Genomic DNA, 105,362 nt, shown 5'->3' with positions numbered 1-105,362 from the left:
TTGTAATTCTCTCTTACTGTACATACGTGAAGTCATCAATAAAAAAATCCTTTTAGCCAGATTTCTCCTTGCACTTTTCTCTATCCTGTTCTTTGTGTTCATCTAGATCAAGCGTGAGCGTTGTTGTGCGATCCTAACAGTTTAAGCATCCAGTCATTCTCATAATCAATATGGTCTCTCATCATCTGCCATGAGTGCTAGCTCGTCTTCTTCTATGGCATATAGTACCTCTGCATTAAATTCCTCCTCTATCCCAGGTTGGAGGATGCCATATTACTTTCCACAAATTTTGTTTTGGATCAACAATCTTTGAACATGTGGCCCTTCTTCCCGCAATTGTAACAAATACCTTCAAATCCCTTTCCTTGAGAACTCTTGTCATTCTTTAGAGCTCTCTCAGGTTGTGCAGTTTCTTAATGACTTTTTCTTTTGTCACCATTTTTGTATCCACATTTGGTAGACGGTTTATTATTAGTTTGACTTTCACATGTGTAGAGTGCTTCTTCTTCACCCTTCAATGTGATGTCTCCCATTTGTTTAGCCGTGTCTTTTTGGCTGCCTAACAAATCTTCAAACTCTACTGATGGCTGAGTGGGTCATCCTTGTACAACAATAATGAAGCTTCTATATTCTAGTCGTAATCCGAGGATAATGATCCTCTTCATTCGATCTTCTCTAATTGTAGACTTTGGGTCTAGTTCAGTAATCTCTCGGTAGATCGACTTGACTTTGTGGAAATACTGAGCAATCGCCATGTCACATTGTGAAATTGATAATAGCTCGTTCTTATCCTAAATATGCTCTAACATGTCCCTTCGATTGTAGTTTTCAAAGCAAACATTGCTTTGCCTTATTTGATTCTCCATTTGCACAAGGCGCCGTTAGGATCCTCTTGTGGCGGCGTAGTTTCACTCCCGTCAACGATCTTAAATAAATCATGCATGTTGCCCACGTGTTGTAGTTGTTGTTGAGTTTCTTGATTCCTCCAACAATTTGGAAATTGCCCATTGTGTTGGCAATACCTTATTAATACCAAACAAGCTCTTTCGACACAAGACTTAAGAGTCACAGACTGCTCACGACACAAAATAAACTCACTCACTAATAATTTCAAAAAATTGTTTATGATGTGGAAGATCAGACAGAGCTGCAACCACAGAACATACCAAGAATTTCAAGAGATCAGACAACGTACACTAATCTCAATCTCATACATTTTGTACCTCATTTTCAGTAGCATCTGAAAGAAGTATGGTTTATAAACAAAGATGATAGATTTAAACGTGAATTGATCGTTGAGGAGTAGATTCAAGCTAGTACCAAGAATATAGTAACTCCAACCTAGACCAAATAAGTAATTGGTTCTACTATTGACTCGGTTTGACGAATTGTAGTATGTATGATGACGCGTGCCATTTAATAACTTATGTCATGTTATGCGACATTATGCTATGATAAGCTATTCTATTTTGTGATCCTGTAGTGTTGTATAAGGGTTATATGTTATCGAAAATCTATGATGTATAAACCTCCATAAACCATGCCATGAAAGCTATGTTACATACTATTGAATGTACAGAAATTATGAAAGCATAATTCACCGATTTATTATGTTATAGATAAATGGAGGTTTGTAAATATCATAAATTATGCTATGAGGAACTCATGCATATTAGTGTGTCATGTGCATCGGGATACTTACATTACGACTTATGATTTTTGATATTTATGTGCGTTATGATGTTATGCAGACCCTTTCACTCTGTGGTATTCAACAAGAACTCGTTAGCGAGTGCTAGCCCGACGAGCCAGATCCAGGGGGTATGTGAGCACACCTAGTGGGTCCATGCTCACATACATGGGCTATGTGCAGAGAAGTACTACACATCCAAAGTTGCCCGAACTAAAAGACTGTCTAAGGCCATGCTGTGATATGTTAAAAGGATAGGTCCCCCCATGGCACGACACGTGCAGGTTCACAACACACACGTTGTTCATGCATCAAACTATTCATCCAATCAAGCTAGTAGTGAAGTTATTAATTGGTTGTACTATGTCGAGTTACAAATTATCCTCGAAACTAGCTTAGATCTGCTTCTCTGAGTCCAATTCAACCTAGGTGAGTTTTCGACATTGAGTTAATACATAATATTGTTGAACAAAATTCTATGTGAGAAACACTCGCACCCTTTATTAACACAAATCGAAAAGAGATTACAAGTCACTTTGTAGAATACTCTTGTTTTATATATTTTGGGATGGAGAGGGTATTTACAATGGAGGTCACACAATTTATTCCTCAAATATCTCAACCTTTTTCGTAAAACATCTAAAAAAAAAAAAAAATTATGTATATTTATTACTAAAATTGCTGAATTATTTTTCCTAAAATAGATAGTATCTTTGCTCCTAACCTACCTAAATCATTTTCCTAAAATAAATATATATATATGAGCTCATACCATTATTGGGCTAGTGATGATATTTTAACACTCCTCCTCAACACTAGTTCTCATTCGTTGCACCATGTAGAGCTGACAGCGAAAGCTCTCACGTTTGCCCGTATTCAGTCCTTTATAAACAAGTCTACCACTTGGTCACCTATCTTGATCTGTCGCATCTCGACTTCTTCCTTCAAGACTTTCTCTCTAATGAGATGGTAGTGTACCTCCACATGCTTTATTCTAGCATGAAACACCGGCTTTTCTGCTAGGCGAATCGCAGATTGATTGTCGCAAAGAAGTGATATTAGATAGTCAATTTTCTGGTGTAAATCTTTCATCAAGAGTTTCAGCCATGTACTTTCGTGAGCTGCTCTATACTCTACTTCAGTAGTTGAGAATGATACTGTTGGTTGCCTTTTGGTACACCAAGAAATTGTTCCCGAACCAAACTTGAACACATGCCCAGTGGTTGATCTCCGAGTATCATGGTCTTCTGCATAGTCAGCATCACAATATCCAACTAGCTTGCAATCTTTGCTTCTTTTGTACAAAAGACCATAGTCAATTGTACCTTTGACATATATTAAGATCCCTCGAGCCAAATGAGGCTTCTTTGGGCTTTGCATGTACCGACTCATGACTCCAATTGCATAATAAATATCAGGCCAAGTTAAAGTTAGGTAGATAGGACTACCTACTATGCTGCAGAAATTGTCAGCAGATATCAGTCCAATCCGGGACATGCTCATTGGACTGTCGTTAAAAATATCCTCAAGTATCTTAGGAGAATGAGGGACTATATGCTAATCTACGGCGCTAAGGATCTGATCATTATAGAGTACACTGACTCATGTTTTCAGACTGATATAGATTCGAGGAAATCGACATCGGGATCTGTTTTCATTATGAACGCAGGAGAAATAATATGGAAAAGCATAAATCAAGGTTGCATTGTTGATTCCACCATGGAGGCCGAGTATGTTGGTGCTTGTGAAGCAGCGAAAGAATCCGTATGGCTTAGGAAGTTCTTAACTGATTTGAAAGTCGTTTCAAATATGCATCTGCCTATCACTCTTTATTGTGATAACAGTGGAGCAGTTGCAAATTCTAAAGAACCAAGAAGCCATAAGCGAGGAAAACATATTGAGCACAAAGATCATCTCATAAGGGAGATTGTGCAACGAGGAGATGTGATCGTCACACAGATAGCTTCAGGGCACAACATTGCTGATCCATTTACAAAGCCCCTCACGGATTGCTTCAGGGCACACAGATTGCTGATCCATTGTGCAACGAAGGATTGACTTACTAATCATGGTTATATCAAATGGATAGAAATATATCTATAGTGAGATGAGTGCAACTACTAGGCTATAGTGGAGTGTCCTAGTAGTTAACGAATGTTGGTTAATAAGGTTAATGAGTTCAGCCGGTTAATCTTGAATCGTTGGAGCCCATGATCTGTAGGTCCATTAGGTCCCCATGCTAGCTCATATTGGACTAAACCTTAGAACAGTGTGACGAGTGAGTTCGAAGTGTTCGAATTCAAATTAGGAAATATATGCTAAATATATACGATATATTTAACCGCATTTTGTTTTAATTTTGAATTAAACAAAAAGAGAGAATTGGAGATATTTAAATAAGGCTTACATATTTTAATTATGAATAGGGATTCATAATCAATATATGCCGGAATTGAATTGGATTGGCATTTGATTTAATGTTAAATATTAATTAAATTGTTTAATTAATCATTTTAGGTTAATTTAATTTGAAATTAATTATTTAAATTAATTGTTGAATTAAAATAAAGAAAGTCAAAATGTTGACTTCACCCGGTAGAAAAATCCATGTTTGAGTCGGTGGAATATTGAGTGTCAATATATGGTTTAACCAAGCTTGCATGTTTGCCACACAATCCAACAAATTTGAGTGTCAAAATTTGGTTTAACCAAACATGCATGTTTGCCAAATAAACCCCATGAATTTGAGTGGAATTTTGAGTGTCAAAATTTGGTTAACTCAAACTTGCATGCTTGCCACATAATTCCACAAATTTGAGCGGAATTTTGAGTGTCATGACTCTATAAATAGAGTGATCAACGTACATGAAAATTCTTCTTGAAAAACTTTGAGAAAATCTCTCAACACTCTCTTTACATGTACTCAATTCCTATCAAGTTTAGTCACTCACCGGATTTCACAATCCCGCTCTAAGGTTGGAGAATAGTAGGGAACACACTAGTGGTGGTTCGAAACCGGTTCGTGAGCAAAAAGAAATTTGAACTACAAAAGGTTAGTATTCAAACTCATTGAGTTTTAATGCTTTTGAACATGCTAGCTAATTTACTATAATTGATGTACTTAGAGTGCCTAAGATCCAAATTGCTTCCGCACGTGTTATAGTAACACCTCCATGTGCACAAATCTTGGCATTCGTCTCTATCGGTGTTAAAACTTGCTTGCACTCTAACATGTTGAACTTCTGAAGCATATCTCTTGTATACTTTTTTTGGTAGAGAAACAATCCTTCATCTGTGCGATCAACTTCTAAGCCCAAGAAGTGTTTAAGCTCTCCTAGCTCTTTCATCTTAAGCATACTGATAAATTTTCTCTTGTTTGATAAATTTTACTTTCGTCGTCTCCGATGATAATCAAATCGTCCACATAGACCAACACAATTGCAAATTTTCCTTCTCTTTCTTTGATGAACACGCTTGAATCTGCATGCGCAACCGAATAACCACTTTGGGTAAGAAATTCAGCAATCTTACCATACCAAGCTCTTAGTGCTTGCTTCAGTCCGCAAAGAGCTTTTTTTAAGCTTGCATACATGATTAGGATTAGCTGCATTCTCAAATCCCTTTGGTTGGTTCATATAAATCTCTCTGTCTAATGCTCCGTGCAAGATGCATTATTCACATTCGTTTGCCACAGTTTCCAATCTTTACTTGCCGCGAGTGCTAGCAGAAACTCGTACGGTAGTGATCTTTACCACTGGACTGAATGTTTCATCATGGTCTAGTCCATATTGTTGAGAAAACCCTCGAGCTACGATTTTTGCCTTGTATCTCTCGATTGATCCATCCGATCGACGCTTTATTTTGTAGATCCACTTGCAAGAGATGAGTTTGACATCTCCTAGTCTTGGCACTAGTTTCCAAGTCTGATTCTTCTCCAGGGCTCTAATGTCTTCCTCCATCGCTTTCTGCCAAACCGAGTTTTGTGATGCTTCTTCATATGTCTTTGGTTCATTGATTTCGTTTTCTACAATAGCTGCATTGGCATACTTAATATTTGGCTTTTGGATTCTTTTTTATCGCCTAAGTTGTTGATGTGTCGTTTTCTTTTCATCAAATTTGTTTGATTGAGTCACTTCTTGGTCATCAACATCAATGTCGCTTGGGTCTTTATGCGCATCAATATTTGGTTGAGTGTGCATAGTTTGCTCCCCCATCTTCTGTTGTAGAATTTCTTTGACGTTGTTTGAATCTGGTTAGATTTTCTTCTTCGAGGATCACCATGAAGATGTTTCATCGAAAACAACATCTCTTGATGTATAGTATTTTTCACTTGTTCGATCACATCACTTCCACCCTTTCCTTTGATTGTCATATCCAACAAATATACACTTGACTGTTTTCTTATCAAACTTGCTACGTAGGTGGTCAGGCACAAATACATAGCAAACACAACCAAATACTTGGAAATAGCTGATTGTAGGTTTCATGTCCCACAGTATCTCAAATGGTGAGACGAATCCTAGCCTTGGTTGGGGAAGCTTGTTGATCGCATGGGCAGCAGTTTGCATAGCTTCAACCCAAAATTTTCGTAGAACATTCTTTGCGTGTAACATGCTTCGACAAATTTCTGCAAGTTGCCGATTCTTTCTTTCTGCGACACCATTTTGTTGTGGCGTGTTGGCACATGTAAACTGACGTCGTTGCCCACACTCGTGTAAATATTGATCAAACTCGTCTGACGTGTATTCTCCGCCATTGTCTGGACGTAAGCAACAAATCTTCACTCCTACTTCTCCTTCGATCATCATCTTGAATTCTTGAAATTTTGAAAACGTGTCAGACTTTTCGTTCTTAAAGAAAATCCACCGATATCTTGAGTAGTCGTCAATGAACGTCACCATATACCGCATTCCACTGATCGATGCTTTTTTGACTTGACCGAACAAATCAGAGTGAATTAACTCACCCGGAACAACGTCTGCTTTGACTTCAAGTTGAGCTAGACCTTTGAGCATGAATTTCTCTATAATCAACTTCAACTTGTGGTAGCCAACATGTCCCAATCTTGCATGCCATAGATCTGTTGTCTCATTCTTCCAGGTGTTGTCAACATAGGCAGACTCTGCAGATAGGACGTAAACGGACTCCACTCCTCGCCCTTCTATTGTCAGCTTTCCTATTATCTTAACATCTTTATAGACTTTCACATCTTCTGGCCCAAACAAGACGTAGTTTCCTGATGTTGTTAGTTGTGTCACTGACAACGAGTTTTTCTTTATACTCGGTACATGATAAACATTATCTAACACTGTATTAGATTTATTGCCAGGCATGATTGTCGTATTACCGATTTGAGCAATTGACAACTGTGTTATTTGTTGTGCTTTCCTTACGACTTCATTTGTACTCTTTCTTGTCTTGCAATTTTCTCTGATCGCCAGTCATATGGTTTGAGCATCCTGCATCAACGATCCAGTCATTCTCATAATCAATATGATCTCCCATCGTCCCAAACGATCATAAACAAATTTGTTTCGAGAATTCTCTGGAGATGTAATTTCATTCTCCAGAGAAAGTGGGAGAGATTGTGTGTCTTTGGCTCAACCCGAGGGTCCTATTGATAGGGACTCTTGGAGAATATTTGCCAAATGATATATTTGCATATTTAATATATTAAGATATAATACCTTATACAAATCATATTTAGATATTATAAGATATCCTAATATATACTTAATTAATTTGAATCTCATTCAAATTTCAAATATATTTTTATTTAATATATCAAAATACCTTAATTGATTTAATATTTAATTGTATCGATACAATAAACATGTTTTTCCATGAATATATCTAACATATTAAATATTAATTTGACCATTCAAATGGTCAAATTAATATATTTTTCTCCATTTATATTTAACATATCTAATATATTAAGTATTAATTTGAACCCTTCTAATTAAATATATTTTCTCTATTTATTTAATATATCTAATATATCTAATATATTAATACTGATTTGACATTTCAAATTACATTTATTTTCTCCTTTATATTTAATATATCTGCTATATTAAATATCAATTTGAACACTTCAAATTTTCTTTCAAATAAATTTAACCTTTCAGCGCGTTACTATGAGCTAGCAAGGAGACCTTATGGACCTACATGTTATAAGCTCCAATGATACAAAATTAATAAATTAAACTCTCTAATTAATCAATTTCCATACATTAACTATAGATCACTCCACTGTTGACCTAGAGTTGCACTCTTATGCACTGTAGGACATGTAGTACCTCTACATCAAATTCCTCTTCCATCTCCATGTTGGAGGATGCCACATTGCTTTCGACAGATTTTTTTCTTGGACCAACAATCTCTGAACATGTGGCCATTCTACCCGCAATTGTAGAAAATACCTTCAAATCTCTTTCGAACTATTGTTGTCATTCTTCTGAGCTCTCTCAGGCTGTGCAGTTCCTTGATGACTTCTTCTTTTGTCACCGTTTTTGTATCCACGTTTAGTAGATGGCTTATATTGTTTCAACTTTCACTTGTGTAGAGTGCTTCTTCTTCCCCCTTCAATATGATGTCTCCCATTTGTTTAGCCATGGGCTGGCTAACAAATTTTCAAACTTTACAAGTGATGGTTGAGTGGGTCATCCTGGACCAACAATAATGAAGCATCTATGTTCTAACCGCAATCCATGGATAATGATCCTCTTCATTCGATCTTCTCCAATTGCAGACTACGGGTCTAGTTTAGTAATCTTTTCGGCAGATCGAGTTGACTTTGTGGAAATGCTGAGCAATCTTCATGTCACGCTGCGAAATTGATAGTAGCTCGTTCTCCAGCAGTTGTAGCCTCGTATCGTTCTTCTTTGCGAACAACATCACGAACGTGTTACATGCTTCTTTCGGTGTCTTGTCATCCCAAATATGATCTAACAGCTCTTCTTCAATTGTGGTCTTCAAGCAAAACATTGCTTTCCGTGCTTTGATTCTCCATTTGCGCAAGGCGCCGTTAGGATCCTCCTCTGGCGGCGTAGTTTTACTCCTGCCAACGATCTCCCATAGATCACGTCCTTGTAAATAGGACATCATTCATGTTGCCCACGTGTTTTAGTTGTTGTTGTTGAGTTTCTTGATTCCTCCAACGATTTGGAAATCGCCCATCGTGTTGGCAATACCTAAGTAATACCAAACAAGCTCTTTCGACACAAGACTTGTAGAGTCACAGATTGCTCACGGCACAAAATAAACTCACTCACTAATAATCTCAAAAAATCGTTTCTGATGTGGAAGTTAAGACAGAGCTGCAACCATAGAGCATACTAAGAATTTCAAGAGATCAGACAACCTACACTAACCTCGCTCTGATACCAGATTATTGAACACTATTCTCTATGAGAACACTCGCCCTCTTTATTAACACAAATCGAGAAGAGATTACAAGACACTTGTAGAATACTACTGCCTTATATTTCTTGGGATGAAAACTTAGGTAGGGTGGAGGGGTATTTAAAATAGACGTCAGACAATGTATTCCAAAAATCTCTCAACCTTTAGTGTGTCATGCGTATATGAGATAGATTATGCTATGAGGAACTCATGCATATTAGTGTGTCGTGCATCGGGATACTTACATTACGACTTATGATTTTCGATATTTATGTGCGTCGTGGTGTTACGCAGACCCTTTCTCTCTGTGCTGTTCAACATGAGCTCGTTAGCGAGTGCTACCCCGTCGAGCCAAATCCAGGGGGTGTGCGAGCCCACCTGGTGAGTCCATGCTCACATACATGGGTCATGTGGAGAGAAGTACTGCACATCCAATCTTGTCCGGACTAAAAAAAATGTCTAAGGCCGTGTTGTGATATGTTAAAAGGATAGATCCCCCCATGGCACGACACGTGCAGGGCCACAACACACACGTTGTCCATGCATCAAACCATTCATCCAATCAAGCTAGTAGTGAAACCACTTAGTTGGTTGTCGAATGTCGAGTTACAAATTATCCTCGGAACTAGGTTAAATCTACTTGTCTAAGTCCAATTCAACCTAGGTGAGTTTTTGAGATTGAGTTAATACATAATATATGATCCAACTCTTTTAACCCTATTAACTAAATCCATTTTTGGCTGAAAAATAACTTAAAGTTATCAACTAGTAGACATACTCACCTCAAATACTTTAAGAAAGAGTCTGACGCCCGGAGATTCTTCCCTGCATTTATTTATTTATATTTTTTATTTTTATTTCTGTCTCTTCTTATCTCATTTTTAGCTAATTTTGACCGAGTTTAATAATTCTAGGTCTATTCTCATGTTATTATTGAATATGTATTATACGCATAGTTACATTTAACGAAGGCCACTAATATAACCTTAAAATTGGGATGAAAATTTGGGTAGATGAGTTAGTCATATTGGTGTCGGTCAACCTAGCATAGATGGTGTTATAAGTGCTTTAGGATGCATCCCAAAATAAATCTTAGGTTATATCCGTAGTGTAATGGAAGGAGTATGTGGTGCAGGAGGAGGATGGTCAGATGTTCGTCGGCTCGGCCCAGACGGAGGAACGGGTACACCTTTCGGTAAAATTCCAAAGTTGATTTTAGGCCAAAGAATATGCGGTGGAGGAGGTGGATAGTCTGACGTCCTTTGACTCGGCCCGGACGGAGGAATGGGTACACCTTTTGGTAACATTCCAAAATTGATCTTAGATTGTGTGTTTAAAATGACAGATGATGCATGCGGTGGAGGAGGAGGATAGTCTGACGTCCTTTGACTCGGCCCAGACGGAGGAATGGGTACACCTTTTGGTAACATTCCTAAATTGATCTTAGATTGTTTGTTTGAAATGACAGATGATGCATGCGGTGGAGGAGGAGGATAGTTTGACGTCCTTTGACTCGGCCCAAACGGAGGAATGGGTACACCTTTCGGAAACATTCCAAAGACCAGGGGTGGAGAAGGCGTCCAGTGAAATAATGTTCTTTGGCTTGATCTAGATGAAGAAATTGATATTCCTTTTGGATGCTTTACAACTTCGTCTGTCAATTCCTCTTCTCGAATGGTGTCGTCTACATCGACTTCAACAACTTTTTTAGCATCCGTTTCGTAGACTATGAAGTGCAATCCAAAGAATATGAGAGTACACACTCTAAAAAACAAATTAGATTTATTTGACATCATATGTTCTATATGTTCTCTAAACTTCCATTTTTTCTTTTTATATAGAATTTGCTTCTCAGTTAAAATTAAGGTCCTCCTTTTCTTATAAACTCTAAAATTAACATTTTATTGTTAGAAGAAAACAATAAACAGAATTGTTTGAAATTTGTTTGATAATAGTCACTCAAGCCTTTAAAAAAACATTTGGATGCATTGTTTGGTTAATGACTTGGGTATTTCTCAGGAACACATAAAGATGTTTTGTGATAGCTAGAGTGACGTTTGTTGGTCGAAAAACAAAGTTCATCATGCTTGAACCAAGCATATTCGTGTCTTATTTCATTTTGTTAGGGAACTTGTTATTGAAGGGACAATCGTTTATTTAAAATTGGAATTGCTAATGATCATATGAATATGTTGACAGAGTTGGTTGGAAAAGTTACAGCATTACATAGAGTTGATCAAGATTGGACGGAAGAAATAGCCGGTTTGATTGGTGACAGCAAAAGCAGGTTATCTGCTTGGAGATCTTCTTTAAAGGTGGAGATTAATGAGAATTGTCATGAAAACTTGGTTCATCAATACACTTGTATCCACTTTAGTTATTGTGATTGAGTACTTCTTGTGGATGTATGAGAATTTCTTCTTTTCGAACTACATAAATCTTTGTTTATATTTGTTCAATTTATGTTCGTAGGTGTGTGAGAGTAATCGATATTGTTTCTGTTTCTACTACAACAATTGGTATCATAGCACTTTAGTTATGGCATTTGGGTACAACAAACACAACCTTTGAATTAAGGGTTTATGGCTACGAGAGGTATTCAAGATGGAACTTTAAGGACTAAGGCTTTCCTCCAAAATTATTGAAGATATACCGTTTAAAATTCATGAAAACATAACAAATGCTTGGAGATCAATTTGCTCTTGCAGGGATTGTGCGTTCAAATCGTTCATTTGATGCACGGAAATTTAGCAAAGCAGAAAACTTCACAGAAGAAATTAATGGCGTTTAGGTACTTTTCATACCGAGCACCTTGTATAATTGGACACCTCGTGAGGGTGCAGGTCAATTCCACAACATGCCCTTGAATGCTAAGGTTGTTCATTTCAAAAGATCTAGAAAACGGTTTATGCTAGAGTCTTGGAACTTCTTTAGATCCTCTTCCGGCATCTCAATCTCATACATGTTAGTACCTCATTTTAAGTAGCATCTAAAAGAAGTATGGTTTATAAACAAAGATGAAAGATTTAAAGTTGAATGGATCGTTGAGGAGCAGAGTCAAGCTAGTACCAAGAATAATTAGTAACTCCAACCTAGACCAACTAAGTAATTTGTTCTACTATTGACTCGGTTCGATGAATTTTAGTATATATGATGACGCGTGCCATTTAATAAGTTATGTCATGTTATGCGACGTTATGCTATGATAAGCTATTCTATTTTGTGATCATGTAGTGTTGTATAAGGGTTATATGTTATCGAAAATCTATGATGTATAAACCTCCATAGACCATGCCATGGAACCTATGTTACATACTATTGAATGTACAGGAATTATGAAAGCATAATTCACCGATTTATTATGTTATAGATAAATGGAGGTTTGTCTTATATCACAGATTATGCTACGAGGAACTCGTGCATATTAGTGTGTTATGTGCATCGGGATACTTACATTACGAGTTATGATTTTTGATATTTATGTGCGTTATGATGTTATGCAGACCCTTTCACTCTGTGGTATTCAGCAAGAACACGTTAGCGAATGCTAGCCCGACGAGCCAGATCCAGGGGGTGTGTGAGCCCACCTAGTGGGTCCATGCTCACATACATGGGCTATGTGCATAGAAGTACTACACATCCAAACTTACCTGAACTAAAAAATTGTCTAAGGGCATGCTGTGATATGTTAAAAGGATAGGTTCACCCATGTCACGACACGTGAGGTCCACAACACACACGTTGTTCATGCATCAAACTATTCATCCAATCAAGCTAGTAGTGAAGTTATTAATTGGTTGTACTATGTCGAGTTACAAATTATCCTCGAAACTAGCTTAGATCTGCTTCTCTAAGTCCAATTCAACCTTGGTGAGTTTTCGACATTGAGTTAATACATAATATTGTTGAACAAAATTCTATGTGAGAAACACTCGCACTCTTTATTAACACAAATCGAAAACAGACTAAAGGCACTTTGTAGAATACTCTTGTTTTATATTTCTTGGGATGAAAACCTAGGTAGGGTTGATTTTATCTGGAGACCACTGATGCATGTTACACATATATTTCCTAAAAACTATATGTTCGATACTCTTTTAAGTTATATTTGAAGAAATTTAGTACAAACGATTTCATTTCCTGCTTTAGCAAAGGTTTATAAGCAAAACAAAATCATGCTCTTTCATTATAAAGTGGTAATGCATATTTTCATCTATTTACGTTGTAAATTTAACTAAATTATTCCTTAGGTTTTTCACGGTCAAGAATGTAATGTAAGTAGATATATGAAATAGGAAATTCAAACATGGCAAATTATAACCTTCTTCCCCAAAAGGCCTCATACGAATGGAGTTAGTATTCCTCACTTATAAACCCATGATCACACCCTAAATTAGTCGATGTGGGACTTCCATCATCCAACACCTCCCCTCGAACAAAGTGCCCTCCCCTTAATCGAGGCTCGACTCCTTTGGAGTCTTAGTCATTTTTGACGGCCTTCGAGGAGGGGCTTAGCTCCTTTTCTTTAAGAGTTCTTTGTTCGATATTTGAGGATTTGAGGATTTGAGGATTTACCAATCTATTGGCACGACTAAGTTTAGGGCATGGCTCTGATACCATGTTAGAAGAACACGACTCTCCACAATGGTATAATATTGTCCACTTTGAGCATAAGCTCTCATGGCTTTGCTTTGGGCTTCCCCAAAAGGCCTCATACGAATGGAGTTAGTATTCCTCACTTATAAACCCATGATCACACCCTAAATTAGTCGATGTGGGACTTCCATCATCCAACATATATCTTTAGTAATGGAAGGAGTATGTGGTGCAGGAGGAGGATAGTCTGACATCCTTTGACTCTGCCCAGGCGGAGGAATGGGTACACCATTTAAAATGACATACGAAGCATGCGGTGGAGGAGGTGGATAGTCATTATGCCTTCTACTTGACCCAAACAAAGGAATGGGTACGCCTTCCGCAACATTCCAAAATTCATCTTAAATTGTTTATTTAAAATGACAAATGAAGCATGCGGTGGAGGAAGTGGGTAGTTATTATGCCTTTTACTCGGCCCAGACGGAGGAGGGGTCAAGTGAAATAATGTTCTTTGCCTTGATCTAGATGAAGAAATGGATATTCCTTTTGGATGCTTCACAATTTGGTCAGTCAATTCCTCTTCTCAAATGGTGTCGTCTACATTGACTTCAACCACTTTTTTAGCATCGTAGACTATAAAGTGCAATCCAAAGAAAATGAGAGTACAAACTCTCACAAACACATTAGATTCATTTGACATCATATTTTCTATATGTTCTCTAAACTTCCATTTCTTAGTTTTATATAAAATTTTCTTCTCAATTAAGTTCTAGTTTACTATAAACCCTAAAATTAACATTTTATTATTAGAAAAAACAATAAACTGTTTGAAATTTGTTTGGTAATTGTTAGTGAAAGAGGGATTGATTGAATAATTGATGAGAAGATTGAATTATGAAGAGCAAGAATGCTCCATATTTATACAGAGAATACAAAAGATATTCAGAAAATCTACCTAAAAATCTGGAGAAAATCTGGTAACAAACCAGTAAACAAATCAAAATAAAATCTAATCAAATCAAAACTAAATCAAATAAAAAACTAGATCTAACTCCTAACTGAGATTTAATTAGATACTAACTAACAGCAATCTAAACAAATACATGATCTTTAACACTCCTCCTTGTTTAGATGCTGTGAACTCCAAGCTTTTTTCTAAACACCCATCTTGCTCAAATTATTTTTCTGTTTAGAGATCGATCAACCAACTCCCAGATTTTGTTTTTCTCGATCACTGAAAGCTCCTCCTCGGACAGGTGCATCATCAACCAAAGCATCTTGTCGTTCATCTTTAGACTCTTCTAACATGCTACCAAAGAAATTGTTTGGTGCATTAGAAATCTGATTCACCTTCGTGAGTTCTTCCCAATTCCATTGCTCATTTCCAGCAAAATGAACATCTCGGCTCACAATAACATGACTAGTGTGTGGTTGAAAAACTTTGTAAGCTTTGGATATAGTGCTATACCCAACAAAGATGCTAACGTCTGACTTTTTGTCAAGCTTATCATGCTCGACCTGTGGAATGTAAGTGAAGCAAAGACACCCAAATACTCTAAGGAACTTTAAAGAAAGTTTATAACCATACCAAACCTCAAATGGTGTCAAGTCCTTCACAGCTTTTGTTGAAATTAGATTTTGCAAACACATAATAGTGTTTCCTGCTTTTTCCCAAAAACGTTTTGGAAGATCCTTCTCATGAAGTGTGCATCTCGTTATCTCCATTATGAATCTATTCCTCCTTTTATTGACGTCATTCTGTTGAGGAGTGTATGGTGCTGTCAATTGATGTTCAATTCCAGCCTCTTCCCAAAACCTGCTAAAAGTTTCTAAAGTGTACTCCTTGCTATTATCTGATCTTATAGTCTGAATCAAGCATGCACTTTCATTCTTAACTTTGGCTTTGAATTTCCAAAATACACCTGCAACTTCTGATTTTTGCTTCAGCAAGAATATCCAACACATTCTCGTTAGATCATTAATAAAAGCAATGTAATAAAGATTACCATTTAATGATGGTGTTCGCTGAGGACCACAAAAATCAATATGAACCAGCTGCAGTTTTTTCGAGACTCTCCATGCCTGTTTAGGAAAGGGTTGCCTATGTTGCTTCCCAAAAATACAAGCACGGTAAGGAGGCATGTCATCATCAATGTTAGTGAGTTCTTCTACCAACTTCTTTAACTGCATCTGAAGCAAACCTCGATGATGAAAGTGTCTAAGTCTTTTGTGCAAAATCTCAGTGGCACTAACTCTGGATATAAAGGCCGTCGGATTTAGAGCAAAGCTTTTTCCTTCCATTTTGACATTGAACAAGTCTTTGCCACTAGCATCTTTGATCAAGCAATGCTTATTCTCAAACAACACTTTATAGCCTTTATCAAGTAACTGACCAGATATTTTGATCAATTTTAGGCACAAATAAAACATCTGGAATAAATTTTGTACCTTCATAACTTGTTATAGCTACTGTGCCTTTACCCTTGACTTCCAAGTGTTCACCATTGCCAATCCTCACTCTCTTATCTTCTTCGGTGTCTCTTAATTCCTCAAAAGACTCCTTGTCATATGTCATGTGATTTGTGCACCCACTGTCAATCAACCAGCTCTCGCTTGATTCTTTGCTAGAGGAAGAAGTGACCATACACAATTGATCTTCTTCTTCTTCTTCTTCTTCTTGATCAACTACCTGTGCATCTACTTCTTTCACCAGATCTTTGGCTTTGCAGATCACAGCTTCATGTCCAAGTTGATTGCATTTGGAGCAGAAGGCGTCAGGTCTTCTCCAACACTTGTATGGTGGATGACCTTTCTTCTCACAATGGCGGCAAGGTGGATAGGATTTTTTGAAACCTCCTTCTTTTGTCTTCTGATAATTGGCAGATGAATCTCCATACGTCAATTTATTTTTGAAATTTTTATTGTTTTTATACCTGCTGCTGTCTTGATGCTTAACACGTAAGGCACCTTCAATCACTCCTTCTTGCCTCATAGACCTCCTTTGCTCTTGTGCTTGTAAAGCATTCAAGAGCTCTGTAAGAGAAATCTTTGACAAGTCTTTGGTGTTCTCCAGAGTAGTAATGGTGGCTTCAAACTTCTCTGGAACAGTGACTAGTAGCTTCTCAACGATCCTTGAATCATTTAAAACAGAACCAAGCAATCTCACCTTGTTGGCAATACTGAGAAGTCTGTCAGAGTACTCTTTCACCGACTCTGACTCCTTCATCTTCTGCAACTCGAAATCCCTAATCAAATTTAGGGCTTTCATTCCACGAATCCTCTCATCTCCTTCATATTCGGCCTTGAGATAATCCCAGATTTCCTTTGCTGTTTTGAGGGACATTATTCGCATGAAGATCATTTGTGATACAGCGGCAAATAGGCAAGCTTTCGCCTTTGATTTCCTTGTCTTCTTTTCCTTCTGTAATTTGATTTGTGCTACAGTAGGATTTGCTGGAAGCGGAGGAACCTCGTAATCCTCTTCTATTACTTCCCAAAGATCCAAGGCCTCCAAATAAGTCTCCATACGAACTGCCCACATTTGATAATTGTCTCCATCGAAAATTGGTGGTGCAACAGCGGAAAAACTGGATTCTCCTCCCATTTTGATCTCACAGATCCCTTAAGAAGATAGCTCTGATACCAATTGTTAGTGAAAGAGGGATTGATTGAATAATTGATGAGAAGATTGAATTATGAAGAGCAAGAATGCTCCATATTTATACAGAGAATACAAAAGATATTCAGAAAATCTACCTAAAAATCTGGAGAAAATCTGGTAACAAACCAGTAAACAAATCAAAATAAAATCTAATCAAATCAAAACTAAATCAAATAAAAAACTAGATCTAACTCCTAACTGAGATTTAATTAGATACTAACTAACAGCAATCTAAACAAATACATGATCTTTAACAGTAATAAGCTTTAAGGTCCATAAACAAATACATGATCTAACTCCTAACTGAGTTTTATATAAAATTTTCTTCTCAATTAAGTTCTCGTTTACTATAAACCCTAAAATTAACATTTTATTGTTAGAAAAAACAATAAAATGTTTGAAATTTGTTTGGTAATAAGCTTTAAGGTCCATAATTGACATTTTTGTTACCGGTTTCTAAATTGTGTTTTCCATGTTTTTTTTGATAGCCAGAGTTATGTTTGTTTGTCTAAGAACCAAGTCCATCATGCTTGAACTAAGTATATTCATGTCTGATTTCATTTTGTTCGAGAAATTGTTAATGAAGGGACAATCGTTCATTTAAAATTGGAACTCCTAATGATCATATCAATATGTTGACAGAGGTGGTTGCCAGCAGTACGTAGATTTCTGTTTCTACTACAACAATTGGTATCGTATCATTTTGGTTATGGAATTATGGTACAACAAACACAACCTATGAATTCAGGATTTATGGCTGTGAGAGGTGTTCAATATGGAACTTTAAGGGCTAAGGCTTCCCTCCAAAATTATTGAAGATATACCGTTTAAAATTCATGAAAACATCACAAATGCTTAGAGATCAATTTGCTCTTGCATGGTTCTTTGTTCAAATCGTTCATTTGATGCACGGAAAGGTCAATTCCACAGCATGCCCTTGAATGCTAAGGTTGTTCATTTCAAAGGATCCAGAAAACGGTTTATACTAGAATCTTGGAACTTCTTTAGGTCCTCTTCCAGCATCTCAATCTCATACATGTTGTACCTCATTTTAAGTAGCATCTGAAAGAAGTATGGTTTATTGGTTTATAAACAAAGATGATAGATTTAAAGTTGAATTGATCGTTGAGGAGCAAATTCAAGCTAGTACCAAGAATAATTAGTAACTCCAACCTAGACCAACTAAGTTATTGTTTCTACTATTGGCTCAATTTGATGACTTGTAATATGTATGATGACGTGTATCATTTAATAAGCTATGTCATGTTATGCGACGTTATGCTATGATAAGCTCTTCTATTTTGGTGATCGTGAATGTTGTATAAAGTTGATATGGAATCGACAATCTATGATGGATAAACCTCTGTAGACCATGCCATGAAAGCTATGTTACATATTATTGAATGTACCAGAATTGTGATAGCATAATTCACAGATTTATCATGTTATAGATAAAGGAAGGTTTGTCTTATATCATAGATTATGCTATGAGAAACTCATGCATATTAGTGTGTCATGTGTGGATACTTACATTACGACTTATGATTTTTGATATATATGTGTGTCATGATGTTATGCAGACCCTAAGAGCTCGTTAGTGAGTGCTAGCCCAACGAGCCAGATCCAAGGGGTGTGCGAGCCCACCTGGTGGGTCCATGCTCACATACATGGGCCATGTGTAGAGAAGTACTATACATCTAATCTTGTCTGGACTAAAAAACTGTCTAAGGTCATGTTGCGATATGTGAAAAGGATAGGTCCCCCCATGGCATGACACGAGCAGGGCTACAACATATCATGTATCAAACAACTCACTTAGTTGGTTGTCCTATGTCGAGTTACAAATTATCCTCGAAACTAGCTTAGATCTTCTTCCCTAAATTGGGTGAGGGACGTGGGAATATGTTGAACACAACTCTCTGTGACAAACACTCGCACTCTTTATTAACACCAACCGAGAAGAGAATACAAGACACTCTGTAGAATACTATACTTTTTATTGTTTTTGGATTTCTGGGAAGAAAACCTAGGTAGGGTGTTGGGTATTTATACTAGAGCCCGCAATCTAGACCTAACAAATCTAAATCTTTTTCATAAAATATCTAGATCTCTCTCCTAAAATATTAGGTATGTTTTCCTAAAATCTCTACTAAAATAAATATACGATGGGCTCGTACAGTTATTGGACTTGACTCTATTGGGCTAGTGATGATATTTTAACACTCCCTCTCAGCACTAGTCCTCATTCGTTGCACCACAGCGAAAGATCTCATGTGTGCAAGTATTCAGCTCTTTTGTACACAAGTCTACCACTTGGTCATCCGTATTCTTTCTTCAAGACTTTGCCTCTAATAAAATGACAGTGCACCTCCACATGCTTTGTTCCGCCATGAAACATCGAATTTTCTACTAAACAAATCACAAATTGGTTGTCGCATTGAAATTGTATCGAATAGTCAACTTTCTGGTGTCAATCTTCTATCAGAAGTTTCAGCCATGTACATTCCTGAGCTGCTCCCGCCGCTTCTCTGGTTGTCTTTTGTTACACCAAGAAATTGTTCTTGAACCGAGCTTGAACACATACCCAGTGATTGATCTTCGAGTATCATGGTCTCCTGCATAGTCAGCATCACGGTATCTAGCTAGCTTGTAGTCTTCGCTTCTTTTATATGAAGGATCGTAATTGATTGTACCTTTGTCATATCTCAAGGTCCGTTGAGCCACATCAAGATGAGGCTTCTTCGGACTTTGCATATACTGACTAATGACTCCAACTTCGTTTTCAAATGCATTTGGTTGGTTCATGTAGATCTCCTAGTCCAACTCTTCATGCTAGAATACGTTCTTCATATCCATCTGCCAAAATTTTCAATCTTTATTTGCCACAAGTGCTGGAGGAACTTGTACGATAGTGATCTTCGTCACTAGACTTAACGTTTCCTCATAGTGTAGTCCATATTCTTGAGAGAACCCTGAATCTATAGTCTGAGCTTTGCATCTCACGATTGATCCATCTGGGGTACACATTATTTCGTAAGCCCACTTGCAAGAGATGAGTTTGGTATCTCTTGGTCTTGGCATTAATTCCCAAGTTTGATTTTGTTTCAGGGCTATAATTTCTTCCTCCATCGCTCTCTGTCAAGCTGAGTTTTGTGATGCTTCTTCATATGCCTCCGGCTCATTAACTTTGTCTTCTACTGCGTTGGCATACTCTGGATTTGCCTTTAGAATTATTTCTGAATGTCTAAGTTGTTGAGGTGTAATTTCATTTTCACTAGGCTCGCTTGGTTGAGTCACTTCTTGCTCACCAACACTAGTGTCACTTGAATCTTCAGGCACATCAGCACTTAAGCAAGTGTGTACAATTTGCTCTCCAGTCTTTTGTGGAAGAATCTCTTCAGTTTGCTCCCCTGTGTTCTGTAGAAGAATTTCTTCAGTTTGCTCCCCGTGTTCTGTAGAAGAATTTCTTCAGTTTGCTCCCCAGTGTTCTGTAGAAGAATTTTTTTAATTTGCTTAAGGCCCGGTAATACTTCCTTCTCTGAGGGCCACCCCTCTTCCATTGCACCGCTTTGATCGTCAATCATGTGGTTTAAGGCATCCTGAATCAATGATCCAGTCATCCTCGTAATCGATATGCTCTTCCATCATTGCCATGAGTGTTAGCTCGTCTTCTACTATGGGACATAGTACCTCTGCATCCCATTCATCCTCTATCTTCTTTTTGGATATTACCACATTGTTTTCAACAGACTTTTTTCTGGACCAACAATCTCTAGACATGTGACCCTTTTTCGCGTAATTATATCATCTCTAGACATGTGGCCCTTTTTCCCGCTATTATAGCAAATACCTTCAAATCTCTTTCCTTGAAAACTCTTATTGTTGTTCTTTTGAGCTCTCTCAGGTTGTGCAATTTCTTGGTGTCTCTCAGGTTGTGCAGTTCCTTGGTGGCTTCTTCTTTTGTCACCATTGTATCCACGTTTGGTAGACGGCCTATTATTGCTCTGACTTTCACTTGTACAGCAGTAATAAAGCTTCTATATTCCGGTCACAATCCGTGGATTATAATTCTTGTCATTCGAGATTCTACAATGGCAGAATTTGGGTCTAGTTTAGTAATCTCCCGACAGATCGACTTGGCCTTGTGGAAGTACGAGCAATCGTCATGTCATGTTGTGAAATTGACAACAACTCATTCTCCAAAAGTTGTAGCCTCGTATCGTTCTTCTTTGAGAACAACATCACGAACGTGTCCCATGCTTCTTTTGGTGTCTTGTCATCACAATATGTTCTAACATCTCTTCTCTGATTGTGGTCTTCAAGACAAACATTGCTTTGTCTGCTTTGATTCTCCATTTGCGCAAGGCGCCCTTAAAATCCTCCTTTGGCGGCGTAGTTTCACACCTGCCAACGATCTCTCAAAGATCCTGTCCTTGTAAATAGGACATTATGCATGTTGCCTCACCCATCGTGTGTTGCCTCACCCATCGTGTTGGCCATACCATGTTGTCTCACCCATCGTGTTGGTCATACCATGTTGCCTCACCCATCGTGTTGGTCATACCTCAGTAATACTGTGTTGGCCATACCTCAGTAATACCGTGTTGGCCATACCTCAGTAATACCGTATTGGCCATACCTTAGTAATACCAAACAAGCTCTTTCGACACAAGACTTGCAAAGTCACAGACTACTACCTCAGTAATACCGTATTGACCATACCTTAGTAATACCAAACAAGCTCTTTCGACACAAGACTTGCAGAGTCACAGACTACTCACGACACAAAAGAAACAAGCTCTTTCGACACAAGACTTGCAGAGTCACAGACTACTCACGACACAAAAGAAACTCACTCATTACTAATCTCAAGAAATCGTTTCTGATGTGGAAGATCAGATAGAGCTGCAACCACAAAGCATACTAAGAATTCCAAGAGATTCCAAGAGATTAGATAACCTACACGATACCATGTTTAAGGATTCCAAGAGATTCCAAGAGATCAAACCTACACTAACCTCGCTCTGATACCATGTTTGACAATTCCAACACTAACCTCGCTCTGATACCATGTTAGGAATCATGGCTCTCCACAATGGTATGATATTGTCTACTTTGAGCATAAGTTCTCATGGCTTTGTTATGGGCTTCCCATAAGGTCTCATACCAATGGAGATAGTATTCCTCACTTATAAACCCATGATCTTCCACTAAATTAATCAATGTGGAACTCACACCCAATAATCCTCAACAATCCTCCCCTCGAGCAAAGTACACTATAAGCCTCCCCTGAGGCTAGAGCTCTCGAATAGTCTCCCCTTAATCGAGGCTCAACTCCTTTTTTCTAGAGCCCTCGAACAAAGTACACCCTTTGTTCGACACTTTAGTCACTTTTGACTACACCTTCGAGGCTCACAATTCTTTGTTCGATATTTGAGAATTTTATTGACATGGCTAAGTTTAGGGCATGGCTCTTATACCAAATTGTTGAACACAACTCTCTAGAAAACACTCGCACTCTTTATTAACACCAACCGAGAAGAGAATGCAAGACACTCGGAATACTATATTTTTTTATTGTTTTTGGATTTCTTGGATGAAAACCTAGAGTGTTGGGGTATTTATACTGGAGCATGCAGATAAAATTGACATCTCTAGAAGGTACATGATGACCACCTCTAATAGATTGGGAAGGAGTCATGATAAAATTGAATATTAGGGTTGTAACAGCCCGTTCTTCGATATTTCGATATTTCGAATCACGGACAGTCACGTGTAGACTAAGATTATAGACTCCTTTTACAATGAAGCTTTAAAATACAAAGGAAACAACCATACACGATGTAGCAATCATCCTATAGTCGTGTAGCTCTAATATGTTCCCGCTATCGACTTTATAGATCTTGTTGTTTGGTCCTTACAATTTTTTTATAAAAATAAAAATAAAAATCTTCATTTTTTTCAAATTACTTTTGGCATTTAAACAACTCAAAATCTATGCACTTGGCAAACAAATTCAAGGGCTCCAAGTTCTCCTTCCCCTTGGTGATCCGACCCTAATTCGCTTTAGCCGCTGTATTTTCTGTCAATTCTTTCCAATTTCTAGAGGTTTTTCTTCTCCCTTTTCCCAGGTGCGAATTAAAGCTATCTATTCCATGAACTCGATTTCCTTGCTTCTTGATTTTTTCATTATCTGAACTGGGTTTCTTGATTTGAACTCGCGGGACTTCTTTTCTCTTGATTTCCCGAGAAATTTCGTGTTCTGTTTCACTCTCTGTGATTGAAAATCTATTGCACATAAGATGTTTGATAAAATTCCCTTGAATCGATGCTCAGATTTTGTTTGGGAGGTTTTGGTTATTGAATGAGCTTATTGCGCCTCAATTTGCAGGACTTTCTGTAATTTCCTTGCTTCTACTTTTTTCATTCTCTGAACTGGCTTTCTTGATTTGAACTCGCTGTACTTCATTTCTCTTGATTTCCCGAGAAATTTCGTGTTCTGTTTCACTCTCTGTGATTGAAAATCTATTGCACATAAGATGTTTGATAAAATTCCCTTGAACCGATGCTCAGATTTTGCTTAGGAGGTTTTGGTTATTGAATGAGCTTATCGCGCCTCAATTTGCAGGACTTTCTGTGTTTTTCATATTTCCAAAGCTTCGTTTCATCTTCCGAGTAAACAGTTTTTATGTGTTTTTCCAGTGGAGGTGGAAGCGAACTAGTTGTGCAGAAAAAATGCTGCCGCAACGGATGAAGACGGCCATTACAGATAACCCGAAGAAGCTTGCTAGCTTGATTGATCTCGTAAACCTTCCTTCAACTCTCAGGGAGTTTGTGGGACAGTCCCAAATTTCTCGTCTCGGCTGTTTCAAGTATGTGTGGTCATATATCAAAACCAATAATCTTCAGGTTCTATTCTTTGTCTCCAATTATGGCCTTTTTTTTATATATATAGTTTTCGATGCATATTGTTTATACTGCTATCAACCTATAACAGAGAGTTCCCTTGTTAAATCTACTTTCAAAATAGTTTTCATAGATTCTATATTGTATTCTGGTTGAAGTATGGCGTAAAATGGGCACGAGGGTAAGGAACGAAAGGAAAAGAGTAATCAAAGAGGAGAAGAAAGGTCATGAATCTGAATAATCAGGATGATAAAGAATATCTTGAAATGGAAGTTATGACAACCTGATGGAGGGTCAAGGTCCTTGGAACGTCCCTAGATTTGAATAATCAAATACATGACGGTCCTTGGAACGTAGATTATGAGAACCTGATGTACATGACATAATCTAGGTTCTCAAGTATACGTGACAGTCCTTGGTCCTTGGAACGTCCCTAGATTTGAATAATCAAATATGTGACAGTCCTTGGAACGTCACTTCATGTATACTTTGAAACTAGATTATGAGAACCTGATGTACATGACATAATCTAGGTTCTTAAGTATACGTGACAGTCCTTGGTCCTTGGAACGCCACGTATACTTTGAAACTGTATAGAAGAGCTACAAGATACTCAAGTATTCGAGGTACTTGGAACGTTCCTAGATTTGAATATACACACTCGAGCCTAAACCATCTGAACAGTTCTCTACCTTCATCGTTTACCACTCACTGGATTTGTAACAAATCCCCCCAACAATTCACCCAAATAATATTAACTACTCCGGTGGGATTCTTATCAAAGAAGAGATCCCAAATGAATTGGCTTCTTCAAAAAAAAAAAAAAACCTTGTTCGTTGGAAGTTCTATCTTGTGCTTGGTACTGTACGGTTCCACTCTAGAAGAACTCCGAATCATTCTCTTGAAGCTCTTCCTCTTAAAAGCCCCAGGGGACCATATTCTAGGAGCTCAAACTATGTGATTGAATAAATCCTCCTTTATCTGTTGCAGGTCGAGGACTCCTCCTCCCCCTTCTTCAAACTCCGATTCATATTGTTCAACCACAGGGTCACAGAAGAAATGTGATCTTGATTTATTACCCCAGGGAAGACTTAACTACTAGGTCATAGGCAACATAGAGGAGCTCATAACCCACCAAACCCATCTTTCAAGCTTTACTGACTCAATGCTAATACCAACTAACAAAAATTTCGTCTTATTTTACCTATCAAATTCTATTAAGGCCCACAAAGGACTCCTCCTTAAGCATAAGGAAATAGTATTATAAACTGTAAATGAGTAAGATGGATGATTTTTGTCTCTCCCAACAAACAACCCTTCTGCTAAACCTTTATCCATGCCTCTCAAAATAAGTCCGTTAAGCACATCCACTACCACCCCAAAAGAGAATGATGCTTGATTTTACTTGTAAACTCAATAACTTTTAGTTGATCATGAGTTACAAGTAAGGAATACATCTCCATTGGTACGAGGCCTTTTGGGGGAAACCAAAAGCAAAGCGACGAGAGCTTATGCTCAAAGTGGACAATATCATACCATTGTGAAGAGTCATGGTTCATAACATTTGCATTACACGTTATTATTGTTCTATGGTCATGTATTATGATTTTGGGAAGCTAGAAGTACTTGAAACTTGAATGAAGTAGCACTTCTTTTTCTAAATGTTAAAAATATGTTTCTGGGTATGTACCTTTGTCCAGGATCCAACCAACAAGAATGTGGTCATTTGTGATGAGAAGTTAAAGAGTATATTGCTAGGCAAGTCCAAGATTGAGCTAGCCGAACTTCCCGCGCTGATTAAATTACATTTTCCCAAGAACCCCAAGTGAGTTATGCTTGCAGTTTAACCTCTGCCACATCCAGAATGACCTCTTCAATGTTTAGCCTCAATTTTGTATGAATCTCCTTCTAGGTTTCTTTTATATATAAGATCATAAATTTATTTGACTCTTCTTGTACCTCATGCCTTATGCTTTGTTACTCGTTTTATTTTATCAAGTTGTAACAACTCAAGTCCACTGCTAACAAATATTGTCCTCTTTGGATTTTCCCTTCTGAGCGTCCCTTCAAAGTTTTAAAACGCGTCTACTAGGAAGAGGTTTTTATACTCTTATAAGAAATGTTTCCTTCCTTACCCAAGTTCTCGCACTTTGTTCTCAAGTAACCTAGAAGTTTTAGGAACTTTTATACAAATATGATGAAGCTTGATTCAAAACTCTTATTGTAAGAAAATGGAAGAGAGTCTATATGTGAAAAATAATAAAATAACTTGATCTTTTAGGTTCCTACTTCACCTCGACGGTTATGTCACGATGTCCTTAAAGCCTATATGCGATGGATAGGATCCTTTAACCATGAATTAACATAATTTCATTTCTTTCTAAAAGAAAAAGTAATGGTTAATTACACAAAAGAAATCCGTTTGTTTTTTTTTTAATCGACGCTAGACCAATTCCCCTTTTATTTGGATGAAGCCTTTAAGAGGTTTAGATCGGACCTGGGTTGTCTCCTGTTGAAATCAGCTTTTTTTTTTTTTTTTTTTTTTTTTTTTTTTTTTTTTTTTTTTCTTACATACAAACATCGCCTACAAATTCAAATGGACAGAATTTCTTAGGTATTGAACCAAATTAAGCGTATAATATCTTCACGGTGATATAAATTTTATTTGTTCAATACTTCTACAGGAAGAAAAAAAACAAGAGTTTGGGTTTATTTATCTTCACCATAACAAAAACCTGATAATGTACATGACATGTTACATGATATCACAATCTCAAACAGAGAAATGGGAATTCAAAGATCCACATGTAAAGTCGAAGCATCTCGATCGGAATTAAGGTTGAGATGTAACAAATCGGGGCCGACCTTTCCAAAAAATCTGGATAGAACGAGTCGTGCAATGTTCTCAGCTGCAACAGCACTGGTCTCCATGGTACTGGCTGCATTCTCAAAAGCATTCACATAGTACAAATGCCGACCATCCAAAATAAAAGGTGCGAATACTTCAGGAGCTTTGAAGTGGGGATATGCAGCCCAATCTATCCGAATGGTCTCATTTCTTACACTGACAACCAACAACAAGTAATGTGAGAAGGCAGACATATGATGGGAGGAAGAATGGTATGAAAATTTCTAGTCTAAACTACATATTTAGTTCGGAACTTTGGTTTTTAAGCTTTAAAAAGTGTCTAATAAGTCTAAAAACTATTAATTTGGATAGTTCTAAAATTTAACCTATTAGATACCAACTTAAAATTTTAAAACCTTATAATTTAACTAAATTTCTAATAAGAATAGACTTAAAATCTAGCTGGCTTTAGAGAAGAGCCTCCTTAGTGTACAGCTTACGGGAAAAGGTTAAAAGTTCCTCAAGGGCGGCTCTCTTCCACTAATAAGCTAACTCCATGTTCATTTCCGATTCCCAAAATGAGGCGTTTCTTCTTTCTACCATGAGCATAAGAATGAAAGATGGAACTTTGGTTGACATCTTTTATAACATTGTATCGGAAATATTGATGGCCCTCAAGCAATATAATATAAACTTCAAATCTCACAAATTTGAAGAGAAGCCTATTTTGTTACAACCGAATATCTTAACTTTCGAGCATAGCTCAGTTATTAAGACACTTATATTTTCAAGGTTAAAAGCTCAAATCTTCATATTCATGTTTGCGATTCCCAAAATGAGGCGTTTCTTCTTTCTACCATGAGCATAAGAATGAAAGATGGAACTTTGGTTGACATCTTTTATAACATTGTATCGGAAATATTGATGGCCCTCAAGCAATATAATATAAACTTCAAATCTCACAAATTTGAAGAGAAGCCTATTTTGTTACAACCGAATATCTTAACTTTCGAGCATAGCTCAGTCATTAAGACACTTATATTTTCAAGGTTAAAAGCTCAAATCTTCATATTCATGTTTGTTGAACTAAAAGAAAGGACGATGACTTTAATATTATATACTCAACTCTAAAAGATAGTCAAGAAGCTAAAATAATATACGCGTGTATGTATGTGTTTGTATGCTTGTGTATGTATATATATATACGCAGAAGTACATGCATACATACCATTCATGTATCTAATTAAAAAAAATATTAAAAATGACATGCACACATATAATTCATGCTTCTAATCAAGAAAATTGCATGTACTTTGAACTACATGGTCCATTGTGAGATCCCACATCGGTTGGAGAGGGGAACGAAACATTCTCTAAAGTATGGAAACCTCTCCCTAGTAGAGGCGTTTTAAAAACCTTGCAAAAAAACTCGAAAGGGAAAGCTCAAAAAGGATAATATTTGCTAGCGGTGACCTTGGACTGTTATAAATGGTATGAGAGACAAACATCGGGCCATGTGCCAGCGAGGAGGTTGAGCCCCGAGGGGGATGGACACGAGGTGGTGTGCCAGCAAGGACGCTAGACCCCGAAGGGGGTTGGGGGGTCCCACATCAATTGGAGAAGGTAAGAAGTGCCAGCGAGGATGCTGGGTCCCGAAGGGGGTGGATTGTAAGATCCCACATCGGTTGGAAAGGGAAATGAAACGTTCTTTATAAGGGTGTAGAAACCTCTCCCTAGCAAATGCGTTTTAAAAACCTTGAAGAGAAGCCCGAAAGAGAAAGCCCAAAGAGGACAATATCTAGTAGCGGTGGCCTTGGACTGCTACATTCATGTTTTAGAAATCTAAGCATCTAGCTTATTCTTTTGAAAGAATCAACCTATACTAACCATATTTTCCCTAAACCACCACTCCAAAACTTGCATAAAGTTTCTCGAAGATGATACGATAGCGCATGTAAAGGCTTGAATCAAAAACCATACAAAATTAACAGTCATTTAGATTTACCTGAAGATCTTATCCAGTAGGGTATCTTCCATTGGTTTACGAGAGAATATCTTGTAAGTCATATCGTTATCATCATGTTGCTTAAGAACAGAAATACTCGAAAATTGAACATCCTCAGTTTCTGTTGTACCCACCAACTTTGGAATTTTTGATGAAGCTTTCAAGCCGAAGTACCCCTTTGCGCATAAAAGAGAATCAAAAGAAACAAGACGTCAGAGAACTTGAAAAGAATGAATATAAACAATTAGAAACTATAGAACCATTCAAAGCCTCAAGTACACTCACAGGATTTAAGAGGCCCCTGACAAATGTTGTATGAGTATGCTGCAGTTCTCTCTTAGGAATTATAATCGGAGGTGTAAACTGAATGTTCTGTTCATCTAGAGGAGTAGCTACTACAGTAATTTCACAGGAATAACTGTTTCCCTTGTTAGATTTAACCTCATAATATTCACCTAGGTAAGAGATGGACTCGATTTCCTCTTGCAAATGTAATGTGCTATCTGAATGATTTATTAGTCTAGCAGCTATCTGCCAGTTACCACCTTCAACTGCCCACAACCCTCCGCCTGATCCTGCCAACGAAACTGCCCCAGCAAGTCCACTAATAGAGACACTTTGACCGTAGTTAATTCTTGTGATAACCTGCACAGATCAACCAATGACATTTTTTCTAAAATTGCATAAATTGTTCCATCTAATGAAAAAAAAAAAAAAAGGTGTACATCTCTAAAATGGAGGGGGCAAGGGCAAAAACAATCTCGAGTAACAAGCCTACATCGTTTAAAAGTTAAACCACGGTTCGAGTTTTATACCATTAGGTAATTGATTAAGAAATATAGTAAGCTGAGATCCAAGAAAATATTATAATTAAAATTAAAAATTGGCAAAAAATAATACAATACTTGAGAATGGGCTAGGAAGCAGAAATTATCAACTTCATAACCACTTGCTCTATAAGAACAAAATATATGTATATATATTTCCACATTCTGCACCTCTAAATTTAATGATATTTGAGCTTGAATTAGTAAACGAGAAATCAACATAACTTTTACGTTTTAAGCAGTCTAAAGATGGTAAACTTTAAGAAACAAATACAGAGATGGAATAATTCTTTCCAGCGAGCCATGTTCATCAATGCTTCTAACTTGATTTGTGTGACATGTGAATAACTAGTTACATGGAGCAAAATAAATGATAGAAGTATTTGTACTCTACATCAAAGGTTGAATGAACAATGAAAGTATTTGGTATCAACAATGCCAAGTTTTGAAATTGACAAAAACCTATGAATAAATATATTCTTAGATATACTCGATATTCTATCAAAAGTGATGTGATCATATTACTACTGACACCATAATAGTTTGGTGCTTTTTCTAACCTTGAGTAACTTTGAGATGGCTTTTGGGAAAATGCTTATAAGTAGGCACTTCTTCTCTAAGCACTAGTAAGAGAGCATGAATAGTATGTTTGGGAGTGATTTTGAAATGGTTAAAATCACTTTTTTACGTTCAGAATCATTCTGAAACATACTTTTAATCATGTTAGCTCAGTTTAAAGCTTGGTTTTACATTTTTAAATGTCATTTTCATGCTATCAAAATGAAATTTGAATGATTAAAGACATGTTTTGAAATTATTTTAAACATTTCAAAACTGTTATGATTTTAAAATCACAACTAAACATGCACCCAATTAAGTGACTCCAAATAAAAGAACTTCAAAAGTACACGTACGTTTAGAATCTCAATGTCACTTTTGATCACCAAATCAAACACCATGAAAATTTGAAAATGGGCTTGCCTCCTCATTCCCTTTTACCTCTGCCATGATAGTTTCCCAATCGGAGATCCATGGATCACAAACGGTATCTCCATTCTGAAAGGTTCCATCCAAAAACCAGCAAGAGGTTCCCCACTCTTCTCTGATCCGTTTTAGGGCTGCCCATTATATTGGTCTCACAATTCCATTACCTGAACTAGGAACTTCTTTGTTTTCGCTTTCATTCCTCAATGGACTCCTAATGTATATGAAGGAGTGTGGTTCGTTCGCGAGAAAGGGAGACCACCTTCTACAGCACTTTGAATCTTTCCAAAGGTGCATTGACCCTTAAAAAAATCTCACTAACTAACAAAAATTGTAAGCAAATCTGAGCTATGTTATACTATACTAGAACTATATCACCATGGTGACAAATACTAAATCTCTAATCAAAACCAAGTTAGTAGGGAATAAAAGGATTGTCTAATTCATCCATAGAAACAGATTGTCAGAGGTTTTGACTTCAAAAGTTTGTGGATCAGAATTTGCCATGAAAGTTCTATCTATTTTTACGGTATGCCAGATCTAGATCTCAAAAACATGACATCTTTAAAACAGTTCTACATCCTACCCCTGATTTTGATTTGGGGCATTCATACAAAGTCTTGGAAATACGTACAGTTTCATCTCCTAGCCTTTTAAACAGCCGATCTTTCTTTCCACATCTAAATAAAATCAACAAACTTCCTTTGTTTCAACTCAAATCTCACTCAGAAATGTCAGTAACTCACACCAACAGATAACAGCTTTAACACGTTTGATAATACCTGTCTGTCTTTTTCAGATTCAGGGATGTAACTTACATCCAGCAAAACAAAGAAACCTCCCCAATCCCCAAAAGCAACAAATCACCATAAATAATGAACAAAAAGAATGAAAAAGAAACGAAAGTCAAAAGTTCTTACAGTGACAAGCTCTTGTATTAGCAAGCGAGACAACCGAGCATCAATTAATTCCTCATACAAAGTTCGAGTGGTGAGATTGTACAAACCAGACCAATTGAGCATATCATTTACAGTCTCGAAGACAGGCCTAGATTCAAAGCCTTCGTAGTACTTCGAGAATTTTTCCACAGCACTCTGCATCATCAATTCATCAAGAATAGAATCAACGCTAGGGCGTTTTAGAGAACCAGATCAAATCAACGAAGAAAATGATAAAAAACCTCAACAAATTTCTCCATTCTGAGAAGCGAGAAGCCATATCGGATGAACATGACGACCTGATTCCATAGCTCCACGATCTTATCCAGATAAGGAAACATGGAGGTGAGGCCGCTCTTGAGGGTTCTGAAGACGAACTTACGGCCGTCCCAAATGCCGAGAGAGAACGAATCGGAAGAGGAGGGTTTCTTGACGGTAAGATTGAGTAGCTTAGTGAATCTCAAAGCATGAAGATTCTTGGGATGCAAAATGGACGCTCCGGCCTCGAATGTATCTCCGGCGACGTTGACAGTGGCCATCCGACCGCCGACGATGTTGTGGCGCTCGAATATCCGAATGTTGAAATCGACAGAGGCGTTGTACGAAGGAGCATATTGCCGGAGAAAGTGAGCCAAGGAGGAGCCGCCGATACCACTGCCAATAATACATACAGTGGGCGGCGGCTGTTGTGCAATCGCCGGAGGGACACTGAGGAAGAAGAGGAACAGCGGTACAATGATTGACCAACGCACCATCATCATTTTTCCTGTGGGGGGAGCTTTAAGGAAGCACTTCCGATGAAATTTATAACAAATTTTTGTTGGGATTTTTAAAAAAAAATTTCAATTAAAAAAAAAAAAAGTCAAATTAGATATTTAAAATTTGTTTTTAATTTATTTACCTTTGACTTTTAGATTGAAAATATATGTCTAAGTCAACTAAGCTATGCTCGGGTTCTTACTTTAACATAACATATAAGTTGACTTATAAAATATGTGATTGGTAATGAAGTATTGTAATGTAACAATTAAGTTACCTAATGTATAACTTACGAAAAACGTTGTCGAGAGCCTACATTGCACTATTGAGGGAGCCGAGAAGAGTACTTCGTAGGGAGATCATAGAGAAACCAAATCAATACCTATTAGATTAACCCTAGTCCTCGAGATTAAAGGAGGGCAGCCCCCTGTCTTCTATGCAAACTCCATAAAGACTTAGACGGACCAATGAGATGAGTAACCAACTGACGAAGTGTACCTATCCCAAGTAATCTCGAGAGGTGAAGTACACCTCTAAATTTGGAGTGACAAGGTTCAAATGCATGAAGAAGTCTGATACGACTAGATTGACAAAGAACATTGAATTGACAGATCATAAAAGCAGGTTATTTACCGAGTAGGTAGGAGTCGTGAGGGTAGCAGTCATTGGTGGAAGCATTTAGGAGTCGTGAAGCTGTAGGGGACCCTTAGATCTCTAACGTCGTGAAGTTATAGGAAACCTCGAAAACTAGGTTGTTACATAAGCTCTTGTCAAGCACGTGTGCATCTTGATGTGATTGTATCCACAAAAGTAAGTAACTCATGCCCAGTTGTGGCATCAACCAATCAATTGAGCCAAGGTAATAGATGCACGTGTATTGCTTCCCGTTAGGCTTATTTACGAGGACAACGTTAGAGAGTCATTCCTGAAATTACGACTCTTGTATGAAGCTTACTCAAAACAACTAGTCAACTGTGGCAGTGGCAGTGAAATTTCTCAAATGCGTCCATCGTATGCCTCTTTTATAGACTTGGTTTGGAACTGGGGTCAACGTTTAGGCCGTGGATTGCCACCATAGGTTTGATTACAGCTTTGTCCTCGTGAGTCACAAGAAGAACACGAACTCGAGTGTCTTGGTCACATGGATGCTTCCTTCTCTCAGTGTCGATTAAGGGGATCATAAGCTTTCTTAACCTAGATGAATCAATATATCGTTATGATATTTAAGGTCAATATAGTATGTCGTGTCATGGTCGTGTCATGATCGTGATCTTCATGGAACTTTTAGTACTTTTTTCAATCATGCTTTTGGAGCTCAACCAGTTGGTGGATCAAAGTGTTCGTTGTGGTGTAGATTTCAGGTTGTTTTAACCTGGACGAGAACGTGGACAATAGATTCGTAGTTGTGCACAATTGTTCCTAAAATTTCCTTTGTCGGTGGTCTAACACCCTCCCTTTTCCCTTTCGTGAAGGTTGAGGGTCGCAATTATTATGACTTTCATTGGTCTCCACTAGTTCATTCATTGAAATTGGCCCTACCAATCGTGAGTCTAACTGCCTCGCATATTTGCCTTTCCCTTTCTCGAGTCGTGGGGGATGGAGTTGTTAGTAAGGCTCAATTCATTATATGTGTCATAGCCTCCTTGCTTCCCATGAACTCACACATTGCAGCCTAGAATGCAACCATGTGATGTCCCACATTGGTTGGGGAGGAGAATAAAAGACCCTTTACAAGGGTGTGGAAACCTTCCCCTAGCAAACGCATTTTAAAGTCTTGAAGGGAAGCCCTAAAGGGAAAGCCCAAAGAGGACAATATCTGCTAGCGGTGGATCTGGGTCGTTACAAATGGTATCAAAGTTAGACACTGGACGATGTGCTAGCCTTCTCGCTGTTCCCCAAGGGGATGGAGTTGTTAGTAAGGCTCAATTCATTATATGTGTCATAGCCTCCTTGCTTCCCATGAACTCACACATTGCAGCCTAGAATGCAACCATGTGATGTCCCACATTGGTTGGGGAGGAGAATAAAAGACCCTTTACAAGGGTGTGGAAACCTTCCCCTAGCAAACGCATTTTAAAGTCTTGAAGGGAAGCCCTAAAGGGAAAGCCCAAAGAGGACAATATCTGCTAGCGGTGGATCTGGGTCGTTACAAATGGTATCAAAGTTAGACACTGGACGATGTGCTAGCCTTCTCGCTGTTCCCCAAAAGGGGGTAGACACGAGACGGTGTGCCAGTAAGGACGCTGGGCCCCAAAGGAGGGTGGATTTGGTGGCGGTCCCACGTTGATTGGAGAAAGGAGTGAGTGCCAGCGAGAACGCTGGCCCCAAAAGGGGTGGATTGTGATGTCCCACATTTGTTGATGAGGAGAACAAACGGCCCTTTACAAGGGTGTGGAAACCTTTCCCTAGCAAACGCGTTTTAAAGCCTTGAGGGGAAGCCCATAGAGGACATATCTGCTAGTGGTGGATCTGGGTCGTTATAGACCATCATCTATGCCATGAAAGAGGGCTTCCTATTCGTAGTCGAGTCTTTCTTAGCCAGTTTGAGTTCCTATTTGTGGGTTGAGGGGATCCTAGTTCTCGAGTTCATCTTTTCTAGATAGGTCATGTCTTTGAGCCATGTATGATATCAGTAACTCGATGTAATGGAGAAAATACACATTGATTCGTGATTCCAGTCAAGCAAGTGAGTTAATTTTTATGGTTGAGTTGACCTGCAAAACAGAAACCTCACACCAATGAGTATTTTACGTAACACGCTTCAATATTTAGTTCAGTACCGAAACTGAAATGGTGCGAAGTCGAGCACAATTAGATTGCATAATTTGTTTTGGGGTGAATTCCTATACGTATACCAGCCCATCGAACACGCTTGTCAGGTCCCCCATATGAGCCAGTTACGATAGAGGAGTGATTTTTCGGTCGTACGTTTTGATCGTATACTTTATTAAAATGACCATTTTAGCCCTTTCATTTTTATTAAAATATTAACTAGTCATATCTTATATAGTACATTTTGGGGCATTTTAGCACATGCAGGTGTAGATGAAGACCTGTCTAGGATGAAAGTATAATAGACATGCAACCATAGACAACACGTCCTGGACAAACAAGACCAGGATATCTATCATGCGGACCAGGATATCTATCATGCGGCCATTGGCAACACGCCTTGGACATGCATGATCGTGACGTGACACCGTATTCACTAAATTCTTTAAAACGATTTCGGGTTCATAAAGTTTTGAGATGGAAATCAAGTAATAAACTAAAATGAAAGTGGAAGAGACTAGATTTAAACCAACATTGTTGCCTCTAATAAGTCGACCTAGTCAATAAATCAAAAACTCATCTCTTAAACTCTTTACCCTCCTGAAATCTGGGCTTATTTTTGGCAATTTTCCCTGTAAATGGGAGATCTGTTAAAAGAGATGCAAAGCAGAAGAGATTGAAGAAAAACTGTGAATTCAAATTGTAAAGAGCTGCAAAAAGGGGGAAAAGATTAATTTTTTTGGCGATTTCCCTCTCTCAATCGACATATGAACCTGAATTTTAGTTTTACTTCTACTTCCTCCGTGAAACCCTAAAAATCGATACATTTCCCCAATTTTCTCTACTATTTATCCTTACCCTTTAATTTCCAGCACACAATTTGGTCTTCAATCGTCACCAATCCAATCCAACTTCCTAAATTTTCACTCGATTGCCTTTCGAGGTTTGGAATTCGGATGTTGTTTCGCGATTTGCAACCTGGGCTGCCTGTAAGTTTCTTGAATTCGGTGATTAAGGGGTTTGATTTTGCCTCCCGAAGCTGGCGAGTATTCGTGTGAAGAAGTATTAATGGCAGATCCGCCAAGTGTCTGCCTCTTTATCTCTGTATTTGATCAATTGGTGTATAGGGTTATTCTGTTGCGACGTGTGATTAACCATAAAGTATGCTGATCGTGCTACGGGTGCACCTTCCTTCTGATATCCCCATTGTAGGTTGCGAACTCACGCCCTACGTGCTCCTCCGCCGTCCGGATACCACCGTCACTACTGATGATGTGCCGGAATCGGCTCCGATCGATGGCTATTTTCTCAAGTATAAATGGTAAGCCCCATTCGACATCATTTTTTTTTTAAGGTTTTTTACTTTTGGGTTTGTCTTTGGTATGCTGGGAGGCTGGTTTGCTGCGGCGTTAGGTCACACGATCGAGGTTTCAGCTTGGTGCTGCCCAAGAGTTTTCTTATATTTGTCCATAGCATATTTGGTAGGTTGCATGCTTTGCCACGATTGGGTTTCGAGTGTTTTGACTTGTGCTATGCCCATGTTATCATTCATAATCAAACGACGTTTTATAAATTAAGGTTGAATACTTCTTGGAAGCTTGAAAACCATATGGGAATGCTTCAATACTAAAAACATTCTTGATTAACATGAGACTATGAAGCTCGTTAATAGGTAAACTAGGATCTCTGTGATAGCTTATGTCTTGGTAGGCTCCAAAAGCTTATGATAATTTCTAATGAAGAGCATTGAGGCTTAAAAAGATTCAGATTGTATATCTTCTTCGTATTAATATTGATCAGATGCCAAGATTGGTATTGAGATTGTGTTATGCTGTGTTCTTGGTATGATGGTTAAAGTGGTCCTTTATATAGGAAAAATGTGGGGCATTTCCTTTTCCTCACAGATAAGGATTTGAGTTATATGATGAGGGACCTTTGATTGATCATTGGTGGTATCCTCAAAGTTGAAGAGCATGACACTCATACGGTACATTGAGGTGTCTTCAGTAGAGGATTAAGGGGGCTTAAGTTGGGTTAGTGGAGAGCAACTTGTACTGGTTATGGGGCTTTAGATTGGTGTTGTTCTTTCACTTTTACTTTCCTAAAAATAGTGTTGTTCCTAACCAAGTGCTCATAGAAACTAGGCAATTGAGATTGGACAAGTACGAAGATTGGAGCTTCTTGGACAAGTGATTCGGAAAAAAATGTTTGGCTTCCAATGAAGATTTATTATGTTCTTTCCTACCAATCATGCTGCTATAAAAATAATAATAATAATAATAAAAACCCTTGTAGGATCCTCAATTCTTGAGGACTTGGGCCGAACAATCCTTTTCTACCTTTCTGTTTGTGGTTTTTTGTGGATGTTCTAAGTAATGTTTTTGAGAGGAGCATACGAAAACACTACCCAACATAAGCGTATACAAAACCATGTTTTTATTGAGATAAAGGGCAATCCATGTTTGTTTATGCACACGTCTCTTCCAGGATTGGTAATGGCAGCAACACTGGTTTTTGGTCTGACTTATGGATTGGGGATGTAATCAAATTTCCTTCATTATTTGCCATCACACAGAAGGGTAAAGGCTCTGTTGCTGTTATGTAGAATTCCTCCTCGGAATCCTGGAACTTTTATCCCTGGAGAAAATTAAAAGATGAGGAAATCAAGGAATGGGCCAACCTCACCCTCTCTTGCCACTGTTCACATCAATGATTCTACTGACATTTTGAGCTGGAATTTTGAGAAAAACAGAGCTTTCTCACCCAAGTCCCTATCCCGTACGTTGTTCTCAAAGGGTGACCTGGGCTGCAAACATCTAGGTAAAATTATTTATTTGGGAGTTGAGCGACGCTTGCCTCAACACACAGGATAAGCTACAGAAGCAATCTCCTTGGTCTCCATCTCATCAAAGTGCTGTATCATGTGCAAATCAGCAGAGGAAACACAAGTACATCTGTTTTTTTTATTGGTGCAAGCAAGCTAGATTCTTCTGGGAGTTCCTATTTGGTGAATTTGGTCGGCAGACTGCCCTCCCTGTCCACACTAGGGACGTTCTTTGGTCTACATGGCTTGCACGAAACTTGTATTTTAACAGATAAGGAACAAGGCTATAGAGACTTTCTTACCTCCAGTACCTGTGTAAATTGAGCCCTGCTTTTATGTAATTATAGTCTTACTAATCTCATGGCCAATTAGAGAAGTTTGTTAATACATTGGATTGGAATTCCCCTTTTGTAATTCCATCTCATCTATTTACTGTTTCCTATATATATATATGAATGATAAATACAAGAAGCCAAAGGATCCCTTTTTCTCTGATTCTGTTTCATGTATTTTTCTTTCTAGTTCTTGTATAAATAGGGAAAAACGTCTGGTGATAGGCACCAACTGTGAACATAGTAAGCTTTGATTTATATGTATACGTACATGTATTTAAGAAATAAAACATTGATTTGTGAGAAAAGATTTGCTTACTGATGGGCTCCCATTACAAAATGAATTTGTTGTTTGTTTATCCTTAATTTTTCTCCAATTAAATTTCTTATTGAAAAAGGGATTGAATTCAATAGACTATCCCTTCTTTAGTATGTACGTTATTTTTTTTTGTTTTTTGTCGTTTCCTATTGAAAGAAGTTATCTGTTTCTGACATATTCACTAATTTTGTTCTTCCATTTTTTCTGTTGCAGGTACCGTGTACAAAGTGATCGAAACGTAGCCGTATGTAGTGTACATTCTTCTGTGCAAGCAACCTTGCAATGCATAGGCTGTGTTAAGGCGAAAATACCTGTTGCTAAAAGTTATCACTGCTCGACTAAATGTTTTGCGGATGCATGGCAGCATCACCGTGTGCTGCATGATCGTGCTACTACTGCTGTGAATGATACTGTAACTGAGGACGATGAGTTATTTGGACGCTACAATAACCCAGGTTCTGGAGTGATCAGTGCTACCTTCTCTGGTGCAGTATCAAGTACTAGCTTGACCAACGGTCCGACTCCTTTTTATCCTTCATCCACTACACAAAGGAGTGGTGGTGAGACTTGGTTTGAAGTTGGACGATCTAAAACATACACACCATCAGCTGAAGATATTGGCCATGTCCTCAAGTTTGAGTGTGTTGTGATAGATGCAGAGACAAAATTGCCCTCTGGACCAGTCAACTCTTTACTAACTTCCCGTGTGATTCCAGCTCCATCCCCTAGTCCACGCTGTTTAGTCCCTGTTAGTGGTGTTGATGTGATTGGGAATTTGGACTCCAATGGTCGTGCTTCATCTTCTGGTTCTTTCACCGTGCTTTCATACAACATTCTTGCTGATGTGTATGCAACAAGTGAATCATACAGCTATTGTCCTTCGTGGGCTCTTTCCTGGGCATATCGCAGACAGAATTTGTTACGAGAAATAGTTGGCTATCATGCTGATATTGTTTGTCTTCAGGAGGTATGATGGGACATACGTGGTGCGTTTTTCCAAAACCATGTGGATTTTGTTTACTGGCACTCAAAAGACAACTCTCTCATGTTGTGTTGGAATGCAAAATCTATTGTTTCTTAAAAGAAACCATTGAGATAAATTCCTATGTCTTCATCCCTTTTTGTGGTGTATCGCTTTCACGGTTTACTTCATGGAACTTGTTAGAATCGCCTCCGTCTTTAAGAACTAATGAGCAGTGATCTGATGGGATTACGTGAACGCTGCCTATGCTAAAATATGTATATATATATTTTTTACAGGTTCAAAGCAATCATTTTGAGGCATTTTTTGCACCCGAACTTGACAAACATGGCTATCAAGCTCTGTACAAAAGAAAAACAAATGAGGTTTCTGTGTCCTTGTTCTTTTTATTACCTTTAGCTTCCTACTTTTTCTCATTTGGCTTTTGTTTTTTTGGGCATGATCTGTCTTCTTTTTCCTTTTCTGTTCGGTCCTCTCACGATCCTTATTGTTGTCTTTTAGGTTTATAGCGGAAACACACAAACAATTGATGGTTGTGCAACATTTTTCCGTAGAGACAGATTTGCGCATGTCAAGAAATATGAGGTTTTGAAAACTTTTTCGAACTGCATGGTTTCCAATTTTTATGTTTATTTTATATCTAAGAGAGCTTTATGCTTTCGTTCAGGTTGAGTTTAATAAGGCTGCCCAGTCGTTGACTGATGCTCAAATTCCCACTGCACAAAAGAAGAGTACTTTAACCCGATTAGCTAAGGTATAGACTGCTTGTTCCTAGGTTGATCAATGAATTAAATTTGTGATTCTCGTTTTACTTCTCTCGTGTACTTTGTTTTTGTTCTAGCTATAATCAACTTAACTACATTATATGCCTAGGACAATGTTGCACTGATAGTCGTTCTTGAAGCAAAATTTGGCAATCAGGGAGCTGATAATCTGGGGAAAAGGCAGCTTCTGTGTGTGGTAAGATATACTTTTGCCTTTTATTCATCGATCTTTACAACGGGTGATGATTGAAGAAGTGTATACCTTATGGGAAAAAAACACTTCATTAATTGATTTTGTTGCGAAAATTCTTTTGTAATTATAGCCTTCTCGTGATTATTAATGATGGGAAGGTGTTGCCTTTGTCGTCCCCTTTGTAGCCTTCGCATGATTCTTGGTGGTTCAGAAGCCATAAAATTATTATGAGGTTGAAGAAACCATTTACTTATTTCCAAGGATATAGTGACATATATCAAAATATTTGAAAAACATGTTATGTAGATAGTAAAAATTCAAACACTTCAATTCAAGTGAGTGTCCATTTTATTGTTGGAAAAAAAAAACACCCAGACACATCTCAGTGGCGTCGCTTTGAAATTGCAAGGCTTCCTAAATGGTCTTTTTCATGTAAGCTTAAAACAATGTTTGACTGATGTCGAAGAAATGTCGAATTGCGTTCGATTTGTTCAAGTTGAACTACCATTGAACTCATGCCTACTTATCAATATGAGTGTTCGATATAAATTGCCTAACTTGAAGTGTCCTAGCTTCTCCTTTTGGTTATTGGCAGCCATCCCTTAGAAAGCAGAGGTCAGTCCTTTAGGTACAACTGGTTAGATAGCTTTCTTTCTGATGTACATGACTTGTAAAGAACGATACGATCCTCAATTATGAAGAAAAAACCATTATTATATCCCTGGATAGTCTCATTTTAGGCTACCTAGATTTTTTGATTCTCTTCTGTGGCTTATTTTTATCCTTTTCCTGTTATACTAACCAAATAATTTGGAGAGTACTTTTTACTGGCTGCTTATTTCTTATAGAGGTTTATCATCTTTTAACTTTGATTAACTGATAAAATCATGCCACTGTTCGACACTCTTGCAAACAGAATTTGACCATTTTTTGGTGGAATCTTCTGTTCAGGCCAATACTCATGTTAATGACCATCAGGATTTAAAAGATGTCAAGCTGTGGCAGGTGCGTCCCCGCATCCCCGACCCACCGAAAAAAAAAAAGAAAAAAAAAGAGATTTATAAAGTTCTTTCTCTAAATATTTATTTGAAATCAGGTGTCTACTCTTTTAAAAGGACTGGAGAAAATAGCTGTTAGTGCTGACATTCCAATGTTAGTATGTGGGGATTTCAATTCTGTTCCTGGAAGGTTTGTCTTCAGCACTGAAGCTCTAAGAATGCTGACGTTCTCTTTTTCGATCGTTTTTCACTGCTCAATTTTACTACCGAAATATGTTACAGCGCCCCGCATTCGCTTCTTGCATTGGGGAAGGTAGAACCATCACATCCAGATCTGGCAGTCGATCCTCTCAATTTATTTCGTCCACCGAGCAAGCTGATTCATAAGCTTCAACTGGTACTATTATTCTCCTCCCCTCTCCCCTCCCTCTCTTTTTATTTATTTAGTTATTTTTAGATAATTTAAATAGGATAGAACAAGTAAAAGTTAACTTGGGGCTGCATTTACACAGGTTAGTGCTTATTCATCCTTCGCAAGAATGGGTTCTGGTATTGGATCAGAGAAGCAAAGGAAGAGACTTGACCCAACAACAAATGAACCCTTGTTTACAAATTGTACTAGAGATTTCATTGGCACCTTAGACTACATATTTTATACTGGTAAAAGCTTTTAGACACCTTTTTTGTATTGATACATCACTAAAAACAATTTCCATTTATTTCATCATTTCTCTTCCTTTTTGTTTACAGTGGACTCCTTAACCGTCGAGTCTTTATTAGAGCTCCTGGACGAGGAAAGCATGAGGAAAAACACGGCACTTCCCTCGCCGGAGTGGTCTTCTGATCATGTGGCCCTGCTCGCTCAGTTCTGCTGCAAGCCTCGAATCAGACGCTGAGACTTCGATGCAGGTAACTCCATATTTCTCCATATTCAAAATTTTGCTTCTTTTCTTCACTTAGAGTAGTTCCCTATTGAGCTAATTTGAGGGTTCTAGTTGTGTCCTGTGGATGGCTTCTGTCTGCTAATTGTGTTAGTACTACTTGTTGTTTAAGCTTTCTACAAACTTTGCATTAGTTATGAGCATGAACTGAGCTGACCCCTAAAGTTATTGGTGAAGTACTTGTTGTTTAAGCTTTTTGTATCGAAAAAGAACGGTCACCTTAATAAGACGTGGCGATTAACACAAAACACTAGACAGATGCAATGAAAATTCCCATCCAAACCTGTGCTTTTAGTTACTTGGTTCATGAATAAGATGTGGAGATTGTCATGAAAAGTATTTGTGAAACGAGATTATAATGGTTTGTGTGGTAATTGTTGTATTAATGGTTGTTTGTAGAATAGATGTGGAGACATTCATTGAAGAGATGCAATGAAATAATGTTGGATACCGATGTAAGTGTTGTTGCAAAGGAGGGATAAGATTTGGGCAGCATGCTGTTTCTTTCCTATTTTGATTTTTTTTTTTTCATTGAGGAAGAAAATTTGGTAACTCCCAACAAATCTTTGCCTCTGATGTGTAATGGCTCAATGTCAAAATCTGAAGCCATCATTCTCTCCTCTTTCTTCATGTATTTATTTTGGTCCCACGATGTGTATGATGATGATGATGGTCTTTCAATCTATATACACCATTTTTCCTTTCCTTTTATTTTGTTTTCATCTCTCACATGTCTGTGTTCTTATGCTTGGAAATGGGAACACAATTTTAAAGTATGGTTCCTACATTTGTTAAATGTTAAGTCTAGGGCTTCATTGTTGGCAATTCGACGGTATAGATGACCCGAGAACCTGACCAACCTGAACTTCCAAATCCAAAGTATAAAGGTTGTGTTGTGTTACATTTTTTTTCTAGTTTGGGTTGGGTTGAATTGTTGGAAAATCGTAAACGTAGATTAGTTTGTGGACATTTTTTTTTTGGTTGGGATCTAGTTACTACTCTGTGTTGTGTTACATTTTTTTTCTAGTTTGGGTTGGGTTGAATTGTTGGAAAATTGTAAACGTAGATTAGTTTGTGGACATTTTTTTTTTGGTTGGGATCTAGTTACTACTCTATCTTACTGATTATTATGAAGATTTAAAAATATTTGATATTTGTAACTGAGGTTAGTGATGCTATAAATGTTGAGTTTAGTTATTGATAACATGTATCTTAGATAAATATATGATTTTTTTAAAAAAAGAACAATCTGTTCATCTAATCGAATTCAAAAATAGAGGGTGAAATTGAGTTGGGTTATGAAATATATTCAAGTTGTTCGAGTCATTAGTTCAACTTGTGTACAACTGATATTGTTGCGACGTTTTGGTTGGTTAGATAGGGAACAAAAGGCTTTTTGAAGACAATTTGAGTGATAAATGTTGAAAGCAACTCTTCCACTCTGGTTTCAATAGTGTTGTATTCTAATAAAAATAATAAGAGAAAACGTTTAGACCCATTTAAAATGGTGAAAAAATGGGCAATAATAGCAAACGTATAAACTTTTGATAGTATTCTTATGCAACATCTTGTATTGAGATATCTTAAACAAAACCTTCGATTATCCAATCACTTTTTTTAAAAAATGTGCTCTCAAAGTTCTAACCCAATGTTGAAAGCTGTTAATAATGAATGAATTTCATAAAACCAATATAGGAGAAGTGTTTAAGCATAGACATCTGTTAACTAACCCAATATATGGGCCAATTGCCTAAAGGATCTAAGGAATTGAGCAGTTATTCATCTAAATTAAAGTTGATTACAAACATACATGATCAACTGCTTTGTCCCATTTCACAACTATTTGTATTATCAAATTTTGAGCAAATACATCGTTCGATCATTCGTTACCATTAAAAGATAAAATAGAACTTATATGAAAAAAGACTCCAACACAACTCTTAAAAACATGTATTTAGCCTTCGTAACACTACAGAAAAACAAATCAAAACAAACTGAAAGGTGATGATGATGTAAAGTTAAAAGCATTAGTAAAGCTACTGTGTTTACAGATTGGTTTAGGGAGAAATAGGGTGAGGAACAGCAATCCACATATTCTTTTTATTCTCAAGAGTTAGCTTCAAAAGTGTGTGGTGATGACAGAGGCAAAGACATTGTTGGGTACTTACGCGGTGAGGCCACTTGTTAAGACAGTATTGATCTCGCCAATAATGTTGACAGGCCTTCCATCGAACATGGATGATAAAGTGCTTTCACATAACTTCTTCAACTCCCTGGTTTTCGTCAGAGCTGCTTCCTGCAATACCACCCAATATTTGCTCATTTTAGTGTTGGTTTCCCTTTTCTTTTTGGGCAATGTATCTCATCATATGCAATCCAGGTTAATGAAATTTCCGGCAACATTCATAAAAATATAATAGATAGAAGATAGAGGCAAATACAAATGTTGTGGACGTCACAGTCATGCTTGTCCAAGACATGTTGCCTATAGCCGCATGACAGATGTCACAGTCTTACTTGTCCAAGTAGGTTGACAAAGACGTCAACCAATTGAGTGGAGGAGGATGTCACGGTTATGTTTGTCCAAGGCGTGTTGTCTATGACCGCACGACAGATGTCCCAGTCTTGCTTGTCCCGGACGTGTTGTCCATAGTCACATGCCCATTTTAAACCTCTTTTACATACTTTCATCCTAGATAGGTTTTTACCATTTTACATTGGGTTAATACGGAGGTGTATGACTGTTCACCAAAACCATGTCTACACCCACTAGGGCTAAAATGCCTCAAAATGTACTATAGGAAGAAGTGACAAATTCCCGGCTTAGCTTTCAATTTCACTTGGCAAAAGACAGACCAAGCCTTTTCTCCCTTTGGGGTCGTGTGGATGTATATAAGCCCTATGGTGAAAAATTTCACTAAATTCTCTCCTCGAGAGAGCAGGCACGGTACTCGGGTAGCAAATAGAACAATTCTTCATAGAGTCTTGGTAGAGAGAAGCCAGAAGATAATTGGGTTTGCATTAAATTATACATTACAAAGATTAAAGGAACAAAACAAAACATAAACTCATATCTGTTTTTGGAATTAGATATTGTAATTTCATTGTTACTCGTGTTTTTTGTATCTAGATACCTAACGTTTTTTTAGTTCAACATATGGAGTAGAGAAATCAAACTTCTGACATCTTAATCGAGAGTCTGAGACCAGGTTGACGTTGGGAACCCAAAACTAAAATTAAAATATCAAATAGTCTTACGCCATTCATTATGGATCGACTTCCCAAAATATGACCTCCCCTCTATAAATCCTAACTCCTATTTATAACCAAACCACCTCTAATTAACTATATCATTAAACCCTTACTAACACCCCATTAGTAGAACATGACTCCTCCAAGGAAAACTTTGGAAATACAAGTCTCAAAAGAGTATTAAATTCTTACTAAGGGAATTTGGTCACAAAAGCATAAACAATCAAGACGTCACTCATCTGCTCCCTCACCCTCTCACCAAATTGGTGTGATGTGTAAGAAGGAATCTGAAACTGAAGGTCATATGTTCTTTACATGCAGCTTGGTAACAGGTTTTGGAATTCTTTATTATCTTCCTTCAGCTAGCAGACCCCTCTTGCAACCAATATGAGAGGCCTGCTTTCTTCCATCTACTTGTTTTTTTTGATAGGAAACAAATACGTATATTCATCAAAAGAATAACAAAAGACAGCCTAGTAGAGATTACCCCTCTCTACCAAACCTAGCAATGGAGAGCCTTCCAATTGTTTATAATCATTAAAAGATTGTAATTACAAAAGCCAATAAGAATCAGAAGGAGAGGACTTCTTCAAACACCCTGTTGTTTCTTTCCCTCCAAAGCCCCAAAGAAGAGAAAGCATTGTACAACGCCAAAGGACTTCTCCCATACCACCAACAAACCTTCCCCGAAGTTCTTAGGAAAGCAAGACTCAACCCCAAATTTCTTAAATAACGCAAGCCACCCTTTAGTTGCAAAAGGACAGTGAAGGAACAAGTGGTCTAGGGATTCTTCCTCACGCAAACATAAACAATACACAGAAGGGGAAATCAGCCAATTTCGGAATATCCTCTAAACTTTTCCGTGGGTACCCAAACTTCAACAAGCCAACGACCAAAGAAAGACTTTACCTTTTTTGGGACCTTAAAGTTCCAGATTAGGTTCACCATTGGGTAGGTCAAATTTGTCTCCCCGTTGGTTAGCTTCAGAAAGGTAGAATTAGCAGTAGAAGAACCCGATGAGTTGATCTTCCACCTTATTCTATCATGGTAATTACCTACATCCCAAGCATACAGGAACGCAATCAGATGGACCGAGTTCCCCAAATCTCAGTTAAAAAGTGGTCTTCTAATACCCAAGTCCCATGCTTGATGCTCACAATCCCAACAATCGGCAATGGAGACCCCTTTCTTTATAGTAATGGAATAAATATCAGGAAATTTGATAGCCAAATACTCTGTTCCACACCAATTTTCTTTCCACGTATTAATTCTTCTTCCATTCCCCAACAAAAACTCCACAAAACTGAAAAACTGGTCTTTGTCCTTCATGGTATTTGACCTCAGCCGCTGTCTCCCTTTCTTTTTGGTAGTTTCAGTAGTTCAACCCATAAGCTCCATCCCATAAATAGTGCAAATACCTCTTCTCAGTGAACCTCCACGACCATTTCATTAGGAGGGATTGGTTTCGTTGATAGAGATAGCCAATCACAAGGCCACTGTAAATTGTGGGCAACGAAGTCCATTTCCAAGCCACAAGGTGAGGCGGTCCTGGTTTAAAGATACCACCATCCCAAATAAAATCTCTGACAATTCTCTCTAAGCAATTGATCACCTTCATAGGAGCTCCCATGAGGTAAGAGAAATAGCAAGGGAGGTCATTCAGCACAGCTGCTTGGGCAAGGGTTACTGCCCCCCATTTCAGAGAGACCCCTCTCCATTTGACAACTTTAGTTCAAAATTTCTCAACAAATGTATACCAAACCGCCACTGTCCCATAATTTCCACCAATCAGGAAACCCAAGGAATTAAAAGGGAATGAATTCTATTTTGCAGCTTGTTAGAACTTTGGCTACAACTTGTTAGAACTTTCATTTAGCTAAACCCTAAACATTTTTTTTTTTATGAAAGTGTTTTTTTCGCCATTTACAGATTATAGTTTAAATTATCATCCGCCCAACTAGAAGGCTTTTATGTAACTTCCATCAGCTTTGGGGCGGGTTTTCCCTCTTCTTTTGTATATTTTATTCCATCATTGAAACATAATATTTTTATAACTAAAATAAAATAAAAATAAAGAAAAAAGGAAGAAAAACTAAAATAAAATAAATAAATAAGTCAAAAGGAAGAAAAACTTACTTGTTTTGGCCAAGATGAAGCTAATGAATTTTGAAGCTCCATACGTTTGGCAGACAAGTCCTTCAGCCCTTCCTTCAGCTTCACTTCACGCTGCTTCTTTTCCTCTAGTTTACTAACTAATCTCTCTAGAAATCTGAAATCAAAGTTCACATCAGTTTCCCTGAGAACGATCAAATTTTAGAAAAAAATAAATCTTAGAGAAAAATTATAAAATAGAGTTGGATCACTCTACAGGAGCTATCAGGAGCGTTTTTCAACTGGCCTTCATTTTGTTTTGTTCTGTCTTGTTTTTTTATTTTTATTTATTTATTTATTATTATTATTATTATTTTGGTAGGTATGGAACTTTTGTTGAAACAAAATTGAAAGAATGCAGGGATGTACCATAACTCAAGCCGCCAAAAAAACAGAAGAGTATCATTAATCAAATGGAGAGTATTCATGAAAGCCTACTTTCACTCTGAGTTGGAACGTCTCTTTTCCACCTCCCCTTTTTATCCAATATTTCGTCCTTCGAAATATGGAATTTGTCTCCTAAAATAAAATTTTAAGAAGAAAATTATAATATTGGTCCCCCGTTCAGAATGGTTTCACTTGGCTTTCAGGTTATAAATCCACCATTTGAACTTCTAAAGTTCTTGACATAATAAAAAAGAGAGTATTTCGTTAACAAAAAGTGAACTTATATTTTCACATTGGCTTCTCTTGACTTGCTTTTATCATTAACTTTTGTCGTATTACTTCCTGAGTTAGTAAGTTAGCTGATAAAAGAATATATTAATTAAAATTAGGAACGAAAATTGACAATTAACATAATTAATCAAGAAATGTTTAATGAAATGAATCAGCCAAATTAATAATCAAACTAATAATTATATAAATTAATTAGACCTATTAACAGATGAAACAAACTAACAGAAGTCAAGTGCCCATGATAAGTACGCCAATGTGAACCTTGATCCAAATCGCAGGGTTCAAAAATGTACTTTTCCCAATAAGTGAAAAAGCCATCAACTCAAAACCAAGTTTTTGATACTGATTCTCGACAACAAGACAATTAAATAGAAAATATATTGAATACATACTTCCTTCACAGACATTCAGCATTGTATTAATTGTGTCCCTTACTGTTAAAATTTGCAATTATGTCTCTAAACATTGAACTACATTTAACCAGTGCCTATAATCGTTACCAGTAGATAAAGTGCAAACGCGGAACTCATTTCTTGAAATTTGGATGAAGTGACAATTTAACAACTAGTTAAAGTAAAGAGTGCTACTTCTGTGTATTGCTAACTAATATTCATCGTCAAGACTAAAAATAAGTAGAATTCAAAATCTAGAGATGTAACTAAGACCTTTGAGTTAGACGTAATGCTTACAAGGACCCAAAAATGAAGTTTAACCTAATAATTAGAAGGGTCAAACATGTTAACTGTAGATCATATAGTATTTGAACCAAACAGTTTCTAGGATCACATTACATATTTTGATATGTTTTAGAAAGTACACATGCAGATTATCGTAATTGCAAAGTTTGTCAAACAGAATTATAAACCTACCAGCACTAGTTCATCAATCAACTAAAGTTACAAATGAAAAGCAAAAATAACTTATTGCATCAAAACATAGAAACGTTAATATTAGCACCAAAGCAAATGCTAATACATATGAACTTAGAATAGTAAATTAAGTGGGTTAGTTTTTACTGAAAAGGTGGGTGAAATCGGGTAACAGTAACTTCATTTTGTTGGCATTTCTCAAGAATTTTTTTATCAAAATCTGGAAAATCCCTACGAGAGGTGGATTAAACAAATAAGAAAACAATGACCAATGTAGTAACAGTAGTACCTTTTAGAATTGAGAATCATAATTAAATCTTGAGTTTTCCTACTTGACAGTAATGATATAGCCATGGAAACATCTGATAGCATCATCTCAATGGCATCAGGAGTATATTGCTGCAGCACAAAGGGAGAAACTGCCTGGACTTGATGTTGCAAAGACAGAGTTTCATCATTCTTCAAATCATTCAAACGTTGACTTAGAAATGCCTTTATCTGAAATTGTAAATAGATATAGCCATTAAACCTTCGTATAAGGTATTTAATGCCACTTAAGTTTTGTACCAAAGCTATGTGATATACCTCATATAGATCATCAAGAATCTTATTCCTATACTCGGTCTCCAAAAGCTGGCTTCTAACTTCAGTGATTTCTGCAGAATGAGTTGAAGGAATGAATGTTTTATTATTCACTTCTATATCAGGCAAGGTTACATCATCGATGATATCAACTTGAGGTGTTTCAACACTGACATCCCATGAGATCTCAGACACAGTAGCCTCTGGCAATGTAGTACTACCCTCTTTACTAGGTTCCATTTGGTATGATGATTCCAAAGCTTCACTCGCATGAACTATTTCGTAAGGTCCCAAACCATTTCCTGTATCCTCAGTTTCCTCCAGTGCACCTATATCCCAGTCAATTTGAGTATTTTCCAAGGATATATCCCAGTCAATATTATCAGCAGCAATTCCTGTTTGTCCAATAGCATCTGGTTCTATATAGCTTGACTGAACATTTACAGAATCAACCATCTCAAAGCCCACAGACACATGTAAAGAAGGAGGATGCTCACGTATATGCCCCAGGTTTGGTAATACAGTCACGTGTTTCTGTACACATGTATGAAATGTTAGAGACTCAGAATTAACATTCCACATCACAATAATTTAGTCATCAGTATCAGGAAATAAATTTCTCTATTCCTCTCTTGGACATTTATGATCAGACAATGCTTATTGCACTATTTCCTTACATCCTTATCCGAGTGAGCATCCCTTACAAAATTGGAATAGTATTCAATAGCACGTGACACAGAATCACCATTTATGACTTCTAATATTCTGCTAAATGTGCTTGGAAGTGACCTTGCAGTCTCCAGAAGTTCATCTCTAACATTTTTTCCCTGCAAGAGGAAGAAGATGAAGAAGCTTGACTTCAACAAAAAATAAATCCACGCAATAAAAGGAAGATACAAAAAGAGTCTCCTAAAGCTTGGAAATATACAGAGTAGGTTACAACCTGCAAACCGAGGTCCTGACAAGCCTCTACATATCTAGCTGCCGAAAGAGAAGCATTTCTTTTAGTATCAGATTCTTTACGTTCCAGCTCAGCAAGCTGTTGATGAATCTTTTGGACCTGTTTCTTCTGATATGGGCTTCACATTAAAAGTAATAGTAGCATGAAAATTGAGCTCTTCGATATCCATCAGTTACTACACAAAGTTCATAACAAGACATTTACATTTCATAAGTCACATTCTGAACAATTATTTGAGCTGCCTCGCCAAGAAAAATATGATCCTTCTCATAAGTTCGTACAATCACCTCCCAAGCACCCTGACAAAATATTTCTTATTTAGAAAACAAACGGACTAAAGCTCTACATTAATTCAAGCCTGCCAATGTACAGTGAAGGCTGAGAAAAGAGCAGGAAAAGACAAGTCTTACAGCAGCACCTGATAGCCGGCCAAATATATTCCGGGTTTCTGAGGTTGACTCTAGAAGAATATTATATATTTTTTTTGCCTCTAAATAACCAATATCTGAGAGAGAAAAAAAATCCCATACAACCAGTGTAAAAGTTATTGATGAGATATAAACTATGACTCATAAGTAAACGAACTGAATAACAAGGGACATTTGATGCACAAGATAGAGAGATTACATCAATTAGAATTTAGAGATGTTAATAGAATTATGATAGAACCTCTGTATTTATTCAATAGAGAAGTACACTGCCCTAACTCACCTGTTTCTAATGTGTAATATCTCGATTTGTACCATAAAAGGGGAAAAAAGAAGAAGAAGAAGAAGAAGAAGAAGAAAGGGGGAAAAAAGAGGGATCAGTAACGTCAGCCATGTGTCAGTAGAGGGTCAGCATAATGTCAGAGTGACCGTATGGTCAACTGTCAGTTTCTTTAACTTCATTACTCTTTGTATAGCTTTTAAGCCTCTAGGAGTTCGTTCTTCAAGCTTTTGTGACTAGTTTTATTCTTTTGATTTAATGTAGGCCATATTGGAGGAACTTAAGGAAATTTAGAATTTTCTGAAGACTCGAATTGAGCCCAGGAAGTTAACAACCAAATAAGTCGCCGTTTGAATTTTTAAACAAATATTTGTAGGGATGGACTAGGACTTGGGTATATGAATTATTAGCATGATTTAGGGATAATTTGAGCATGGAAATGGATTAGTTAAACCCTGGATGATGGATTTATGTTGGTTTAGCTCGATATGCACGTTTAGGACTTCCACCATGTAACCGATGACACTAATTTATTTAAATGCTTTGTTAGGACTATGGCATGTTATATCTTATTGTACCTGATATGCATGGAGTTGTGCAGATATGTATGATTTCTGATTTCATGTCATTTATACCCTTAGAAGCGTGTTAGGAACGCAATGTCACCCACTTAGAGCCCATGGCACACTAGAGGGTACTACTGAAGGAGCTCTGGTTGTACCTAGTGGATGCCAATTTTGCACTATTCTAGCCTAGAATGGCATAGGAATAAGGAGCATCGTTGGTACCATTATGGTAGCTTCCGACTAGCGCTTATTTACTACTAAGAGAGATCCGATTGTACCTAGTGGAGAGTAGGCGTTGCATTGTTCTAGCCTAGAATGACGTAGGAATAGGGAGCATTTTCATATGCCATTTGGGGAGTTTCCAGCTAGCACTTAGTAGTAGGCGCGTATGGAGATGTAGGTAGATTGAGAGGTCACCTAGAGCGAGCGATGGCTCCTCCATAACTGTTAGACTTTCCTTGAGCTTGAGACATACGAGGGCACCCTGACTTATGCGCAAGAAGCACAATGACTATATGGACCTTGGAAAGTAGGAAATGAGAGGTTAAGAGCATCCTGAAACCTAAATATACCCCGATGGGTAGCTTACATTCTTGGAATAGGAGTAAGTAGGGTATATGAACCTTAAGAGATTGGGAAGGCTAGAAATGAACCCAAGCCATGGAATTAGCCGACTGTAGGATTCTGACGGAGCACATAGCTTAAGAAGCATTGAATAGGAGAAGTTTCAATGAGACCCTACAAGTAGGTGCTCATTGAGTATTTTTATACTCATTCCTACTATTCTTTGTTTACAAATGGAGTGGAGACCTCGATTGCTAGCAGGAGCCTACGGAGCCGTGCAACTACAGAGAGGTCCCCTAGATCAAGTTGTTTTTCCTCTTTTGACATTTTAATGTTATTCTTAAACACCATCTTGAAACTTGAGTCATTTTGAAAACTATTTTGATGCAACTCCGTGGAAGTGATTTTGTACTCTTAAATACTTTTTATATCAAAATTCCTGCTTATGTTTGACTTCGAATTCTTCATGTTCCCCATTTTTTTCAGAATTGAAAAAGTTTATCGCCCTTTTTACACTTGAGTCCACGTGGCAATCCGTGATTCGAAGGCTTGAAAAGTGAGTTGTTACATAATGCCCCTGGTAATCAAAAGAGTACCTATCTCTCAATACAATTCCAACTAAAATACTATTAATGTCACACTCTTTCTCAAATGTGACTTTTTCAGTGAACCCCACACCAGTTGATATCTTACCAAATACTCCCTGCCTATCCTACGACTATACGCTAATTTCTTTTATCACCCTACTGGTAGAAAAGATATAGGAGAATGATTTTTAATCCTAGTTTGGCCATTGCTTGAGAAGACGCCACCCCTCCCCAATTTAGTTTTTCCATTCATGAATGTACAAGCCAGCCGGCTTACGACTAATCTCACAAGACAAGTTATCAAGCAACCCATAGAAATGACAAGTTATCGAGGAACCCATAGAATTTAATATCTTAGGTTAGTGCTCGTTTTTTACTAAAATGGAAGTTTGTTTCTTAGCTTTGCAGCAGCGTCAATTAAAGGTTCCACTCCCGTCAATTGCAGAACTAGTGATAAAAAGGAACTCTCTCTCCCTCTGTCTTTTGTTAATCAAATTTTATTCAGACTAGACTTCACTTAATGCCAGTAGATTAAACATAATAATTCCGCAGAAAACTTGAAAAAATCAAATCTAACCTTCATGGCCTAAGGTATGGAAATAGGGATCGGTATCTTTGGGAAGAGACAAGAACTCCTTGGAGATGCGAACTCTCAACGCTGCCAAACGCTTACGCCAATCAGCAGGGACTCTTTTCCGATCGACAAGCCACTCTTCACTCCCACGAAGGTGCAAAAATCAACCCCAATCAAATTGTTGAAAAAAAACAAGCACAATTCAAACAAACAATAAACGAAGTATGTAACGAAATCAAAATCACTAATCGAACAAGAATCGGAGATTGTAAGTGGATTTGATACCACCAAGACGAGAGAATGTGATGTCAATTGGAAGATTCCGAATATCGTCGGCAGCCATAGTTCTTTTTGCACTAAGAAATCGTTGCTTAGGGTGTGTAAGAGTTTTGTTCAGGATCGAGGGAGAGGCAATTTTTCCTTCATTTTTTTAATTAATATATATATATATTAATTTTATAATTATATTTCAATTTTTCATTTTTTTTATAATTATTTTTAAAATATATATTGAAATTGAGTCGCAAATGAGACAAAAAAAAATATTACTTATTATCCGTTAAATTATTTGAACAATTTAATTACATTTAAAATAATTTAATCATTAAATTTTTTATTTTTAAAATTCTAAAAAATTCAAATTTTGTCTTAATTTTAAAAAACACAAAATTTAGAGAAAAAAAAAGACATGGAAGAGAATGAGGGTCCATGCTTTGACTCCTTTAGACAAATCATATATAGCCACGTGTCTAAAACTATGCATCTGCCCGCAGGCAATTCCAGCCCAACCCCTTCTCCCTCCCTTATTGATCTCTGAAAGGATCTACCATTTCCACGAGGCTCTGTTGCGCTTCACCCTCTTTCTCTCTCTATCCATCGCCATGTCCGAAGCTACTGACCAATCTTCCTCATTGCCGGTAAAAGATCCACTCTTGATCCGTCCCCGTCGCGAGCCCTTTGAGCATGGCCTCCTCCCCATTCCCAAGCTCGTTTTCTCCGACCCCATCCAAACCCTAATCCCTCTCAAGCAAAAGCTTCTTCAGGCTTCCCCTTCCCACCGTCTCAACTCCTCCGCCATTTCCGAATCCCTCCAGATCTCTAGTGACCATGCTCGCCTCGTCCTCGACACTCTCGCTTCCGTTCTCCACTCCGACTCCGACCCCCTCGTCAATGCTACTCCTGACGAAGTCGATTCTGTTGGCGTCGATGTCCTTGATCTGCTTCTCTTCTTGTATATTCAGTCTTACAAGAGGCTGCTTCCTAGATCGCATAAGGATTCCGCTGCTGTTGCCGATGTCTGGCCTTCCACTTCTGCTTTTGATGGCTACTTGTCTGCCCTTTCGCCCTTGCAGGTATTTTTTTTTTATCTCGATTTATGCTAGTCAGAGGTTTTGATGTCTTTTGCTCGGGGTTGCTGATTGTTGATGTTGATTGGTGGTGGCTATTTTATTGTTGAGAGTTCAATCTTTCGTTCGTTGCGTTTTTGGTAGTTTTTGCATTGGTGTTGCCTGTGCTTTTGTGAACGAGGACAATTCATTCTATATAATGACGAAGTAAAATGTGCTGTTGTTGGAATTAATAGCTTCAGTTTAGTGGATCGATAGATTCAATTTTATAAACTCAGAATATGTACTTTTTTCATTTACGAATGACTTTCTTGGTGCTTGGTAACAGTGATTTGTTGGTAGGCCGTTCAGAATTGTTTTCTCAACAAACTGCTTTCATTTTTATCTATTAGCTTAGAATGTCTGTTTTGTTTTTTCTGGAGTGGATTTCACTAACTTGTTTACTGAACTATAAATTAAATCACTTGCTTTCAACCATTGATGGTCCATCATGTAGACCTTGTTTCGGTTTTCATGATCCATGAGCTTGTTTTTTTTTTTTTTTTTTTTTTTTGTTAATGGCACTAATGGCATTAATCCTTTTCTGGACAGGGCTCTGTTAGTATCATTTGTTTGTCTTGGTTCTGCTGAGTTTTTCTTGTTGACAGTAGTACTTCTGCATTGTAGAAATAGTGCTTCCTCTCTCTTTCCATGCATACGAGCTGGTGTTTAGATGTGCAAGTAACTGAGGAAGTTCATTGTTCACTTTTAGATGCTTTACCATTCAGGTTCATTGTACCTGCACATTTTTGAGAATTATCTCTTTATTTATGTATGGTAGAAATGTTTATACCAATCACTTTATTATCGGCGTACTGTGAAAATAGCTCATGTTTCTTCCATTACACTGCAGCTTGTGCGCAGCAACAGCCGTCGACTTATGCCATCACAGGCTGATGAAGAGGCTCACCAATTATCATATTTACAAAAGCACTTGCCCAACATTCTCTCTCTCTTGGCAGAGAGTGTGGAGGAGGAAGGCGAGGAATCTTTGGTTAGTAATTTTTGGCGACTATCTTCCGTTAAATCTGTTTGTTACTTTAATGTTTTTCATTTTTTTATTTTTTTAAAAGTAGTAATCAACTATGATGACGGAGGAGAAATTGGAATAATAAATACTGGTGGTTGATAATAGGTTCATTGCAACCCTTTGCAGGCAGTTTATTTCATGTTTAGTTGTTTTAGATTGGTTTCAATTTTTTCATACAATTTTCCCTTCAATGATTGCAGAAGAGAAACTGTGATGAAGCTTAACTATGTTAAACTTCTTATCCTTTGCTAGGTTATACGGTGTAAATATTTTTGTAATTTTCTAGTCTAGTTATCCATGATTTGGTCAGCGTTTCTAATATGGACTTGTCTTATTTTGCATTTGCCTTCTTTTAATTACTTCTTTGTCAGTTTTGTTGTAAATCTTAATTTGAACGTGCTAAAACTTTGATGCACTTCCTTTGTACTTGCAATTTCGTTATTTGCATGCTTGTTAAGTACTGATGTCTCTCTTATATGCTAGTATAAATTTTCTCACTACAAATCCTTGAACTTTTAGAACATTAAAATGAATTTTTATATGTTCTTATAATACTTGTTCATTATGGATGGTTTTCCTTGAAAATAGTTTACCGTCTTGAACTTTTGTGATAGGATAGAGTATTATTAGGATAAGAGTACAGTAGTAATCAAAGCAGAGAGTTGTTAGGGGATTTGTTATCAATAGGGGGAGTAAAGGAGGGGCATTGAGAATTTTTTTGCGAGTGAATTAGGGCTTGGGAGTGATATCAAGAGGGAGGTCCACGTACCTTTAAACACTTGGTTTATCTTGTAAGATTTCATCCTTATTTCAATATAGTTTGATTCTGTTTTGGTTCCTATCTTTTTGCTTTCATTTACAAGTTTCAAAATATCTTATTCTTTGCTAACTGCATGCAATCTTGTAGGTTTTATCCGTTGAAAGATTTGAGCACCTTGGATTTTTGGTTCAATTCGGTGATAAAGGATCTGATGGAATGCAACTGAGCCAACATACTCCATTTTTTGCCAATTCTGATCCTGATATGCCTGCCGTTCCGGTACCGGCAGCTCAAGTGTTGGACTGGATTTTGCAAAACATCGCATCTGCTTTAGATAATATTTCAGAGAGAGCTTCTCTTAAAGAAAATGGACCATCTGGTGCATCTGACCCAGATGTTGCTATGGCTGATGCATCCACAAGTTCAGTGAATAGGACTAACACTAGCAGGGGTCCTAGTTATATTGAGGGCATTTCTAAGTCTTCTCTTGTGAAGCAAGCCTCTGATCTCAAAGGTTCTTCTGTGAAGGTTTGTCATTGTATTGTTTCATTACTGCTGTATAATAATAATCTGTTGAAGAATAAGCTTAGTTTCTTTATTGTAAGGCTATCATTTTTATTTTCAAATGGAAGTTTTGATCACTGAATCTGTTATTATTTTACCTTTGAGCGTATGGATTATGATGTGTTTGACATATAGACTCAGAATCAGGCTAAAATGGGCCATATTATTAGTGAAGGTTTCATATTACTTAATAGTGCTGTTAGTAATAGGCATTGTACTTGTTCCCACTTATATCTTCTGGCAATTAAACTGATTTCCAAAATCTCTTCATCATATATGGGACAGACGTAATTCCAATTGGTATTTGATTGGATTCAAGGTACATATGAAATTCAAAGGAATTAGGCAAATTTCCTTTTGACCCTAGCCTCATGGAGGTGATGTATGACAAAGTAGAATGAAAGATCTTGAAGTTGGCAATGTTAATATTTTTGTTTTTACCCGTGAGTTGTCTCTGGATGTGATTTCATTTGTAAGTTTATAACAATATGTAAGGTACTTCTTTCTTTCATCTATTTCTTTACAAAATCAAGCAACTTTGGTATTTCAATCCGAGTTCTTGTGACAATTTTGTAGCTTACCTAAATGAGGTAGTCAAGTCTCTAGTTTTGTAGATTTGGAGTAATATGCCAATCATCTTTATTTATTTTACCTTTACTGATGACTGAGAATGATTGTGACTTGATTTGGCCATGCCTATTTGAGTATAAATTCAGTTTGATCCAAGAGATTTAAGCTGCTGCTTTTTTTTTTTTTTTTTTTTTTTTTTTTTTTTTTTTTTTTTTTTTTTTTTTTTAGCTGTTATGTGATTTGTGAAATCCGTGCTACATTATTTTTTCATATTTTATTTGTGGTTACAGGTGCTTAACTGCCATGAATCTGTCATTTACATATTAGCACCTTTGAGATATGCCACAATATATGGATGTTCTGATACTACTATCGTTCTTGGAGCAGTTGGAAAGGTAATAATTGCATTTTGCTAATGGATTCTATTTGTTGATTGTGTATGCATAATATTAGGTGAAGAGTTGTATTGTCGTTTCCATTAGGATAGTATATTTACTGGTTTGAATTTGATTATGGGCTAGGTGAGTAATGTGATTGTGGCATTTAATCGCTATTTCTTGAGTTTCGCATATCTATTTTTGAGGAAAATGGGAACCCACAAACATCTCCTTAATGGTTGGATATTGTCCATTCTGTGTATAAGTAGTCGTGACTTTGTTTTTTTGGTTCATCTGAAAGGGGCCTTATACATTGTTGTCCTGCTTTTATTCCATGTATCTTTTCCTTCTCTAGTTAATGTGTAATTTTTTTGCACTCCCAACGGTACTCTCCTCAAATAAAGTGCTACCCCAAATGTCTCCTTGAATAGTCATCATTTGTTTGATTTTATGAAAGCTAATGACAAACTCAAACAGAGGACAACCATGGATCTCATTGCCAAATGTCTCCTTGAATAGTCATCATTTGTTTGATTTTATGAAAGCTAATGACAAACTCAAACAGAGGACAACCATGGATCTCATTGTGAGATGTACTTGGTGCTGACTACTATTGCACTGTGAAATCCCACATCGGTTGGGTACGGAAACTTCTCCCTAGTAGTCACGTTTTAAAACCTTTAGGGAAAGCTTGAAAGGGAAAACCCAAAGAGGAAAATATCTGCTAGCGGTGGGCTTGGACTGTTACAAATGGTATCAGAGCCAGACATCGAGCTTTGTGCCAGCGAGGATGCTGGCCCCCATGGAGGGTTGATCGGTTGAGGATGTATATAATAAAATGATGTAAAATTCACAAGAATAAGTGCAAGTATACACTATCACCAGTAGCAAGTAATAAGTAAATTATCGATTCCATAGAAAACCTATCTTTTTGGTTAATTTCTTCTAATAGATTCCCAAGCTCACTTCCGAAGGTCATGCATAGTGATTACTTCCATAATCGTTTTAAAGTTCTATTAACAAGACTCTAGGAGAAGAATTATTCCTAACCCTTCTATTACCTTCAAGTCTCCTTGCAATGGAACTAGAGTACTAAAGAGGATTTCATCTCTCCTTCTCTTCCTGAATGAGAGAACAACTATGTATGTGAAGTAGCTAATTAAACACACATGTAAATCATTAACAACAACTCTTTAATAAACTAAAATCATATTGTCAACATACTTAAACTATATAAGCTCTCTTGCCTCCTCTACAAAGCTGAGCTTTCCATACAAATCGAATTAAAAAGAGGAACCCACATCTCAATCCTATAAAATGGATAGAGTAAAAATAGCGAGTAAGGAAATAGAGAGTTATCAAGCTTGTTGTTACTCTTCAATGGAAGTTCCTTTCCTTTAAGCTCTCACGTTTACGTCTTTGCCTCAATCAATCCTTCTTGATCTTCTTTCCTTCTGCTGTCAACAACTGCTGGATTAGGGTTTTCTTCCTCTTCTCTGATTACACAGCAGTTCACAGCAGCAGAGGTTGCTGCTGTCTAATCCAAAAATCTACTCCCAAAGTGTGGCTCCCGTTTTTAGTTATTCCTCTTTCTTTTTATATTGTGTATGGCTCCCCATATAGGTTCGAAAAGGAATAAATTGTCCACCTAGGATGTTCGTAATTGGGTTCTTGGACTATTGATGTGGATTAAAATTTTCAAATTTGATATTGCATCGTGGTTCAGCATAAATGTCTGAAATTTTACCACATAACTCAATTAAATGTACAATTAAGCTCGATTTATGCAAATTCATATTCTTTTCATGTTAATCCCCAATTGACTATTTCATGTATACCAATTAGAATAAATGGAGCAATTAATGAGAAAATGGTGGATATGAGTGCAAAATTAACTACAAAAAGACATGATATAACTCTACTTTTGGAGAGTTATCAAAGGTAGATGGTGAGATCCCACATTGGTTGAGAGGGGAACAAAACATTCCTTATAAGGGCGTGGAAACTTCTCCCTTGAAGATGCATTTTAAAACCTTGAGGGGAAGTTCGAAAGGAAAAGCCCAAAGAGGACAATATCTGCTAGCGGTAGGCTTGGGCTGTTACATGCACCATTAATCCCACCCCTCAAACAAAGATATATCATTCCTATATGTCTATCGAACTTGATTGGACTACTTTTCATCTTTTTACCTCCCCGTGTAAGCATTATCAATCTTATTGAATCCAAATGGAGGAATTGTTGTAGGGGCTTGGTCAAGAGTTTACGGGGCAGAAGAAAGGTGGAGCGGCTGTGCCGGGAGGCTTAAGGTGTGCCATATGAGGCATTATATTAATGTGGGATGCCTCAGTTGCCAAGTCTTTGGAAGTGGTTAAAGCGGCCTTTTTAGGGTTAGTTTTTTTATCACCTTTCAAGGGTAGAGGAGTGGTTGTCTGGGTTTATGAGCCTCCCAAACAAAGCGAGAGGAAGGAGCGCTAGGATGAGTTTGGTGGGCTATTTAGCTTACGTGGCACTTGTTGGTGTGTGGTGTCACGGTCGTACTTTTTCAACACCGTGCGGTGTCGTGATGTTGGCACACTCACAACCAGTCTTGAGGGGAAACCAAACCCATATTCATTTTTCATTCGACTTTGTGGCTTTGTCAGACCTTAGTCAAGGTTTGTCCTCACCCACTGAACACATCTTGTGCGGAACCCAAGCTTGTTCAGCCACACGCCACTGCATGTTCAATTATCTTAGACCCAACCAATTTGCCTCTACACTATGCCAAGTCATTCGACTCGACCTTGCCTCTACTTGGGGCCAAGGTCTCTCAACACAACGTTGCATTTCAACATCATCTAGGCAGAAGTTTTTCCATCTTTGGGCCCAAGGTCTCTTGCATAAATCTTAAACTTCTCCATCATCATTATCAATGGAAGACCGAGAGGGAAGATTTATGCCACACGGGGTCTGAGACAAGGAGATCCACTATCCCCTTTTCTCTTCATCATGGTAATGGACTGCCTCAGTTGCCTACTATCAAAAGCAGAATACGAAAGGCAGATAAAAGGTTTTCAGATTGGTAATGAAGGCCTGAGCATCAACCACCTTCAATTCGCAGATGACACAATCCTCTTTTCTGATTTGGTTGATGTCTTTTCCATAAAAAAACATGATTGACACGGTAAAAACCTTTGAAGGATTCTCTAGACAAAATATCAATCTCCAAAAACGTAGAAATCATAGGAATCAATATTAGCACAGAGATCATTGAAGAATTTGATAGCATATATGGTTGTAAAAAAGGAGAATGGCCAAATATGTGCATAACACTACCTCTAAAAGGGAACCACAAATCCTTTTCCTTCGGGAAGATGATTATTGAGAAAATAGAAAGAAGGTTGTCAACATGGTCAACATGTTATACTAAAAAAGGCGAAAGACTCACCCTAATACAAGCTACATTGTCCAACGTCCCTACTTACTATATGTCTCTATTTGAAATGCCACAAAAAGTGGCCGCGGATATAGAAAAACTATTAAAAAAACTACTTGTGGAAAGATGATGTACACCTTGTTCGTTGGAATATTATAAACCTCCCAACAGAAAAGGGAGGCCTCGGTCTTCTCTCGATAAGGAAGAAGAACAAAGCTCTCCTTGCCAAATGGATATGGAGATATCATCATGAAGAAAAGACCTTATGGTGAAATCTTATAAAGGCTAAATATACTCCTACATCAAACAAAAATCACCCCTTCCATCTTCTAAATAAGGGCCTTGGAAGTGCATAAAGAAACATCAAAATCTCATCACCAACGGAACTCGCCATAAGGAGGGTAATGGGGAAGCACATCATTTTTTACCAACCCATGGATTGAAAACACCACGCTAGCCTTGAAGTATCCACTTTTGTACAGGCTCATAGCAAAAAAGCCACGATTAAAGAAACGTGGAATGTTGTCAACAAATTTTGGGACCTGAAGCTTGGTAGGAATTTAAAGGATAATGAAGCAACGGAGTGGGCCTAATTAAGCCTTGACTTTGCCCCTGTGGTATTGTCAAACAAAGAAGACTCACTGACTTGGCTCCCCAGCGCTGACGGGGTCTTTTTTACAAAATCCTTGATGATGGACATGGGGGGAAAAGTAGAAGCAATAAATCTCACGCTAGCAAAGACAATATGGGAAGGACATCAACCTAAAAAGGTGAAGTTCTTCCTTTGGGAAATAGCGCATAAAGTCATCGACCCAAGTGAAAATCTTCAAAAAAGAATGCCTTACATCACTCTCTCTCCAAATTGGTGTCCATTATGCAAGAAAGAAAACGAATCACAAAGTCACTTGTTTATGCAATGCATATATACTCAGAATTTTTGGACAACGATTCTCAATATACTTGGATGACATCTCAAATTTCCTAGGGAGATAAAGGATTTTTTGGATATGACCTTAACGCACCCCACCTTTTCAAGAATGCAAAAGCACTATTATGGAAAAGCCCCATCATGGCTTTCTCTTGTAATATGTGGAAAGAAAGAAATTAAAGAATATTTGCAGAAAAGACAAAGACCTACACAAAACTTTTTGACAATGTTGTTTACCAAGCTATATTTTGGTGTAAAATATCTAATATTTTTAATTCCTATAGTTATACCTCTCTCATTGCAAATTGGGAAGGTCTTTTGTAAACACCGTGGATTATACATACCCTCTTGTAAATTTCAATCATCAATGAAATTGTCTCTTATAAAAAGAAATAAATAATAAAAAATTCCCATGAAAAAAGTAATTTTTCATCCGAGCTGTCCTAAATGTATTCTTTTCTTTTCAGGCTGTAAGAGTCGAACATTGTGAGCGAGTTCATTTAATAACAGTTGCAAAAAGAGTTTGCATTGCAAATTGTCGAGAGTGTTTGTTCTTTTTGGGGGTAAATCAACGACCGCTGATTGTTGGTGATAATCACAAGTTGCAGGTGAGTTGTTATTTAATCATATTCATTAGAAATTTGAATTGCCTTAAATTTTCATGAAACTGGACATTTTATATCTCATCGCAGGTAGCACCATATAATACATTTTACTCTCAATTGGGATCCCACATGAGTGAAGTTGGCATCGAGGCAGCTCTGAACAGATGGGACGAACCACTTGCCCTTGGAGTTCTAGATCCTCATGATTCATTATCTCATCCTGCGGGTGTCTCTGATGTACAAACTGAGACTGCTACATGTCTGGATCCTGACCAGTTCACTAATTTTTTGGTAGGCCTTTTATTCTTTTAGGGTGAAAAAGTTACGTTGCGCAGTATTTTTCCTTACTGTTTCATGCAACCATTAGTTAGAGTTGTTTAGTTCTGTTTATCAGAATATTGTGATATAATTAAGTTGTCTAGTGGCTCTTTTATGGATACTTCGGTATGAAAGAAGCCAGAAATTGTTTCAATTTCAAGGGTTTGACTCTTGCCGTTAAGATTTTCAAGATCAAGTCAGACTGTTCCCTTCTGTTGTTTTGAGTGGTCTCTTCATGTTGACTTTTGTAATTATGGCTAGATGCAAATTTATACCAATTGGGAGTCCCTTTCATAATCCCTTTGGCTGGTTGAGGAGATCAAGTCAGACTGTTCCCTTCTGTTGTTTTGAGTGGTCTCTTCATGTTGACTTTTGTAATTATGGCTAGATACAAATTTATACCAATTGGGAGTCCCTTTCATAATCCCTTTGGCTGGTTGAGGATATCTCATCACGGTCTTGGTATACCCTCTCTCTTTTGATTGATGAATTCGTTTGCCTAGTTTTTAGAGTCTGTCACAGCAGTTTCCTATAAGAGTCACGTGAGTTTCTGCCCCTCTATGGATGGAAAAGATCGTTTTACATTTTTTCTTATGGTGCACTATCTTCTGTTGCAGATTCCAAACTGGGTTTCTGGTGAATTTCCTGGAGCTACGGACTGCAATCCATTCCCATTACCAGATGCTTATTTGGCCTCTCTTGAGAGGAATGTATGTCCATCAAACTGTCCTGATTAGATTTTAAGCTTGCATTGGCATGTGCATGTTCGTCAAACAATTGCATTAAGATTTTGTCTTTATTTGACCTCATTTTAGATTTTGTGGGTTTCAATTACTCCGTATAATGGACTTATTATATCTTTTTTTCCCTCAGAAAAAGTCGTTGGGGGAAGTGCTGCAAATATTGAGAGAAACCCCACTTGAAGAGAACCGCAAACGAGAATTATCATCTGCACTTCATGTATACTTCAAAGACTGGCTATATGGTAATGATCTTTTCTTTTCTTTGCATGTACTCTATGTATACATCAAAGTCGTGATTGATAATAGTCCATTTTTGTTATTTTAATTTAAGAGCCCTATTTTTTACTGCAAAGAATGATCTACTTATCTCTGCGCAAGTTGGCATGAAGGTTCATGGATATAAGATGATCAATAACATAGAAAATAAATATGAATTGAGATCGAACGTTTCTTGGAAGTAGCATTTTTTTTTTTTTTTTTTATTGAAAAGCTTACAAAGTAATCCATAAATTAACAGGGCTCAAAATTCCAACTTGAGTTAATCTTAAATATAAATAATTACACAGAACTGGATGCAGATGACAATGAAGAAGCTTAAATCATAGCTAGGTCTGTCTGGCTAGGATAACCTCACGATTAATCCATAATGCATTCAAAATCTCTGGTTCTCATCCTTATCTTTCATCAACTATGCTATAAAGAAATTGTCAATAATTTAAGTGGCCAAGATTTCTCCATCTAGACCCTGGATTTCGTTCTTTGAAGCTGGAGAATACCCTTACAGTTGAGACGTTAACATTTGATGGTCCTTTAACATGTTAACTGCAATGATGTTGCTCCCTTTCTCGTTGTAGTCTTCTTGAACCAGCAATCTCTTCATTTCCTTGTTCTAGCTTTGATAGTTCGTTGTAGTCTTCTTGAACCAGCAATCTCGTTGTAGATCAAAAACATAGCCTTTTACCTTTGATGTTGTAACTCAACATCTAACTCCCTTTTGAACAAGGTTTCACACTTAGAGCTACTGTTGACTTTTCACCCAGTTGCATTACTCTAGTCCTTGTTCTGTGCATTCTTTAGTTGGTAACTGTTTCGTTTGATGTGGAAAAGAGGTTGGGCTAAAAGCATTTGCCCATCCTAAGCCTGTATTTCTTGAAAAATATTTTATTTTTGACACTATGCTTTGATATTCAGCCAATTGGAAGACTTCCATTGTAGCATTCAGGCTCACAAGCTTGAACATCCTTAATTCCACTCTGGTCTCCGTCTTCATCCTATTAAAGAAGTTTCTCGACTACAAAGTCGAACCTTTAGTAAGGAAGCTGCCAATGTTGTCTCACATTGCTCTCATGATGAAGCGAGAAAAATTACTCAATAGAGTTTCCTCTTGATTAGATTTAATTGAACGATCAATGCCTGCTTGAAATTCTCCCACGATTGCAATTGTCACCTCCTTTTGACCCATAAAAAAATCTTGCCATAGCCTCCCTGATCTCGCCCAAACCTACTGGAGATAATGTTTCTAATTATTTTGCTCAATTGGCATCGAAGTATTGAACTTTTTCATATCCCATCCATAGGGGTTGCTGCCATTGAACAATGGTAGCTTATCCTGTGAACTGACCTCTTTCTTCCACTCTTTCTACCTCTTTCTTCCACTCTTTCTACCTCTTTCTTTCTTTACTGGTCGTTGCATCCCCACATTTGCCAATTCCTCGGCCATTAACCTGTTTTTGCGCTAATGGCATTTGCCAGATGCTTGGTTTCCTCGTCTTAAGTTGGGTTACTCCTAGGGATTCAGAGATGTTTTCTGTTTGGATCAAATTGAATTCTTCTGCCACTATTCCCAACTTTTTGATTCCATTACTTCGATCTACTTGCCATCTTGTTTTCATTTGGCATATCAATAGAGAATTTCGGTACCAATTAACAGAATACTATCAGCATGAGTTCAATTGAGCCTATCCTACCATCTGCAGTAAAAGTAAAAGGGAGAAAAGTTGTTGATTTGAGTGGAGAGAGGTCGGGCCTCAAATTCCTGAGGTTGCATTTAAGATATTGGATAAAGGAGGCGACTAGACTAGCTAGATTATTAGGACAACAGACGTTTATTAATCTCTCTTTTTTTTTCTTTTTTTTTTATTATTTTTTTTTATTTTTTATGTAGTAATGAACATGGCTTCTCTTTCAACCTGTAATATGTTATGCCTGTTATTACCGCGCTGCATGATAGTTAAATGGCTTATTTTGGTTGTCTTTTTGTTCCTGCAGCTTCAGGGAACATCCGTCAGCTTTATTGCTTACAAGGTGACTGATTGATTGGGACGGGAAAACGTGGGTTTTACAGTCAAATATGATGGTAAAGGCAAGGAAAAGTTCTTTTTTTTTCCCCCATCTGTTTCTATATTAAATTGTCAACTAGTTGTTTCCGCCAATTCCTTTTTGGTACTCTACTTGCTATGAGTAGCTGAGAGCTAACCCTCTGCACGTGGTGGTGGGATCAGAAAAGAAAAAAAAAAAAAAAAAGAGGATTTGCTAATCTCAATTGTAATTCTTATGGGGAAAAAGAAACAAATAATGTCTCTGCATTTGCTAATCTCAGGGCCTTGTGAATTCCACCTTTCCCTTATTGGTTTTCTAACAGTTGAGATTTGCTTGTGAGTTCATAGTTTTCTTTTTCCTCACAAAATCCAATGATATTGAGTATGTAATGTAGGTTTTGATGAAACTGAGAATTTTGTTGAAAGCATGCCCTTTTGTCTGTAATATATATATATATATATATATCTGTGTGTGTGTATTGTGAGGCCAGTTTGTCAGTGTTCTGCTTATGTAAAACAAAGCAACCTTCTTTATTTTCAATATCATTCAGATGAGAAGGCTGAATGTTGGTTGGTTGGTTGCTATTTTGCTTATAAGTCTGCAATTTGATGCTTTGGACGATTTTACAAGCCACTCTTAGTTCTCTGTGCATAAAAAAAAAACACAGATCACCAATCTAGGCGAATTTGATCGACGATTTGCATGGTTGACCTTCTCATTTTTTCTGGGTTTGTTTTAGTATAAGATGACAGGTAAGGCGAACATTTCTATATGAAGCCTCATGACATCTAAGGACTACTGCATTTTGGTCCTATCTATCCCAACTTCCTTGGCATTCCTAGGTGTATTTACTAGTCCATGAGTCAAGGACTAAATGAAAGGGAGGTGATGCAGGACTGGACATCAATAGATAGACCAAAGAGTGAAAGCCACTCGCTAAATCAAAGAGAGCAGAAGCACCTCGCCTAACATTATAGGAGGATCTCACGAGGAAGGACTTCCCTCCTAAGTATCAGTAAGCAGTTAGTTAATCATATACCATTTTAGTATCAATTTATCCTACAGTACTTTGTAAAAGTGGCTGATCGGAGAATCTAAGAGAGATATTACCGTTGAATCTAGCTACCTAGGATTCAACACAAGGGTCTAGGAATAGGAAATCCTTTTGAATAAATTTGTTTAGGGGTGAAAGGATTGTGCATGCATTCCATTCTATTGGCCCTCTCAAACCTTTGAATCGCTACTTCTCCACGAGATGGAAGAAATTCCTTTTGGTCGATTGTGCGAGATTACCCAGGAAAATGAGAAGGAAATGGGAGGATTTAAATTCTAAAAGAAAAGATTTGCATGGTTGGATTTGTTGTGTTGTCAATTGTGAGATAATTGTCAATTGAATCCCTTCCTTGTAGAACAGAAATATTATTGTTACAATATTATCTGCTACAATAGAATTCGAAGGTGCCATGTTTAGAAGATGAATTGGCTGCATTACTTTTACTAAATAAATCTGTTCTTTTTCTTTAACTTATTCTTTCTTACAATTTAACAAATTAGATTTATTAACAAATAGAAATCACTCACGAGTTTAGGTCAATAGATTTAATAGGTTAACTTAGGAAGTAGTTTTAGCTATGATTTGTGTTTGTCCTCCAATGCTTTCAATTGAAGGTACAATAATAATGGTTGTGGATTGATGTCAATACTATCAGTTGTGAATGGTCGTCAAATCTAGTGTCATTATAATTATACAATGACGATTAACTATGATGTCAGTTCTAAACTAACGTCATACCCAATGTCATCATATATATCTAAAGACAAATTTTAGAGGACGTGTTATACTTACCATTGTTTCCGTATAAAATGATAGTTTAAAACTTATATAAATCGATAATTTGAACTCAAAACTTGTATAAAATTGATCTGTACAGTAATTCTGTTATAATTAATTCAATTCAATCCAACCAAATATGTACAGTAATTCTGTTATAACTAATTCAATTCAATTCAATCCAACTAAATATGTCAGTAAAATGACCATTTCAAAACATTCCATCATTCTATTACATTGATCAGAAAACTATATTCAATTACATTGTAGTTCTCAAAAAACTAGCCATTCAATTACATTGTAGTTCTCAAAAAACTAGCCAATAAGTAATTGCTTAAGAGCTAAAGATTGAGAAAATATATATACAATTTGCCTTAAAGCTACCAAAATTTTGGAAAAGTTACGCATTAGGTTGACAAGTGAAATTTGATACATGTTTTACTTCTATTCGACCGATATATCGTCAAGTTTTCGTGTAAAAGACTTCTCACTACAAAATATACGAAAGCAAATAATAAATATTATAATTATATATTAACAAGTATAATGTACATATAAGAATAGCAAAAAGAGAAGTTACATATAAAAAATAAGATCGAGATTGTTGAATTACACAAACTTCTCTCACGAACCTCACTACATTATACCTTCATTTCACACTACCTGAGGACACTACAAAATGTATAAATTAATAACAATATCTAAAAATTGTTAAAAAGTCACGTATTTTCATATAAAAAATCAATTTAAAAAAATACCAAGAAAATGAGATTTGTGTTTAGTACCTAATATTTAGAGTCCTTAAAGTTGTTCATTTTAACCGTTGTAAGACATGTGTTTAATTACTTAAGCTCGTATTGAAAATAGTTGGATAGCAATACAATCAAGTAGCATTTTGCTCGAACTTACAAAACTCGAGAGATGCATGTATATTGAGGTAAAAATCACTTGCTAACCTGACCTAGTTTAGAAACATTGGGCACATAGATAGGTGCATTTTCTACTAGGGTTGAAACATGTTTGAATCCTCCTCTTATAGACATTTATAATTGAATTTACTTTTCGCTCTCTTTCAACTTTCCGTATTGAAATTCATATCAAAACTAATTTTTATTATTTTGATTACAAATTTAGGGGAGGTGTTCGTTTAAAAAACTAGATTTTGATGAATTTTGCTCTCTTCCCATTCGATATTTGGAAGTGACTTAGTCTTAATGAGGAACCGCGTTTGACATGGGAGTAAGAATAGTTAGGTTATTTAAACAAGGCGTCAAAGAAGAATGAAAATGCTGGGTTGGTTCGTAGGTTGACAACTTTAGTCGGGTCAACCTAACAAACGTGAAAATAGCGTTACAACTTACTTTTAAAATTATTGTAAAGATTAAAAATATTTTATATCACACACGTGAATGTTTAACATTTGATTTTATGAAATTTTAATAATTAATGTAACAAGAACTATGGATAAGTATGGTTATTTTAATCCAACTCGAAAGTAGAAAGTTGAATTAGACACTCTATTTGAGTTGCTCGAGTCATCAACCCAACCAACTCAAAATTTCGATTTAGTCCTTCGAGATTTACAAAAAAAATATCGAAGTCTGTATTTAGCTCTTTGCTGTTCTACGATTGAAAGGGCCAAACATTTAACCAAGTTATGTAAATTATGAAAACATCTGATGCAATGGACATTAAAGAAAATGATTTAACTTAATTATCTTCTAATCAACAAATATTAAGACACTCTCATAAAGCTACAACATAACAAGAACAAGAACCGCCAACCCTTCTCAACTTCAACTTCAATATCGCACTCGTGTCGATGACACGCTTTAAAAGCAAAAACTCCCTTATAACAATAAAAGTTCGACAAAATCGGGAACTTGATCATACTCCAGACTTACGTAACTCGGCAGCTCCGTGCGCAAAATGGCATCTCTCACCAAAAGTACAAGAACCTTTTGCAAAATTATCACATAGCTTTGTTTTATAGTTGCTACCTGAAGGAGCAGGGCCTCCTCCTCCCATCGCACCATGGGCTTTGCCGGGTCCTGACATTGAAACTGTGATAATGAGCTCCCTCACCATTGCACTTGCTTCGTTGATTTGCTCAAAAGTGCCCTCCAGTTCTATGTTCCTGAGATTTGGGTCTGATTCATGGTCCCTGATGGAGAGTTTGGCACCCGTTTGGCGACAAATCTGTTTCGAGTTAATCCCACCCTTCCCAATGATCGCTCCAGCGAGGGATGCATCTATACTAATCTTCGCAGTAGCTGAAGCGCCAAAGCTTGCAGCAGGACCTGGTGGTGGCAGGTCCATTCGCCCACCCATACGACCAACCATATGTCCTCCCATACCACGGGGATTATCGTGAGATGGAGGGGTAGGCCTCCCGAGTTCCCACTCTCCATGGGCAAAGTTACATTTATCACCAAACTTGCAGCCTTCAGCGCTGTTGAACTTGTTGCACATGCGAGTTTTGATTTGGGACGGAGCAGAGGACCCGCCGTTGGTGACAGGAGGGGCAGCCATATTTCTAGATGGTTGAGAACCAACAGGAGCAAGATTCATCATTTGAGCAACAGCATTATAACCACCAGGAACGTAATGCAAAAAGTGGCAGCTTTCACCAAATGGGCAACCAGCAGTGCTGAAATCCAAAAAGATGAACACAACTATTAGATCAACCAAACCTCCGAACCAGAATCCCTCGGAAATTCATAAATCTAAAGATTAGTATTCACTCGGAGAAATCAAACACAAGCATACAAAGAGGAGAAATCAATCTCCGCAAGAACCGCATGCATATCTTTTGACATAAAGTAATATCATGTTTTCCTCTTTCTAAATGCCCAAACTCCTCCAGAAGTTGTATATTATTGAGAAATAGCATAAAAAATTTCTGAGATATTTTGGGTAGTTTTGAAAAATGGCTTTCTTCAGTCTAGAAAGAAACTTTAGAACGAAACAAATAAAACAAAGATCTGCTCTACTGGAAAAAGAAACTATAAACAGCCTTTTTGTAAAGTGCAGCCCCACTAGAAACGAAGTTGCTACTCGAGCTTCCTCACAAAGACCTTTTGTGTCTTTTGCAATTAACTTGGCAACCTTTAGCAGTTTTTCTCCCCTTTGGGGTGATAAGTACCAAATCTGTCAACCAACCTCCCATCAAGCCCCAACTCCCTGTTAGTGCTAAAAGGTCCCATCCTTTTTAGAACAGTTTTCTCCCTCACCGTGCTACCAAAATATATATTTTTATTTTATTATAAGATCAAAATCATTTTTAAGAATTAGCGCAGAAATTAAAGTAAAAAACCCACCACCACCATCGTTTGAAACTTAAAACCACAGTTAATTCTTTTCATTTTTGGAAACAAGACTTCATTTTTTAGAAACAGCCTCCAAACAGTCCTAACATTAGACTACATATTACTTTAAAACTATTTTCTGTTCTTTTTCATTTCTAGTTTCTACCGCTATTTATTCTGATGAAAATTTATCCTGCCAAACGGGTTATCCATATTAAAAAAAAAATTATACTTGGTAACAGAAAACTATTTTTAAACGTTCAACCTAGTATCTTAAGTAGGACCCCGTGTATCAAGTATAAGGTTGGCAAGCGTTTAAAGCATATCAAGTAACCAAATCAAATTGCCACACCTCAAAGAGAAGCTTAAGCAAATCAAATAACCCAAACTAAATCTTCACATCTTGATAAAAGATTAAACACAATGCAATCAGGAGAGTGAATAGGAGGGTCTTATGGCTAATTATTGCCCTACAAGAAAATCTATTTCAGACATGAGTTGAAATCTTGGGAGAAAGATATGAAAACTTAACACTTTTCACGAGATAAGCAGACAATAAATCTATTGGTAAGTGGTCTAATCCATTCAAGAAATTCAAAACTATAGGCACTTAGTAGATCGTCACAAACAATTAGAAAATCAATTGTTACTGGGACAAGAAAAAACAGAGGCCTGTGTCCTTTTTAAAAGAATAAAGATGCACGCTTACAATGATTTATAGCGGGGAAAAAAAGAGATTGAAAGACATGAAGTGCCAACAAATACAAAGATAAGGAAAAGCCATCAGCATGATCCATTAATACTAGAAAACCCACAGCTGATAACAAACAACTCAAACATCGACCGAATACAATGTGGCAAATTGGAACACAGATCACAAAATACTTTTAAGCCTCAACCCCTCCACCCATACTTTCTACCCATATTTCTACAAGCCATCAATATACTGAAGAATATTAAATAGAGGTACTAAAAATTGAAGCAAATGGCATGCTCTAGTTAAATTAGCTGCTAGAAGGAAAAACAATGCAAAGGCAACTGTAATAACTTTTCTTTTTTTCTTTTTTCTTTTTTTTTTTTTTTTTTTTTTTTTAAGATAAAAATCAAATTACACCTCCAAATTTTAGAGTTGTATCAATTAAAACCTCAAACTAATAATTGTATCAATGAAAATCTGAACTTTCAAGTGAATCAATTTAGACCCTTCATTAGGATTCTATTTTAAGACCTTTAATGCATAATTCTCACACATGTATATGACATTAATAGAGAAGAATCAAATGGATAGTAGCAACTCTCACTATTTATGAGTGGTTCCATCTTTTCTTCTTCCTCTATTTTTCTTTACTTATTAAGGAAGAATTATGTGATACGTTTTCCTACTATTTTAGCAGACTTTTGGAAGAAGAATTATATTTACCCAACTATGAGTTGATTTGAAATGAAATTAAGTTAAAATTGTTATAACTCACTAATATAGGGTCTACATTGATTCACTTATGAAAGTTTAGGAATCAAATTTATACAATTATTGTTTTATTTGATACAAGCCTCAAAGTTTAGGGGTACAAAATTGATTTTTCCCTCTATTCTTCTTTTATTAAAAAACAATTTGTGCTTAAAGGTTAGATGCTGACCATATTTCTCTCTACTAGAGATTCACAAGGGAAAGGAAGATAAGTCATCTCTATTCAGATAAGAGATGTGGACAAAAAAAATTAGGGCTCAAAACCTCATTACAAAGATAAATGATGGACGCAAGCTAGTAAAATAGAACTGGACCAAAAGGGAATAATAATCAACCAAAATTTAAAATAAAAAAAAATAAAAAATAAAAATAAAAAATAAAAAGAACGGATCAAACTAATTTGTAACCAATGAGAATGAGATGGTATCCCACGTGCAGTGCAAAATATAAATGAAACAGAGAGAGAGAGCCTCTGTGTTTTGTGTTTTATTGACTTGGTTGAAGGCTTAGAGTAATAATTTATACCTGTATTCCCAGTTTTCAGAGGCGCAATTACTCAGCTTTATCTTGTAATTCATGATCAATTAAATTCTTACAACAAGTTTAGATGATTAGGGAGAGATAATATGCAGCTTAAATACTTATTTAGGTAGGTAAGATATGAACCTGAAAAACTTGGTGCATGGCTTCGATTTGCCCCCTACAGTTGATAAGGACTCCAGTTCTGTTGCAAAACATTAATTATTCTTTCTCAGTTACAGTTTGTTAAGATTTTTACTCTAATACTTTAATACATCTTCACACTTAAATTATTTAGGCAACTAAAACAATTACTAAATAATTTGTAGCTTTCTGTTGCTGTAGGGTAACAATCTAAATATATGATTGGTAACTTCAACTGTTTCAGTTGAATTGTGGGGTTACCTAGGTTTATATATACAATAAGGCCCAACACCGAAACAAAGTTTATTTTTTAAACAAAAAAAAAACCACCCAGATCCAAATTTTGTCAATGGTAGATGAAGTATTTTAACCCTCCACTCCAAGCTTAATGACTGACCTAAGGAAATAAAATTATTCCGAGAACAATTTTAATTTTCTTTTCTTTATCCAAAGTGTACCTTTTCCATAAATAAATATGATGCAAACAATTGTTTCCCTCACTCCATCGCTCAAAGAAAAAATATTGCAGCAAATGAACAAGATATTCAGGAATTGTTCTTAAAGTCATAATTTTTGAAATAGATCTCTTCCATATTCAACCCATATTCCCTTCAAAGTGTATACAACTCAAATATGCTGGAAGGCTGAGAAGCTAGTCACCTAGGACAGGGTAACTAGCGACTTTGATGGATGGTGACCAGTACTTCTGAGTTACAACAATCCTAGAGCTTTAAAAACCAAGGGTTTTTCCATAATATAAGACTTGAAAGTTGTAATCAAGAATAAAGAATAAAAACTCGAGACTTAAACCTGTGCGGGGGTAGGGGCGGATGTAGCCAAGTGGATCAAGGCAGAACATTAAATAAAACAAAAGGAAGGATCAAACTGATTGGAATTTTTTTACGACAATTTCAAGTTCACAATAAATGGAAAGAAATTGGATTCAAATCTGCATTACCAATTTTAGATTCTAGTCCAAGGAGAATAGTTGAAAGAAGAGGCACTCAACAAGAGATAGTCTTTCCCAATTCTTTGCCGTTCATCAACATTCTCAACATACTACTACATAAAGCAATAATGATCGAGTCTGAGGTGTTAAAAGTGGAGAGAGACCAAACCATGGTCTGTTGAGAATGTTGATGAAAAACACAGAAGTGATGGAAAACAAGAAAAGGGCTCCACGCTTCACCATACTTGTAATTCGATACTGAACCCAACGCACACTTTGCTAAAGGATGACAATGAAAACTAAAACCAACCCTCACATGTTCCCACATCTCACCACTAACAGGCACAATTCTAAAAGTCGTCCAATTACTAACCCTCCTATTACACCACTAGTTATATCTAACCCCTCTCATAACTTACAAACAACAACCGTCTTCAATTACTTAAAGCAGATGCACTCACTAAAGGAGTATTCCAGTTATCCCAAGTTGAAGAAGTATAGTAAAATGACATCGGATCAAACGCATATATACGGGTAGATCACGGAGCTCGAACACGTGGCGCCACTAACTCAAAAATCCGTAGAAACAAATAAAAGAAGAACCAGTGAGACAGTAAAAGCGAAAAGTTCCAACTTCAGAAAAGAAACGAATAACAAACAGAGGCCAAAAAAACCATCCTCCCCCAACAACGAACAAAGCAAAGCACTAGCTAAGCACATAAATGTTCTCTCCTCGCAGACAAAGCTCAAACTAGTGGTACAAACGAACGAGACAAAGCATCGAACTACCACTCGAACAAACAGAACAACGAACACAATCCCAAAAAACAGAAAATAAAACAAAAAAAACAAAAAAAGCGAACCTTGCTTATGCTTCTTAAAGGAACCATTAGAATTGAAGGCAGCTTCAGGCCTCCCTCGCTTGCGCATATCCATTGTAAGGAAGTACAGATCGAGATCGAGAAAGTAAATCGAGAAAGAAAGAAAGCAAGCAGTGGAAGAAGAGTTGCAGAGATCAAGAGAGAACGCAAGAACAATTGGAGGAAGAAGGAGAAGAAGGTGAAAACCCTAAGTGTGGAGTCGGAGAGTTATGGCGGGGAAGGAAATCGAGGTTTCTTAAAAGCTATGGAGAAAATTAGAGAGATAGGGGAATTAGCGGAGAAGGGTGGAGCCAGGAAGATATTAATAATTAAATATTTAAATATTTAAATTAAATCAAAATAAAATCAAATCAAAATAATTGTGGGCGGATTTTTAAATTAATGTTTCAAATTGGCTAATTCTTCCCGTTGGGTTCCGCGCGTTATTATCTTACGAAAAAAGAAAAAAAAAAAAAAAAAAAAGACGCACGTGACATTCACGTGTCGCGTTGACGTCATCGAAAAGGTTGAATCCCTCTTCTTTTTTCCGACCGCCAAAATTTCACCGCTCTTATATTTCCCCGCCAATTTTTCATTTTTTTATTAAAATAAATTATAAAAAGATTAAGGTTGGACGAGCTAACGTCTAATTCAAATACATCTCCCCTACGGTACATTTGACACCAAATTTGGTGAGCTTTCATCTTTCCTATTAACGGATTTAACTCCCGACCTACATGCCAAAACTCATAGAAATCTCGACTTTTGATGTTATGGCTCGAGACCCTACCCGACCCTCTTCAAGTGTCGAGTAGTAATCAAATAAGGAACTAGAACACAAACACAGAACGAAATAATGGAAATAATAGAGTTTAGATGAGGGAACCAAAGAACCGAGACGTAAAAGTACTAAACTCCGCACCTCACTTTAGGAGAAATTATTGGATAATAGTTTTACAATGTTAGAAGCACGAAAAAAAAAACTACCAGAGTATTTGAATTTTGTAGCCCCCGAACCATCTTGACCTTAGCTAAGCCCAAACAACCGCTTAGTCTGTCCACTCATTCCAAGAATCAAAATCAAATCCCTTAAAATTTTAAGAAAATACGAAGAGCTAACAAAAGAACATGAAATCTAACCTTTTTTTTTTTTTTTTTACAAAAAATTTAGAACTCCAAAAAGATCTCGTGCTCTTTCATACGTTCACGTGTATTATCTATATATATATATATATATATATATATATATATATATATATTCAACCGTCATTAGGGAGCAGCAAAGTGATAGCTTCGGTCAATAACTATCTTCTATCTAATGCATAGATGCATTATGATCACAAGCTAAACATACAACTTAAACTACAATAATATGGGAAATTTCGAAACTCAACAGGTTAAAAAAGTTGCACATGTAAGACGGATACTCGACCATGACAGAAGTGTTAAATGAAATTTAGACATGTATTTCGAAATTGTTCACCTCGACTGCAAACTAGCAAGGCGGTAGACACCGATACTATGCTCGTCACATATCAACAGAAATACCACCATAAGTACTACCGATGCCATCAAAGACTTGGTTGTTGATAGAATAAGATATATATATATATATATATATAAATGCTTTGCTACAACAGCACATAAGAAGTAACGGCCCAAACCCACCACTAGCAGATATTGTCCTCTTTAGGTTTTTCCTTTCGGGCTTCCCCTCAAGGTTTTAAAAACGCGTCTACTATGGAGAGGTCTAACCCTACTCCAGCCAGTGCCTTGTACCATCCGGTGACTGGCACAACAGCACATAAGATGTAACAGCCCAAACCCACCGCTAGCAGATATTGTCCTCTTTGGATTTTTCCTTTCGGACTTCCCCTCAAGGTTTTAAAATGCGTCTACTATGGAGAGGGTCTACCCTACTCCAGCCAGTGCCTTGTACTATCCGGTGACTGGCACAACAGCACATAAGATGTAACGGCCCAAACCCACCGCTAGCAGATATTGTCCTCTTTGAATTTTTCCTTTCGAGCTTCCCCTCAAGGTTTTAAAAACGTGTCTACTATGGAGAGGGTCTACCCTACTCCAGCCAGTGCCTTGTACCATCCGGTGACTAGCACAACAGCACATAAGATGTAACAACCCAAACCCACCGCTAGCAGCTATTGTCCTCTTTGGGTTTTTCCTTTCGGGCTTCCCCTCAAGGTTTCAAAATGCATCTACTATGGAGAGGGTCTAGCCCTACTCCGGCCAGTGCCTTGTACCATCCGGTGACTGGCCAGACACCGAGCGGTGTGCCAGCGATGACACTGGACCATCAAGGGGGGTGGACGGTAAGATCCCACATCAAAGAGGGGAACGAAGTATTGCTTGTAAGAGCGTGGAAACCTCTCCCTAGCAGACACGTTTTAAGAACGTTGAGGGAAAGCCCGAAAGAGAAAAACCCAAAGAGGACAATATCTGCTAGCTAGCGGTGGGATTTGGCCGTTACATAATGAGGATTTCATATGCAGCCACTAAAGAATATGCCTCGAAGTTAGTAAGTACTATGTAAAAGGAACCTCGAATAGCCAGTACTGAACAAAACAATGTTGCGTTACACTCCCCCAAGAGGACCATCAAAACCTGCAAATGTTGAACCAGGTAAGGTCAGTTTCACAGGAACTGCAAGCAACAAACTATTTAGTATGTGAACTTACTTTGTGAAAATGATGCAACACTTCGAAGTTCGACTGTCATTTCCCGGAAAATCGAACGTTTTCACTGATCTTTAACAGCAGATTAGCCCTCAAATCCATGAATTATTGAAAAAAATGCAGTATAACAGCACGAGTATAGTCTAACGAGCACGAGATGTAAAAGAATTCAAACATATTTCTCTGTTTAAATTCTGCCAAACTTCCATGGCCCCGGGACGATGATTCACATACCGTCTTAGAAATGTATTTTCCGAACACACAACAATGGTGCGCAACGCCAATGCAGGGTCGGCTGCTCCTTGTTCCTTGAGCCAACTATACATTGAGAACCTAAGAGTGACCCTCTGAGCTGTATAGGAAAGATATGAAGGGAAATTTAGTAATGATGAAACAGAATTACAAGAAAATCTATCTTTTCTTCTATTACATCCTTCTTTTGGTTAAGGATTTGCGGAGAAACTTCAATCATTTTATAAACACTTTGCGTGGTGGTGTGTTGGATGATCCATCGTCCTCCTCGATCGCATCATGGCACTCTTCTATGTTGGCCCGCATATGGCCCAGTCCTCCTCGATCGCATCATGGCACTCTTCTCTGTTGGCCCGCATATGGCCCAGTCCTCCTCGATCGCATCATGGCACTCTTCTCTGTTGGCCCGCATATGGCCGGATGGGCTCTTTTGAGGGACGCCACTTTGCTTGTCATGGCGTGAGAGTCACAATTTACTCTCTTCATAGTATGGTTGTGACATTCTCCCCACTTAACTTAGTCATCGTCCTCGATGACTTACTCGGGTCACAATCATATTGCAGATTGTGACATTCTCTCCCACTTAATTTAGTCATCGTCCTCGATGACTTTCTCAGGGCGCATTCGCCCCACTGATTGTGAAACTCTGCTCCCTTCCCTCGAAACACCTTGAGTGCTTCTTTCATCTTACTCAAGTTTTCCTTCAGTCCTAATTTCAACAAGAATCGAATTTTCTATTGCCTTGATCTCATCGCCTCTCCAGTATCTGGTAGCGGTGTAACTCTTGCCCCGCGCTTCCAGTTCTTCAATTCCTCTGGATTCTCTAAGATAAATCGACAAAGCCGTTTCTTCCCAACATTCGAGACAACGAGTAAGCTGTTCGTCTTTTTCAGAGTAAATGATCCCAATAGCAAGGGATGAGACTGGAAAAGGTGTTGTATCTCCTGCATACCCATGTCGATTTCATTCAAAAACAAAAGGCATAGCCTTATATTCAAAACAAACTTACCAACTCGGATTCGAGGGAATTGCACGAACACAGAACATATCTGGATCAATGAGTATCCCATTTTCAGTAACAACCCAACTAAGGAAAGGGACTTACCTCCTGAATCCTCAAATAGAAAATCTGGATGTTGGCTGATTACCATCCTTCAGCTGTTCTTCAACCCAGCTTGATTCAAATCCAATGTTCTTCAATTTATCTAATACCATGACAAACCCCTCATTAGCACCACCAACCAATAGATAAGGGCTACAAACAACAAATTTAACTACACTAGCTTGGCTGAGACCAAGATCTGAGTCGCCTCCTTGTAGATCTTCCCTATCTTATTTCGTTCAATTCCATAGTTACACAACACATTATAGTTCTCTAGCAATAAACTATCATCACTCAAGAACATCAAATCACGGGGAAGAAACGCATTATACTCTGCAGGTTGCAGGCCTACACTCTCAAAGAAAGGCTCGAATTCATTAATCGGATGATAGCGCAAGAATCGAGTAATCGATCGCCCAATATCGCTCTCATGTTCAACTCTTCCTAGAAGTTTTTCAAGAAAGATCGGTGAATTTCTACTCATATTCTCAGCATCCATAAACTGAGCCGCCTTTCTAGTGGCCCGAGGAATCCGATTACCATTCCTGCTATCCCTAGTCGAAATTCCCCCGGAATTTCCACATTCTCCTGTTTGAGGAGGCTTTTTAGTGCGATAAAATCTAGGGTTCGAGGCAACAGAGGAAGATCCAATTATCCAATACATGAAACGAAATGAGTTGAAATTGCTATCAGCAATAATCGAAGAAGAAACAACGGAAATTTTTGTAAGTTTATGCAAGTAGGACATGACAGAATACACAATGTACGCAGTTCAAGCTGATTACATACATCAAAAATGAAATTTCAAAAGGCACCTCTTGAGAAGATTAAGAACTTCAGCTTTTTGAGATTGGAAAGTCGGACAGTTTCAGTGAAGATCGAAGTAGAAAAAAGAGAGAAGTGGCTGCTGGAATTTGTTTTGCAAATGATTCGCCGTCGAGAATTTGTTTTGCAAATGATTCGCCGTCGAGAATTTGTAGATTGAGAATACGAGAAGTACACTGGTGCTGCATTATGAATATTCGGGCTTTTGCATCCTTTGCTAAATTGCTACTCTTTGGTAAGTCCGAGACTAACCTGGGAATGATCATGGATTTATAAACAGTGTTGGATGACGTAAGTAGCACGTAGGCTAATTTAGAGAATGATCATGAATTTGTAAACAAAAAATACTTTCTCCGTTGGTGTGAGGTTTTTTAAGGAAGCCCAAAGCAAAGTCAAGGAAGCCCAAAGCAAAGTCACGAGAGCTTATGCTGCAAGGTGGACAATATCATACCATTGTGGAGAGTCGTGTTCCAACCTCGAATCATTTTGATTTTGAAGCAGATGGAGCGATGAAGAACGGTGGTTCATTAGGGTTGATGAAGAGATTTTTTTTTTTTTTTTTTTGAGCCTTTTTTTTTTTTTTGCAAATACATCCTCATTTAACTTCAATCAATTATGCCTTATATTTTAATTAATATATCCAAAGTTTGTGAAACTCGAGGTCAAGACAACAAATGTGAAATTCCATATCGGTTGAAGAGGAGAACGGGTGGAAAAACCTTTCCATAGTAGAAACGTTTTAAAACCGTGAAGCGACAACACGTAATGAGCCAAAACGGACAATATATGCTAGCGATAGGGTTGAGCTGTTACAAATAGTATCAGAATTAGACACCAAGCGGTATGTCAATGAGGACACTGAGCCCACATCAATTTGAAAGGGGAACGAATGAGTGTAAAAACCTCTCCCTAGTAGATGCATTATAAAACCGTGAGGTTGAGCCAAAGCGAACAATATCTACCAAGTAAAAGTAAAATAATAGTTGACGTCATTTCTCCCTAGCATATGGACTATGAACTCGTAACTGAAGAGACTATTTTTCAAAGTTCATGGATGGTAAACGTTTTTTTCCTAATTTTTCGATGACCCAAGATAAACATTTAAATCTTTTTTTAGTTAAAAAATAGAATGACAAATTAGATTTGTACGAGTAGTAAATTATAGAAAAAATATCATTTTGGTTCCTAGGTTTCGAGTCTAGTTTCTAGTTGGTCCCTAAATTTAATAAACGTTACACATTTACTGTACGAACAAATACCTTATAAACCCACACGACAAGACTTGATCCACTTAGCTTTGAATAGAGTGAATTTGTTCGCTCCAAAGCTTGAAATCCTTCACAAATTTAATGAACAATCAAGCTTGAACGATGCGATGCACAAGACATACTACATAGAATATCCAAACGATCGCAACTCTTGGGAATTCGATCTAAAAACCTTGTTGATCAAGAAAACCTTTAGATCTAACTATCCAAGAACTCCAAAACGATAAAAACCACACCCAATGAAAGTAAGATTCAGGTTACATGGGTGATCGGATACCTCAAAACAAGAATAGTTGTTTGAGATTTGAATCATTCCGTCAAGCTTGAATGATTCTAAACATTCAACTTAAACTACATAGAATTGCAAAAAAATTGAACCGTTAGCTAACGAACTTTTTACTACCTTTTCCAAGCCTACTTAACCTCAAAATAAAACCCTTCACCTTGCACGAGGAGACATTCTAAGAGTTGTAGACTTCATACTTTATGACCATAATTAGCCATTATATAAATGCAACCTTAAAATACATAATCGAAACATCATAACTCTAGATTACTATCCACACAAAATCGGTAACCATCCAAGAACAAATAAACCTTGATTCTTCTTTAATATGGCATGAATTGCAACAACGATAATTTGAATAACATATTTCCTCACAACTTACTTGAAGTTCATGTTGCATGATCGAGATATCTTGGTTCATATCACTCTCGTTCCTCGTAAAGCTCTCGAAACTCGTTGATGCGGAGATTTTGTCATTCTTTGGTTGACCCACATGGAAATAATGCACATTTAGTCAGTATATGTTAAGATATGCATGAAGTAACTAAGGATTATAACAAAAAGTAGGGTGTAATTGTGGATTACCACATGATTGTCATCTCCTGTAAGGCTTAATGTGATAGTTTTTGAACTCAGAGGCATAAGTTATAGACTCTTCTTCCAGTTTCTTCTTCAATCTCCTCCAAGTTCTCAACATATCAGACTGTATCAACCCTCTGTAAAGCATCTCAAAGGTCACCTTCTGGGGAAGAAACCCCCTTTCAATCATCTCAACAAAAAATTGACAGGCCTCTCTCCATCTCTGCTTCTCGCACAACCCGTGGATCATCGTCGTATACGAATCCAAATCCGGCCCAATCCCGCTCTCCTTCATATCATTCCACACCTCTTTCAGTGTCTCCTTCTTGTCAAGATTTAGAAACAAGCTCAGTAATATGTTATAGGTATGCAAACTAGGAGCAGCATATAGACAATCCTCCCTCATCTTCTTGTACAATCTCAAAGCACCTGCCCCATCCTTTCTACCTCTGTACTCTTTGAAGAAACAATTATAAGTTGCAGGGGATGGAGAGATTCCATTTCTCACCATTTCTCCTACCAAGTTTTCGGCCTCCTCGAGTCTCCCACAAGAACAGAGGCATTTGATCACCGAAGTATATGTAGCGACGGTCGGGGAGATGCCAAGCTCTTTCATCTGCTTCAACTTATCAAGTGATAGCTCCGGCTTGTGGGCACGGCTATACACATGAAGCACAATAGAGAAACTGGTCACATCAGGATCAATCCCTCTCTGACGCATTTCATCGAACACCTTCTCTGCAGTCCTAATTGTCTGCTCAAACCTCCCCTCCGGGTGCAAACTCGCCCTCCTGCAAACCCCATTCAACAAAACATTATAAGTAACCACATTCGGTTCAATCCCACGCCCGATCATATCCTTCAAAAACCTCTCCGCCATCTCAAATCGCCCAATCTTACACCACCCATATATCAAAACCGTATAAATCTTGACATCAACATGAAACTCCGCCTTCCTCTTGTTAAAAACCTCCGCCGCAACTTTCACATAGCCATACTTACAAAGGGTATCCAATAAATAGCAAAATTCATCGGTTCGTACCTTGTTTCCAGTAAGCCCCTCAATGTCATCAAAAGCTCGAACGGCCTGGCGAGTGAGGCCAGCAGAAATCAAGCGGCGAATCAGCAAGAGAAAAGTGTCGGTACCCTTGTGATCCATTTGGAGGATGAGATGCCAGGCGGCGTCGAACTGGCGAACTTTGGCGAGGATGTCGATGAGTATGTTGTAGGAGGAAGTGGAGAGGGGGTTGAAGGGGAGGGATTTGGCGTAGTGGAAGAGGGAGAGGGCGATTTTGGAGTGGTGGGTGAGGCGGAGGAGGGTTTGATCGAGGAGGTGGGAGGAGAAGGAGATTGAGTGGAGCTGGAGGGAGGATTCCATGGCGTGGAAGGGGTTGTGGTGGTGAACGAGGACTTGGGAAACCAAATCGGCATCTCTTGAGGCTTCGATTTGGGGAAGAAGAGAACAGAGAGAGCGGAGGGAGGAAATGGCTGAAGGGAGAGGAGATTTGAGCTTACAGCCATGGAGATTTCTATACGCCATTGAATTCAATTCAATCCTTGCATAAGAGCTTTAAACGGGAATCATATATATATATATATATATATATATATATATTGAGACATAGTATAAAGTTTAATAATATTTCTTTTAAATTAATTTAGCCTATTTTAAATATATTTAATATTTTTTTAGGCAGAGTCAATTGCACTCTTCATTACAGCGTACTTACGATTGTGCACTTTCCAGCAACAAATGAGTTAAGTCAATTCGTTCTTGCATCGTCTACGGCGAAGCGACGTATGCTCGAGTCTCTAATCCCGACTCAAGAAGAAAGTTTTAAAAAACGGGGGCAGAGAGATTTTGAAAACAAAATTTGAATGCAAGCAAAAATGTAACAACAACGGCTTACACCATATAACTATCGGGCAGGGAGAAGAAGTTGACAATTAGTCATATTTACGTATAGTACATTTGGAGACATTTCAAGTCTGGTAGGCCTAGACATTATTTTGTCGAAACGTCATACTCCGTTAGAAGTATAAAAGTAAAAACGACCTAAAAAAAGCATAAAGGGTTTGGCTTGACATGGGCATGCGGTCATGGGCAACATACCCTAAACGAGCATGACAATAACACACTACGTACAGATGACGATGTTAGCTGAAGAGACCATAGAATGAGTCTTGATAGTTAATTTTTGATTGAAAGATGCTATTTAAAGTATAATATTTTTTTTAATGATTTTATCCCCATAATCATCTTCTTTTTTTTATATATAGGGTTGTAAAATTTATTAGGGACACGTGTCAATTCATAATTGGTTCCAAATTTAATTATTAGAATATGAATATTAGTTTAGGGTAGAATTATATATTCAAATTCGAATTTATTGTTAATTTTAACCTACAATTTTATATTCGTATATTTTATTTTACTTTTATGTAATTATATAATTATTTTTTATATTATTTATTCTCCGACTATTCTTAAATATTACTATTTTTTAGCGGTTTGAAAATTTTAATTAAATATTTAAATTTAAGTAAATAACTCGAATCACTCGAACCGTTCAACGAAAAGAATTTATGGGTGAGTTGGGGTTATTATTTAATACAAATTGTTTAAGATAAAAAAATTTACAACATCGTCTCGATGTTTGGACTAAACATTGTCCGGTTAGAGATTTGGAGGACCATAAACCTAAAGTTCGACTTTCACAGAGTTCGTCTCAAAATTTAGATGAACTTATAAAGTCTAAAAATCTTCGTGTTTTAGATTCTATTTGAAACATGTATAATTACGAGAATGTCCTTTCGTATTTATAATCAATTTTAATTGCATTAGACTATATTTTAAGAATTAATTTTTATTTACTTAATTCCAATTTTTATACTTAAGCTAATATATATATATATAGAAAGTATTAAAAAGAAAAAGAAAAATATTTAAAGAATATTATTTAATCGAGTGGGTCCCACAATTTTCAACGAGAAAATTCGCGATGTTTCTTAATTGAAAAGGTTTCGTGGGCGGCAATCCATAAGGCGATGCGAAGCGAAGTTATTCTGTATTTCCAAACCCGTTGCAGCTGATCAAATTCTCAGATTTTGATCTCTCATTGCCTTCTTTTTCTCCTCTTTAAACTTGTAAGATTCGCAGTTTAATTCTTCATTTCTTGTTGTAGAACCCATTTTTCTGATTTCTGTAATCATCATCTTCCTGTCGTTTTAATTTTTTTTTTTTTTTTTTGCAAAATATGGACTGCTTTTTGATATAATCGCGCTTGTTTAATCAAAGTGGTGAAACTCTTTGTTTTTCTGTCCAAATTGTTGCTTGTTTGTAGTGTTAGAATGCGAAAGTGCATTTTCTCGTGGATGTTGTTTTGAACTTTCGACCTTCAATGATTGTGTTGGCAATGTGAATTGCCATTGATGAGTTCTTTTGCGTAGGTTGTATGGATTTTTTAAAGATTGAATTTCATCTAGAATTTGGGGATTGAATCCTGTTCTGGAATTGCCAAAATCTGAATAAAATGAGCTGTGGAACGAGGTAGCATCTAAACTATCAACCAAATATTTTAGGGGTTCCTTTTTGGATCTGGAATTTCAGGTTTTGAACCAAATATTTTGTGTTATGCATAACCTTCTTGGTCTTCCCGTTTACTTAATATAAAATCAAAACTAATGACAAATGAGAGGTTGGAGAAAGATATTCTTGGCAATGCAGTGGGTGAAATGCTAAAGATCATTTTCAGTTATGCATTACTTGAGGCATTGCTATGGTAACACAGAAATGCATTGCTAAAAGCTTCATTAGTGCTGTTTGAGCATAAGACTGATTAGCGTTGCCCTTTTAGCAGCACCTTTTGCGAACGATAGACGTTTTATCCCGAATATTTTAGTAATCTCTTGGATTTTTGCCTCAACTCTTCGGTGTCATGGGATTTATAACATCTTGTAGCTTACTTTAGATGGGGTTCTTATTGTTGCTTCGTTTTCTATAGCCATGAATAGAATGCTCTCAAATTATATATCCATTACTGAACAACACAATTTGAATCTGTCCCCCAGCCTTCTCTTGTGAAATGCTTTTATCATTTCATCGATAATCGTGATAGGCATTTACCTAGGGGTGTACATCCAACCTGACAACCATCAACCCAACTCGAATTATAGGGGTTGGGTTGGATTAGTATTTCGGGTTGGGTTTCTTGAACCCAAATAGACTCGGTTCGGTTTTGGATTCATAGGAAAAACCTCGGGTTGACCCGAACTGAACAAAACTTATAAAATACATTAAGAAGTTAAACGTGTTCATGGGTTGGTCAGAGTGATAATCATGATAGCCATTTACCCCAATCCAGTCATTCTCTCAGGAAACTGTGAGATATGGAGGGCCTCTTTGCTTCACCCAGTTCCCCGACTTAACCTTCGAGTATAACTTTGTACCAATTGCTTCTTGAAACGATGCTATGCCAATTTAAGAACAAGGGCTTATTCCAGGAAGTTTGGTACCCTTCAGTTATATTTATATTCTTTATGAAACAATATTTGTTTGATTTGCAATGCATTAACTGCATGTAACTTGTGCTGTATTATCTTACTGACTTTAGAGAATGCTGCTATTTCCTCTTTGTATTATTGTCCTATTTAACCATATTCTTATTGGATGCTATAGGAAATAAGCACACGCTGGAATGCTACCACTGCTAGCTTACCAAGTGGTGACCCAATACAACAGGCTCCAGGGAAAGCCCATCACAGTGGGGCTCCTCGCCACTAATACTCTTATTCATCTAAGGCCCGGTTTTCTTCGTTCTGTCATCCCGTCCATAGATGATATCTGGTTTAATGCGTATCTCATCCTCAAGGTGACTATTCTGGCTATTTAGTTATTACCCAATCATCTAATTTTATTATCAACTCTCTGTTTAGGATTAGGTAGCATTGTTGTCGTCATCGTGGTTTTCGCGCTTTATTGTAGGGTTTATAGTTCTTTCTGTTTAGGACCCTTCTTTTTGTTAACACGTTGTTAGCGAAGTCCTAAACAGAATGGCATGTCCCTTTTTCATTCAGCTGTATAACAAATTTTGTAGTTTATAGCGTCATTGTTACAAATAGGTTCTGTCTTTTTTAGTTGGAAAATCAGCTTGCATAGAGAAATGGAAGAAAACGATGGATTCTATTTGAATATGTATGCTTCAACTGCAAGAAATGTTATGATGTTGAACGTTATAAGACACATCCAGATTTGTTTGTCCCCACATAGCTGTGTAATTTACAACCTTACAAGGCGTCCTTGGAACGCGGTTATTATACGGTAGTCTTCAAAGTATAGTAACTCTGAATTTGAGAAAAATGAAAAGCACTCAAGAACTTCGACACTTCGATTGCTTCCCAATATTCTCAGTTTCTTGTTTTTTTACAATTGTATTCCTGCTATCTCTCTCGATAATGAACCGTTGTAGAGTTATTCCTGCAATCTCTCAGTTTCTTGTTTATATGTTTCATTGTGACACTCTCATAACATTGGTATCCTTTGCATTTGGCAGTACAAAGACTTTAAGCGTTTTTTTCTATCACCATTCTACCATGTGGGTGACTCACACCTTGTCTACAACATGATATCTCTACTATGGAAAGGCATTCAATTGGAATCATCAATGGGCAGTACGAAATTTGCCTCGATGGTTGGCGCGTTACTCGTAATGTCACAGGGAATTACCTTGTTGCTTGTCAAATCTCTACTATTCTTCAATTACGAGAGGCCTTACTACCATGAATATTCTGTCGGGTTTTCGGGTGTACTTTTTGCGATGAAAGTTGTTCTTGGTTCTCAATCTGAAAGCTACACTTACGTTCATGGTGTAAGAGTACCATCAAGTCATGCTGCATGGTTAGAACTAATCCTTATCCAAATAGTTTCACCTGGTGTCTCATTCCTTGGTCATCTTGGTGGCATACTTGCTGGTATTCTCTTTTTACGTTTGAAGGGCATGAATTCGGGGTCGGATCCATTGGCACTTCTTTTTAGAAGTGTTGGTCGAATATTGAGTCGTCCTCTTGGATTTTTCTGTCGCTTGAATCCATTTCGGCATCATAGGATTTTCGGAGGAGGAACCGTTGGTAGACGACAAACGAGTGTCGATACATGGAGGTGTCGAGCATGTACATTTGACAATTCTTGCTTATTACCCAGGTGCGAAATGTGTGGGACGGATCGGCAGGATAGGGCGATGCCTTCTCGTCGATTATCACATCGTTTTGATTTAACGCCAGAGGAACTGCGTCGGAGGAGGCTTGAAAGATTTGGATGATGATACAATATCACCAGGTATTTGCTCTTATTTGAAGGCATAGCAACTATATATCTTGGTAATGAAAATGATTTGGAGCATGAAGCATATGTTGACTAACGTAGCAATTTGATTGAATACATATGGAATAGTCTTGTACATAGGGAACGAATTAATATACTTTGAGTCGTATTTCTTTCTTTTTGACCTTACTTTTAATCGTTGGATATAGATTTAAAAATATTCGTAAAATCTCTCACCCGCTCTCTCCCGGTAACGTTTCTTTCTTCAGCCATCTTTTTCAAAAGAAGAGTTATATTTCTTATTCGTTTTAAAGGAGTTGGTAAAGATTTTTGTTTTCCAAATTTGAACATTTCCGCTAGCAAGGGAATCTTATGAATCGGGGACGTAAAATTAGTTAATCAATGTTCATTTGTATAAGTCACTTTACTATAGGTCTTCGATGAACTCGTATGCAATATAATAATTATTCCTGAGTTATCATGATTCTCTAATTAATGATTTATCTATGATTCAACCGTACTCTCTTTGACCAACGAGAAGTCCTATTGTTCAAGTACTCCAATCATTAGTACCTTATGCATCTACTTACCGTACAAAGATTATGTTCTCAAATATCTATTGGGTCAATTCTCTAAAGTGATAAACATATTGAATCTATGAATGATTTAAATCAATTAAATCAAACAATTTGTAATAATTACAAAGTGGGTTGTATGAATATTGTTATTAAAATAAAATATAGAATCTTATCTATACATTATAAATCCTTTCGATCATTATGTTAACATGATTTTTTTCGTAGGTTAATCGTGTATCATTCAAGATTATATTAATAATTTTGAACTTTTTATATAATAGATGATATTAAATTGTAAATAAAAGATTCAAAATTATAATGAGAGTAGTGGTCTCTTTTTACTTTTACGATGTTTTAGTATTTTTCGAGAATTATGTACGTAAGTTATCGTCGTTTATCCATTTGAGATCTAGTACATTTGATTTCTCTCTCCCGATTGTTGTTTGCTACCTATTTTTTCTTTCATTCTAAATAGGGTATTCTTCACGTTTTATGGAGATTGTTCATAGATATCACGTTTTGATGTATTCGAAGAGAAGTTGCTTAAGAGATTTTTTAGATTCAACTTTCAGCTGGGTGGGCATAATTATATTTTCAGCTGGGTGAGCATAATTATATAAATAAAACAAAAAAAATATTCACTTTTACAGATATCCGCTGCTGTACATATCGATGTTAGCCTCACGATTTTAAAATGCGTTTACTAAAGAGAAGTTTCCACGCATTTATAAGAATTGATACGTTTCCTTTTCCAACTGATATGAGATCTCACGTGGGATAGGTAGTATTACTATTATTATTTTTGGTGAAATTTAATTTCATAGGATTACTGTGAATAAGGGTAAAAATGTCATTGTCTCCAACGGAGTTCCAATAAAATAATGAACAATAATTATAAAAATAAAAACATTTTAAAATAAGTCATTAAAATAAATTAGGGGTAAAATAGAAATTCGTATTACCAACCATCCGTGTTGCTCATCGTTAACCGCCGCCGCTGCGCGTCGATTACAAGGGCATCTCTCTTCCACATCCAAGCGAGGCGGCGGAGATGGCTGGCGGCAGGTCGCCGTCCGTTGTGAATCGTGGTTTCCTTCTTCAACGAATTAAGTCTTGTCGCCATAAATGTCCCACCGTTGACGACATCGTCGAGCATCTCCAGTCCACTTACCGGGACTACCGACATCTCAAGAAGTCACCTTTCACTTTAATCGTCCAACAAACCCTCGACTCGCAGCTCACGAAGAGCCCTAAATCCATTCCTTCTACTTCCACCAGCAAAATCAAGCGCCAATTGCAAGATTCTGAAGATGAAGGCGCAGATTGCAGTACCATTGGAAAGAAGCGGCATAGGAGAGTCGACGTACGCGAACAGCGGTTGCAGAGTATGGAGAGTATGCATCTCAGGAGGATACAACGCAGCAATCAGGATGATTCGTCTTCGTCTTCGTCTTCTTCATCGGATTCTGATAATAGTGGCGATGGAGCGTTGTCGACATCGGAGGATGCCATTTACGGGGAAAAGGTAGAGCCGGAGTTCGATCTGATGAAGTCGATGCTCCGAACATCTTATGCAGAGTCGAAGAAATCGAAGAATGAGCATTTGGAGAAGAGTGTGGAGTTGGAAGTTGCCATAGATAATAAGGTTGCTGAAAAGATTTGTGTGGGGAATGCAAGCAAGGGGGTATTGCAGAAGGAGACACAGGATTCTCCTAATGGGACAGAAGTTGAAACAGGTGAAGCGAAGGAGGAAGGGCCAAGGTTTAAGGATTTGGGAGGGATGAAGAGTGTGCTAGACGAACTGAAGATGGAGGTGATTGTGCCACTCTACCATCCACAGCTGCCATTGTGGTTGGGGGTTCGGCCGATGGCTGGAATTTTGCTACATGGACCCCCTGGTTGTGGGAAGACAAAGTTGGCTCATGCCATTGCGAACGAAACGGGCGTGCCATTCTATAAGATTTCCGCCACGGAGGTCGTGTCGGGTGTATCAGGTAGATAGATGTTTATCTTGCAAAAATAGTTGAAATTGTGTGCTTGAGTGGTAAAACCATATGGTTATATAGATGTGGAGATAAGAATTTTGTTATGAGATAGTATAAACATGCTTGCAATATGTCATGTTATGGTTTACTTACTGTTAAGAGTTAAGCTTTTCATTCTAGAGAACTAATTTTAGGATACATTATCAATATAATTGTTGTTGGTGGATTGTTAGTATTAAACTCTATGGTCTAAATGAAATTGGTATCCTATGTTGTTTAATCTTGATTTCTCCACAGTTCCAACACTACATATGTTTTCTTAATGATACTTAAATCGTTAAACTTACAAATTTGGATTGGTGGTACTTATTTGTAATATATGCACGGATCTACCGAGTTGATGAAAAGTTCTCTCTTAAACTTCAATTGTAGCAATTTTGGACACTTTTACTACGATTACAAGTTTCACTTTTCTATGATGCTTGATTTTTTTTTTTCTTACAAGTTTCTTTCTTTTTGTTCTGGTTTCAATGCTGAATAAGTTATTTTTTGTGTTCTACTATTTCAAGTAATTCATTATTTTGGGACTTTTAGGTGCGTCGGAAGAAAATATTAGAGAGCTTTTTGCCAAAGCGTATAGGACAGCACCCTCAATTGTTTTTATTGATGAGATTGATGCAATTGCATCAAAGAGAGAAAATCTACAGAGAGAAATGGAGAGACGGATTGTAACACAACTAATGACTTGCATGGATGGATTCCACAAACTTGTAGATTCTACTGATGCAAGTTCAAAGAAAGATAGTTCCAATGTTAGACCAGGCTATGTTCTTGTAATTGGTGCTACCAATAGACCTGATGCTGTTGATCCTGCATTAAGGAGGCCTGGTCGTTTTGATCGTGAGATCGTATTAGGGGTTCCAGATGAAAATGCAAGGACTGAAATTCTCTCTGTCCTTACCAGCAACTTGAGACTCGAAGGTTCATTTGATCTTCTAAAAATAGCTAGGGCGACTCCTGGGTTTGTTGGAGCTGATTTGACAGCATTAGCTAATAAGGCTGGTAATCTTGCCATGAAGAGGATAATTGATCAAAGAAAATGTGAATTATCTTCTGATGTTGTTGATAAGGAACATATGGAAGATTGGTGGAAGCAGCCTTGGTTGCCTGAAGAGATGGACAAATTGGCTATAACCATGACTGACTTTGAGGTGATCAAACATATATGTATTTTTAATGATTCTTATTTCATGGAACTCACTGATTTTTTTTCAAATGAATGATATTGACTAGATTTGTCATTTTCTCTTCTATGTTGTTACGTTCTACAGGAAGCAATTCAAATGGTACAACCTTCACTGAGAAGAGAAGGGTTTTCTGCAATTCCTAGTGTAAAGTGGGAAGATGTTGGAGGCTTAGAACAACTAAGAGCAGAGTTCGATCGCTATGTAGTTCGGCGTGTAAAGTATCCAGAGGATTATGAGGTATTTACTTTTGGTTTCTCTTTTGATATTTAATAAAACATTATTTTTGTTTCATCTTTCCCTATAGCTCGTAACTGCATATTCTCGTAAAGTTGAATTAGAGAACAGTTTCTATTGTAATGCATTGGTTTCGGTTTTTCAAGCTTCATGCTCAATAGTTTTGTAAGTTCCAGTTCACAAATGAAATATTATTTAGGGTCTGTTTGGCATGCAATCCAAATTCTATTTATGTTTTCTGTGAATATTTGTTTGGCACACTTATTCTTTTTATGCGTTCATTGTATCCAAAGTTTGAATTTAAACTTTTGAAATGCAGAATATAAAACTTTGATATGGCATTTAACTCATTTCATTTTTTATTCAATATATATATATATATATATATATATATTGTATGTATGTATATAACATACTATAAATTCTATGATATTTGTGATATACCGACCTAATAAAGGGGAAAATTCGTAGGTTCGATTCCTGCTGGAAGACGACCTAATATTTAGTTGGTAACTAGAACTATGAAATACAACTTTGTTATTCATTGAATCCCTTGTTTTCAAATTTCTATTTTCAGACTACTATCCAAGTGCATCCTGAATTTTTGTCATTAAGTATATGGACTTTTTTATGCTTCTTTTCTACATGGTTGAGAATTTCCAGTGGTTTGTTCTTATGGCATTTTGTCATTTTTTTCTTAACCTGTTCTTGGTTCTAGGGCTTTGGTGTGGATCTAGAGACGGGATTTTTGCTATATGGTCCTCCAGGATGCGGTAAAACACTAATTGCTAAGGCCGTTGCAAATGAGGCTGGAGCCAATTTCATTCACATTAAGGTTCGGTATTTAAGTGATTCAAATGAGGCTGGAGCCGATTTCATTCACACTAGGTTCAGTATTTTTGTAATAACCCTTTATTTGTTGCACAGGGGCCCGAGTTACTAAATAAATATGTTGGAGAAAGTGAACTTGCAGTTCGGACACTATTTAGTCGGGCAAGGACGTGCGCACCATGCATTCTATTCTTTGATGAAGTATGACGCGTTCATTACTATTCGCTAGTTATGTTGTTGATAATCATTTTTGTATTTAACTTTAGGGATTGCATATGGAATATATGTCTATTATCTACGGTAGCAATTACATAAGTATATATTTATTTCAACTATTCTTTTCTCTTCAATGAAAGAAAACAAAGAGATTTTATAACATGCAAAGAACATTAATAAACAAAAAATCATAGTTACTATGAAATTTACAAAAGCTACCCCAAAAAAGAGATGCTCTAAAATGGATGATGATCCAAATCTTCCCCTTTCTCTAGAATGGTTATGAATGAGTGGCTGATTAATAGAAGAATTGTTTTTTTTTTCTCTCTTATCCTTCTTTTATTATTATGTTTCCAATTGTTTGTAGGTGGATGCCTTAACAACAAAACGTGGCAAAGAAGGGGGATGGGTTGTGGAGCGATTATTGAACCAGGTTCGATGAAGCGCCTTGCAATGCATTCTATGATTTTCTTGTGCTTAGGGTCTTTCTTCTTCTTGTTTTTACTTTCTATCCTTATTTAGATTTCATTAGTTCAGTGTGGTTGAATTGATCCACTTCATTTTTGTAGTTACTCATAGAGTTGGATGGAGCAGAACAACGACGAGGTGTCTTTGTTATTGGTGCTACAAATAGGTAGATCATTTAAATTCATATGCTTTGGTGAGCGTCACTATAATCTTAATACTCATAAAAATACGTTCATCTTGGTAGACCGGAGGTCATGGATCCTGCTGTTCTGCGACCAGGTAGGTTCGGAAAACTTCTTTATGTTCCTCTCCCTGGTCCAACTGAACGAGGGCTAGTCTTAAAAGCTCTTGGAAGGAAGAAGCCTATTGATATTGGCGTAGATCTACTTGCGATTGGACAAATGCAGGCTTGTGATAATTTTAGTGGGGCTGATCTTGCTGCACTGGTTAGTTTTTATTTTCGTTTAAATTTTTATAAATCTTTTGTTAGGAATCACGACTCTCCACAATGGTATGATATTGTCTACTTTGAGCATAAGCTCTCGTGGCTTTGTTTTGAGCTTCCCCAAAAGGCCTCATTCCATTTGAGCATAAGCTCTCGTGGCTTTCTTTTGAGCTTCCCCAAAAGGCCTCATTCCAATGGAGATGTATTCCTATAAACCCATGATCATTCCCTAAATTAGCCAACGTGGGACTCCCTCCCAACAATCCTTAATAATCCTCTCCTTGAACAAAGTACACTATAGAGCCTCCCTTGAGGCCTATGGAGCCCTCAAACAGCCTCCCCTTAATCGAGGCTCGACTCCTTTTCTGGAGTCGTCGAACAAAGTACACCCTTTGTTCGACATTGAGTCACTTTCGACTACACCTTCGAGGCTCACAACTTCTTTGTTCGACATTTGAGAATTTTATTGACATGACTAAGTTAAGGACATGGCTCTGATACCATGTTAGGAATCACAACTCTCCACATTGGTATGGTATTGTCCACTTTGAGCATAAGCTCGGGCTTCCCCAAAAGCCTCATTCCAATAGAGATGTATTCCTTACTTATAAACCTATGATCATTCCCCAAATTAACCAATGTGAGACTCCCTCCCAACAATCCGCAACATCTTTTTGAGCCGGCAATATTTATATTTTATATTTTAGGATTAGTCACGGTTTCTTCTTTCCTCATTCTACCTGGGAAAAGGGTGAAGGGTGTTTAAGGTCAAGCTCATGTGATTTTTATCATGACAGATGAATGAAGCTGCAATGGCTGCTTTGGAAGAAAAGTTGACATCAGTCAGCAATAATTTGGAATCAGCATCATGTACAATCAAGACGACCGATTTTGAGCGTGCGCTGACTAAGATTTCGCCCTCCGTGTCGGAAAAGGTTTTATCTACCTTATCCTATTCAAAACGAAATACTGTGATGCATTATTTTCTAACCATCCTTTTTCTCTTATGGTAACAGCAAAAACATTTTTACGAGCTTTTGTCGAAGAGCTTAAAAGCTGCTTAATGGATGGAAGACATTTAATTCAACAATATTTGATATTTGGTACAGTTGCTGGCAAATTTCAATTCCTAAAGAGCTGTGAGTTTTGAAGTTTATTTAGGGCTTAAAAGGCACCCAAAAGAGTTGCCGTAAGTGTGAGGAGCCTTCTTTTGTGAAGGGCATTCCCAAAGTTTTGTTTAATATCAATTCTTTGAGCAAAATTTACTGTTCCTCATTAAGGTTTTAGAGATAATTTTTACTTATGAGAGTTTGAAAATATAGTTGGAAATGATCCATGAAATTGTATTTTTGTTAGTTACATTGACATAAAGTTGAGCGAGGAAGCTAAAATTTTTGTGTGATTCAGTGCTGATGTAACGGTCCAAGCCTATTGCTAGCAAATATTGTCTTCTTTGGGCTTTCCCCTTTGGGGTATCCCTCAAAGTTTTTAAAATGCAGCTCAGGAAAGACGAGTAAAATATTGTCCTCTTTGGGCTTTCTCTTTTGGGGTATCCCTTTTTAAAATGCCCCTTGCTAGCCAATATTGTTCTATTTGGATTTTCTGTTTTGGACTATCCTTTTAAAAACTAAAATGTGGCTCAGGAAAGCCAAGAGTAAAGTAACCCACCGTACACAACCTGACCTTACTGATATCACTAACCCACTGCAGTCTATTGTCTAGATATGACTACTAGTTGTTAGATAGCATAATTAAGTTATGTTAAGTTATGTTAGCTCGATGAATAGATTCTAAACTCAATTTTATGAATGAATAGAATATCACAGGTGAACCTGAATTTTAGGTGAGTTGAACCTAGGTACAATCGGTTAGAATGAGCTTAGGAACGCTAAGTTGATCCCAAAACTGCAAGTTCACTTGCTGTTGAAATGCCTATGAGCTAGATTGGATGAAATTGTTTGAGGGGCTCGATTTACGTGTTATTATTTATGTTATAGTATCTAAATGAACTATATAAAACACCCACTTTCTTTTATGTTTGATTATGGCTACTACATGGATATGACCGTGTTTATGTCTTCCAAGATACCATGATGTACCATGTATGATAAGTATAAATGAAATAGTATGGAAGTATTATGTGCTGTCATCTTATCGAACCATGATTCTTAATGTATGATCTCATGCATGTTGTATGTCATGTAACAAATTATTCTCCTACGTTTACACTCGAGTATGTACTATAATAGAGAACACAGATATTACAGAAAATATATTTAGTATATATAACTATCTATCAGAGATATATATATATATAACTATTTACTATTTACTATATATGATAAATAAGCACTAGGCTCCATAACCTAATAGCCGACATGTATAGCACGACATTATTCACGTACGCCACTATTTACAAGTCATTGCCACGTCACTTTTTTGTATTTTAAATAAATTTAAAATTTTAGGATATAAATGATTTTAATTTTTTTAAAATTTATAAGTTTGAGGGCACAATAGGAATGTCATAATCTGAAAGCACTTTTAATTGGTCCCATGAGGTGTAATTATTTTAATTCTAAGTCATTGGACGGTCCAATTTGGATGACATTTTCCTCGTTTTTTTCTCCCATAATTTGTCACATATATAAATAAAGCCTAAACATATTTTTTTAATCCGATATAATTTAAAACCCTTTTCTTTCGCTCGAGTTCAGATTAATAATACATTTCAATTGTATTTATCAATTTAACTCATCCCCTTCTCGGTAGTTATATGCAGTAAGCCGTTGTTGTTGTCTTTTACTTACATTCCCATATAATACTAATTTCAATTTCTCAAATCTTGCTTTCAAAACTCTTTGTCATCGTTTTCTATAACTTTCTTCTTGAACCGGGGCCAAAGGCTCGAGTATACGTCGCTTGGTCGTAGGCGATGCAAGAACGAATAGACTTATCTCACTTGTTGCTGCGAAGTGAGTGCCGCACAATCGCAAGTCCGTTGCCATATCAGAGCAATAATGTTCATATTTTTAGCGGAGAAACACTCCGAAGTAGTTTCTCTACCGAGCCATTTTCTAACTTTTTTCGTTTTTTGAATGAGACCCATTGGGATGCTCGATTGAAGATTTTATCTAAAATACTCGAGAATTAGATGTCTAATAATAAGATACTAGAAAAATAAGAGACAATTGTGTTTGGTGCTTCTCCCATTATATTTTCATATAAATAAATAATATTTTTGTTTAGTTCTAGTAATTACTTTCAACAATTTAGACACTATGTACAGCGTTATAGAAACTTGCGCGTCTGCTAGGGAAAGATTTCCACACACTTATAAGTAATGTTAACTGATGTGGAATCTCACAATCCACCCCCTTTGGAGGCCTAACGTCCTCGCTAGCACTTCTGCTAGGGAAAAGCTTCCACACCTTATAAGTAATTTTCAGTTCTCCTCTCCAACCGATGTGGGATCTCACAATCTACCCCTTGGGGCCCAACGCCTTTATTGGCACACCGCCCAGTGTCGGGCTCTAATACCATTTGTAACAGTCCAAATCCACCGTTAGCATATATTGTCTGTTTTAGCACGTTATGTATCGTCGTTACCCTTGTTTTAAAACACGTATGCTAGAGAGAGGTTTCCACACACTTATAATAAGGAATGTTTCGTTATCCTCTCCAACCGATATGGGATCTCACAATCTACCCACATGGGGCCCAACGTCTTTATTGGCACACCGCCCAGTGTCTGGCTCTAATACCATTTATAACCGTCCAAGTCCACCGTTAGCAGATATTGTCTGTTTTAGCACGTTACGTATCACCGCCACCCTTATTTTAAAACGCATCTGCTAGGGGGGAGGTTTCCACACACTTATAATAAGAAATGTTTTGTTCTCCTCTCTAACCGATGTGAGATCTCACAATCTACCCCCTTGGGGCCCAACGCCTTTATTGTCACACCACCCAGTGTCGGGCTCTAATATCATTTGTAACAGCCCAAGTCCACTGTTAGTAAACATTGTATGTTTTAGCACGTTATGTATCGCCGTTACCCTTGTTTTAAAACGCGTCTACTAGAGAGAGGTTTCCACACATTTATAATAAGGAATGTTTCATTCTCCTCTCCAACCGAGGTGGGATCTCACCATCGATCTTTTAACGAATAATAATAATAATAATTTGATTATTTAATTGACTAATATTGGTGAAGAAAGACCAATGAGAATCAATACCAAAATAGAAAAAGCCAAAGGCGTAAAGGACAAGAATCTTTGGCAAATGCACTAATAATGCATCTAAAAAGGTGTTCGTTGGCTTCCAACTCTTATCTCTTTCTCACAATTTAAATGGTTTTGGTAAGAGATAAGATGGCATTGTTTGTTTTGCTTGTAAATGTCGACATTTTTTTTATGCTTTTGCTACCTACTTCTCAAGTTCAAACACTCCTTTCAAATGCATATTCTATTCTCAATTTGGCTTCTTCTATGCTTCTTTGATTCAAATCTTCTTCTTACCCGGTCGTTTCGGTTTTGGCTTCTGCCTCTTCGATTCTTGAAAAGACAACTTAAGCCCATTTGTTCGGATTCATTCGGTTTTAAATTGTTTATGTTATGTTATTCAACGTTTAGTTTTGTTTGTCTCGTTAACTTAATGCTGGAGTGACATGACGTCCTAGGTTTAGGGCTGAGAGTACTAAGTAAGCTGTAACAACTCAAACCCAGTACTAATAGATATTGTCCGCTTTTGGCTCTATTACATATCGTCGTCAGTCTCATGGTTTTTGAAACGCGTCTACTAGGGAGAAGTTTCTACACCCTTATAAGAACGTTTTGTTTCCCTCTTCAACCAACGTGAGATCTTACAATGAGCTAAGCGTTCTCACTGGCACATTGCCTAGTGTCTAACTCTGATACCATTTGTAACAGTCCAAACCCACCGCTAGCAGATATTATCCGCTTTGGCCAACAACTCCTTATAAGGGCGTGAGAACCTCTCTCTAATAGATGCGTTTTAAAACCGTGAGGCTGACAACGATACGTAATGAACCAAAAGCGGACAATATTTGTTAGTGGTGGACTAGAGCTGTTACATACGCTCCCAAAAAAAAAAAAAAACTTTCTACTGAGATGGTCACTACCTAAAATTAATTTACTTGACTAATCTTTTAACTTATATAGTTAGTCCGTGTGTGTGTTATATTTGCCTATCTAGAAACATGTTAACCCTAAATGCATCAAATATATATCAATCTAATTAAACATATATATTCTTGATTAAGAAGTTAGAGGTTACTTTCGGGAGTTTCTCTTGATTTTATTAGCTTAGTTATTGACATCAAGTAAACTAGAACACCAATCTTACGGACGACTCTCTTCTGGTCTAATCTCTATGCTAAAACTTAGACCCTGCATGGTCGGTTTTGCATGGTAAAAAAATAAGGCAGCAACTCGAACTTATTATAGGGTTAAAATTACGAACATTTTCTAAAAATTTAAAGTCGAGATTGCAAAAGTTATCTGAAAAGCAACTGGCCATTGCTAGTTTCTTCAATTCAACTTTCAAAAGTTTGTATATTCAACAACACTCAAATATTTACCTCTTTTTTTTGTGTGTAGGTTTTTGCATAATAATGTTCATTGTAAGTTTGAAAGAAGACAGTGAACCCTCCAATGAGTGTTTATGTACTGGTAATCATGAAAATGGTGGTTCTCTTCATGGCTAACTTATGTTGGTTGGGAATTGGGCATTTCGGATGTTTTCGGCTGTCGGGATCGGAGGATCGTCGAGATAAACCGATGGGTCGTTAGGGAACGGTTTGTTGAAGCCATTGGCTGTGAAGAAGCATTTGTTAGTTTCTTGTTGTTGGTCAAACATGATCTTTAGTCGTTTCCCTTGTTCTTCAATTTGCAACTGTAGCTTCCTCTGTATCTGTAACAACAAAATTCAAAGTTTAAAATTCTATTGGACAAAGAATTGAACATTCCAACAACTATTACACATTATTAAAGTTTAGATACCGATTAAACATTTTATCATTCAATAATTTATTTGACACAAACTCGATAGAACACGAGTATATTACCTCTAGTTGATCATGAAGACGCGAGTTCAAGAACTATTACACACTATTAATGTTTCGATACCGATTAAACACTTTATTATTCAATAGTATATTTGACACAAACTCAATAGAAACGAGCATACTACCTCTAGTTGATCATGAAGATGCGAGTTCAAGAATTATTACACACTATTAAAGTTAAGATACTGATGAGACACTTTATCATTCAATAAATTATTTGACACAAATTCGATAGAATACCCGTATATTGCCTCTAGTCGATCATGAAGATGCAAGTTCAAGAACTATTGCACACTATTAAAGTTTAGATACAGGTAAACATTTTATCATTCAATAATTTGTTTGACACACTCGATAGAACACGAGTATATTACCTCTAGTTGATCATGAAGACGCCTCTGAACATCGAGCTGCAGTTGTAAAGCGTCTTTAATTTGCATGGCACTGTTATACATCATCATTCAATTGTATTACCACGAATGAGTTAGAAATAACTTTTCAAAATCTTAGATTACTATTGGTTATCATCTTTCTTAATCAAACACTTAAATGGTTATCAACACAGAGTTGAATCATTCATATTCTTGAATATAGGTAGAAAAAGTGACTAGAAGCTCACGTTTTGACATCCAGTTCAGCAACTTCATTCATGTCGTTCCTTCTATCAGATTTCCCTGCATTCGAAAATAACAATACAAAATTGGAGGTTGCAGGAAAGAATCCATCGTTGATAAGTAAAGATTCAAAGCTTTCAAGCAAACAGAACAGAGGATTGAATTGAAATAAATGGTTGTTCAGTATGGAAATCTCTTACTATCTGCAGATTCTGGCATGTATTTTGCTATCCGATATTTCTACAAAGGAGGAAGATCACAAAAATCAGTACTTATGGGTCAGAAAGGAAATTCAAATCATACAAAATTGAGTTATGTTATGGATTTCTTTCTTCTTTTGATGAACCTGCAAATGGCTCTTCACATGGAATATGGTCAATCCCTCTGAATCCATCAGCTTCAAAATTGCTTTAGGCGTCGCCTCTGTAACACAAACAACAATGAGCCTTGAAAAATTCAAGAAAACTCCACAAATCGGCTTTAATGTTCTTACTCTCAGCACCACCAAGACGATTAACGCAGTCAACAAACTTCTCATGGAGATCTTGCGTCCATCGGATTCTCGTTTTGGTAGGGAATCCATTGCCATTGAAGGAAGAAGAAGAGCTTCCAGAGCCAACGGAAGAACTCAAACAAGAGAATCTAGGAGAGTTCTTCTCTTGTGAAGAACAAAAGCTTGGCTGTGCAATTGAATAACTGGTTGAATCATAGCACCCCTGAATCAGAATCAAACACCGCAAAAACATCCATAAAAGTTGGAAAGGAGAAGGAAAATAGATTAATCAGATGGAGAGTGGAAATTACGTACTCCTTGATCTTTGAAAGGAATGGAAAAGTGCTTCCCGATTGAAGGCGGACGAGCATCAAACACCTTGTAGTCAGTGAAAATAGTCTTCGGGAAGCCATTGAAGCTTCTCTTACAGAGTTGAGATCTCACAACCGATTGCAAGGTGTTACTAAATTCAGAATCTGCGCCGCTGTGCTCCGCCGAATCGGAAGCCCTATCGAAAGACGAAGAACCAGTACGAAACTCAATAGGAGGAATCCCCATACATTGCTCCGTCGCGAAGAAAGCCGAAGCAGGAGATTCGAACAGGTTGATGATGGTGGAGCTCGAATTAGACAAACCTAGATTTTGCTGTTCCGACGACTCAACCTCATCCATGGCGGATAGATGAACACAAGTTCCCATCCTCCAGGGCTGCTGTGCCCTAGTATTCTGAGAGTAACAATCAAACATCACCCCATGATTTTGATGAATTTCTTGCTTCGAATCGATTCCGTAATCGTTCATTTACAGATTTTCCAAGGAAACAACCTCCAAATCTCCGTTTTCAGTCAATTTTTTGGGCTTGAAAACAGATTATCAAACCTTTTCCGAGCAGATTGAGAGAGTAAAAAAAAAAAAGAGATACAGAGAAGGAGCATAAATAACATCAACGCATGGCATACAATTCCATTGCGATTATTCTTGGAAGACTTGATGCGTAAGATATGATGAATTACCGCGAATTGGAAGAGAGATTATTCGAGAGAAAAACGGGATGGAATGAAGAATCGGCACAAATAAATAAATCTAGAACGGAGCAAGAACACAAAAGGGAAGAACAATTTGAAATGAATCTTCGTTTTTAACTACGAATCCCAATTTTCGTGTTTGCTCCCTTCAACTCTCATGCACGTATTAAAACTATTTTTTTTATTTTTTATTTTTTATTTAAATTGTTATTATTATTATTATTATTATTATTATTATTATTATGAACGAACTTTAAAATTATTATTTTTTATCCACAATTTTAAATTGTAGAACACATTGGAATGATCATTAATTAATTTAATTAAGAATTTATTTTCTTTCATTATAATTTTTTTTTTAATTTTTATTAACGTTGTTATTATTATTATTATTAAGTTGATGATGGTAATTAAAAAAATTTAAAAGTTTTTATTTTCACTTTGAAATAAATTATTAGTTCCTAAAAAGTTTTAAAAATGACATTTTTAGTCCTTAGAAAATAACTTTTATATGTGAAAGGAGAAGAATTTATTCCTTAAAAGGGCGTGGAAACGTCTGTCCTGACAACATGCGTATTTTAAAATCGTGAAACTGACGATGATACATAACGGGTAAAAACGAACAATATTTATTAGTAGTGGGCTTGGGCTGTTATAAATGGTATTAGAGCCTGACACCGAGCTGGAGTGGATTAACATACGCGTTTTTAAACCATGAGACTGACGACGATATGTAATGGGTCAAAACAGACACTATCTACTAGCGGTGGATTTGGGCTGTTACAAATAGTATTAGAGTTAGACACTGTTCATTTATAGATTTCGTTGGAGAGGAGAGCAAAGCATTTCTTATAAGAAGACACTGAGCAGTGTACCAGCGAGGACACTGCGGTTTCTAGGCAGTGGAATTGGCGATTGTGCGGCACTCACTCTCAGCACTAAGTGGGTCAAGCCTACTTCAAGTCACGTTGCCTACGGTCGGGCAACGTGAATACAAACCTCGAGTCTTGATTTCAAGAGAAGATTTTAGAAAGCGGGGGAGAGAGGTTTTGGAAAAAGAGTTTTGAAAGCAAGAGAAAGAGAGACAGTGTTATGTAGCATGCAAGCAAAACGACTACAACAACGGCTTAAACAATATATAATTTTTTCGGGTAGGGAGAATTTGACAATAAGTCGCATCCCCTAGTACATTTTGAGGCCTTTCATGTCTACCAGGCGTAGCCATGAGTTTGAGAAAACAAGAAAGAAATAATACAACATAAAAGCGGTAAAAGAAAGCAATAAAGTAGTACAAGGTAGAGCTTCGGCGTGTCACGGGCATGCGGCCATAGGTGACATGCCTTGGACAAGCATGATCGTGACACTGGCCTCCAAGAAAGTGAAACGAAACATTTCTCACAAGGGGGTGGATTTTATAATTTATTTATGTTATGTGAGCGTTTCATCCTCTTGTTGCTTCTCACCAATGAGATGTTGGTTTCT

The 105,362-nt window shown here is 37.2% G+C and overlaps 10 protein-coding genes and 1 pseudogene across 16 annotated transcripts; 5 read left to right on the top strand and 6 right to left on the bottom strand.

The window, feature by feature from the left end:
- The first annotated feature begins 23,323 nt into the window (after positions 1-23,323).
- Positions 23,324-26,315, top strand: LOC111804496 (SWIB/MDM2 domain superfamily protein). 3 transcript variants are annotated; one of them, XM_023689323.2, is made up of 3 exons: positions 23,324-23,485; positions 24,057-24,263; positions 25,961-26,315. In XM_023689323.2, the coding sequence occupies exons 2-3, from the start codon at positions 24,090-24,092 to the stop codon at positions 26,087-26,089; spliced, it is 303 nt and encodes a 100-aa protein (XP_023545091.1). In that variant the 5' UTR covers positions 23,324-23,485; positions 24,057-24,089; the 3' UTR covers positions 26,090-26,315. The 3 variants fall into 3 exon arrangements, with proteins under 3 accessions (XP_023545091.1, XP_023545093.1, XP_023545092.1); XM_023689325.2 differs by having other exon boundaries at positions 23,327-23,462; XM_023689324.2 differs by having other exon boundaries at positions 23,350-23,485; positions 23,983-24,263.
- A 572-nt stretch (positions 26,316-26,887) lies between these two features.
- On the bottom strand, positions 26,888-32,651 carry FCLY (farnesylcysteine lyase). The gene is made up of 5 exons (XM_023689320.2): positions 32,105-32,651; positions 31,845-32,018; positions 29,399-29,758; positions 29,114-29,289; positions 26,888-27,324 (listed from the first exon to the last, which is right to left on the bottom strand). Exons 1-5 carry the CDS (start codon positions 32,621-32,623, stop codon positions 27,054-27,056), a joined length of 1,500 nt encoding a protein of 499 aa, XP_023545088.1. The 5' UTR covers positions 32,624-32,651; the 3' UTR covers positions 26,888-27,053.
- A 3,317-nt stretch (positions 32,652-35,968) lies between these two features.
- LOC111804487 (carbon catabolite repressor protein 4 homolog 1) lies at positions 35,969-43,451 on the top strand. 2 transcript variants are annotated; one of them, XM_023689314.2, is made up of 12 exons: positions 35,969-36,714; positions 39,082-39,835; positions 40,129-40,215; positions 40,352-40,435; positions 40,518-40,604; positions 40,724-40,810; positions 41,759-41,812; positions 41,904-41,995; positions 42,088-42,202; positions 42,318-42,465; positions 42,556-42,714; positions 43,151-43,451. In XM_023689314.2, exons 1-11 carry the CDS (start codon positions 36,557-36,559, stop codon positions 42,699-42,701), a joined length of 1,812 nt encoding a protein of 603 aa, XP_023545082.1. In that variant the 5' UTR covers positions 35,969-36,556; the 3' UTR covers positions 42,702-42,714; positions 43,151-43,451. The 2 variants fall into 2 exon arrangements, with proteins under 2 accessions (XP_023545082.1, XP_023545081.1); XM_023689313.2 differs by having other exon boundaries at positions 43,146-43,451.
- Positions 43,452-44,557: 1,106 nt separating this feature from the next.
- LOC111804489 (CDK5RAP3 protein homolog) lies at positions 44,558-54,658 on the bottom strand. Of its 2 annotated transcripts, XM_023689317.2 has the most exons (10): positions 54,524-54,658; positions 54,242-54,376; positions 51,650-51,744; positions 51,444-51,538; positions 51,222-51,357; positions 50,956-51,105; positions 50,282-50,812; positions 49,986-50,194; positions 48,135-48,267; positions 44,558-45,042 (listed from the first exon to the last, which is right to left on the bottom strand). In XM_023689317.2, exons 1-10 carry the CDS (start codon positions 54,579-54,581, stop codon positions 44,911-44,913), a joined length of 1,674 nt encoding a protein of 557 aa, XP_023545085.1. In that variant the 5' UTR covers positions 54,582-54,658; the 3' UTR covers positions 44,558-44,910. The 2 variants fall into 2 exon arrangements, with proteins under 2 accessions (XP_023545085.1, XP_023545086.1); XM_023689318.2 differs by lacking the exons at positions 51,650-51,744; positions 54,524-54,658.
- A 400-nt stretch (positions 54,659-55,058) lies between these two features.
- Positions 55,059-67,841, top strand: LOC111804488 (uncharacterized). Its single transcript, XM_023689316.2, has 9 exons — positions 55,059-55,590; positions 56,477-56,617; positions 57,561-57,941; positions 58,838-58,942; positions 63,736-63,876; positions 63,961-64,164; positions 64,809-64,901; positions 65,065-65,176; positions 67,203-67,841. Exons 1-9 carry the CDS (start codon positions 55,120-55,122, stop codon positions 67,244-67,246), a joined length of 1,692 nt encoding a protein of 563 aa, XP_023545084.1. The 5' UTR covers positions 55,059-55,119; the 3' UTR covers positions 67,247-67,841.
- Positions 67,842-70,775: 2,934 nt separating this feature from the next.
- LOC111804495 (zinc finger CCCH domain-containing protein 52) lies at positions 70,776-77,236 on the bottom strand. 2 transcript variants are annotated; one of them, XM_023689322.2, is made up of 3 exons: positions 76,336-77,236; positions 74,527-74,584; positions 70,776-71,734 (listed from the first exon to the last, which is right to left on the bottom strand). In XM_023689322.2, exons 1-3 carry the CDS (start codon positions 76,406-76,408, stop codon positions 70,972-70,974), a joined length of 894 nt encoding a protein of 297 aa, XP_023545090.1. In that variant the 5' UTR covers positions 76,409-77,236; the 3' UTR covers positions 70,776-70,971. The 2 variants fall into 2 exon arrangements, with proteins under 2 accessions (XP_023545090.1, XP_086983635.1); XM_087127509.1 differs by lacking the exons at positions 74,527-74,584; positions 76,336-77,236 and adding an exon at positions 74,386-74,515.
- A 2,728-nt stretch (positions 77,237-79,964) lies between these two features.
- On the bottom strand, positions 79,965-81,162 carry LOC147790945 (uncharacterized; annotated as a pseudogene). Its single transcript, XR_015422757.1, has 2 exons — positions 80,383-81,162; positions 79,965-80,221 (listed from the first exon to the last, which is right to left on the bottom strand). The product of XR_015422757.1 is annotated as an uncharacterized LOC147790945 (transcript).
- A 1,550-nt stretch (positions 81,163-82,712) lies between these two features.
- LOC111804492 (pentatricopeptide repeat-containing protein At2g13420, mitochondrial) lies at positions 82,713-84,899 on the bottom strand. The gene is made up of 2 exons (XM_023689319.2): positions 83,344-84,899; positions 82,713-83,236 (listed from the first exon to the last, which is right to left on the bottom strand). Exon 1 carries the CDS (start codon positions 84,875-84,877, stop codon positions 83,354-83,356), a length of 1,524 nt encoding a protein of 507 aa, XP_023545087.2. The 5' UTR covers positions 84,878-84,899; the 3' UTR covers positions 82,713-83,236; positions 83,344-83,353.
- A 1,428-nt stretch (positions 84,900-86,327) lies between these two features.
- Positions 86,328-89,876, top strand: RBL14 (RHOMBOID-like protein 14). Its single transcript, XM_023687595.2, has 3 exons — positions 86,328-86,484; positions 88,016-88,208; positions 88,890-89,876. Exons 2-3 carry the CDS (start codon positions 88,035-88,037, stop codon positions 89,652-89,654), a joined length of 939 nt encoding a protein of 312 aa, XP_023543363.2. The 5' UTR covers positions 86,328-86,484; positions 88,016-88,034; the 3' UTR covers positions 89,655-89,876.
- A 1,279-nt stretch (positions 89,877-91,155) lies between these two features.
- Positions 91,156-97,073, top strand: LOC111804209 (cell division control protein 48 homolog C). The gene is made up of 10 exons (XM_023688935.2): positions 91,156-92,228; positions 92,814-93,430; positions 93,551-93,703; positions 94,419-94,535; positions 94,628-94,732; positions 95,115-95,180; positions 95,317-95,381; positions 95,460-95,661; positions 96,458-96,595; positions 96,677-97,073. The coding sequence occupies exons 1-10, from the start codon at positions 91,286-91,288 to the stop codon at positions 96,722-96,724; spliced, it is 2,454 nt and encodes an 817-aa protein (XP_023544703.2). The 5' UTR covers positions 91,156-91,285; the 3' UTR covers positions 96,725-97,073.
- A 4,105-nt stretch (positions 97,074-101,178) lies between these two features.
- LOC111804176 (myb family transcription factor PHL5) lies at positions 101,179-104,026 on the bottom strand. The gene is made up of 7 exons (XM_023688893.2): positions 103,171-104,026; positions 102,856-103,078; positions 102,709-102,785; positions 102,563-102,602; positions 102,368-102,422; positions 102,123-102,192; positions 101,179-101,594 (listed from the first exon to the last, which is right to left on the bottom strand). The coding sequence occupies exons 1-7, from the start codon at positions 103,654-103,656 to the stop codon at positions 101,385-101,387; spliced, it is 1,161 nt and encodes a 386-aa protein (XP_023544661.2). The 5' UTR covers positions 103,657-104,026; the 3' UTR covers positions 101,179-101,384.
- Positions 104,027-105,362: the final 1,336 nt, after the last annotated feature.

This window comes from Cucurbita pepo, chromosome 10 (genome assembly GCF_057944985.1).
Source record: "Cucurbita pepo subsp. pepo isolate OVF chromosome 10, ASM5794498v1, whole genome shotgun sequence".
NCBI lineage: Eukaryota > Viridiplantae > Streptophyta > Magnoliopsida > Cucurbitales > Cucurbitaceae > Cucurbita > Cucurbita pepo.
Note: the sequence above shows the minus strand (reverse complement) of the source record. Positions and strands in the feature narration are given on the sequence as shown.

What these genes read in the sequence shown, in the direction of transcription:
- LOC111804495 (XM_023689322.2), bottom strand. Translation starts at nt 76,408, where the DNA reads ATGGATATGCGCAAGCGAGGGAGGCCTGAAGCTGCCTTCAATTCTAAT. An exon ending in CTTTAAGAAGCATAAGCAAG is followed by an intron (nt 74,585 to 76,335) that starts GTTCGCTTTTTT and finishes GTTTTGCAACAG; the next exon opens with AACTGGAGTCCTTATCAACT. An exon ending in CCATGCACCAAGTTTTTCAG is followed by an intron (nt 71,735 to 74,526) that starts GTTCATATCTTA and finishes TTTGGATTTCAG; the next exon opens with CACTGCTGGTTGCCCATTTG.
- LOC111804496 (XM_023689323.2), top strand. Translation starts at nt 24,090, where the DNA reads ATGCTGCCGCAACGGATGAAGACGGCCATTACAGATAACCCGAAGAAG. An exon ending in TCAAAACCAATAATCTTCAG is followed by an intron (nt 24,264 to 25,960) that starts GTTCTATTCTTT and finishes ACCTTTGTCCAG; the next exon opens with GATCCAACCAACAAGAATGT.
- LOC111804487 (XM_023689314.2), top strand. Translation starts at nt 36,557, where the DNA reads ATGCTGATCGTGCTACGGGTGCACCTTCCTTCTGATATCCCCATTGTA. An exon ending in TATTTTCTCAAGTATAAATG is followed by an intron (nt 36,715 to 39,081) that starts GTAAGCCCCATT and finishes TTTCTGTTGCAG; the next exon opens with GTACCGTGTACAAAGTGATC. An exon ending in AGACTACATATTTTATACTG is followed by an intron (nt 42,466 to 42,555) that starts GTAAAAGCTTTT and finishes TTTTGTTTACAG; the next exon opens with TGGACTCCTTAACCGTCGAG.
- FCLY (XM_023689320.2), bottom strand. Translation starts at nt 32,623, where the DNA reads ATGATGATGGTGCGTTGGTCAATCATTGTACCGCTGTTCCTCTTCTTC. An exon ending in TAATACAAGAGCTTGTCACT is followed by an intron (nt 29,759 to 31,844) that starts GTAAGAACTTTT and finishes TGATCTGTGCAG; the next exon opens with GTTATCACAAGAATTAACTA. An exon ending in CTACTGGATAAGATCTTCAG is followed by an intron (nt 27,325 to 29,113) that starts GTAAATCTAAAT and finishes GTTGGTTGTCAG; the next exon opens with TGTAAGAAATGAGACCATTC.
- LOC111804488 (XM_023689316.2), top strand. Translation starts at nt 55,120, where the DNA reads ATGTCCGAAGCTACTGACCAATCTTCCTCATTGCCGGTAAAAGATCCA. An exon ending in CTGCCCTTTCGCCCTTGCAG is followed by an intron (nt 55,591 to 56,476) that starts GTATTTTTTTTT and finishes ATTACACTGCAG; the next exon opens with CTTGTGCGCAGCAACAGCCG. An exon ending in CTTCAAAGACTGGCTATATG is followed by an intron (nt 65,177 to 67,202) that starts GTAATGATCTTT and finishes TTGTTCCTGCAG; the next exon opens with CTTCAGGGAACATCCGTCAG.
- LOC111804209 (XM_023688935.2), top strand. Translation starts at nt 91,286, where the DNA reads ATGGCTGGCGGCAGGTCGCCGTCCGTTGTGAATCGTGGTTTCCTTCTT. An exon ending in GGTCGTGTCGGGTGTATCAG is followed by an intron (nt 92,229 to 92,813) that starts GTAGATAGATGT and finishes TGGGACTTTTAG; the next exon opens with GTGCGTCGGAAGAAAATATT. An exon ending in CCAATTTCATTCACATTAAG is followed by an intron (nt 94,536 to 94,627) that starts GTTCGGTATTTA and finishes TTTGTTGCACAG; the next exon opens with GGGCCCGAGTTACTAAATAA.
- RBL14 (XM_023687595.2), top strand. Translation starts at nt 88,035, where the DNA reads ATGCTACCACTGCTAGCTTACCAAGTGGTGACCCAATACAACAGGCTC. An exon ending in ATGCGTATCTCATCCTCAAG is followed by an intron (nt 88,209 to 88,889) that starts GTGACTATTCTG and finishes TGCATTTGGCAG; the next exon opens with TACAAAGACTTTAAGCGTTT.
- LOC111804492 (XM_023689319.2), bottom strand. Translation starts at nt 84,877, where the DNA reads ATGGCGTATAGAAATCTCCATGGCTGTAAGCTCAAATCTCCTCTCCCT.
- LOC111804489 (XM_023689317.2), bottom strand. Translation starts at nt 54,581, where the DNA reads ATGGCTGCCGACGATATTCGGAATCTTCCAATTGACATCACATTCTCT. An exon ending in CACATTCTCTCGTCTTGGTG is followed by an intron (nt 54,377 to 54,523) that starts GTATCAAATCCA and finishes GTGGGAGTGAAG; the next exon opens with AGTGGCTTGTCGATCGGAAA. An exon ending in CAGAATGTGACTTATGAAAT is followed by an intron (nt 51,358 to 51,443) that starts GTAAATGTCTTG and finishes TTTAATGTGAAG; the next exon opens with CCCATATCAGAAGAAACAGG.
- LOC111804176 (XM_023688893.2), bottom strand. Translation starts at nt 103,656, where the DNA reads ATGAACGATTACGGAATCGATTCGAAGCAAGAAATTCATCAAAATCAT. An exon ending in TCGTCTTGGTGGTGCTGAGA is followed by an intron (nt 102,786 to 102,855) that starts GTAAGAACATTA and finishes TTTGTGTTACAG; the next exon opens with AGGCGACGCCTAAAGCAATT. An exon ending in CATGCCAGAATCTGCAGATA is followed by an intron (nt 102,423 to 102,562) that starts GTAAGAGATTTC and finishes TTTCGAATGCAG; the next exon opens with GGAAATCTGATAGAAGGAAC.